The sequence below is a fragment of the Pieris brassicae genome, chromosome 7 (genome assembly GCF_905147105.1).
Source record: "Pieris brassicae chromosome 7, ilPieBrab1.1, whole genome shotgun sequence".
NCBI lineage: Eukaryota > Metazoa > Arthropoda > Insecta > Lepidoptera > Pieridae > Pieris > Pieris brassicae.
Window position 1 is genome coordinate 7,550,340 of NC_059671.1, and position 144,179 is coordinate 7,694,518.

A 144,179-nucleotide genomic window follows, 5' to 3' on the forward strand; every position below is an offset into this window, starting at 1 on the left:
AATAATACTAGTTGTGCAGCTCTTATGAATGAGACTTTTTAACTTCATTTATACCCTATATGTGATGACGTCTAAACAATTTTTACTGTCTATCCAACCCTTGCTCTTCTATACTGTTATGCAAAAAACAGACGAGGCCCTTTTAGTTGTAAAGTGGCTGGGTGAAAGTGCCTCTGTCAAACTCTATAGAATTAGTACATAATGTATGATTCCGTTTTGGGTATACATATTATTTATTTAAAATTAAATATGATATATGTTTAATTTTAAATTCCTAAAGCTCAACCAATAAATTGTTAAATAATATATGAACTCATCTAAATTGATTTTGCGGTTTTTTACCAATAAGCATATTATTTAGTGTGTTTGCGTATTTGAGTGTGGCTGAGAGTTTTTAAAGCGTGCGCTGGGTAACCCACTTTTTGCAACCTCAAAGCCATGAGCAAACATGTAAGGCTCCCGTAGAATTGAAATCTAAATCGGCTAGATTTTATGCAATTTGTAAGTTTATATCTCGTTAGTTTAACTATCTGAGAATCTATAGATCGGGAGGTTTTATTATTCATTTATTTATTTGTAATCTTACACCTAACAAATATCCATATTATAAAACGAAAAACTTAGACAATACAGAAAGCCAAAACAGATTACATTGATAAACAAAATATATGAAATAGAAAGCATACAGACATTAATAGACAAAAAAGAAGAAAACTGAAATTAAACCTTAAACAAACGACAATTAATAATTTAATATTTATAATAATTACTTTAAAGAAAAAACTAAATTGTTACCGCGAAACAAAGTCAAAATCTTCTCGTTTCGTCAAATATTTCCTCACATCCTCTTTGGTAAGGTGGAAAATATCAAAATCTTTATACAAAGTGTCATACTGCAAACGGAAGCTATTTATTAATATTGCTACTTTCTAACGTATTTGAACAAACTTTACACGTGGTATATTTACTGATTTTACCGCATCCTGAACGTTTTTTTTACGCAGGTGATAAATTACATGTCATATCATACACGCGAGTCGTAAACGGGGCAAATTGATTACTAACATGAAAGTATATTGTTTCAAATTAACTGCTGACTAGACATTTATGACTAAGTATTGAGTGATAATTTAATTAGCTTTTCGCAACGTTTTTATTATAAATTTACTTAAATAGACATACTATCCTTACAAGTAGCCAATACAATAATGTTGAAAAAATATAAATAATAATAAATGATAAAGCCACGAAGAAAATTACAGTTGATATTCAATACGTTGTACATGATGAAAATGTACGAATACAAATTGAATTATTGTTAAATGCGCTGTAATATTAATGTTTCGTAATAGGCAAATAGGCCTTAGACATTTGGTTTGGGGGGGTAAACAGTTATTAGTAGTTATAGTTAGAGGTGGTTATTATATTTTTAATACAGGATTATTTATTTATTCTCAAAAACATACATAAACTATCCTTACAAGTTATTGGTTATTCGTTTGTGGACTCAGTTTACGCACTTACTATCAATAGGTCCGTTGTGCGTAAAGTCCTGACTAACTCCTTCCAAAAGAACAGAAACCTGGGCACTTCGCAGGCTTCACGGAGCGACCTCACTGTTCCGAGGATTTCTGCACTTTGTATAGCCACAGCCTCGCATTCCAGGACTATGTCTGTGATTCCTCTGCACATGAGGTTGTCGCGCCTATGAGAAAAAGATGTTTATTAAGGAGACAATGGCCCGTAATTTTACTTACAAAACTTAAAATAGTACTAAGTCAATTCGATAATGTCGAAATATAATAAAATACATGTATAATATTAAATACATAAGATACACAATAGCGATATTGTGAACTAACTCTGAGAACATGCAAAGATGTCTATAGTGTCGGAGACTGCGTTCGCTAACAACCTTGATCTTCGCTGTCGCACATCAAAGTTAAGTCAAAAATCATTTAGTCATATAGGTAACACAATGTTCACTTATGAACGTCAAAGAAATATACATTAAATGCTTCTAATATTACATTTACTGCCAGTTCTCAGATCAAGGGCGTAGAACGGAAGAAAAGAACTGGCAATAAACTCTCCGCCACTCTTTTTATTCGCCAGGTTTTTATTGTAATACACAACGTTTGTTAGGAGCTGCAACCATAACACTATGTTCCACATGTCCCCTAGGTACAAGGAAACCGAATTCTTGGAGAACACTTGGGTTGCTCAACGAGTGGAAATCTATATTTATAGGAAATTATCGGTATCTTAAACAATGACAACAAATCCTCGTTCTTCAATACATTTGCAATATTATGGTATAATTAGAATGCTCAAAGACTCACTTAGACAAGAATATTCAAAAGAAATATCTTACTAATTTTGACGATTTTTATTTGTCCAACATTGTATTGTAGCCTAACCAGAAAAAATAAATTAACATAATATAAATAAGTGATTGCCTGAAATAGATCGCTTAGGCCGCTTGTTGTTTTTTTAAATCTTATATTTTGTGTTGTGCAACGTGTGAGAAAATAAATATTATTTTATCCATTCGCCTTTTGTTTATTTCGACAGCATCCGCTTATTTTATAACTTTTTTTTGTAATTATTTTCGCAGATACTGCAATGAGATCATTGTTATAAATTAGCAGATGCCGTAAAAGGACTCTCTAATAGCGCTGGCGCACAGTTGAACAAACTGAATTGCCTTTTTGTTTCTAAATATTAGTAATGTGGGTGGGTTTTATGACTATTTTCTGTGGTAATATATTATTTATTTATCTTACTTTGTAACTAACATTAATTTTTTGTCAGGCTTTCGTTTTTTCATACTGCAACAATCACATTTAATTTTACAAAGACTGTTACAATAGTGAATTTGTTTTTGGGTAATAAAAGTTTTGGAGTACAACGAACTGTCCTTTATTATGTCACAGAGCAGAGAGATTTTTTTTTTTTTTTTAATAATTTTATGGCCTGGTAACGAGACCTTTAAGCCAAGACAGAGCAGAGAGAGCGATGTTGCCAACAGTTATAGAAAGGCATGAAATTTACCATAGAGTATACAGGATAAATATAGACAACCTACATTTTAACAAAGACCTATTCTGTATCTGTGATAGGTATTCTATTATTATTACCTTCTTCAGATGCCACTTTATTGTTAGAGGTTGGCCGTTAACAACTTGAATTGTCGGGTATGTTGAGCAAGTCCAAACAGTTCCCGATGTGATGCCGGTCCACTCACGTACGTTCCGCAACCTCGAGTTCTTCCTTCTACCAGCCTCTTGCCTTGAATTTTGCTCATCAATAAGCTGCAATAATCGATAATGACGCAAAACGTGCCCGAGATATGCGACTTTCCATCTGCAGTCTGCATAACCTTTTTATCTGGTTGTGATTTGTTGAAGGACTCATTCATTCGTCGCTCTTTGAATCCAGCTTTTGCGAAGAATGCGACGGTAACACCACATCTCAAAAGCTTCGTGTATTACTGGCCAGATGTAACATAGTACTAACGCGGCGATAACATAGTACTTTGTTTAAGTTTATTAAAAGAAGCACGGACCATCTATTTACCCACATCATATTTGACATCATGACGGGTGATGAAAGCTGGATATTGCTACAAACCCGAAACCAAAAGACTGTCAGCTCAGTGGGTATTTCCTTTCGAGTAAGGTAAAGAAAGGAAGACGTCAAAGAAAATAGATGATTCGCGACGGTTGTGATAGAAGATGGAAGGACAGTTGCTGCAGGCTGGTATGTCAATCGCTGTTTGCCAGCAGCGCTCTAGAAGCAGGATCCTCCTTCACCACGACAATGCTTCAGCGCACTCCGCAAAACGGACTGTTGAATATTTGACTATGGAAGGTGTCGATATAAGTAATCCACCATACAGTCCTGACTTGGCGCCTTGCGACTTTCATTTATTCTCAAGAACTAAAGATAAAATTCGAGGTATTCGCTATAGGATCCCTAAAGATGCGGTGAAAACGTGCGAAAATGCCATAGCCAATGCTTTTCTCAGTGGTTCCATCGAATGCGACGATATGTAAAGAGGACAGGAGATTACTTCGAAAAACAATAAATGGCAATGGCTTTTTACATTCAGGCGTTTTTCATTTTCTAAACATTTTCAGTGTAACCTAGGTATGTATAAACGTTTACACTGAAATCGACTTTGACATTACGTTAGAACTTAGACATCTTCCACATTATTCACGATAGCTCTTTAAATATACATACGTCTTGTCACTATATTAAAATGTGGAAGATTTTTGTACAATATTCCGATACAATACAAAACTCTTATGTGCAAATTCTTTACAAAATATTCGACAAAACTACACAATGACACCCAAGATGTCGCTTACACAAAGGCTCCGTTGACCCCTGACGGGTCTACCTTTTCTTAGAAGGGATCGATTAGGAAACGAGGTAAAGGGGAAATTGAAAAGATCCAATAGTAAAATGGAACTAAATATGATTTAATAATAATACTTCTGTAAATAATTTGTATAATAGAATACGAAAAGTAATTTGTTTTCCTCCGCATAAGCAGACCTAAGCCCGAAGATGTAAAGCATCCTTTAGTGGTCTCTGGTTCATTGCGTATACTTAAATTAAAGTCGACGCAGCACGCACTCTGGTTAACATGAATATAAAAAAAAATACAACATAGCGGATTTAGTATCAGCAAAGCACCTAACAATGTTTTTTTTCAATTGATCAGCCCACCCCCGAATATATATAAGCTGTGGATGAATATTATATTATATTCGCGAAGAATTCCAGTTAACTCCTGATTAATCGTTATGAGTAGGGGTTGTTGTGTTTTTATAAATATAGGAATTTTTTTATGATACTCTTTACATTACTTACGTTTCACAATACGCACAATGGAGAAATGTTTTCTAACATGGTTTTGAAGAAATTAAATTAATTATTATTATTATTATTATTATTATTACTACTTACTACTACTTAACATAATTTACCTATCTTGTTATGGATATGCACCTGTACAATTCTTACGCACATCATTACACCTCTTCATGAGATCTGTAATTGCGAGCGAGACAGGCAGATAAATATGACCCGAAGCCTCAGTTAATAATGCGTCGACTATAGTTTTGAAATCACACACTAATACAACTCGGCTTATTCACATGCCACCACGGATATCTGCAATACATTTGTTTAGATTTATTACTAGCACTACTTTAAGGATTAAATTTTAGTATAATGATCAGTCTTTACTTCAGAACGTTACACTCTCTCACCGAGCACTCTCTATAAAACTAAGCGACATTTTCAGAGTTCTTTCTTTTCACCTAATAATAAGTATGAAAAATAATGTGTTATTGGAAAGTAATCTTAAAACATGGCTTCAAAGGCGTACTGGACTAAATTAACTTGAAAATAATTATATTTTATTTGATTTAAAATATTTTATTTTATATTTGACACACGGGACTCAAAACGGTCCAATAAGTCGAGTCAACGATGACGTACCATGCGTTTTCATGTCTGTCAACTAATTTTGATCCAAAATGTAATACATATATGTATAATTTAAGAATGATAATTTAATTCTTAAAAACTTGACGTTTCTTTACACGCATGGTCTGTCACAGAGGTTAGTGCGACGCCATATTGCATAGAGAAGCGTTTAGGTGTTTTTTTTTCAATCATGAATGTTACATTTTAGTTTTGAAGCCTTATTAGATTTAAAATATCAATTTGTATATGTTACATAGACTTAATCTCTGAAATGTTTTGGTAAAATAGCTTTTTCTATCAAGAAAACAATAACCTTAAAGTTTTAACAACAATCAAGAAAAGAACAAAATAAGCTTGTTAAAGTAAAACTTTATAAGCCATCCAATTTTTCCAAGAGGCTCTATTGGCCCTGTACGTAATGAGATCTATGAACTGCGAGATATTTCCCGGCTGATTGCGTTTCTCCATCTTTTCCGACCTTCAGCCGTAGATTGGTTTAACTTTATGAACTGGATGACTTATTTTGCAACATTTTGAAATATCTTGACATGCTCAGGGAATTCATACAAGTGACAGCGAAATTTGTAGTTATTAGATACAAGTATTAACGAGTATAAGATTATATTAAGAGTAAAGTTCTATTTCATTACTTTTCTTTATGATATCGCAATGGTTGTTTAGGATTTTGTGTAAATAAATTAAATCACTGCGGCAGTGAAACATAAAAAGATAATTTTCCGTGGTTTAAAATGTCAAATTATTACAGTTAGGTAATTTAGAAATGGCTCGTAGAGGTCGCTTGTTCGCGACAGCCTAGGCAACCGCCCAATTACACCTTTTATTCGTCATTAAATTGTATTAATTGCAAGTCATTAAGTAAAATCATGAAAAACTATTGCTATATAACGGGCGGACATGCCACCCTGTTGCTGATAACTGGGTGGGTAACATGGGTAATACTTGAGAGTGACGTGTTGACGTTTGTGTCCCGCGCTGTGTACGATGCGCAAACTTTCCCCCACTCCCTTGTTTAATGCTCAAGAAGTTTGCCGGTATGTGTTTTGTATATGGTTTATTTTACGGAAGATTTATTATAATAATTTATGTATCCATAACGCCATCCAAACGAACTCAAAACGTCGAGATTTGTAAATAATAAATCTATGTTAGTTATATTAAAAAAGGAAGCTCAAATAAAAAATCTATTATTTAAATCTACTGTTACAGTTATAATCTGATAAAAACAAATGTAGTTATCTAAAGCGCATTAAGTCAATATTTTCTTATAAAGAATTGTCGAAATCGGAGGTTAGAATATAAAACAAAAGACGGTTTGTTTCGTTGATTGGTCAAACGAACCAATGCATCGTGTCGGGTGAAGAAGTGGTGTTCACTAATAACAATCAAACGAAACACGTCATCGTGTTCTTTATCGTTTACACATTTAAATCTACGATTTACGCGTAGTTGAAATATAAAACGGTGGTGGTCGTTTTTTGTATAGAGATGTTTAAATAAAACTCTTTGTTTGAGGCTGGGTAACAACTGACTATAATAGTTTAAAATATGACCTTATAACTAAAACAAAATTAGTGGTGGAGGGGTTGCGAGGCTAACAAAAATAGACTTGGCTTATCTAAGGGTCTAAAAATCTAAATGACACTTATATTATATGACATTTAATCGGAAACGAGAATGAAATACAATTTAAAAGTGTGGTAAAAACTAAAGGGTTCATATTGGCTTCAAGTGTGATGATTGTTTACATTTTGTATACGCTTTATTGGTAACTAAATTATTTATATATAACATACCTAAAGTTGGGTTACATTTCTATCGTAAGGCTTTAATTTTCTACGCTAAACTATGACCTCTGATATTAATAAAAGAGAACAAATATCAATCAATGTTTGAGTTAATCTCGCCGGTTCACTTTTCCGTATATATAACAAAACTTAACTCCCTACGGACTTTCGAACGCGAACTTCGGAAGAGCTTCTGAGGAACAGTTTCACAAGTCTCTGTATTTGTACGAAGCTTGCCTCTTAAATATTAATTATGTTAGATACAGACCATCTCCATAGCTCAGTACTATTCGAATTGTGACTAGACGGTACTCGATTTGTTAAACTGTACAAAAATGTAGACAAAATTAAAATATGTTTTTACATACATACGGTAATAAATATTAAGGTCTACAAAAGCAGTACATCTAAATTGCACCTTAAAGGAGGTTATGGATTGGGGCGATGCGAACCTTGTCCAATTTACACAATAATACCCGGGCATGTCCGTTGGAAAAAGTTGTCATTGTACAAAGACATGTGTGTGATGTAAAAAGTGCGTGTTGCAGTGTGAATTTGGATTCAGTTCAACCTTTTCACGACTGATCGTTTTTCAAGGAGTTTTGGCGCGCACCACCGCTATGTGGTACAAGGTGCCTACTGAAGTATTTCCGAACCAATTCGACTTAGGGTCCTTTAAGAAAAGAGCGTACAAATTCTTAAAAGGCCGGCAACGCACTCGCGAGCCCTCTGGCATTGAAAGTGTCCATGGGCGGCGGTATCACTTAATATCAGGTGAGCCTCCTGCCCGTTTGCCCCCTATTTTATAAAAAAAAACCTTCCGGGGACTTACTTTCGAAATAGCTGACCGTCTCGAGGTTCTTGGGAGGACCGTCTGTCGGCCGATCTTATCTGTTAGCGTTTTATTCACGCTAAGCCCCAAACGGCAGGTAAAAACCAGTTCTTCAGACCGGAACAGCTTCTCAATATTTACCAAATTCTTAAGAATTTACGCCGTTTAGCTGCCTGTCTTTCAGTCTTCTATAGATTACACTCCGGAAAATGAAGCATACAACTACACAACCAGATTACATTATCCCCTTTCAAGCAACGCTCGTCTAGAAGCACGCTGAACTTTCACACCTTTGTTGTTGACAACCCCAGATGCAGCACTGCACGAAGCAGCAAAGAAGTGGAACTCCTTGCCCCCTTCAATCTCCCCTAGACAGTTAAGCATTTATTCAAGCGGGGGCTACATAGGCATCTCCTGGACAGGTGCGCCCTTCGATAGGCACTCACTTAACATCAGGTAGGATTGTGACTAAACTTCTGTCCCGTTCTGTATAAAGAAATATCCATAGATACATATCAAATTTTTACTATGAATTGTGCATCAGTTGTTATTATTAAAATAATGCGACAAACTGCGTGCAACAATGTTTATATTATTTCTACTCATAAATAAAATACTTATTTAATAAATAAACCATTTGCGTAGGAAGCAGGTAATATCGTGAGGATTGTCACTGATTGATGTGCTCATTTTCTCGGCCCATAATAAGGTGCCTCGACAAATGCTGGCGGCAATTTCTTTGGCGACAAACTCACACCTACGCTCATGTAATTATATTTCGCTTTCTACCTGTTCTACGTCAATCCTTTTTAGTGAGTTGTCAAATATAACTCTCAAAAATATTTAAATATAAGAGTAACTTTGTTTGTCGATAACATGGATTTCAACCTGTAGTATAATGAAATAAAAAAACGTCGAATATACAGTCTGGCCATAATTACTGTTACAATCGAAAATTAACAAAATATTACATTTGGATTTAGAATCTGTTATTTTTAGATCATTGTTCATTGGGTTTTCTCATTTTGGCGCCAATACATTGTACAATATTTTGCGATATTAAAATGGATTATGGTGATAAAAAGAACCGAATCGCTGTGATTGCATTAAACAAAGTAGGTATGGAGCCAAATGCATTTTTTATGATTTATCTCCGATTCATCAGAGCTGAAGACTGGTCTGCTCTAAACGCCATGATAATTTGGAGGCCCTAACACAATCTATACGATTGACAATAAAGAATTTTCCCATGGAAAGAGTGCGTGCTTCTATTGATATCTGGCCTCAACGTTTAAAGGATTGTATTGCAGCCAATCCAGCAGCTTTTTATATTTTAGATAGTTTTATATTTATATATTAAACTTATACACTTTAAAAGTAATGAATGTTATGCGCAATAGAAATTATTTGTTTTTACTTTGTTTCAGTATTTATGGCTAGACTAGGTATATAATAAATACTGAATATAGAATAACAAACTAGTGGAGGTTCAAACTTTTACCTCAGATCTGTATCTGTTTCGTGATCAATCTAATATGCAAGTAGGCAATCAGCCTTCTGTGCCTGACACACGCCGTCAACTTTATCGATACTCGCCAATTAAATAAACCGTTTGTTTTTTATCAGAGCATGTGTGGTTTGTATTTGTAACATTATACATGTTGAGGATTACGATATAATAATGGAACGTCAAATTAAGAAACGTATAGAATTAAATTATGAAACCTCTTGCATTTGAAAAACTTCCACGCCAAAGTCTCATTAGAAGCAAAGATTCACTTTCATTGTAAGTGGCCAATAACATGTTTTACATTAAAAAGGTTGCTTTACCTGATCATTAAACAGGCAGCGTTGCCTGATCGTGATATCGAACAGTTTGCCGATAGCTAATTTGATTTGTAGATCAACCGTCGCTCCACAGATCAATCGCAGACTGATTGAATAATGTAAAGATACAATTATCCGCAGAAAGCTTATTTATTTGTTTTGGGTTTCCTTATAAACTCCAATTTCTTTTTTTAACGTATCACATCATTGTCTATATCTGTACACGATGTAAAACTCAGTTAAATGGTTTGATGTATAAATTGGCAGTCAGAACCGGCATCGTACGGCTGGATATTTATTTTATTAATATATAATAGTTAGACATATGATATCACGGTTTTTTGTAGATATTGATGTCTTTTATGAAATTGCAGTACATCACTTTACTCTATTGCCTTTAGACATTCTTTCCTCAGCGTAGGCATATGCATCGCTATTATTTTATTTACATAAATACAAATACGAGGCTCAAGACCGATCGCAATAGAGACTGTGGACGGTCTCTGTCCCATCCAGAGGTTATAGGACAATAGGTCAAGTAAGTCATGTTCTGCAGGGCATATATATAGGATTCCAACGGCAAAAGAATTTTTCAAATCAGTGCAGTAGTTAGGGAGCCTCTTCAATGCATAGAAATCTTTCATTTTTTTCTACATTCTAATCTACATTTTTTTTAACTTCCAACATTAGAGTGAGAGTGAGAGAGCCGAGAAAGACTCCCCCCGCCGATATAGTACTTTCGCAAATGCACATGACAACGACTTCCATAATGAAAACCAGACCTTTGCTTTTTTCCCAAAATGTGTTAATACAAGGTCTCAAGGTACCTTGAAGCCATAAATTTCATCTTAGTAGACAAGTAAATAATATAACAATTGCTTTAATGTCAAAATGCCGCAATTTAACATTATTAGTAGATTCAGGGTGAATGCGGTTTGTGTGAAGGAGTTAAAAGCTTTCAAACACACGATCACCGCACGCTGTAACAAAGGCACAATTTACGTAAATCGGGTACGACTACGAGTACAAAACTCAGAAATGAATACAAACTAGATTACGAAATAGTTTTGAACAGTCGCGGCCACAATGCCTTTTGTCTAAAACGAATCGTTGCTATTATGCTATATAATTCATAAGTCATTAAAGGTCTTCAATTAGAAATATTTTTATTTTCGGCGTAAATTAAATTAAATAAAAAAATTAATTAAGTTAAATTACATATTATATTAGTAAAAAAACTCAATTATAAGCCTAGAGTTGTTCCTTTGTTTGTTGGTTTTTGAAATTACAAGTACTATACCAGGGCCGGATTTAGAGGTCTGGAGGCCTCAAAAAGGAAACAAACATTTAAAAATATGACAAAAGAAAAGTTGTTGACTAGTCTTTACTAGTCAGAATTTAAAAAGTTTAGAAGTCTCTATTGTGAAGCACCGAGGCTATAGACGAGGGCCTTGCTTGCCCTCCCCTAAATTCGGTTATGCGTGATACATGTACCATTTACTAACAGGGTTCTTAATACTTTTCTGCACTGTTGTTCCCACAGTAACGTAGTTTTCTTATATATTATTTTATTTCAAAAAATCACATATGACGAGGTGCATGATATAAGGCTTAAAAACATTTTGTAAAAAAAAAACCTTGGCGATTTAATACAAAAACAGAGTTTGCCAGTTCTTCACCATTGATGTGAGAACAGTTAATGTAAATTTCAAAGCATACATTTTTACTGACATTCATAATTTAGCCTATATGCTATTTTAATAAAAAATATTTTGATATGGTTCTTTGTTACTTTAAATTGTGATAGATATACCAATACCAGTTTTGTGATTTCGATTTTATTTATTTAATAAAGAGTTGATCTAACCTGGGTATCGCGCGATACATACATTCAATATTGGAGTCGGAAGCCAAGTCGTTACCGCTATTGGGATTTACTGCTCTTAATTTAGACGAATGTTTTGTATAATTAAAAGTGCATGCGGTATTAACAATAATCCAGTAGTGCTACTTTGGGTGAAGGCCTCATATTGCATCCTTGTCCTTTATATTTTTAAGGACAAGTTTGTCTTGTCGTCACATGACGATTTTTGGGCTTGCGACATGCCGGTTCCGTCACGACATTTGACACTACTCTCCACTCAATCATGTACGTTCATTTACTGACTGTCTATTGTTATGATATGACATCTATTGAAATAAGAATTGACTTTAACCAAATTTTGTATTTGAAAAACGTACATATTTTGAAAATACCTATTTTACATTTAGCATTTAAAATAAAAAACACTAAAACATTTTGTATTTGAAATATTAAATCAAAAAAGCATTTGCATTTCGCATACCACTTTGTATATCCCTATACTTATAGATAGTTCATGAAATTCGAAACAGTAACACAGATACAGTAATAACTAAATAGTTACTACTACAAATCAAAGGCCTGATTGTAATTAATTAAGTAACATAATATTTTCTAGTCTCAATCCGAAAGTTGTATGTAAAAGCACTTTATTCATGTCTGACAAAGCTGTTTAATGTTGATATGTTCAGCGACTTTGCTCATTTCATATTCGGCCGGAGTTTTAACCGTTTTATAGCCCACCTGCGCATTTTAGGTATATTCATTAGCATACTAAATTATTAGTACCCTGTTCACTGAATGGTTATTACTTTATAAGTTTAGGGTAGGGTAGGTAGAGTAGGAAAAATTCGACACCACCAAATGTCAACAGAACAATTCAAAGTATATGGTATTTCGTTTTTGCCACGCGGCGGCTCTGTTTTATTCTGTGTAAAATAGACGATATTTACCGTTGATTTACTTTTTTTGACCAGGGTTACCTGGATAAGATCACTTGTTAACAATGAGGCCGCCCGTTGCATCCCTTAAATAAATTATTTTATTTGTCTTTTTTACTGTAACGAAGTTTAAATATATAAATGTATAGATTGTTCGTTAGTTCATACAAATTGCCAAATAAACTAAAAACTGAATTAAACTAATATTGATTATCTATATACATATATCATCCTTCCTTTTTATTTTTTATATCATTTTATAATATTTTTAGACCTGAGAATTCGAGACAATTCTGTTTGACAGTTAGCTCGTGGTCATTGCACCATCTCTCAATCAATTTAAAAGCCCTTCTCATGAGGTCACATAAAGTGCTTTCAAAGCTCCCCGATATTAAAATAGCCATGTCGTCCGCATATCCCGTGTTCCTAGCGTTGAGTTCAGTAATAAGCTCGTTAACTACAAGGTTATAGGATAATAGGATAATAGTACACCTAGTGGACAACCTCTGCTGACAATGCCTCGTGTTGTGGAGTTAACGTAGCTTGTAGGTGAACTGTAGCTTGCCGTTTTAGCATATTGTTTATCAATTCTTACAGAATTGATAGTACTCCGCATATTCCTAGTGCTCTGGTTACTCGTGAAATTAGTTTTTAAAAGCGCCTTCAATGTCAATAAACGGACAAATGGTTGGACTGCTTTAAAAAGGAATCGCAAAATATGTTGCTTAGCTGAAAACTCGACGACAGCTGGATCAATTCGAGTATTCTTTATTAGATATTCTTTTGGTATTTTGATCCTTTGAAAAATATACAAATCGAGAAAACCAACAAAGGAATCCCCTTCCACACTCGCCGTGGGCTTCAAGGCAGTTATTGCCGCGCACCACCACTATATGGAACCAGCTGTCCACTGAAGCATTTCCGAACCAATTCGACTTAGGGTCCTTCAAGAAAAGAGCGTACCAATTCGTTAAAGGCCGGCAACGCACTTGTGAGCCTTCTGGCAATGTAAGTGTCCACGGGCGGCGGTATCACGTCCTGCCCATTTGCCTCCTATTACATAAAAAAATTCATAAATAAAAGTTATTAAAGTATTATTCAGTATTTGGGATTATATTCCGGAAAATCTCTATAATGTCCCAAAAATTGGTATGTATGTAATAAATATATATTTATTATAGAATTTTGAGGAGCTGGTGGTTGTGAATTTTGACCATATTTTTACTATTGGCGCATCAACACTGGTAATTAATTTAATTCAATATTCAATTTGTGACAGCAGCGCTACGGAAAACCTCAACCGGATAACTCAATAACGTTCAATTAAAAATAAAATAAATTAGTCTTGGCCTCAGATTTTTGTATCGGTTTCATGATCATCTAATAGGCAAGTAGGTGATCACCCTCCTGTGCCTGACACACACCGTCGACTATTGGGTGTAAGGCAAACCGGTTTCCTCACGACGTTTTCCTTCACCGAACGAACGTTAAATGCGCACATAGAAAATACATTGGTACATGGCCGGGGATCGAACCTACGACCTCAGGGATGAGAGTCGCACGCTGAAGGCACTAGGCCAACACTGCTCTAACTCAAAAACGTTCAATAACATTTGTATTTTTTTTTAGAAATGTATATAGTAAATGTGTATTGTATATAGATATATACAAAATAATGATTGTGTAAAATTCTATCTAAGTCGAGTCTTAACTATCAGTATATAAACTTAAGACATGTTAAATTATATTTTGTACTTAAAAACATTATGCTGAAAACCAAGATCTTCGACATCATCATATAACTTATTTTCATAATCTCCTTATTCTGACTTAGGTAAATTGTCAAACTTTTATGTTCAAATATTTACTGAATTAGTGATGATTGTGAAAAGTTGTACTAAGTAAAGAGCTTTTAGATTGGCTAATTAAATTCAAGCATTGATTAGAGGAAAATTCATTAAACTCATCTTTGATTTGTATGATGTATTGTCTACATTTATCGTAATATCCACCTTGATATAAAATTACTTTCATAACCATCTTGTTATATTGAACTTACATATACAACGAAAATATCTGATTTTGTTAGGTAAACTCATCTAATACGTATTTGCCATTAGCACGAATTATACAAAAGATATAGTTTACGTATTATATTAGGGTGGAGAAAAAGTCTTTTCGCATTATAGTATCTATGAACTTGTAATAAAATCTCTTTGTCTATACTATTTGTATCTGCTGGTTTTGGTATCGTTAAAAGTTTAAATTTTAAAGAAGATAAATTCAAATTAGGAAAATGTGTGATAATTTGTACTGTCGAGATAAGTGAATCTAATGAAGAAATTCGATAAATTTTAAAATTATACTACAAAAAAGGTCAAAATGCAACGCAAGCCGCGAAAAAAATTTGCAGTGTCTGTGAGAGGTGCATAAATTTGGTTTAAGCGTTTTCAATCCGGAAATTTTGATGGCAAAGTTGGAAGTCGCTCTGGTCGCCCTATAACGGATAAAATGGATACCACTTTTGAAAAAGTGATCAAGATATGCAGTAGTTACGACGTAGCTGAAGAACTGAGAATTGACCACAAAACAGTTTTGGCGCTTTTAAAATAAATCTGGGTACACAAAAAAGATCTATATTTGGGTACCTCACGAGCTCACTGAAAGAAACCTAATAAACCATGTACTCATTTGTGATTCTTTATTACGACGTAATGAAACCGAACCATTTTAGATCAGGCTTCATAGACTGTGGCGAAACCCGGGTTAACTCGCAACAAGGTGGTGCTGTGTGTGTGGTGGGATATGAAGGGCATTATTAATTATGAGCTGTTACCACCAGGCAGGAACATCGATTCCGAACTCTACTGTTAACAAATGAAATTAAAGCAAGAAGTTGAGAGAAAGCGGCCGGAATTAATCAACAGAGAGGTGGGGTTTTTCATCATGATAACGCTAGACCTTACACATCTTTAGCCACACAGCAAAAATTAAGAGAGCTTGGCTGGGAGGAGTTAATGTATATGCCATATAGTCCTGACCTTGCATTTCCACCTGTTTTGGTCTCTTCAGAACTCCTTAGGCAGTGTCAGGTTAACATTACGAGAGGAATGCCAAAACCAATTGTCGCGGTATAATGGGATCAATTTTTACCCAACCTATTATGATAGAAATAATAACACTATACCTCATTGGAATGAAACCCATTTACTGAAATATGTTACTGTAAATAAGTACATTTATAAATACTAATACGTGATGTGACAAAATGCAATTAATACAAGCTACAAGACGGCAGTCAGCTGTTTTCTTGCAAAAATTAGGCCTCGTCTCCATCAATCCAGGAATAATCTACAACCACATTTATAGAAAATCTCTAGAATTATATAATTCACATAAATTTAACGCTGTGACTGAGCTTAATTAGTTTTGCTTTTGCAAAAATATACTTTATTCAATCAAACGCGTTATGTTTGAATTTTTCACTGTACCGACGCAGTGTAAAGCATAGCACGGGTTGACGTTTGTAACATTGTTTTGTAATTATGTATACCATAGATTATTAAAACGCGATATCAATAATGTTGTTGGTAGAAGTTTTACTAAAAGGGAAGTTGTGTTTACATAACAATAATTGCCTTAATTCATTATCCCCGATTCGAGTAAATAGCATCGAATATAAATCTTAAATAATTAACTATACATTCAATGCCCTGACTGCTGTCGTAGATTTATTAAAAAGTATATTCAGGTTTCAAATTTATATTTACCTACTTGTAATAGAAGCATTTATCTAGCATAAGGTGAGACAACGAATTATGTAATGTTATGTCTTTTGCGCGGTACAACAATCAAGGTTAGATTTTTGAAAGGCACTAGTATGTACAATTTGCAAAAATACCGCGTATCCAAATTTAACAACTGCCATCTATTGATTGGTATTATAACTAACTAATTGGTCGAACACTGCCATATATTGATCGGCATATTAACTAATTGACTGAACCCTGACATCTATTGATCGCCATATTAACTATTTGGCCGAACACTGCCATCTATTGATCGACATGATAACTTACTAATTGGCTGAACACTGCCATCTATTGATCAGTATCATAACCAACTAAATGACTAAACACTGTCCTTCAAAAACCTTGACACTGAGATCAATAATCATCTTGAAAGTAACACCTTTTAACCGGATTGAAGCTATGTATCATTATTAATACACACATACATTTTCCGACGTTTCGCGTGCTTTACAGCGTGCGTTACGTTACAGTCGCCGTGACCACGCACACTGTAACGCGAAACGTCGGCAAATTTAAAATTATGTAAATAATTATAAGTTTATAATAATAATACATAGCTTCAATCCGGTTAAAGGGTGCTTTCTTTCAATGTGTAAAAGCTATGTTAAGAAAAGACAATAATAATCATGTGATCAATATTACATATCTATCATTATCTAAAATATATTAATCTTTTGCGTTAGTGCCCTTGGATCGTAACAAATACAAAAGAAACAGTATTGCAATTTAAATGCATATTTATTAATCAATATAATTAAACTTATAAAACTTATTGTTAAAACTATATAAATGAAATATTACATTATATTTATTTAATATGGTATTTCAAAAATTAAATTTTACATCTGACACTAGATCTCAATTGATCTAACCCAATAGCTACGGCGTCCATTGCAGTACCCGGAGCGCACATAACGCCATAGCCCCCATGACCATAGCAGTGAACTACTTTCAATCTATTAACCATCTCTGATTCCACCCTCACAGGTACTCTATGAGGCCTCAATCCCACCCTTTGCCCTACAATCTCCACATCCTTTAACACTGGCAATAAATCAACACATCTCTCCATTATAGCTGCAGCATCATGCTTACAAACTTGGGTGTTATAGCTATCATATTGTCTCACACCTCCAAGGGTTGCTATACCATCCTGTCCTGGAATTATATACGCATCGTAATCGCCGTAAAAAGCGGTCTTCAACCATGGAGCTTTTACCTTAAAGACTTGCCCACGAATTGGAACTAAATCGTAATCATTGCATAAATATTTCGCTCCCATTCCCGTGCAATTGAATACTAAATCATACTTAGGTAGTGATGAAAAGCTTTCTACCTTCCTTGTAATGATTTTACCGCCTTTAGCCTCAAATGATTTCTGGATCCAAGGTAAGTAGCGATCGCAACCAGTTTTAACAGTTGTGAAATAGGATCCATACCTCCATCCTTCGCTTACGATCTTCAGCTCGTCCTTATCGACTGCCCGGTAAATTGGAACTATGTCCTCAATCAATCTATTTCTTGTAACGTGATAGTTTTCTTTGGAGAATATATAGCTACCCACGGATATTACACCAGCTTCTTCAGCCTCCCGTGTTTTGAGTATGTCCTGCCAGAAGTACCAAGACTTATCGATCCAACGTTTCGTGATCTCTTGCGTGGGGCCCCGAAAGCTAAGGCCTGGTCGGAAGATCCCTGCAGCAATGTCACTGACTGTCTTCTCTCGAAATTCGTCCGAAATAATTGTAATATCGGCATTTCTAAGATCATCTTGTAATATTTTGGAAACGGTCAAACCGACAACTCCAGCGCCGAGGATGGCAATTTTTGGTGCGTTTTTGTCCATTTTCTTTAATCTGAAAAATACAAAATATGTACTAAGGGTATTACTTTTACAAGTGAAATAAATAAACTTCATTAAGAGTTTCGGACGGACGGAGTTAAATTATCTTTTCTCCCCTATTGCAAAGTCCGTGTACAATACAACAACATTTTAATTATAACCTTAGTATGGGAATGCTTTAAATAGATGGTCAAATACATCATGTAATAATTATTCTGTTTCATTTTATATACAATATGAAAATTGTTTTTATTATTTATGCTTATCGTAAGAACACGAGATAACAATTAACTTAAATATCCAGTCAAATTACCCAGTTCTCTTGTAATAAGATTACAACAAGAATTCCTGATATTAAGTTTTCATTGCCAATTTATTATAAGGAATAATATCGGTAGGAATTAATATCAAAAACTACTTAAAGAGTTTCGCTCCAAAACTACTAAAACAGTCTACTATTAGTTACAGATATACTAAGCTTTTCTAAGTGAGATTTTATTCTGGAAAAATTTGACGTCTCGAAAAAGTTATTTCATTGAATTATACTCAAGCAATCGCCAGCAAATGTACAATGACATAACGAAGTTTTCCTAGACAGGGCCGTAACTCTATGCTGAAATTAAAATGTTGGATTAAGTCAGCATTTTTAATAGGTAGAAGTATCACACCTAATACGAAAAAGGTTTTACGTGATTTTACGTGATACAAATCACAGGCACCGGTTGTTTAGTAAACAATATTCCGAAATAGGTATGTAAGCTAACGAAATCAATCTAATAATTATATAATGTAAAGTGGGTGTGTCGTACTAATAACGTAATTAATGATAACAGAACCATCAACGCACAATTTTTAAATAACGGAGATCTTTAAAAATTACGATACCTCATTTTTAAGTATAGGTCCAAATGTCAAGGTTAACTATATCATTATCAAGTGTGGACAAACAAACGACGTAAAACCTTATATTTAATTTAAATTCCTATTAACAGATTCACGACCACCCCGGAAAAACTACAACCAGCTTTCATCTAACGAGAAACTCGATAACAAACAAAGTGAAGATATTCATATCAAGGAAGCTGAGATAGATTCAGATGCAAGTAGTACTGACCTGGATGAGCGAGACACCCGTGGAGTCTGCCCGCCCTGTGCACACGACCGATACAACAATAATATACGACAAACGCACGATGACTTCAGTGACGACACAGACTATGGTATGTGAAAGATTTCGTCAATAACAATAATAGTAAACAAGACAATTTGATTTAACAAAATACTACAGTCTAGACTGACATTGTGAGTAATAATTATTGGCCACTGTCACTTTAACAGAAAAGTCAATTGTCAGTTGATGGCTGATTCATTCGTCAACTCTTCGTATTTCGCGTATTGTTTGATACAAAAATTCATAAATAATCGCAAATATCCGGAATTATTTGTACCAATTATTTAAAAATTAAGAAAAGATGGCCACGTTGAAATCTGATTTAGACGATTATTTACTGCAAAATGAAAGCCGTCGAAGTTATAAATTCAATTTACCCTTTTCGACGTCGAACTTTTTTACCAGAAGTAATGAAGAAACTCCTACTAGCACGAGTACTACAGCCTCTTGGTTTGAAGAAGTACAGAAGGAATATTTTACACTGGTAAGTCCCATAATATATTAATTCCTTAATACTTTGTTTACATATAATAATGAGGTCAGCCACAAGTAATGTTTTGATAAAATATATCATTGTTTCAGAGTCGAACACAGCGGTTTATGGGCTTCGGTATCTGTTTATTCTTTGGCATCCTATGTTTCATTTTGTCATTTTTGTATATACCTATTCTTCTACTACAAGCAAGGAAATTTGCATTGCTGTTTACTTTGGGAAGTCTCTTTTTTATTTTTAGGTAAGTTAAGTGAAATAATAAATTTACTATGCTATGAACAATTAACTTATATATCCCAATTCCTTTAGATGCTGGTTGTGATATTAGTAGTATAATGCAACAAAACCGAATGACTCATAAACCATTTTATTACATCAATGCAATGCTAAAACAAGATTGTTAAAAAATATATTTCATTCTATTCATGAAAAAATTGATATTTTAAACTATTTATGTCCTATAAAAAAACTGTATTAAACTGGAACAGGTTTGAATTTCACTTGAAACTAGAACAAAAGTTTATATATCTCTTCATCCATTCAATTTTAACATGCACTGCATTGTTTATGTAATGTTATTATAAAAGCAAGAAACAAACACTTATAATATTTTAAACAGTTTCAGTTTTCTCTGGGGGCCTTGGTCACACCTCAAATCTCTATTTTCAAAGGAGAAAGCATTAACAACATGTCTGTATGGCTCAACTCTAATTGCCACTTTGTATTGTGCATTGCACCTACAAAGTACACCATTGACAGTCATCTGTGCTGTGGGTCAAGTGCTGGCATTGCTTTGGATGATGATGGGGTCAATTCCGGGTGGCGCATCTGGAGCAAGATTATTTGGAAGCATGTTTAAATCATCTGTGTCCAACACACTCCCCATATAACACAGATTTTTTTTGTTTGGAATAGCTAATATGTTGGAAATCCAATTGCCTATTTCTTAGACATGCCATATGCCTAAATGCTGCGGATTTACATAAAAATTGATGCTAGTAATGTTACCTCTTTCATAGGTACTTAATACCTCGACTGAATTTATAAAACTTTTCATGAATCTTATGATATTGTAAACAAAACTCTTTTTTAACTATTTATCATGTTTTTTACACAATTACACATAATTGAATATATTAGTCTGTGGCTTGTGTGATAATAAAAATTGGTGCTGATGGCATTATAGGATACTTTAATTTAAATTAATGTAAAAAGCGCAATTTTTTACTTAGTTTTTAAATCTTTTGTAATAAGTTAGTACTATTATTGCATATATATCTATTATGCTCAGTTTAAAAAATGTATAAAACATATCATTATAATGGTAATATTTTGTTTATTTCTTTACAAATTAAATGCATACTTGTTTTTTTTCTTATTTTAAGTAATATAATAATTAAAATGTACATAACTATTGGTGATATTCATTAAAATCCCCCAACAAATAAATCTAAGCAGTATGCAACAGCCAATAATGACAAATATGATAAACGGTAAATAATTTTCGATAATTGTAAAATATTTTAATTAAAACCAGAATCATACGAAATATCATGCTTTTAATTTTGATCTTTCCAAGTTACCATAGACTCCTTAGATACCAATCTTTAGGAATGCAACTTCTAAAATATCCTTTTATATAGGATATAATATGAAAAAATACATCAACTGCCTGAATTGCATGTGTCCGTGTTTGATTTTGATGAATTGGTAAGGGCTGTTTAAATTATAGAGTAACCTACATACAATGTATATTGCTCTACTGCCATTAGTCTATTCTTTTTTCAAACTACTACATTAAAGGTAAGTAATTTCACCCTCTTACATTGCTTTTCATTGAGACGTTTGTTTCAGACGAGGGATTGACTTGCAATGTTTGCGACAGATCGTTTCCCTCACGTCGTCTGCTAAGCGACCACCAACAGAAAAAGAGGCACTTTGGGTAATTGAACTTTTGCTGCAGTATATTTAAAAAAAGCAGACCTTCGTGGCATTTTAGCAAGTGTATGACTAGGTTCAGATTTAACAAAATAATAGTATCATTGGAAGGCAGTAATAACTTCGATAAAAAAAACGATAAATGAAACATGCAGAATTGCACATCGAACTTGGAATGCAACTACTAAGGGTTTACCTAGTACATCTAGCTTCTTGATCAAAATCGGTTTTCTGTCGTTTTCAATGTGATAAAAAAAGCATAATTTGAAGTATTATTGATTATTTAACATTTAAATTGCAGATGCAGCTCGTGCGACAGTCTATTTCCATCTCTGATGGCACTCGAGCACCACAAGGAAGAGTTCCAGCACTGGAGTGACGACTCTTGCTGTGACGCGTCGCGACACTCTTCTGACAGCGAGTCGGACGACTGTCGTGATGATGGTAGACTCATATAATGCCGCCATCTCATTATTGCCGGGGACAGGCCGCAGCACTTGGGCACTTTTGTTTAATAATAACTCCTAGTATGGAGTACCAAGATATGAGAAGAAGATAGTGCCAAATTTCAATAAAGTGCTAATTCCAACTGCTACTAAACAAAGTTAAAATTACTGTAAAATTTTAAGTGCAATGAAACATCCAACAGCAGTCTCACAAAATTTATAGATTGTACTCTAGCCTCAAGAATTCCAAATTATGTGTACCAAATTGCACTAAAAATAATTACAGGACAACAGGGCCTATTGTTCAAAGCATTAAAAATATCAATAATAGAAATATGTACTAAATGTTATATTTAACTGAAGATTTTACATATCAATGTTTAGGTGTTGCTTTCTGTGAAGTTATTCCCGGCAATAATGCATATAAACGCGTTTACGACTGATCTGTAAATATTATAATAGGAGCTTGTGAACGTTTTGAATATAAGAAACTTGTTTATACAATTCGTTCACGACCTTAAAGTACTGTATATCTGCACTCGCCTTAGATCACCCATATTGTTTTTAGATATTAGACGCCACATTATTTTACCATATAGTCAGGCCTCACCGTTATAAGATAAGCGTAAAATAAATAATACTCAAATCATTTTAAATGAATTATTTATAAAGTAGGCGCTGTTCACATTTATATTTTTTAAGGTGAGAGCAGTTTACTGTTTGTAGCAGTAGATACGTAATGACTGCATGGTATTAATTTTTTTTTACACCAGTTTAAAATGCTACGAATATTAACTAGAAAGGTATAGATTTTAAACAGGGCATATATACATGTCAGAGAACAAGGTTTCAAATATTTTTGTATAGAAATATTTCTAACTAGATTAAAATTATGAATCATCTTATTAACCTCTTTTAACTAGTAATTAGAATGTCAAAATTTGGTAAATGTTGTAAATGTGTTGCCTTCACTAAATAGGAAATTTATCCATTTTCGTCGTAATAAGTTTTATTTAGAAAATCATAGAGAATAGCATAATGAAGCAATATTGTAAATATCAATAGAACATGATATATCAAGGATGTATCAAACTGTATAATAGTTGTAGTGAATTATGTAACTTTGTACAAATAAACTGACCAGTGACATCTTATTCATTTTTTTTAATTTCCTTGGCAAGCTGTTAGTCACATTAGTATTTTTAGGGCTCCTTTAGTCAACGTGTTTTTTTTTTATGTAATAGGCAAACGGGCAAGAGGCTCACCTGATGTGAAGCGATACCACCGCCCATGGACACTCACATTGCCAGAAGGCTCGCAAGTGCGTTGCCGGCCTTTCAAGAATTGGTACGCTCTTTTCTTGAAGGACCCTAAGTCGAATTGGTTCGGAAATACTTCAGTGGGAATGGTAAAAAAAAAACTAAAGTTGAAAATATGTACAGAAATGTTATATTTATAGGAGTCGAGGCGCGCGTAGCCTGCTTCGGCTCGGCGCGCTCGGCTCAGTATCGTCCGGGGGAGCGACGTACACATTGTTTAATTTTTCATATAATCGAGTAATCACGAATACAAATCACGAATCTCTTACGAAAGCATAATACGAGTGAGTCTAGTGGCGTGGCGACGCGCTGCGCCCAGCCTAGTGAGTCCAGTCAGTAGAGCCGCCTTCGGCTGAGTCCGTCCGCGTACACCGGTAAACATAGTACGTACGTACTGGACAGGGCGTCACAAACAAGAGTGGCATGCGACACTCGCTTCAATAACATATCAACTCAATGATATCATACAAATAAAAATAAAATCGTACCACACGACGTGACAGCGTCTCGGACGCGATACCGGGACGAGATAGAGGCCTATATCTAGTTAGTCAGAGTCGAAGAAACGCTATAACACACGCAAACCTAAACCGTCGATAGCGTCGCCGCTCGGCGAGCGCGGGGTCGACCGAGCGAGGAAACTTATAATGAAATGACCTATGACGAGTGATCCGCTTCGCCGCAGTCGGTGTCAGAATCGAAATGTAAGTTGACGAGTCGGGGTCACGGCCGGCCGAAGCGAGCGGTGGGGCCTCGTCCCGTATAGCGACCGACGGCGACCGAGGGCCCTACGCCGTGCCGTTCACGAGCGGCTCGCCTTTGCCTTTGGCCTCGCGCTTGCCTTTGACCGCGCCCGCTCGCCCACCCTCGCCGCCGCCGCCGCCGCTGCTCACACCGTTCTTCCACCCGCCGCCTGAAAACATTCATACTTACATTATTGCGTGCTTACAACAATTTACAGACATAGATTTATTTCAGTTAAAATCTGAAAATGTTACATAGAACGTAAACAAAAAATTATATTATTTACTAAAGTGCTAAGACACTAAAAACACGCTATTAAAAACCTTATATATTAACTAAAAATATTAAGAAGATCAGAGTTAGAGAGAAATTTAATCTTAGGTAAACCACATTTATAGAATGAAAAACACATGTGTTTACATTAAATACCACTTATAGGTTTGTGATACACAAGTGCATGCATAGTTATCAATGTATGACTGTGTGCGTACATGTTCCATACAATACTACATAACGCAGGTATATATTAATTAATAAATGAAATAGTGCGTGCAGATAACTGTAAATGTATGCGTGCGTATACCTCCTTGCTTGCGTCGCCTTCTCCTGGAAGTAGCGGGTTGCGCTTCGGTGTTCAGCGTCCCCTCCGAAGACACGGATTCTGCACACGTCACCACTACACTACACTACACTACGGCATACTCACTACCACACATGCCCTCTTTAAACTTTTTAACAAATTTCCATACTAATTAATAAAAATAATAAAAGTAAACTATATGCTTATACCCAAATATCCAATCACAACATACACCCTTAAAATAACTTAGTATTAGCAGTTTCAATTAAAAATAATTCATGCAAACCATTCCAAATTAAAATGCCATCTTAAATAGCTGTAAGTCAATTTTATTTTAGTATTTAAAAAAGATTCAAAATACTTAAGTCTACTTTATATCCATTATCTACTTTATATGTCATCAAAATAAACTATACTTATATTTAGCACATGTAATATTTTCAGATTTTTAAATACGCAGAAATTGTAGTTTAGGCATTTAATGCTATAAAAAAGTTAATTTGTAAGAAAAAGCAAAAACACGCAAGCAGCATGCACTAAGGTGGGATTTAGGGTCCAGACCTAGCGCTACCACCTACCTAGAATCTGGGTAGGTCTTTCATAACCCTTTTAATCTAAATTAAATTGACGTCACGTGCGTGTTTAGAGCGTATAAGCAGTGCTTACGTACCTCGATCGGCGCTGGAAACGTCTTGGCTGTCGAGAGGTGAGCTGTCATCATCAGTCTGCCGACGACCGGGTTCCCTCACTTCGCGACCCTCACGGCCCTCACGCCGTCTGCCGCTCTACATAAACAACATACGTTAAAATTCACATTCATTAAATTAAAATAAAACTGAGATTTTTTTTGAAGTTGTGAGAATTATAGAAATAAGGTTTGCAAATTGTTTAATATCATTTAATTATAAATGAGATAGTTTAGATAATACACAAATAATGAATTCTAGACATTGTATCCGTTTAGCAGTATGTTGCTATTTCTTTAGTAGAAGAAATATTGTTCAATACTAACATTTTCCCTCTGGTCTCGTGGAGTGTCCCTTGCATCTCGTGGAGGTCTAGGATGAGCACGCCCGTTCTCTAGTGGGACGCGCCTCTCTTCGCCGCGACGCTCACTCGACCTGATTTTAAAAAAATGGATTTTAATTACTACAAGCACATAATTATGTATCTTCCTTCGTGTGTAAGATGACCACTATGTACATCTTAAAACAAATTCTTAAGCCTCCTAATTAACTACAAAGGAGGAAATTTATTGCTATCTTAGTTCATATATATTTAAGTAGTAACAGGTACTTTTAAACCTAATTAACCTATTAACGTGTTTAATAAATACATTATTTTTAAAATGTAATCAGAATATCACAAATACCTTGAGTTGAATCTGTAGACAACAACTTTACATTTTTTAAATTAAAAATACCTGTTAATTCGCGGCGGCCTCGTCCGCCCGCGGTAAGACCCTTCGCCGCGTTCAGGTCGATCATCTCCTAGTTCCGGTGTCGTGCGTCTGCCGCCTACAAAATATAATGTTACTATTAATACTATGTAAAAATTATGAAAGCTTTGCATTTCTTGAACTACAAGCAATTTTATTCTAGGCTCTCGGTTATAAACCACAAAATCATACACAAACAGAATAAAGACTATGAAGCCAATCACGATCAATCTATTATAATATTCAACATAATTAAATTAATAAGACGAATCCCGACTGTGAGTTAGACGTCATTTAAGTACCAGGTGGATATCTCTGAGTAGTGGGCGGAGGCCTCATGCGTCGTGCTCTTTGGGCGGGCGCTCCACGCGGAGGCGGGTAGGACACCGAGCTGCCACCCATTACCACGCGCAGCTGCTGGTCTATCTCCTGCTTCTCCGCACGGAGCTGCTCTACTTCCTGAAACACACATTTACTAGTCAACACCAATTTCCTTAACTAATGATCTGACTGATCTTGCTTTATTACGGTACTATAGCATCCATGTTACTTAAATGCGAATTTGAGAGCTTTTTTTTATATATTTCCATATCCACAGTTACCTTGAGATGTGCCACGTGGTACTCCACTAGCACTTTTGCGTCGGAGATGTTTTCCCTTGTGCCCACAAACACAAAAGGCACCATGCCTTCCTCACGGGGCCCTACCGGTTGCGGTTCATTGTCGCCTTCGACCTTCACCTGTACATGTCACCTCAATTACTATATTAGCTTTTGGCGACATCACATCACAAAATATTGACATTACAATACAAATGGGTCCTGGCCATACTTGCAAAGCAGATCGTTTCGCTAGCTGAACAAGCATGATTAGTCGACAACTACAGTTTATTAGTTTCAAGTAAAAATACATAAACAGAAAATTTGAATAATTAAAGATCTTTGTATATTTTGTTAAAATCTTAATTAAGAGTATCTAAATTTAGAATAGAGTATTCTAAATTTAAATTGTAAAAATAGCATTTAGCAAAAAATATACCTATTTGTTGTTATATGTAAAAATAACCTTACAGAAGAGAGTTAAAAGTAAAGGATATAAAGAAATTTTTAAAATGCAGACAAAAAAATCTTGTGTTAGACTTCTTTTTTAGTTATACTTAAGTTCTATCATCTTTTATAATTTTTAATATTTATTGAACAGATATGCTTACCCTGACCACACCAGTCTTGTCCACTATCTCTTGTATAACTTTGCCGTTTTTACCAATCACCTTCCCCACTAGCTGCCTAGGCACCTTCACCATCTCCTCGGCGTACTCAAGTAGCGCGCGAGCAGTACGGACAGCTTCGGCAGACTGACAAACAAACACTATATATACATAATCATATTTTGCCGGTCGTTTTTGATTGTAAAGAAATTCGCACTACAACCCTACTTGGTATTGGTCTAAAAATTTGATATCTGTTTCGTGATTAATTTTTCTTAAATAGCAAGTATCTCATAAGCCTTCTGTGCTTGATACTCGCCGATTTTTTAATGTAAGGCATTCCAAACTTCTTGACATATTTGGCTTCACCATACAGGCGATTGACAATTGCGTACTTAGAAAAATCCATTGCGGACCTGCCGTTATTCGAAATCACGACCTCGAGGTTGGGAGTCACACGCTCAAGCCACTAAGACCAAACACTGCTTTTGTTTAATTTCTAGTAATATAGGCTAATTGAGAATTGAGTAGATCTCACCTCCCCACAAAGCTTAAAGGTACATGTGAGCTCTTCCAGCTCGATATTGGTGATCCCCGAAACTTTCCGGGCCTGCTGAATGTTAGCACCATGCGTGCCAATCGCTAGACCCATTAGATCTTCGCGGACGCTAAACTCGTCCGTGTACCTAAAACAACACCCATAATAAATAAGCTCAATCCCATCATATTGACTCACAGAAGACATGAATATCAAGCAACATAATCTTGACACCCAACACTTGTTCAATGCCTTACTGTTTTTATTCCCTAACCGTTTTCTTTACCTATGAATTACCATTATAATATTACTTTCTTATTTTTAAATATTTTATATGCAATAGGAAATAGATTATAGCAGTAGTTATACATTAAAAAAAATATAAGAGTCAAAACAGTTTTAAATATATTACTTTTGACTCAATGGGCAAGGAAATGGTTTAAACAGAGTCCTAGATTAGATTTGTATTTTTCTTGGAAAAATAAAGCAATTTGAATACTAACCCGCCTTGATTGTGTATTTTAGTTGACTCCAGCTGTCTGGCTGCTTCTTCAGTCTTTTTCAACAGTAATAGCTTTTGTGTTAGATTTCTGAAATAATATGTTATAATTATATTTTATTATGGACACATTCCTGTAACTGACTAAATAAAAACTACTTTATATGTAATTTAACTATATAAGACATTTAAAAAAAATTATGATTCTGTAGGAAATACATACTACCTATCTGGGCAATATCTCTGAACCCTCGGCCCTGTATTTTCCACTTACTGTAAGCACTAAGTTTGCATAAGCAGTGAGTCGGCTGCTTTAACAACAAACAAGACGTTAAATGTTAACTGAGCAAATAACGTCTTCTGGAGTGCTATAATTAGAACAAATTATTTTGTTATATATTATTTGGTTTTAAAATCCAAAGTAACCATACCCGTATTTGTAGTGTAAATGAATTTACTTAGAAAACTACTCATCCTGTTTTACTATGAATTTATACATTAACGACAAAAAATATTTTACGTAATTAAAATACAAATATAAAATGTCGATCCAGAAATTCAAACAAGCTATGTAGTGAATGAGCCAGTAGTCTACGAGTTATTTACCTAAAATGCATCTCATGAAGCATCTGCGCGCGCTTTTGCGAGGTGTCACACCGAGAGATGACAGCGAGCACGGCGCGCTCGGGCACATACCAGACAAGTGCCGCGCCTATCGCCTTCTGAAACTCCTTGTGCGCATTCTCCACTTTTGCGCTGTGCATATCGTGTAGGCTAGAAATTAAGACTTTTTTTAAAGAAGTTTCCTAAACTTTCACAATATTAATTTAGGAACGAGTGCAGTGTAAATCGGCTAATACTTCACACTTTCTAAAATTTCTATAAAAGTATCATAGTTTATTATATAATAAATCACATACATTGTCTTATCATTGGTACCTTTACAGAACTAATGTTATTAACTAAATATTGTTTGCTTCAACCAGGGCCACTGCAACTACCTAAATTGATACCCAGAGCGATCGCAAATCGCTACGAATATTGCGAGAACTACATTGAACTCGCATAAAGACGTCAGTGTCGGTATCGATGTCACCATTGGAAGTTGCAGAGTAAGGGCCCAGCTCTTAAAAATCTTAAAATATACATACTAGTCTTTAAGGTCTTCAGGCACGGCTATCTCGAACTTGTGAAAGGTGTTCTTATCAATTGGTGTTTTGGTCTGTTTTACCCGCAGTCTGTCTCTTGGCACAATCTCTGTATAGCAGTTGTCCCACTCCAAGTATTCTATGACCAGGAATTCACCCCTCATCATCTGTAAATAAAATGATTTTATTACTTTTGAATTTTAAAAAAAAAATTATAAACTTTTTTAGAACTGACAAAGACTACTACTTGATGTGACATTTCAGTCATACACCACATGAGGATTTAATAATGTGAGTTGTAGTAAGAGTGTCGGAGATTTTTTTGCCAATTCTTTTCACTCTCTCTACTGAGGAACTAGTAGTAGTAATCTAAATTTGAGCTTACTTTTTTTTAAATATCGACGTATTAAATTAAATTGATTTGAATGCTTTCATGTAATTTGTTCAAAAATCATTTATGTATACAAAATTTAATTTTCAATGTGTTTATTACTAACTGATAATGGTACTAATTCTATTGAACCCAAATTAGAGGAATTCAATGAACTGTATAATCCATTGTGAACTGTCGAACAGTACATGTAGTAACAAGAAAACTTAACGATTATCTATATATATATATATATATATATATTAATTCCTATTTCCCTTGGTCACGGCATAACGCGTGAACAGCTGGATCAATTTTGCTAATTATTTTTTTATTATGTTTGTTATTGTCAGGTTTTTTTTTGTTCTTATGAAAGACAATTGTGCGGAAAATATAAGAATACTTAACCACCTTTATTAAGTAATCCTGACTTTTGTTACGATAAATTTCTTTTTCAGTGCATAGCGCTTTTACAATACAACCATTTTATGTAACCTTATTGCGTTTGACATAACATTGACAAAATGCGTGCTGCAAATAAAGCCAAAGAGAATGAATATTGTTTAAATCAAATGCTTCGATCGGAGTTATTATATTGATAAAATAATTACAGTCGCTAACTGTTGGCATTAATTTTGGAAATCCATGTTTTCACATGGCCAGTATATGTCACCGGTTACCGTGTCGGAATACCAACAATACCATACGCGCCATAAAAACAAACAAAGAATGTTGTATACCATAAAGCATTAGAATATAGTCTTTGTTTCAGAAATCTTTTATTTAATTATACCAATTCTAAATCAATATTCATAGTTAAGACAGGACAACGTCTGTTGGGTCCGATAATATTTCTAAAAATACAACATTGAAAAAAAAACAGATTAAGCTATCAATTATTTTATATAAATATTTATCAATTATTATAGTCATTGTTGCTACCAACCGTTGAAATTGGATGGCTGTCTGCCATTGAACACCAAATATATTTTTTTGAGTTCCCAGCACAAACAGAAAAAAGCATTACTAGGAGAATTATCTACACGTCTACTCTATTACTAATCTAAATCGTAAAATAAAATTGTGTTCTCAGTAAAATACTTTAGAGTAGAATAAAGAAAAGAACAGTTGTACACTTACACATATAAGTGAAAGTATTTGGTCATCGGAAAAATACATGGGTAGAACGCGATGTACATTGCGTGATTAGTCATCACATCGAAGAAAAAAAGGAAGTCGTATCCAGAGCATAGTCATAATTATCCGAACAGCCTAATTACGCTAGGAAGTTTAAAAATGTTAGAGATTTGTACGGTACGTACTAACGAAGAGTTTATAGGTACTTACAACAATAATGTATTGCATAATGCATGCAATTTTCTCCATTACAAGCCTAAAAATACTTGAGAAAAGTGAGAGTTAAGCTAGGAGGACAGAGTTTTATATGAAATAACCAGAAACCTCTCGTGTAAGAACCTAGTGATGAATAACAAGGGAAACCTTTCGCTCTAGCAAGAGTTATGTGCACGATCGTTCTAAAGGGAATTAAGTGCAATATATATGTATGTACTGCCATTTAGAAAATTTTGCGTTCTATCTTATTTATTTAAGGAAAGCCCAGAGTTGCAATAAAAATAATATATAAGATACAACAAAGATAAATTAAAGCATGCCTCAAAATCGACTTCTTCAATCTATGTAGAATAATCTCCATTTATAAACTCGATAAAGAACAGAGGAAACGTAAGAGAAACGTAAATTATACCGAATTATATTGTACGTGTATAAAAGAGAACGTAACGCAAATCGCCGTGTGTGAATTTTGGGCTTTCATTTCAGTTCCATTTTATTAATAAAAAAATTGTGTAACTTAACTATTACTATCAAATTTAACTTACATGACCAACCTAATTTGCCAATTTACCGGAAAAATAATATGAAATATTGGTATATACAAAATAGAAATAAAATAAATCCTTGTCAAAGTTTTACTAAATTTAATTAATATTATTTTTAAGCTGCTTAAAATCAGTTTAAGTCAACGTGCGTAGAGAAGGCGTAAAACATTTTTCATGTATAACACGCGAGAATCTTAATCTAGTGGGCGGTTAAAAATGCGTATTTAAAGATTTCAGCGTGTCCTAGTTCTCACTCAAGGTTGCCGCAGAATGTTGCGGCATGCAGTGATCGAAATTGTAACTTATTGGTCACCTAGTTAGACAAAATAAGATGGCACAACCACTAAACATTCAAATTATGAGGATGTCTCAACATTTTTATAATATATTTTAAATTACTAGAAAACATTAGACGTCGAAATGGACAAAAATTTAATACAATTTATTAAGTTTTTAAACTTATATTATTGGAGGTGTTTCAAATACGTATATATTTTTATTTTACATGGTCTATAAACTCGTAATTAAAATTATTAATCTGTGCATTTTCACATAATATAGAGAAAAGGAACGAATCATTTATGTTTGTAATACTATTTTTAGAATTATGACGAAATTTTGATTTACGTACAAAAATATGTATTTAGGCAATTGTTAATGTAGTAATTTTTACATTGTAATTAAACTACCGCATTAACCGTTTACTTGGTAACGCGCTTGGTCTGCATCGCCCTCAGATTGGTGGTCTCCGGCAAAAAAAATAACGATTTTGACTTGGAAGGCAATAAAGGCTAATCATCTAAACACACAGAAGACATTAAAAAATAATATTATGCTTCATCACCAAATGATAGCAGTAATCCATATATAGATTAAATAACAATCTTAATCAAAGATTAGACAAAAGAAGAGAAGGAAAATTTAAGATTATAGCCAGACAACCAAAATAAATAAAAGCCAAAAGGAAGGCTATAACCTTATTTATTTTGTCGTTACGTCTTTACATGTCGCTATAAAATTTGCAAAACTAATAAAGATGCATTTTACTCTGAACTAGACCCGATTATTGCAATTATAAAAAAATACTTTAAGCTTACAAATGATAATACAATTTAATTTATTTTTTTAGGATTGGATTTCCTAAGTATAAATTATGGTTAGGGGGGTCTAATTTAAAGGGATTATAATTTCTGGCAATAATGATTAAGAAAAGAGAACGCTCAAATATCAACAACCTTCGGTTTATTATAAAATCTTTCATGTGTGTTTTGCTGACAACAAATTATATAAAAAAAGTACAGGAAATATTTAAATTTGCTTGATTAAGCTAAATGTTATTTCTACATTCAATACAATATATATCAGTTATAACATAAGTTACACAGATCTGCTAAGATTTTATGATACTTTTTCTAATAAACATGCATTTAGCTCTTTCACTGAACATGGAATCTTTTTTCTTATATAAAGGTATAGAAAGTTCAAACAAAGGTCACTAGTTACTACTACAAGTTACATTTGTCAATTTATACAATATGGAATTACAAAATCATATTTTTTGTATTCCCTAAATCAAATAGTTGTGCCTATAGCTACATTATTCAGAATCAATAATGCAGAAATTTCAAACATCATCAAATACTCTTAGACAATTGTCTAACAGTAATTAAGATAAATAATATAAGTTAATTGCTTATGTGACTATAGGATTGGATAACAGCCGTTTTAATATAAATAAACAATAATGCTCTGCCAATTAAAAAAGCTATTGAAATAACAAAATTTTACCAAGTTTTTGTTAGTATAGTATTTCCAATGTGAAGACCTTATCAATCAGGAAACTATTAATAACTATGTTACTGATTGTAAAAATAAAAATCTTTTAAAATGGATGGTACAACCATTGTGGTATTTTATTAAATTAGTTTTAAGCAGAATATACAAATTACATTGTTAGGTGTATTTAAGATTTTTCAAAGTTTTAACTATTATATTATGTACCAATAACTCATACTAATTTTGATCAACTGCAGATCATAAATGCATTAAAATAACCCATTCCAAGAGTTTTTATACTTAGTGATGTCACAAAAACTTCTAGTTTAAAATAGAAATGGTGAAACAAAAGAATTCAAATTTTCTTGGTTCAAATTGTGCGTCTAGCATTACTAATTCTACTGAGATATGGTCAGGCTTATTTAACATATAAAAAAAATATTAAGAGGACTAGGACAATCGAATGGAAACCGATACATAATAATTATAAATATCTACCTTGATATTTGCAGTCCACCACCCACATGCTTCCTTCTCATTTGATCTCGCAAAAACTTCCACCTCTTGGTTTTCCACAAATTCTGTCTGTTTGCTTGTATCTTTGGGTGGTAAGAAGACTTGCGAAAATGGGAACTTTGATTCTGGCTGCCAGCTGCAACATTGAAACAATGTAAATAGCGGCGAGCGTATTATAACCAAATATTCGAGAAACGCTATAAAATAACATTGGTAATGATAACTTACTCATTTTCAAAGGCTACGAGAACCTCGTTGTCGAGCACGTCGGTGACAATGGCCTAAAATAAAAGAGAATTATAAAACATTGATGCTTCCACACAGATGGTAATCCACAAGAAACAAAATGTTTCATTGTTCCACCAGGCGAAATATGCCTCTAATATAATTTTGCGTCATGAGCTCGATGACGATTTCACTATTCCTGTTAATAATCTTGTAGGTAGCACGAATAAAACACATAGAAAATTCACGCCCTGTCAGGCGGACATGGCGTCCATTCCAGCCGCGATCATCTTCCCGGACAAAATATTTTTGTAAGTATGTGACTAAAGATGAAAACCATAACCTAAGAAATCTAAATATGATTAACAGAAATTAAATGTACGTCTTTTCACTTAAACTATGGCGTACTTCACGATTTACAAACCTTATAATAAGCACCATTTTCACCGTACACCTCGACCGACAAATCCTCCATTTTGATTTGAAAGCGTATTTGGCGTTTTCAGTACAAGAATGAAGCACCAAATGATTTTATGGACCAATCATATTTTAGAACAACAGCATAGACAAGTTGATTTGTTTTTCTGTTTATTACTGGCAATCTATAAGTAAAACACCGCGAAATTTAAAATAAAGTTTATTTATTAATTGTTTTTATGTTAAAGCAGCTGAAGTTGTATTAAAATCTGGGAGGCATTGCGTGTGGCAAGGGAATTCACTGTTGTGCCCGAGTGCACAAATAGTTTCGTAAAGACGTTGTATTTTTAAATAGGCGTGAAAATTTGAACATTAAAAAAATAAGAAAAAATTAATAACCTAGAAATGAAAATTTCGACAAAAAATATGTTTTGTGAAGTTACGAGCTTCGTTATTTACTTCATATTAAAAAAGCTTTAAAATGTCAGTGTTTTAACAGCTTTATGGTAGTATTTAAAGTGGAGACTTAGCGCTAAGTAGATTAGATTTGTTATAACTCTTTAGCACTAATTCCCGTATCCTTCCGTATAAAATTCAATCATTTTTTGACATACGGAATTCTGACTTAGCGTTAATTCTGTTTTTTGAATCTAACCCTAAGTCTCATTAAAGTATTAAACGTTTATAATAATTATTACCATCTTCTTCTTTCACTTTTAGTGCCTTAATGCAGGATTCACTGATTATTCAATGTTTACATTTTGAGTCCATTCCAAATTTTACCGTTATTGTGTGTAATCGGTTATCTTTTTTAGGTATGGTCAAAACAAACCTTCGCCTATCTCAACCAAAATATACGTCATTAGCTTCAGGTTTGTTATTGTCAATTTGTAAATCTAAAATAGTTGCCATCATTAATTAGTTTGTTTTGAAATATTACTTCTACAAAATCCAGCCTGTGGTATGGTATGGTTTTCTATATAGAGGTTTTACTGACGATAGGGAATTTACCCTTTTTTAAACATTTTTATTCATTCTTATTTAAAATTACATAGTTGATCTGTCGTCTGTGTTCGACGAGGACGTATGTTGTGTTCTCGCTACACGGAAGTACGTACAATATACATACTTAATTATTTTTATTATTTACATAATTTTCATATATTCTTAACTAATATTTTTTTATATGACAACATAACTGTTTGACGAATTGACATATGTCATACATCTAAACAAAAAACAATATTTCTTCGGCGAATGTTATTCCTGTAGTGAGTAGTCGTTATCGCTTTCTTTTCATGAAAATAAAATATCTTAATAATTAGGTTTAATTTCATTTTAAATGGAAATAATCTTGCTTAAACGTTAAAATGGCTAAAAAAATTTTTTATTACAATTACTTATTATATTTTAAATAAAATTAACAGAAAGTAAATTATTGCCAACACGATAACGAATCCTACGTTGTCAGTTACTTCGATTAATATTGATAATAATTGGCACCGTTTTTATGCGTGATGCACCATCACACATTCAATCGTTAGAGGAGTCATACAAAGAATTTGTTTATTTGTAAAACTGTATAATATATAACCATATAAATATTGCTGTACGCAGATTCACCTATATAGATCTACTTATTGTGTGAATAAGAATATGGGGTCAAGAAAAGAAAAGGTAATATTGGTCACGGGAGGGACTGGTTTAGTCGGACAGGCTATAAAAACTATAGTGGAAGAAGAAAGAAAACTGGGGTCTCAGGACGTTCTAAATGAAACATGGATTTTCTGTGGCTCAAGAAATGTTGATCTTAGGTAAATTATTAATGTATTTTACCATATACGTCTACGTCTGGTATTTTTTTCAATTTATTTAACCAGAAAAAAACTTTTATGTCAGTTACACTCTTTTAAATTAAGATTTTTGTACAAAAGGTATTACAAGTTTAATTACAGAGTTTTAAAAACAGTCTTCATAATAACCTTTCTTTTCCACAATATTTTTAATTCATTTTGTTAAAAATTAAAGTAGTAAATCAAATTAATGATAACCTGCTTTATTGAAGTAATAACTGTTTACAGAAAGAAAGATGAAACAGAGGCTTTCTTTGAGAAAGAAAAACCTACACATGTAATCCATTTAGCTGCAATGGTTGGAGGTCTATTTCACAATATGGCTCACAATCTGGATTTTTTTGTAAGTTTGGGATCTATTGTATGTTATGTATTAATATTATGTATCCAAGAGTATATTTTTAGACAAACTTTACAAAATATATAAATAACATTGTGATGTGGTTTCATGAATTTAGTTAGTAGATAACTAACACGGATGGCCAATCATAACATAAAGATAAATATTCTGCTTAAATACAACTTCTTTAAAAAACTAGACTTACATTTTTTCTTAGCACCAGCAGTTGTGGTAGCAGCAGCTTTCCAGCAGTTGTGGTAAGCTAGAGACATAATGTAAAGAAAGTAATATATTTAAAAAAAAATATTTAAATGTGTAATCTATGATAATATTATACTCCTATACTCTATATAAATTTTTACCAAATAATAATATTCTATGTCAGTTATATTGTGTGATGTATATAATTCTATTAAAACTGCTAATTTCAGAGAGATAACATGAGTATAAACGATAATGTTCTTCATGCTAGCTTCAAATATAAAATTAAAAAAGTGGTTTCATGCCTGTCCACATGTATATTCCCGGACAAAATCACATATCCTATTGATGAAACTATGGTGAGTATTAGTGTAACATATATAATGATTGCTTTCTTTATATATAAATATGCAGTTCTTTGGTTGTAACTATTATTGTTCTATGGGGGTTAGAACCCAGGAAATAAAATAACATAAACTTTGAATATTGTTCTTAGGTGCATAATGGCCCACCACATACCTCCAATTATGGCTACAGTTATGCTAAAAGGATGATTGATGTTTTGAACAGGTACTTTATCTTTTGTCACATTAAAATACATTACCATAGATTACACAAAAATGCAGAAATAACAACATTAATCAGTTTATTTTAATTTCCGTATCTTTGTGGTAAATACATCATCATAGATAAATAGGTAATTCTAGAAGTCTTACATTTTTGAGTCTAAGGAGAATTCAGGACCTAGACCTAAGTATATAGGCACTAAAGTATTTCTGAACCAATTCTTCTTAGGGACCTTCAAAGAATTCCAATTAAATGAAATGCTGGCAACATTTAGTAGTGTAAGTTTACATGAGTATCACATAACAAATGGTGAGCCTCCATTTGTCCCCTATTTTATAAAAAATTAATACGTTTTTGAGACACTGGCGACATGTTGACACTCATAATTGGTAATTCCTTATCAGGTTTTATATTTTATGGAAGGGAATTGCATCTATACACATTTTTTTTTAATTTCAGAGGTTACCATGATCAGCATGGCTGTATGTTCACATCAGTGATTCCATGTAATATATTTGGTCCAAATGACAATTTTTCTCTCACATCAAGTCATGTCATACCCGCGCTTATACGAAGAATGGACGATGCTATGATAAATGGTATATAAAAAAATGAAACTGTATTAACACACAAAATATTACACACTTTCAGATTTTGATAGACAAAAGGTATCAGATTGTTGCAAATCATGGGGCTTATTTTCAGCCAGTCTTGGTTCCACTATACTTTATTGTAAATGCCAAACGCTATGCAAAAATGTATTTAAACAGACGCACTACAATCTTTTAGGTCTGGGCATCCCAAAGCTGTTTTACGTTTTTTTTTCTCGACTTTTTGTTAATTGCGCAAATAGTAAAATCTATTAACTCTTAGGAGTTGTAAAGAAACAATTTTTATGGTTTCAGATGACAAAACATTCTCAGTATGGGGAAGCGGGGCTCCATTACGTCAATTTATTTATTCATTGGATATCGCTAAGTTGTTTGTGTGGACTTTGAGATATTACCAAAGTATTGAACCACTCATTTTATCAGGTAAAAAGGAAACAGAGTCCTTGTCCAACGTGACGTCTGTTTTCTATTGTTTTTGGTATTAGGAAAATATTTTTACTAATCTGTGAAGCCCTATAAAATGCTATAATGCATTACAATAACATATTAATAGTATCTAAAACTACACGAAACATTTTAAAAGAGTAAAAGTGTATGGAGAGAATAATTTATACTTTAAAACTATCATATATAAGCGAAATATTAATCATATTCATTTAGGTTGTATTTGTCTTATGCGTTACACATATATTATTCATTATCGGTATTTATTTTCACAATTTTTTATCTATCTTGCCCTTGTCGATTTCCATCACTTGGCAGACTAAGAGTCTATACACGAATAAAATCAGAGGCAATATCTGGGTATTGGTGGGGAGCATCCTAGATCGCGTCATGTGTAGGCAAATCGTAACTTAACAGGTGGTGTAGAGTGCTCTTGCCGATACTAACTACGAGTCGATTTCATTCCCACCACCATTATCCCTATATCGCCACTGATTTTAGCGCTAAAGTCGTTTTTGAGACTTAATCCCGTATTCTAGAACGTTATTCGTTAAATCTAGTTCAATGAGCTGTCAAACCGTTTATTCTGTTTGAAGTTTGACAGCGTTCTAGAATATAGACCTTAAATCTTATACAGTTTAACATTTCAGTGGATGAAGAAGACGAGGTTTCTATTAGCAAAGCAGCCGAAGCTATTAAGAAAGCTCACGGTTTTAACGGTGAAATTATATATGATACTAGCAAAGCGGATGGTCAGTATAAAAAGACTGCATCTAATAGGAAATTGCGTTCATTGTATCAGGATTTCAGCTTTACGCCGTTTGAGCAAGCCATTCAGGAGACAGTCACGTGGTTTAAAAATAATAGGGAAAGTGCTAGGTTATAATAAATTATTTATTGGTGTTTTTGTTTTATTCAATACACAACGAAAGTTCCTTAAAGTATTTTTCCCAACTAGGTTTAAGCTAGCGCTTAAGGGTCGCACAACTCCAAAACGGTTCTTTCCATTTTTTGTCATCGTTTCATGAAGTATGGCAAATGGACAAAATATATGGTGGAGTCGAGTAATTTACGTATCCATTTTGAAAGATCGATACACGATTTAAATAACTTCGCTGTATAGAAAAAAAAACAAACAGCCAATTTTTGACACTTTGAATTCATTTTATGACGAAAATATATAGAACATAATTTTGAAATTTACACGATCTATTTTATCGCAAGCCAAGTAATCCATTTTAGAAAAAAAATGTTAAAGTTACATTAATTTAATGATTTACGTAACTAATTGTTATTACGGGCCGGCGCTCCAGCTCTCCGTACTACCGCACTCCACCTCGAGACACTGACACATCAATGCATGTTGGGATAGGGCCTTAAGGTTAACAGTTTAACCTGTTTGTGATATTGTTGTAGCTAAATAGCAGCTCAGTTTCAGAATCAGACGTTAAGAGAATAGGAAATTTCACCCGCATCACCTCGACGGCCGTCGTTCCATAGCCTGAGCGTTTTTTAAGGCAGTTTTGCTTGCTGCGCACCTCCACTATGTGGAATTAGCTACCCACTAGTATTTCCAAACCAATTCAACTTAGGGTCCTTGAAGATAAGTGTTGCAATACTTAAAAAGCCGGCACCGCACTTGCCGCTTTCTGTCTATATATATCACTTTTATTCAGACGAGCCTCCTAATCTGCCCCTTGTTCTATAAATGAAAAATAATATTAGTATTCTAGAACGTTATTATCTATTTGCTTACAAGCTCGTGGGTAAAATTCGTAGGTGTATGTATGTTTGTCCTGACATTTCTCGGAGACTAAGACATATCTAGATGATTCTGTTTGATTTTAAGTCCGCTTTTGGAGGGGATATCTTAGGTTTCGCTTCTATAATTGTCTGTATTAACAAAGCAATGTCTTCAGATTATGTAGACAATAAAACAAGAACTCAAATTACAATTATGTACTTATATAATATATATTTTAATACATGATCTAATTATTCTCATTATATAAACCGAATTATTAAATTGCAACTCCTTGTTCGTCATAGGTGACAAATATCTTCTCAATCGCGTTTATGTAGGCGGCGGTTCTCACGTCTATACCCAAATTGTGCGCAGACGCAGCTTGTTTTACGTTCTACAAAGGAAGAATCGATAGTAGTAGTAAATAATTCTTGGACATCAAACCTTATTAAGAATAATACAATAAACAATTTACTAGATGAAAGCTGTCAAATCATTTGATATATGAAGTTAGATTATTCGGCGCTCAAGATGGTGAATATTGATAGGTACGTATTGGAATACGGGTACTGAGTTATGATTATCATCTACGCGACATTATTTAGTGCTGCAAGAAATTTAAGTTTTTTTATTTATTTAGGTGGCAAACTAGCCTACGGGACGCCTATAATGGGCAGTCATCGCAGCCCATGAAGATCCAATTCAGTGCCGGTTGCGTTGCCGGAATTAAAGGGCGAAATATGTTCTCCTATAAATATGGACCTTCCTTTCAGGGTATTGATTATATAAACTATATAAAAATTCTTCCCTACTTCTGCTACTACCCTTTAAAAAACGAAACTATCTTCGTTAACAAAGTAAGTTTAGGTTGCAGACTTAGGGTCTGAGGTTTATTTATTGTAATTGATATTCCAACTCACATTGCAAGCGTTGATCATGGAATATTCCAGTCCTGATGTTACAATGTGGTGTTCACTGGCACCGGACATTAGAGATTGGAACAATGGTGTTGGTTGGATCTTTGCGTCTATATTTGAATTCTTAAGGGATTTCTCCACTGAATCTGTAAATTCAATTACAGCTTTAGAATGGCCTACGTCATCACGCAATTTATTATGTTACGAATTGAAAACGTTAATTAATGGCATTAGATGACATGTTTCTTACAGACATGGGATCAGTTTTTGCCGTACATTAGGGCATTAGGATCTACGACATGCCGGTTTCCTAGTACCTGTTTCGTACCAGAACGTCTTCATAGATGCCATAGCTAGGAATCACCCCAAACGACATTAGGGGTATACAGGAAATGCCTTAACCCCTAAGGGGTTAACTGTACACTAATTAAATATACATAGTCTCTCGTAACACAGAATATTTTTATGGAAACTAAAAATTGTGTCAACTTTCTTTGGAAAGATACAACTATTTTTAAGAGACTGACGTATTGAGGCATACTTAGAGAATAACATAAATAAACCTCGTAAATATTATTAGGGTTCATTTTCGGACGAGACCAGGTCCCTGATTTTTCTAAGGTGGTATCGTGAGTAAAACCACAATACAGACAGGTAAAACCTTTTTGATATAACTTGGCACAAGAATGGCTCAAGGTTCGTCACGGACCATTTACATACAAATTCGATAGTGGGTCACGTCTGGAATTTTGCCTAGAGTTAATAACGAAATCGGGGAAACTTAATAGGATTCAATGGCTTGAACAACTTATTTAAGGAAGATTGTCAATTTCCCACCTAAAAGTGCAGTATTGGAATCCCTCCAGAACTTAATACTCAACTTTCCAAAGCTGACATGATTGATGTTCTTGAGATATTCGAAGTATGAGACAGTTACGCCTCCTGCATTCGCCAGCAGATCGGGAAGACATAGGATCTTTTTCTCGCGGAGGATGACGTCAGCCGCTGGAGTTGTTGGGCCATTGGCGCCTTCCACTATCATCTGGCATAGTCCAAGAGTTTGAAAATCAGATATTTCTTAGGGGAAGTTTTGAGAATATAAGCCATCTGACAGAATAAACGTTGAATCTATACTAATATTATTTATATACCTATGTATTATAATAGAACCCGAGAGTATTTTGCCAATCTCGGCAATTTTTGTATTTGGTTTATTATGCTTTTTAAATTACGCTACGATGGTTGTAACGTGTTTGTTACACCTTCATGTTATATGGAGGAAGAATGGTGAGCAGAAAGCCCCAGTGGCTAAGGTCGAGGAGTGGTAGATCTTTGGCGGTGGGAATCATTTTGTAAGCGCACTTCAGGGTATGATGTCATTGCAGTGACAATAAGGTTTTTGCTACACACACTAGCGGGCTTCAATAAAAAGTGACGCAATTATCTTTTATAATATCTTGTTTAATTTTTTGGAACAGTTATCGTCAGGTAACACGACGATCCGAAAAGATTATGTTTTCAACTTTTTAAAACATTTGTTTAAGCTCTAGTAGTGCGGCCCATGCGTGTTGTTAATGGAAGTTCTAACTCGTTTGAACTTAGAAAACAGACGTGCAATTGTATGCGGGAGCATGATTCCTAACGTTACTTTCTCGTTTTGACGTTATTTTACCAGCGCCGTAGTAAAAAAAATCATGCAAAGTTATTTTATTACCGCGAAAACGTCAACTTATCCATTTTTAAGAATAGCTTCCTATGAATATGCTCACAATATTTGGGTATTTAAAAAAAAACAGAATAGATTATTTTATTATCTAATCTCTGGGCTGGCAGTATTTATTTATTGCATAGGAAAATGTATATTTGCATTATCACTATTTAGGAACCACCCCAAATATAAAACGACCTCATAACCCAGAACCTCACTTCGCGTTCAACAACGTAGCTTTGTATTAGATAATATGTTATAATTTAATTTACCTTGCAGTTGAGTTTTCCGGCGTTTTCATGTGTGATGGTTTTTTCAAAGGCAGCCACGACAAGTATATCACACTTTTCAAACATCAGCTCAGGCCCACATTCCTTGGCGCCTTGGAAGCCTTTGGCACTACCACGATGCTTTGCCTTGTACTCTTGTAGTTCCTAAAACATTCAATTATAAAAAAATTAACAAACGTAAACAACTAAGATTGTAATAGGATCTTTATACCAATGTTCTAAGGTGCATTTTACATTGAATATATTTATGTTGTCTTGTCCGTCTTTAACGGTTGTTTGATCCTGACCTTACACTTGATCCCTTCAGGGTTGGACAGGTTGCAGTCAGACTCCAAAACTCCGATGACCTTCACACCACTTTCCTGGAAGTGCACTCCTGCCCAACTGCCCACGTTGCCGAAACCTTGGATTATTGCAGTCTTTCCCTTTAATATTTTAAATAATTAGTTTATTATAAATTAATTTCATATAAAAGTTATTCCTTTTAAATTAAATACAATATAAACTGAATTCAGATAATTAATATAAATAGGAAAATAGACTTTAGCTAATTTAAACGCCTTGATTATCACAATTTTATAATTCTATAGAACAAAAAAAAATAACGATTAACGGAAATATTATGGTACGGTAATTAGTTTCGGTTTTTACGTGATTTAAAGCAAACATAGTCACGGGTTTACTTGATAATTTTACACTTAGAAAGGTTTTTATAAAAAAAAATTTATTTTAATTAAAATTTGTGATAACTCCCCTAATTAAAATTTTAAAAAATACTAGGGATTCATTCGGTATGGGCGATATTTTAATTGCCGATACGATACTTTTCAAATTTCGCGCTTTAAAAAAGTAATGTAAAGGCGCATATTGTTTGATCTAGTAGCAAATGAGGAACAAACTATCCATGCCCGGGGAATCCCCGTGTTTCATTCAGTTGTTGTCTCTCTCACCCGTTTTGTCCCCGCAGATTCCATTTCGCTAAGCACTTTATTTTGCTTTTAACTGCTATTGCGCTTAGTATTTTTTCAATGCCAAATTAAATAAAAATACAGAATTACAACAAGTTATCAATGTTAATTTTGATTATTAATATGTATTTATTTTACTTTAATTTAATTACTACTCTTAATTATCAATAACAAAACTATTTATCTTATTCAAAATTTGTGACTGTTTATATTTATTAATAAAAATTAAAAGCTAACCAAACTTGATATAGTTTAGCTTAATTTAATTTTAAAACAATCAAGGTTGGTATCGGCAAAAATCCCTAAAAATACTGATGAATATGTAAAACTTATTTTTTTTTATTCGGTAATTTTTCTTTAATGTATGTATATATGCGAATAAAATGACTAACTTGATGACGCAAGAAACCATTTGGTAGTTAGTTAATTCCTGTAAAATACCTTGAACCCCGGTTCCAGGTCTATAAGCTTCATCCATTGTTCGTCGTGTATGAACTCACTGGTTGTTATAAATACTCCACGTCCAGTGGCTTCTACTCGTCCGCGAATACCTCCGCCATTTATTGGTTTGCCAGTTACGCATGCTGCTGCGTTGATATCGTTATAACCTGTAAGTAAACATCCAACTGAACTATGGCCTTGATTATTAATAAACCAGCCAGATGACAATAAAAACGATTCAAAACGATTGTGATTATCGTTTCATCAATCACGAAAATATTACCTACGTTTTGCGATTTTCTTTTACATTTTCTCTCCCTGTTTCGGCGAAACTTACTTTTAGTCTATTTTTTCCTAACAAATAAAGAATATAATGGAACAACTTATATTGGCACCAGGATTTTTTTATTTAATTTATCATTCAATATTTAATTTAAAGTCAAGCTCTTGCACCGTGATAGGAATTTGATATTTTTATAATCTCATAATATGAAAAATCTTAATAGTTTGCTTTCAGAATTTTGCTTCTGTGGTCAGTTTTCCGACTTAAGTCTTACCTAACGTTTTAATATAGGTGTCAACTATCCAGGACATTTCTCTTCCAGATGTGTTAACATCAGGAGCTGGGACATCTATTCCTGCACCTGCAAATATTATATAAGAGAAATAAGTCAAGTACCTAATGATTTGTTGTTTGAGGGCTTAACTAGAAAACAGGAGGTATATAACGGATTTATTACATTATTCTAATAGACTAAATTCGTCGAATCGAAAATTCGATAAAACATTATATAAGTGGCCTATGTACATATTATAGTTATTTAGTTCTTATTAGAAACCAAATTATTTAATATTAACAAATACTTATCGTGAAAATAAATAAAATATTTCGAAGGAAGGCCTATGGCCTAGGTTTTTTTACCCCTATACATATTTAAAAAAAAAACCATTAGATAAAGATTTTTATGCGAACGAAATTTGCAGTCAGACAGGTGATACTATATCAATATCACTCAAAGTTGTATAGAACTATTTTACCTATGTAATGCTTTTTCGCTAGTTCTAGGGTGTAGCGTCTTGTTATTCTTTGTAATTCAGCCACCGTATATTTCTTTGGGTTTATCGCAACACCTGTGAATACAGTATAAAAATAAGTTGTTTGTTGATCACGTGTCCCATTGGCGTAAGGAGCAGTGGCAATCAATCTTCCAAGCTCTATTAATACGCAAGTTTATCCAATTGTAATATTGGAAATGTTACTTTTTTATAAGCATCCAGGGGAGGATCTACTAAACAGCCCTGAGCCCCGTGGATGCAAAAAAACTAATCAAAATGTTGAAAAACCTGAGATCAATCAACTCATGTACTCCAAATGTTTTAGTAAAAATCGATTATGTAAAGTACCTCCTTTGGAGCCTCCAAAAGGGATATTGGAACAAGCACATTTGTACGTCATGAGTGCAGCTAGAGCTTTCACCTCTTCAAGATCAACTTGGTCGGAAAATCTTATACCTGTGGCATTTAAAATCTATGAGAACCCCCAAAAATATATATATATTTGTTTTGTTTTGTTATTAATTTTAGCCTCCTGAGGCTTCAATAGGAATAACAAAATATTTTCAGCAATTCTGAGTTAAACGAAAAATCTTTCGTACAGATCTATACTATCTTATTGCATATCCGTATGGAGTTGCCAGTGACCAACGCGTTATTCTTAAGATATCCTACAGGCAACCTTTTCGCTACTCAACTTCAAATTTGTAAAATTAAACAAAACTTTTAACGGTATAGATATATAATATACAGCAATATGCAGCCTTTCTTGGAAAGAAACACCGACTACACCACAACATACATAATGCAAACCCACATAAAAAGTACCCAAAAAGCGGACTTTCTTCGCTTTAACGCTTTTTCTCCTCCAGAGGCCCTTTCATCTTTAACCAATTTCTTAAAAACAAAATTTTCACTAACGATTGAAAACTTTATACCTACTTTTCCTAATAATCTTAAACAACACCTTATCAACTTGTCCTATGCTGAAAAAGAAAATGTTCCTATTGTGTAACAATAGATTAATTATAAAAGAGTCAAAATGAAGAGACTAGTTGCCCACAGCACAGGAAAACAAAATATCCTTTTTATTATGAATAATAAAGTTCGTTCTTTCCATATATTTCTTCTTTATATGTTAAGAGTTCTTTCTCTATCTACTATTTTAAATGTAATGTATTATTGTCATAAATAATACTGCGAAAAGGTGTTGCATCGGTACCACTACACTTCGTTGCTGAGTGCAGAGACCGTGAGAGATCTTTAAGGATTTTTATTACCTCCTTTACAAGGAAGACGATGTACGCTATGTTGCGAGCGATACGCGTGTATGATTTCATAGTCTCCGCTCTTGCGTTGTAAGGGAAACTCTAATTGTAAAGAACTGTTGCAAGAGCCCATAACCTGAAATTTACAAGCTTATAGCGGTTTTTCATTTTAAAAAGTGCTTAGTACTAGAAGTTGGAACACTGAATGATGTCTTATATCTCTAGGAACTGCGTAACTACAAATAACTATCTACTAATAAAAATTGGCACGGCCAACCCAATTCATTATTTTATGGAATAAATTCTTGTAAAAAACAAGTGACTACTCTTGACGGCTTCCAAGCTTTTCACTTTTCTCTCAGCGAGCATTTTTTTATCAGCGTACGAAGTTATTTATATTCAGTAGGTACATAATTTAGCTAAAAGCTGAAAATCTTCTTAATACGTGAAAATAGTGTACAGATAGCTTTCAATTCTTCTATAAAAATACAGCATTTTATCTTCAGGGCTTTATCCAGCTTATTTAACGTAATACAAAAAAATATTTAAGGCGAAACTCACCTTTAAAATGCCAGCAACACGTTGCTTACGTTTCTTGTCTGAGAAATGTGTATATTTTTTCAAATACTCTTCAAGACTTGGTTCACATACCTTCACCGCGTAATGATAGAAGTATTGGACCATTTTATAAAAACTCGGGTTTGGATCTTGTGCTACACCTTTTAATTTTTCAGGAATCTCATAACTTCTAACACTGATCCGCAGAGGACTTCTTTTTAATATTGAATCTAATACGATATTCTTATTTAATGTTATTAATACCATATTTAAAATTATTAATGACATTAGTGTCATAATTAACAATTGACTTTTATTGTGTAAAAGGTTATATTAACTTTAGTTCTTAAAGGGCAGTGCAGCTAGCGTACTCATTATTTTTTTATAACGATACCGTTATTGAGTTTTGTTGCTATTTACCTTATTTTACCAAAAAGCTAGTTTTACGGTCTAGTATAAGGTCGTGACTTGAGAAACATGTAAATAACCTAACGTCCCTATTCCTGAGTCCTGACAGGCTATAAACAGTCGTGTCCCCTTACAAGGTGTCCCCAAGGTGGGGACAGAACTGGTGGTGCCCCGAATTGGAGAGATACTGACGGAAGGTCAGGGAGCTGTTCAATAGAGCAGGGAATACACGGTTACCCATCGTCTGGGACAAGTACACAGTCGCGCGAAGGCGGTTTAAAAAACTTTTACGTACTGGGAAGCAAGAGTGCTGGAGACACTTCTGCACCAGTATTGAAAATAACCAGGCAACCGGGGTGAAATCATGCCTCTCTATAGAGCCCTATCACTCGATCGGATGTCTTAGAAAATCTGACAATTCATTCACAAAAACTGATGTAGCTGGCTTGGACGGCATCTTCCCAGGTCTACTAAGATGGAGTGGGATCCTAATAGTAGACTATCTTGACTCAGTTTTCCAAGCCTGTATAGCCCATAGATACATACCTTTGAAATGGAGGGAAGTAAAAATTATATTCATCCCAAAAGGTGGAGAGGACTATAACCGAGCGAAATCCTTCAGGTCAATCAGCCTTACTTCATTCTTCCTAAAAACGATGGAGAGGCTGGGAGATACGTAGCCGGGTATCGCTATCCAAATCAACGTGTCTACAGCTCAGGCAAATGAACGGATTCACTCCACAACGTCGTATCTCACGTTGGCAACTCTCTGAAGTTAAAGCAGTCAATAAATTTCACGAGTAACCGGAGCACTAGGAACATGTGGAGTACCATCAACTCTTACAGAATTGATAAACAATATGCTAAAACAGCGAGCTATACAGTTCACAGTTAACTCCACAACAGGAGGCATTGTCAGCAGAGGTTGTCCACAAGGCGGTGTCCTATCGCCGCTACTGTGGAACTTAACGAGCTTATTGCTAAACTCAACGCTGGTAATCTCTACACATGGGATATGCGGATGACATACCTATCTTAATATCGGGGAGCTTTGAAAGCATCTTATGTAGTCTCATGAGAAGGGCTTTTAAAATGATTGTGAGATGGTGCAATGAGCACGAGCTAACTGTCAAACAGAATACTCAGAAGAAAACCGAAGAGACTTCTTGGACCGTACAGACTTCTAAAACTCTTCAACACTGAACTCAAACTTAACGATGACATCAAGTACTTAGGTGTGATTTTGGACAGTAAACCGCTCTGGAATAAACACCTAGAACACAAACTAAGCAAAGCAGTTCGCCTTCTATGAGTGCAAAAAGATGCTAGGCGTGAAATGGGGCTTATCGCCTAAGATAACTATATGACTTTACACTGCCATTTTCATGCCACCAATGCTAGCATATGGAACCCTGGTTTGGTGGCCAATATCAGAACGGCAATTACGCAACTTGGACGCTTTCAGAAGCTAGCCTTGTCCGCTGCTAGCGGTTGTAGGAGGATGACACCAACTGTAGCAAAGGAGATAGCCCTGCAAATTGTACCTCCAGACCTACACATACAGCAGAAGGCATTAAGCTTATGATACTGGATCTATGGGGAAAAAATCACTATAGTGCACACACAGCGATTCTCAACAGGGCAGTAGAGTATCAACCTCATATATCTGCGCCATGTGATACATTCACCAACTAACTCATATGTAACAGGAAATACCACATACAATTGAGAGAAGTGGGACATGATCAGTCGACCCTGAATGAGCTACGCATATATACCGATGGATCAAAAACAGGGTGTGGCTCAGGCGCTGGCATATTCTCTCTTGATCTTAAAATCAACATACACCTATCCTTAGGCACACACAGCACAACTTTTCAGTGTGAATGTGTCGCTTTAACTGAAGCAGAATTGATGAATTTTGCATTAAGTTCGTATCCGACAGTGCAGCCGTGCTGATATCGCTCGGAAACAAAAAGACAAACAGCAAACTAATGCTGGACTGCCACGAAGCACTAGAGGCCATAACTCTACCAAACAGGGTTACCTTGCAGTGGATAAAGGGGAGTGGTTCTCTCGGCAATGATGCTGCCGACGAGCTTGCGAGAAGAGGCTCCGGAATGATGCCTGCTGCCTTTGATTTTATTCTTTCGTTTTCAGGAATGTATTTAAATTTTTATATCAAGCTGCCCCCGCGAACTTCGTTTCTTCTTAATGTGATTTTACTTAGCCTACCTTTTACGTACATACCAACATGGAACATTTTGCTATGCTATCCAGAGACTGTACGTTTTTCGGGAATGAATACTTTTTAGGGTTTTCTGTGAATTTTTCTCCATATTCAAGTTATAAGGTTTTAATTAAGAAATAAAAAATTAAGGATTGGATGAATTTTTGTGTACTCATACATACATATAAACAAAAAAGATTGTCTAAAAATAAAAAAATAAAATTTGAGGGTGGACCACCCTTAACACTTAGGGGGATAAAAATAGATGTTGTCCGATTCAGAGACCTAACCGATATATACACAAAATTTCACTAATACCGGTCGAGCCATTTCGGAGGAGTTTGTAATAAACACAGTGACACGAGAATTTTTTACATTAGATTACAACTCCTAGTTCAAATTTGTTGTCCTAATGTTTTCTATATTTTTTAAGCATAAGACCGAATAAATAAATCAAAAGACATAAATAAATAATTTATTTTCACTTATCAAGCCTACAAATCGGGTTGTTTTGGACCATCTGAAGGTCCACTTTGGGTCCAACCAGGTCCCTTATATTATTAAGGCCGTATTTGATCATAGTTGGTCGTTCTAACGAGAGCCCCCACGCAATCACGTTGACATCCTCAGGCAGCCCCATGGGCAGAAGCATTTCTGGACGGAAAACTCCCGAATTTCCAATCTCAATCCATTTTCCAAGACCTGAAAAATTCAAAGTAGATTTTCTTAACTCAAGTGAAATAAACTTTGTAGCATAAGTTGTTGACTTCAATCTTCACTTGTTTGTATAGGGAAAGAAAACATCCTACTTATAAAATAATCAATGAAATAGTTACAGTTGAGGCTAGCACGGGTATAAAAGTAAATAGCGATAACGTCTAGATGACTGCAAATTTCAAGGTTGCGACATCAGCGCTACGGAAGTTGTGAGAACTTTTTCATAAAACGTCGGGATCGGTATCAAAGTCACAGTATCGGTGCAAGACCCATAAAGGATTCTAGCGCCACCAAATTATATTTGTTTGTGAAAATAAATCTTATTAAACGTCTAGCCACATCTAGACGATTGTAAAGTATGATCTTACATATTAAGATAAATTGTAATACATTTTACCTGAGGCCTGAAGTAATTAAAAAATATATATATTGTATAGAAAGTTCAATAACTCTGGCAATTGTATCATGTATCGTTCGAAAGTAGTCAAATTGTATGGAAATTCCTTATTTTAAGGTCTTGAAATGACTGAAATTATTTTATTGCTTGGTTGACTAGTTACGGCTCATGCCCACGAGACTGCGCGATGAACCTTGAGCCCTGAGATTAGCTCCGGCGAAAAACAGTCTCGTGAGAATGAGAGAGCTCTCAGTCTTGTAAGTAGCGCCATCTAGTGCATATAAAAGCTAATTTAACTAAATTAACACTATTTTCTTACCATTATCGTGCATCGTACACTGCACTAAAATGTAAAGTGTGTTTCGAGATATATATATATATATATATATATATATATTATTTTAATAAAACTTTTTAATTTTTTTTAGCAGCATTATTCTTAATAAAAAATGTCTTACCAGTATGATACGCGAAGATCTCCATACTAGGCTCTGTATATGGGTTGTATGCTGGTTTGAACTGTAGCTGGTGGAAGCCGAGACGCGAGAAGAAAGCGTCTAATTCGCTAATGAGATCTGCCAAGCCAAGGCCTCTCGCTGCTACCACACCTTCGACTTGGTGGAATTCTGCTAGATGCGTAGCATCGAGAGTTTCATTACGGAAGACCTAGAAAATATTTTCTATATTTTAATTTTAAAAAATACATAAAGAGATTATAATAATTCAAAAAACAAAATAAATATTTCCAAGTTTTTTTTTTCAATTTCTAATTATAATTGACAGTAATTTGTATAGTTGTAGTTGTTCTACTATTCCTAAAGCATAAGTACTAATCAGATGTCTTTCAGAAATTAAAATATAACTAACTAAAACTTGTTTTTTTTTCATATTTTTATTACTGGTTATTGTCCAATTTATAGATAAGACAAATTCGATAAATTGAATGTCAACTAGTTCATATTAAGAATAAATTCATTGAATTTATGATAAAAATAGTACCTTATCTATACTGAAGTATTTCTGTGGTTTGAAAATATCCTGCTGAGCAAGTTTGTACAGCATACGTGCACTGACTGCTGTGGTGTGAGTGCGGAGCAAATTCTTTTGAGCCTCCTCTATTTTCCAATCATATCTGTAACCCTACAAGTCTCATATAATACATCACTGTGGTAAAATTATTAGAAGTATTTTTGTAATAGTGATATCACTGCTAAAAAAGTTGTTTCATGAACACATTATCTGTACCGTTCCTGGGTCAGGGGAAGGTTTTGAATAATTTAAAATATAATGTTGACTATTTATTACTTGTGTATAACAAAAGATATAATGATTTATACTTTAAATAGTCAATGGTAAATTAATGCTAACAATTATTTGCAATTTAGCTCTCAAATTTTAATACTGATTTAGGAAATCACCACGCATATACTAAGAAAATTATATGAATTAATATATTTTGTTGAAAATGTGAAAACATGAGTTAACAAAATAAAGGACACACTCAACATAATAATGCACATATTAACAGTGTAGGAATGAAAACTTTTTATCATCTACACCTTGAAAATAACATCATCATCAATGTTAATGAGACAGCAATTAAAAAGGTAACTATAATACATAATATTGTGGTAACACATCTTTAAAAAAACATATTTTAGCTGGTTTAAAATACTATGAGAAGTTATGTATTTAAATTTAATTTATTTTAAGTGGGACTTACATACCTGTGATCCATAGCCTCCTTTGCTATGCACTTTTTTAACTTTCTCTAAGTAATCCATAGGAAAATCTGTACTCTTAGCAGGTGATGATATGAAGAATGTATCATGAGCATCCCTAGCAGGATGCTGCTGTGGTTGGAAGAGGGCATCAAAGTTCCAGAAAGAGCTCTCAACATATTGGTTAGTTGGCATCTCCGTAAAACCCATTTCAAGAAAGATTTCACGGAATTCAGACCTCACCTTCAGGAGGGGATGAAGGTGACCACAAGAGGGTGGTTGACCTGGATATAAAGCATAAGTTAGACAAATTTGTTTTAAGTGTTCTTAAATAAAATTAATCATTATTAATTCTTATGTTTTAAGTGGTTGTGTAGACTATCGTTATAATTGGGCAAACAAGGGCTTGTCTAGCATTTATAATTTTAAATATATATAAATAAAAAATGATTCATGAGGGGATTTTTGATATGATTGATGAACAACACAACAACTTAACATGAGGTGAGCCATGTGACTGGACCCTCTGTACTTAATAAAAAACTTACCTAGTGCATCAAAATTGTATGGCTTAAATTGCAACTCTTTCCATGAAACTGTCATCAGCATTTCACTTGTTAAATCAGTTTCTAATTTCTTTATAGATGTGGCAAATTGTGGGCCTTTAGTCAGTTCAAAACTTTTTAATGTTATTTCTTGCAGTAGTTTTCGTTTTTTGTAGTCATTCCTAACATTATCTGTTAAATTATCTATGCCTTTTTTAATTTCAATCAAATTTTCTTGAACAGTATCCGATATAGTTTCAACTTTACGTTTAACTAAAGGTGCACCACCTGATTTATCTATGTAAATCCAACCAGCTGACATAGCTTTGCTGAATCCTACTTTTGCATTAGGCACTTTCTGGAAGAATAAAACATTAAGTTATAACTTTAAAATTATACATAGAAGAATGAAAAAGTGCTACTACTAGTCAAATAAAATAGACTCGTAACCTTCATAACTTCAGCTTGTGGCGAGCCGTCATCAGGAATATTTCTGTATAAAACAGCTTCGTGGCTTCCTTGGTCAGCGACCATTTGTCCTTCTTCCGTTAATCCCCATTTCGTAGACTTTACAGCTTCTGAAACGATCATCTCTAAAGCCTCAATACTTTTTACTGAACCAACAATTTTCTGATGATCTTCGTTAAATTCATCTGCAAGTTTCAAAGTGTTTACTTTATCACATTTTTCTAAATAATGCAAAATTCTTTCATTTAGTTCCATGATTTCAGGGAAATGTAATATTATTTAAATATTTTTGGTTATAAGAAATAAGAATTAAAATATTGTAAACGAAATTTTGAAGACGTGACAATTGAAAGCCGGCCTCTGCTGTCACTGTCAAGTATTAGAGGTCATGACTAGAAAAATCATTTATTTAATTTAACTTTTCTTTTCTAAACCAATAGTTACAATTACCAAGCAACTTATTTGATCGAGATTTTCAAAATCAAATCATGGTCGTCAGATCACACTAGGCACTAGGCATATGATCTGTGATTTCTTATGCGGCCTCAAATACCACGACGGTTCTCTTTTCGTACGTATGACAAATATTAGACTTATTTTATAAATTGGAATCTTCGTATAAACATTAATCTTGATCAAACAATAATTTTATTTAAAGATGTTCCGAGTTAAGAAAGTCAAATGGGAAAAAGGATTATGAAAGATAACTGTAGACGCGGTAAATTGTTACTCTCTAATAGTTCTATACTCTGTGCAACTCATGCGTGTTCATCACTTTATAATTTTGATTTTCGCAGTGCCGGCGCGCTTCGGCAGTTTTTTAGATTATGAAATATTAATTCCTTCTTATTATTGAAATTTATCAAATATTGATAGAATTAATAGGAGTTAATTTCCACAAATAAGTAATCGGAGTTAATTTCCACAAATAAGTAATCGGAGTGTTATAATTTTAGAGGTATGTAGGTATTAACATTTCTAATATTTCTATTGTTATATTTTCTGTACATGTATAAACAATTTAATTGTTACGTCGGCAGTTTGTTGGAATATATTCACAGTCCTTTCCAATGAATTGTTACAATTATTGCAATTATGTATATTTTTAAAAGTCAGAAAATAATATTTTATGGAAGAAGCTTAAATTGTACTTCGATTGTACATATCATGGTGTCGATGCGTCATGAGTTTGTTTGTATACCGTACCAATTGAATTGCGATTGGAGTCAAGTCTTTCATTATTTATGAATTTTAAAAATCCACTTCACCGGATTATAACTATTTAAATTACAACGGGTATTTATATAACCGTGTGGCTTTCATGTTGTAATGTAGTATTAATATAAAATGTATTTATTAATATTAAAAAAAAAACCTTGGGACTGTTTCATAATCAACTAGTTGTGTTGCGCGTTTTGTCTCACATTTATTACGTTGAAGCATTCTTCAATAACTGCCTAACACAAAGGAAAATTTATTTCGAAACAGTTCCTGAGAGAAGTATGTTAAGTTACAGCAGCAGACATCACGTTACCATCAATGTATCAAAATGAAAATGTCGCAAAAACTTAACAAAAAATATTCCTTTTTGTGAGTTTCTGTTCCGTGCGTTGCATAAACGGTGAAAGTTTCACAATAATGTTGTATGACGGAATTTTTCCCTATTAAATTTTATAAAAAAAGTCCATTAACAAATTTCTAGAAATATATATTTTCCAATGTTTTTTTAGACATACGTCACAACTATTTCATTACAAAAAATGCTCTAGTTAACTCGACAATGAGCGTATATAATGCGCATGGGTCCTATTCATAACAAACCAGTACATTTTACCTAGACAGTACTTGATCCTGCGTAGTGCGTAGTTTCGCTAGTCCGTTCCATAAATAGCCCACAGGTGATTCAAAATCGAATCTTCGATCCAGCAGTGATTTATTAGCGGTCAAGCGGTTTTATCTAAATTTGTTCTTTCATAGATGTCTCGCCTGGACCTGGTGATATTCGGTGCGACGGGGTTCACGGGTAAACATGCCGTGATGGAGATGAGTCGACAGTTGAAGCAGTATCCGCTTTCGTTGGGTGTCGCTGGACGCTCCCAGAGCAAGCTGGAAGATGTGCTTAAGGAAGCGTCTCAGAAAACTGGTAAGATACATAGCGTTAATATATATATACAACGAATATACACACATACACACATTGTACATATTGACCTTCACGCGAGTACTTTAAAAAAAATATTAACGTAATTTTATCAATAATTTCTCTCGACGTTTTAAATAGTTGACTGCAGTCCGCTCTCGTTAAATTGATGTAGTGCAAGCAAAAGACAATGTTATTATTATTATTATAAATGGCCGACGAGGTTCACCCGAAAAATTCACAAGAATCCTTCTGTTCGTGTATAAATGTGTTATTAAATTGGCTGGGTAGCGATATACAGTATTTTTATTACGTTGTATTAAACGCTTATATTGTTGTATGCAACGTAAAATACTTAGTCTGTTGCCATGGTTACGATTGAACATATAAAAATTGTAACCATGGCAACAAAGACTGAACTGTCTTTATTTACAAAGATGACTCACCGAGAGTTAGAGTCACCGATACACAAAAACGCGTTTATAATTAGTTCATTATCATACAATAATTTTCAAGGTCAGACAGAATTATTTTGGTACATCTCGTAAAACAGGTTTAAGTACCGATTGTGGAAATGCAGGCTTAGTAGGGTCTCAGAGGCTCGGAATTTATTAAACCCTCTGCAAAATTATGGAGTTAGGGTGGGCCAGAAAATAATGTGTTGAGTGCGTAAAATCTTTCATAATTCTGTCACTATTTATTAGATAGGTAAAAAGACCATGGGATACCATATATACTAGATCAACCTGGTGTTTACATTTTATAAACGTTGTGTATATTTTAATATAAAAAGGTCTTGTTGTCTCAGAACTATACGTAAACCAGTTTCAGCAATATGCAATGCAACATTTATGATACGTCATTGATATCGTTCAAAATGCCAGATGGCTGTTTTTTATATCCGAATTGCGATGCAGTTGCCCATCTCCCCGTTTGCTCAAGGTTGTGGGGCTCATTACAGGATAAGCTAACTTTTAACTACCTAAAACCCTCGAAGAGGCTACCTTCGTCATCAATGCAGAGGTTGGGATCTCATTCACGTTATGAGAAATGGCAAAATGTATAATAGGTAGACAATCTAAGTAATTATTAATATATTATGTATTAATAATTTATATATAAACAAATTATGCATTAAATATCAATTATCTAAAATACGAGCGACATAGATAATTAAGAATAAAACATTCGGAACAACAACTAACTTGGACTCAAAAATCCATAGAACTCGTCAGAAGTCAGTAAAATTTTTACTTATCAACCAATGTTTATTAAATTAGCCCATGCAAGTCTCTAGTCTCTACCAGTCATAGATAAGAAAGTTTTAGTTACTATGCCATAAATTTAATTTAATTTTTTCATATTTTTTTTAATTTAACAAATTGTTACTTGCAATTCTATTTTTGTTTATTTATTTACCCTTCTTCTTCTGTTAGCAATAAGGCCTCCCATTGGCTCCGTAATATTTTATGTTATATCCTTGTATATGCACTATTAATGCAACAAAGTTCTAATAAATAAAATAAAACTATAAATGTATGGTTGATTCCTTTATGAAACTCTTTAATTGATTAATGCCAGTACTTACTAGTAGAGGTTATCGGTCAGATAAGAAATACACTGATAAGGATTTATTAATACTTAAGTTATTTATTAAAAATATATATACAGTGATTACATTGAATAAACTTTAACCGTTTAGGTAAATCATAATGAATGCTGAGTTCGCTGTTTAAAGTATTTTTATTTTAAAAGGTTAATCCACCTCCCATAAGGTCTATTGCAACAAAAGTAGTATGGGATTGAAAGCAAAATAAGAACAACGAAACGGGAACAAAGACTTGTTTGTCCTGTGTAGTTTATAGGACTGGAAACAAATATTTGATAGGAAGTAGTTTGCTCGTTTATGTGTTACTGACCTCTTAAGCGCGTTACATCCTATTTAGGACACGACATATAAATATAAAATGTACTCTTTTGCTGGGAATTCATTTATACGTATACAACGGAATAAATATAGACAACTTACTATAGTACCACAAACGATTATATAGATAACTATTCAAGTGGGGTCATTGAGGTTAGACGCATAACGACGTAAATAAATTATAATACAGTCTGGAAAACTCTTCAGCGAACTCCCATTTATATAGTAAAGTCAAGGTCAGGGCGACGCGGTAACAAAAGCTTATTTTGGAATTAAGTAACCTAATGATGTTTAAAACATTTTTAAAGAAAAAGACTTACGGCCTTAAGTATGCGTGAATGTATGTGGATGGGTGTGTGTGCGTTTTATACACTATTTTTGAGAGTAGTTGCAGTTTGATTAAATTATTTTTCACGAAAATAACGCCTTTTTATAAAATACGTTCGAAAAAACTAACCTTGAAACGCCTCCAGGGATAATTTTGAGTGAAACATATTCATTTTGGAATTTCCCTTATTGTCTTTTGTTTATTTGTCTACAGACAAAAAACAATAATAATCCTAGTATTGTCTTTTGCTTTTACACATTAAGAAAACACTTTTAACACTTTGAACACACAAACACGCACGCTGTAAAGCACGCGAAACGTCTGAAAAATATAAATTTAAAATTATGTAAATAATTATAAGTTTATAATAATAATACATAGCTTCAATCCGTTTAAAAAGTGTTTTCTTAATAATAATCCTTCGTTTCAGGTAATGACCTATCGGGAGTGAAAATAATAGTGGCTGATGTAGGCGATGAGAAGTCACTTAAAGACATGTGCAGTCAGGCCAAGGTGTTGGTGAACTGCTGCGGGCCCTACCGGCATTATGGCGAGCCGGTTGTCAAGGCAGCTGTCGAATGCAAGTCACACTATGTGGATGTGTCAGGGGAACCACAGGTAAATAATAAAAATAACCGGGGGATTAGAAATTCTAAATGTGGCAATATTTTTTTAGCCGCGCACCAACGCTATATGGAAACCAGCTGCCTGACCCTTAAGGTCCTTCAAGATGAAATCTAACCGATTCTTAGGCAGAGTGCGTGTCCATGCACGGTGGTAACTTAAAATCACATGTGCCTTCTGGTTTAATATATAAATTCTATAAATAATAAATGTGATGTTGAACATCACACGTCAACAGCGTTTCTCGACCAATCACAATAAAGATCGTCGTCTATATATTTTTAATGGGATAACATAACATAAATAATAACATAAATAACCTTATTATTATTAGAATAATAAGGTTATTTTAAGCTGCATTCACATTATAATGCTGTTTACAGATTAGGCTCGGACCGATTTCTGTCTGGTGAAATAATATTCGTATATAATTTGAATTCGACATTATATTATTCAGCCTTATTTTTAATCAGTCCAACTCACATAGTTTCTCGAAATATTAGGGTCTGAACATTTTTATAATTTGACAAATAATTATTAATTAAATTATTTACAATTTTAAATACTTTTTATTCTGATAGGAGCATAAGACTGACACAATATGAAAAATAAATAAATCAATAGCGCTACAACCTTTTTAGGTCTGGGGCTCAGATTTCGTCGATTTTTTGGGTCTAAGGCAAGCTCACGATAGTATTGTCTTTGGTTAACATAGCTTTTACACATTGAAAGAAAACAATTTTTTAACCGGACTAAAATTTTATTTATAACTTAATTTTAAATATTTTTCGGTGAATCCTTACGATGTTTTCCTTCACCGTTCGAGCGAATGTTAAATGCGCACCTACGACCTCAGGGATCAGAGTCGCGCGCTGTAGCCACTAGGCCAACACTGCCCTATGATGATAACTATATATTTAAAAAAAAATTGAAAATGTATATATAACTATAATGTATTCTGTAACTTTTAATGACGATGACAACCACGACTTTAATGTACTGCGCGAAGTAGCAGAAGATAAGCGTTACGGATATTGAGGGTATTGCATACAAAAAGTCAGGATTACTTGATACTAAGTGATCTAACTCAAACAAGACAGACGACCAGAGCGCAAGGTCGTATCTGAGAAATATGATGCTTTTATACATTCTCGATGATTATCAGTACTAATTACTTTATATATCTCAGTTATATGTTTTCTGTATATTAGTCACTATATACAAGGTCAGCTGAGATGACATTATGTCATCATCATTAGAGTTTTTTTAATAATACAATGCAAATGGGCATGATTTTAACCGACTTCAAAGACACGGAGAATTATAACTAAATGGTCGTTTATTCATAATTCTTTCGCGCTTATTAAACCTACTATTTGTACCTACGAATCATTACGATGACGATATACCCTGAAACGCGCTACAGAAGTTAATTCAGCAGCTAGGGATATATAACTTCACGACTACAGCCACTGGGGCCTTGAGGCCAGCCAGTCCAGGATCTTCCCTTTAGGTTGGACGTACTGTTCACCAATCTAACCAATAGATGCCACTTGTTTTTATGTGCTCTTTGGAGGGGTTTAAACCGGATTCATGGAAAATCTTTTTGCGTTGTGTGGTTTGAATAAAAACATTATTTTTCAATAAAAAAGTAAAATTAAAAGGAATGTCAAGGCAATACATAATGTATGTAATTAAAAAATTTCCTGTTCGATCTTCCAGCGACCTTAACCTAAGATTTATAAGTTAAGCCCATCTATTCATTTAAAGTCTTTCCTCTTACCAATAATCTCATATATCTTCTAGATTCAGAGAAGCTCATAAAAAAATAAAATTTGAAAATATTAAAAATTGTATTACTGTATTTTTCTTAATAGATATATAATTCATTAAACAAATATCAGCTGTCTATTTACCCACTCAACATTCCACGATCGAGAGGCGTAAATACCTAACAATACAGACGTAACTTCACGATCTATGTACCAACATTAAAAAAAGACAAATATTTGTAAATCGATACTGTTATTCAAATATGTCATAAACTATATTTACGTCCCTCACAGTGCAGGTGACCTTGTGTGTCATCACGGTTAGAGTTCAAGGTTTCTTACTAAACTACATAACGCCTGATATCGAAGCGCGCTTGTTATACAGTTATCATACGATTTGTATCAAAAGATAATGTATATGATTAAGATTTAATATCATTCCGATAATTATAGCACTGTATGAAGTAATAATATTAAGCTATTATTTTAATTGTTTAAATAATTCAAAATTAGTATTCATATAGAAATAAAAATTATATACAATGCTAGCCAGCTCTTGCGTCACTAATATGGAATTAAATATCTACTTGTATTGCGTGAATTGTAGGCGTGCGATTGGTAGTGTGTGTAATGTTATATTATAACAGTCAAATAATCTTACACTTCTATATTAATTACGCTCAGCCATTGGTAAAATTATTGCTTCAATTCCATCCAGTGGCATCTATATCTTTTTATATACTCTGTCCGAGAAGTAAACTTCCTTGTTATGCATGTAGGTGATCTTTACGTTATCGAGTTTTGTTTATAATAATATGTATAATATTAATTCGCGTGCGTGATTATCTATCACAGAATGCACTTTAAAACGAAATACACGCGAGCAGTAATGAGAGCGTGTGGAATTTATTAAATTGTTTTTCTACAGAATGAAGAAAAATCTAGAAACTCAATTTACGAGTATAGGTCTATTCAGTTTACGCTATTGGTATACGCGTCATTTATATATACAAAGTTGGCACTATAATTTATATTACATTGTCCTGTACACAAAAAGGTTTAATTACGCGAACAGAATTTAATAATAATAATAATCAATGGCGCTACAGCCTGTTTAGGTCTGGGTCTCAGATTTCTTGGTATCTGTTTCATGATCATTTGTAAATTGAATTGGCAAGTAGGTGACAAGCCTTTTGTGCCTGACTCACGCCGTCGATGTTTTGGGTCTAAGGCAAATCGGTTTCCTCACGATTTTTTCCTTCACCGTTCGAGCGAATGTTAAATGCGCACATAAAAAGAAAATCTATAGGTCCATCCAGCCGGGGATCGAACCTACGACCTCAGGGATGAGCGTCGCAAGCTGAAGCCACTAGGTTAACACTGCTCTTGAACAGAAGATTTATTTATATATAAAGCTTGTTATGATAATTTATGTAGTCTTTGAGTTCTAAGATAAACATTTAAATAGCTTTAAACGCGATTTTCCCAGACGTTTGTCCAGTAAGGTAAATATTTTAATAATTTTTATCGTTAAGATTGATCTACAGCAGTAGTGTCTCGCTCATCGCATTAGAATTTTAGTTTGGTACCACGGAAACAAAAGAAATGAACAACGTCTTAAAATAAGCCGTATAAAAGTGACTTGCATGAATAACGTGGTGTGGCTTGGAATAAAAATATTTTAACGTAAATTATTTTATTATTATTTATTTACCGTATACGTATTGGTACTAAACAAACAAGTTTCCTTTAAAATATTATGCAAACGTGAAAATCGTATTGAACAATACGCCGCCAACGCAGTGAACTCAATGTCTTCATAATTTTTGTCCTATACATGAGTCATGCTTTAATATGTTGAAGATTATTCAAGGTCGTGTTTGGAGACACGAGAAAGAAAAACTTGGACTTAATACTTTTATCGTTTCTGCTTTATATTCATTTTACAACACCTTGGATGATTAAGTACCTCCACTTGTTAACCCATACCTACTACTCTGGCTCTCGAAATATAGCTGACTTGTAGCTTGGCCATGACTGTTAAAAGTCTGCGAAGTTAAGATCTTAAAATAATTATTTTATACTTTGTCTGACTTACGTTAGTTACTGAAGTCTCTTAGATCTATCAAAGCTAAAAGCACCGAACATGGATTTATTTCTCAAATTATTTTTAAAACGAAGGCACTAAGATTTGAAAATTTACATATTTTCGTAATTGCGGAACGTACACCACGGTCTATGCTTTTTGATTTTAAGAAACACAAATTCCAAAATGGAAGATCTTGAAAAAAAGTTACTCAAACGACTTTTGATTGTTTTTGGGGATTAAATGAGTGATATGTATCAATAACACTATGTAAGTACATATTTATATTAATTTCAGTTTATAGAAACAATGCAGTTAAAATACGGTGAAGCGGCTCGTGAGGCGGGTGTGTACGTGATCAGTGCTTGTGGTTTTGACAGCATTCCCACTGATCTTGGGGTTGTCTTCTTGGAGAAAAAATTTGAAGGTAACGTCTTGCTAACACGTGACTTTCGGGTAGCGTTAAGAATCCAAATAGGGCGTATATTTGTTCATTCTTATTATATTTTTAATAAGTCAAAGTTTCAATTCCCTCCCGTATGACTCTTTAAGTACTCATTGCCATCAAAATTTACCGACACATTTTTTAAATAGTAAGTGTGTGTGAGAAATCCCTTATGCCTCCATAGTTATCTAGCATAGTCACGTTTAAACGTTTTATCTATATTAGGAGTTTAACTTTCGACCTTCGGGTTCCACAACCTATGATCAAATGAGCTAAAATGTTTTTCAGGCACAGTGAATTCCGTGGAGTCGTATCTGAGTTCGGAGGCGAAGGGTTCTGTAACCAGCGGTGTAATTAACTATGGTACCTGGGAGTCGTTAGTTTACGGGTTAGTAATACTTAATATTTGATATGGGATATTTCTCTTCTCGCGTCTTCTACCACATTCACCATGGAGAGTTTTCCGTATCACCTCGACCTCCTTCCACAACTGAACGCTTTTAAGGCAGCTGCACCACCACTATGTGGAACCCCACGGCCCAAGAGTCTCCAAAGGGAACAAAATTAAAATCATAAAAATAGAAAAATGTTTGGAACAGATGTACTGAACCTTTCTGATTCGAGAATGCCTTATAAAGTCCTGAACAAACAATAAAACATATTTATTGAATTTCAGAATAACACATTTAGACGAATTGCCGAATCTGAGAAAGAAGATCTATCCTGAAAAGTTGCCAGAGTTTAAACCGAAGCTCAAGTCTCGGTATGTTGCCATATTTTTAGTTAGTTTATTTATAGACCATGAAGTTTATATAAAATTTGAAACGTCAGATATATATTTTTTTCACTTCAAAACCCAGTTTAACTGATAAAGGCATGTAACGGAGATATATAAGAAGCATATAAGAATTTTTTTTTAAAGATTTGCTACGCAAACCCAAGCACTATTTTTTAATGGCATATTAGAATGTTTTTTTTTATTTAATAACCACATTGATTTTCTAAATACTTTAGTTAATTAAATAAAAACTTCTCGAACAGATCAGTCATCCATCAGCGCCTATCTGGATGGTGCCTTCCCTTCCCGGGATCTGACGCATCCATAGTGTACAGGACGCAGCGTACTTTATTGGAACGTGACGGAAAACGGCCCGTTCAAATTAAGACATACGTGAAATTTACCAGCTTCTTAACTACGCTTGCTGTTGCATTCTCTTCTGTGATGCTGTTTATATTAACCAGGTATTTATAACGGACGTGCGTTCGAACCCCGGCTAATAAAATAGTTTTCTTTTTTTTCGTCGGTACTCAAAGTTTATAACTTTATTTTATGAATTGGTATGCTATTTGGAACACTTATATACAGAATCTGTGAATAAATAACGAATTCAATTTTGTAACAATTTCAATAAATAATTGTGATATAGCATGACTGTGCTGGCCCCTGGGGAGGAGATCGTGTGGGTTTTGGTCCTTCGTATTACAGGTCGCGACATCTCTTAAAATTTTCACAATTATTGCAATATGTGGGCGTATTTACGAACACTTCTTTTTAATTTATTACTAAAAGGCGATGAAGATGTACAATGATTTGTGGCACACGGTTTTGGAGCCACCGAAGTCGCTTCCGTTACTTGTATAGAAATTCTTTAATTTTTTTGTAATTTACCCTCAGCCCTATATTTTGTAAGAATCCATAGATAGATAGAAATTTTATTTCTTGATTTATCATAATCATTTCTTACGACCTTAAAAAGACTTTTAAAGGATTTCCCGAAGTCGTTAAAATTTTTAGATTTATAATTTTTTTTTCCTATTTTGATCATGGTAGTTAATAAATCTTAGGATTAAGAATACCATAGAGTAACAATAGTGTTTTATATTATGCCGTATGTTTGCTGCACTTATTACTTTATAATGGGGGTAGGACTTTCAAAGTTCTAAATTTTATTTTGTATAATATTATAAATACTATCAAAACTTTGCGTTTGTGATCTCTGGATCTACTGAACCGATTTTGAAATCTATTTTTTCAATAGTAAGCTACGTCACACAGTTCATGAGAATAGTTGTAGTTTCATAATGACTACATAAGATGTCTACTAACTATATATAATTTGCAACGACGAGTTCTCCGCCGCGGCCATCTGTATTTTAACTCAAAAACTAAAAAAACTAGCCACGGAATTTATTGTGTTTTCACCTATATATAGAGGTTTGTATATATGATTTTTAAGATTTACGAGTCATGTTTGCCTTAAACAATAATTATTATGATTGAATGGATCGCGTTTGTTGTGTGTGTTTTTATATACGCCTGAAAAAATTGTATTATTTTTAGATTAAGTTTCACCCGGGACCTTCTCCTTAAACACCCTCGTTTGTTTACAATGGGCGCGGTCACCCGAGAGGGCCCCAGTGAGGAGGTGATGAACAGTACTGTCTTCTCGTTTCTACTGCTGGGTGAAGGATGGAGTCAGGGGTCTGATCTCACCTCACCGCCCAATAAGAAACTTGCAGTTAAGGTAGACTTTATAATCATATTTACTCGTTAAATTTTTGAACATTCATTATATTGGAAGAAACCGCTCATCTTTTGTCTTTATTTATTTTATTTTTCTCCTGTTTTGTGTTATTGTGCTGTATTATATTTTTGCAAAGTAGTCGATGTCAATATTTTGTAAATGAAGAAGATTCCTAAAATTATAATTAATTGTATATTTTTGTTGATGAGGCAATTTTTTTATGACATTTAAAACATATTTTATTTGACTATTACTCATATAACCGTTTAATATCAAACTGATAATTCTACTCTAGAATTGTTTTGTCAATTTATGAAAAATCCACTACTACGCTCTCATATTTTGACATAGTCGTATATATAAAAATGCCATAATATACTTTCATGTATTTTGATATCACTAATACTATTGGGACATCCATTGGATGGGTCGATCCAGAAATAGATCATATATCATATATACATCAAATATATATAAATATATAACATCAAATATCAGTAACATTACCGATTCTATACGATTTTTCTGTGTGAAACTCTCTGTTCCCTTCAATCTTTCCTAAAGAGACATTTAATCAAGCGGCGGTTATGTAGGCATCTCCTGGACAGGTCCTTCAAAACGTCTGTCCAGCTATGTATACTTTTTTTTAAATAAAAGCTTGACGCCTATGGATCCGCCCTTGCTGCTTGCGTACTCATATGTGCGCTGAACGTTGCGTTCGATTGTGATTGGTCAAACGCCGGTTATATTATTATTATTTTTTTATGTAATAGCAGGCAAACGGGCAAGAGGCTCACCTGATGTGAAGCGATACCGCCGCCCATGGACACTCACATTGCCAGAAGGCTCGCAAGTGCGTTGCCGGCCTTTCAAGAATTGGTACGCTCTTTTCTTGAAGGACCCTAAGTCGAATTGGTTCGGAAATACTTCACTGGGCAGCTGGTTCCACATAGTGGTGGCGCGCGGCAAAAACTGCCTTAGAAAACCCTCAGTTGTGGAACGACGGACGTCGAGGTGATACGGATGGTATTTTGTATTTTGCCTTGACGTCCGATAATGAAACTCAGCTGCGGGTATTAGACCGAACAACTCTTCTGAACACTCCCCATGGTAAATGCGGTAGAAGATGCAGAGGGACCCAACATCTCTACGCAACGCCAAAGGATCGAGCCGCTCGGAAAGTGATTGGTCGTCGACGATTCGAATCGCTCTTCGTTGAATACGGTCTAGTGGAAGGACCTGGTACTGGGGAGCTCCCGCCCAGAGGTGAGAACAGTATTCCATGTGGGGCCGAATTTGCGCTTTATAGAGTTGCAAGCGGTGGCCCGGAGTGAAGTACCGTCTCGCCTTGCTGAGCACACCAAGCTTTTTGGAGGCTAATTTAGCCTTCCCTTCCAAATGACCGCGAAACTGGACGTTATTCGATATGTCAACGCCCAATATTCCGATGTTAGCTGAGGCTTTAAGGAGAGTGCCTTCAAAGAGGGGAGTAGCGACAAAGGGAGTTATGACGTATCACGTGACTAGACTAGAGATGCTATTGGCGAATCACAATCGAACGAAACGCACAATAGTTTTTACAGCCTTCTGCATGTTTTGCAATACTTTCAGGTGTCCGGTGTGAATCCCGGATATGGTGCGACAGTTGTAGCTCTCTTGTTCTCGGCGCTCACAATACTTAACGAGAAGGATAAAATGCCAAAAGAGTTAGTATTTTTAGATAGATAATATAAGCTGTTTGAACCATGGGTTCGTGTTGCGCGTCTCGCGTTTTATATATGTAATATTATTTACAATATTCATGGGCGAGCCGGGCGAAATTGCTTGCGAGACCTGGTCTTACATTTTTGTTTGCCTCCTACACACATTTTATAATTTTATCGCAGCACCGTTCAAGCTGGGGAGTCGAACCTACGACCTCAGAGGTGAGAGTCGAAGAAACCAAAACTACGACGATATTATTTAGAACTACTTGTTCAACATGCTTTTGTTAAATTTACCAACACTTATGTACACTGAGTGAAAATGTATATTGATATATTTCAGGGGTGGAGTTCTAACCACCGGTGTTGCGTTCAGAGATACGAGCATCATCCAACAGCTACACGAAAATAATCTTAAGTTTGAAATTGTTAATGATGAATTTAAATAAATTAACATTGTTTTTATCATGATTATATCCAGTAAAGTTGTATCGGAAATTAAAAAAAGTTAATAAGCAAAGTGTTGTTTTTAACATTTTTTTTATTCGTGTTAATTGTTTTTTTGTACTTTATTAAATAAGAATGAAGAGTGAGAAAAATATATATATGGGCAGTGGTAATTCTATAATTGAAATGTCTTATTTTTGAAAAAGGAACATGGTCTAATTAAAAACATAGATAATGTAAAACTCTAGGAGATTAAGAAATGTACAGAGCATTTATGAATTAAAATCAGTATGATTCTAGTTCAGGACTAATATATTATTGATATATGGAATTCAAGGAGTGTTAAGTGAATTCTTCCTTTCGACACTTAAATTTTTTATAATTTTTAAGAGAGGGTTGGCGTGGTCTTAGTCGTTTTTTTTCTTTAATTTGTATTGTAAACACGCGCTTCAACTTCGCCAGTTTGAGACAAGTCTCGTAAACATTATTTTATTACTTTACGAGTATAAAGCAATTTTCTTTACTAACTGTTCATGGTGCTAATATCGCATTTATTACCTATTAATATGTTATCGTAATGCTTACTAACTGCGTAAATTGGTGTATATTTGTGTAATTAAATTTATGAATATATGTAAATGGTTTTATTTTTTCTTGAACCACCTTTTTTATCGAGTTTATTGATTTGGGTAAAAGCCGATAACAGGGACTGTTTTTGTAATCACGATTTTTTGTACTCAAATCGAAGAAAGACACCATAACTTCGTTCTGATTTCTGTAAAAAATACCTTTTTCAGAACAGTAAATACCTTTTTTATCAGTAACTATCTAACAGTAAGCAAAGGAAAAAAAATGTCGCAACGAACGAAAACGAAAGTGTTTTTGTACGCTGTGATATCCGACCTTTGTATATTTGTATGTAGTAAATAATTATTCTGATTGTTTATGAAACATATAGGACATGCAGGAAATTTGCAATTTATTGAATTACTAATTTTCGTTTTTCTAACAACATTTTCAAATTGGACGTAAAATATCACGAATGATGAACTTGAAAAGTTGTTCCGTAGTAGTAAAACACTGTTAATGCTATGTAGTTTTATTAATCATACGATCCAATCTACCACTTGATAAATTACTTTCTAATCAGTAGTAGATACATACTTGGTATTCGCTCTATATTATATATTTTGGAAAACTTTATCTTAGAATATATAATATATTAAATAAGTTAAATATTGTATTAAAAATTTTCAATACAGTCTTCTTTATTCCGAAACAATTTGTTTAATTCAGTTGTTTGATTAAATATTGGTTCAGTATTTAAAAAAAAATGTTTTTCGAGAAATTAGACGTATTTTTATTTTATTTTATTATCACTTCGTTACACTACAATATTAAAAAAAATTGAACATAATTAAATCAAACTGGCGGTCTTATCGCTTTCGAGCAATTTCTTCCAGGCCACCACTGTGAGTAAAGAAAAAAAAAATGTATTAAATTATATAAGATAGGCAAGTAGTGCAAAAATACATGTTATACACAGTTATTAAGACAAAACTAAACAGGAACAAAAAAATACTAATTCGTATTAAAATACTAATTTTAATACAAATATAGTAGTTTTCGGCCCAAAATATAATACATAAATTAAACGGCAATCGTTTTCCCAGTTCAGATAATTATGATAAAAAATAGCTGTAATGTTTTGGCGACACACACAATTTAATACACAGTCAAATCTTAATTTAGGGAACACGATAGACAAATTTGATTTGGAAGGCATATAAGTATACACTTGTTTTGTAGGTGAAATTATTATTGCTCCACCATCATACGTCGGCAGCTATTATACAGTAATCAGTCTTATCTTTGCTTTTCGACCTTAGAGGGTCTGAGCGAAAGGTCACTGGTGCGCGCGTCGTCCTCGGCCCTTCGTCCCGGGGTCAAGAAAGGCGGAGAAAGTATTGTCGTCTGGTGTTCTAGCCGTATTACTACCGAAAAGTTTACTACATACACTATCGGTTTTGCGTAATTGTGTTTTTAAATACGCTTCTTTCGCACCCAAGGGTCATGTTACCGCAAAGTCGGCAGCGTAGCTCCGAGCTGTTGTTCGTAGCACCTTATTGCGTCATATTGTCTCTGGATTAAATGTATCCCTAAAGTCACTGTTATAGCCTAATAAAAGTTAAAAATTCAAAATATTACTTTTAATTTGCAATAGCAAGCTGCAAAATACACAAGAATGCCAGCAAGGCCGGAACAATTTTCGGTTTAAGTGGAATTTTTGGAAAGGTGCAAAGTGGCATAATTTATGAATTTAAGTTTCATCTTAAAATTAACTATGGTTTGTTTCATGATCTCAGAACTGTAAGGTTATAAATAAATAAAATATTTGGAACCTTCATAATCGCTATATATACGTACAATTATTAGTAGTAGATACTTAAACATTAATATTTATATTTCATCTCACACCAACTAATCTGCAAAATGACGAAGCAACATATTGATAAATACAGAGTTAAGTGAAGATAAAGTAGTTGATAAAGTAAAAATAATAATAACAAAGGAATTAAAATACAATGTGAAAAAAAGACTATTGTGAACATTGAAATTAGCGTAGGCATCGACTGTCAACATGAACTACCATTTTCATACAAATTTAGTTTTCGACTTTCTACATACGATATCGTTAAGGCGTCTTGACTAAGCCCCCTGGACGTTGACTACAAAAAGCGTGAGTGTTAATGTGTGTATTTTCGTAGCACTGTCATGGCGTAGCTTATTGGATCCCGACTCACGTCTTTAGAGCCAAGGTTGCCGACTCTCGACAAGAGCTGTAATTTTCATACAAATGTAGTGTTCGACTTTCTGCATACACTGTCCTTAGAGCGTAGTGACTCAGCCCTCTGATGTTCGCGCGCATTTGTGTTATTAATACAGGGGAAGTTGTGTGTGTCTTGGATACTAAATCCGGAAAAAGTGAGTACATAACATTTATAATACACGAAAGTGATTGATTTAACCAAGTGTAAAGTATATTTAATTATATTACAATTCACACTATTAATTTTTAATATTATATTTTTGTGTGCAAGTTCTATGTTGTATTATTTTCTACTCCAGTTATTGTGTCGTGATCGTAACATTACGTTCCTATAAATAACAATCGATACACGAATAAAATATAAAAATCATTTAACTGTTGGATTTTATTTGACCGCTTAACAACAGTTTCACCCTGCAACATTTCAATTATGAAGGTACTCGCCAAGCGATCTCGGTCATTGTTTGGCAGAATTCTTAGCTGTTTGTAACATTTTTATTTGCGTTGTAGATGTCTCGCCTGGACCTGGTGATATTCGGGGCGACGGGGTTCACAGGTAAACATGTCGTTATGGAGATGAATAGACAGTTGAAGCACTACCCGCTTTCTTGGGGTATCGCTGGACGCTCTCAAGCCAAACTAGAAGAGGTAATCAAGGAAGCCGCACAGAAAACCGGTAAATAAATGCAATATTTCATGACCGAATTTGAGTACGACGACCTACTCAAACCACTTTCACAAGGTCACAAGGACTACATAACCATGGTTTATATATATTCGCGCATATATTGCACGCACTGTTATGGCGTAGCTTATTGTATCCCGACGCAAGTCTTTACGGCCAGGGCTTAACAAGAACTGTAATTTTCATACAAATGTAGACTTTCTACATAGACTAACGTTAAGGCTTCTAGACTGGGCCGTCTGTTACGGCGCGTGCGCTTTTGTGTCATTAACTCGGGGGAAGTTACGTGTGTCTTAGATACTAAATTTGGAAAAAGTGGTTACATAAAACTTATAACACATTGACAAGGTCACAAGCACTACATAACCATGAATTATATTTTCGCACAATCACAAATTTTAATCGCCAAGCTTTCTGAAAAATATTTTATCAGCTTCCGTTGCCTAATGGTTAACTCCCGTAGTTACTAGTTGATACTATAAACCGTTACGGGATTTTAAATAAATATTATTGAACAAAAAAAAATGTGAGGTTTCGTAGTCGTAATTAACATGACCGTGTTTCATAAACCGGTTACTTGACTTTAACAAGCATGAGTTTTCGATCTTATTAACTCAAATTAAGCAGTGTTGGCCTTGTGGCTTCAATGCGACGTCTTATACCCGTGGTTGTAGGTGCGATTCCCTGCTGAGTGCCAAATGACTTTCCGTCTTTTTGCGCATTTTAACTCTCGCTCGCGAAGCAAAACATCTTAGACCCAAAAAGTCGACGGCGTGAGTCGGGGACATAAACTTTATCACCTACCATGCCTTAGTCTTAGACAAATAATTAAATAAATCTGAGATCCTGATCTAAAAGATTGTAGCGCCACTGGTTAGTTATTAACTCAAAGGCAATACATACGAGTATATTAGGGAAAGGCAACGCAAGGAAGGTAATTAAACCATATATGAAATATGCCAATAGAAAACTAGCAACACTACCGGCACAGATTAAATATCTATAACACTCTATTGTGTTTGGTTTCTGCAAGTATCTCGTATACATTAATCAACTTCTTTAATGGATTTACAGCATTCGAAACGTTGTGATTTTTATAAATCACCGTTCAAATCAATAGGTATATATTATCCTATTTGTATTTGCAGGTAGCGATGTGTCAGCCTCGATAATAATAGCTGATGTGAATGATGAGAAGTTACTTAAGAAAATGTGCAGCCAGGCCAAGGTGTTAGTGAACTGTTGCGGGCCATACCGGCATTATGGGGAGGCGGTGGTCAAAGCTGCCATCGAATCCAAGACACATTACGTGGATATTGCTGCTGAACCTATAGTAAGTAATTTGAATAGAATATTTAACGGACTCCAATACGTTAGCTTCACCCGTCGATCTGGATAATCAAGGTGTGGCCTATACACGATTTTGTAATAATATTGAAAGTTTTCCGTATACTAACTGAATGAAATTTATGTAGAAATATAAAGCTTTCCTTCTGCCTCATACATTAATCTTTAAAAACATTTAATTTTATTAATAGAATACGAATAAATGCTATGTTTATTCCTTATTAATAATCGTTTTAATGCATTTCCGAGTGAGTCGTTTTTTTATAGAATGAAATGAGGAAAATCCGTATTTATATTTATGTTTAAGGTTGTACACAACAAATATCAACATTCAGATATATTTTATAGTTATTTTTTATACACATATTTTAAACGAATATTAGTTTTTGTAAATTTACATGTATTGAGGTTGTACAGCTTTTTTCTAGTAGGTTTAAATATCATCTCATTTCTATAAATAAGAATAAATTGTAGAGGGGATGCTGAATCTGTAATATGTCCAACCAACCTCTATAATGTATGTTTGTTTATAATTATTATTTATGCCACGTATACGTATGTATTTTTCTTAATGTATACTTAGACAAAATATATCTAATCTCTGTATGTTATGCAAGATTATTGATGCTACATTTTTTTTTAAATTTATTTATTTACTCTTACAGCTAACTTAAATTAAATATAATAAAAACAATTTTATATTAAAGATATAGCCAAAGATGGAATAAAAAAATATACAAAAAGGTTAAAACATTTAATTTATAATGGGAAAAAATTATATAAAATAATCAAAACATTCCTCGATACAAAAAAAAATACAAAGTCACTTCTTAGTTTTGTCCAATTTCATTTTTATTTAATCATGGCGAGTATTATCGTGTCAAAAATTAATTGAATTACAGCACATTAGTTTGGCCAAGAGCTGTTTTTAGCGATTTTATTAAATATTGTATATTTTACGAGTTATTTAACTAAAATGCATTTGGCGTTTACTTCATTTTGTTCGAAGCAGCGTATCGTCTCTCATTCGAACATTACCATACGTTTGTTTCACTAGTCAGTCTCGCTCCACTATGTTTCTTACTGCCAGCGATTGATATATTATAATAATTACCACTAGTAAAATATTAACCATTTCCATAAACTAAACTTAAAACATATTTATATTATTAGTAATACGTAAATTTCTCAAAATTAAAATTAAAAATTCAATTTAAAAGAAAAGAATCCATAAAATTTCAAATCAACCGCGTTGTATGTGTAAACTAAACAGATACTACTTTATGATTTTATTGAAAATGATACCTATATAATTTTATTTGCCGCTGTTAAGTGTCAATAATAAATAAAGTTAGGTATCAATAAAATATAAAACGAATCAACCTATACTAACAATACTTGAAAATAATAGACAAAAACTCGTTCTTATAATTTTTGCTAGCATATATAAAATTACATACATACATTGTCATCACTATCAAAATAATATACAGAATCGGTAAAGTAGTTTTATAGTAGTTGGGTTGCATACGCGATGGTATCTTGGGTATGGGGCTACTCTTTCCACGTGGTTAATATCTAACTCGACAAGTAAACCACATATTAATATTGTATCCAATTGTATTGCATATACTAATTCCTTAGTTCCTTTCTTAATGCCCTCGAGTTTGTACTATAGATGCGCCGCGGTTATTGCGTTTGTCCCTAAAGTGGGCAAAAGGATACGCACGGTAGATATCGTAAATTCCGCTACTACGCGCTCTTAAGCATATTCCGCGATAGGTTAAACAAGTCAAGGCTTAAATAGTGGTTGTTGTAGGTATGTCCGGGCTGAGTGATTCATGTTTACGAGTCTGGTAGGCAGGAAAATGAAGTGCAATGAAATTTATTTGAGATGATGTCATGCATTTGCATTAAAACGCATGGACTTCGTCCATTGTATTCATAAAACTTGTTTTATAACTCTTGATATGATTACGGTTCATGGTCTATCATTATCTATCATCACAATAATGTTTGGTCAACAATCTGTTTTGTTTGTTGTTTCATTTAAACAAGTTTCTTTTCAAGTTCGTAAACAAAATGCATTTTCGTATATCCTGAGATCCGTTAAAAACATACACTGATTTATAGAATTTTTGTAATAGAATCACAACATACGGAAACCCTTTTTTGACTAGCTGTCCCATACAAATGAGCGGAAAGTAATATTAAATTAAGTGTCTAAGTATGTATTGTTACATACGGCCAAAATTGTTTACATTACAATCGAAAATATATTGGCGAATAGTTCAAAAAACGTAGAATTCTAATTGAATCTACAATCTAATTGAATTAAAAACAAAAATCAGCGCTGCAATTCTTGGTCTTTCAATCTGTATGTGTTTCATGGCAATGTCTTTCGTAATATGTACAATAAACGCGTCATTTTAGAATTTTTTGGTCGAAGGCGTTTCCTCATGACGATTCCTATAAAATAAAAATGAAAATAAATTAATACACTTTAACTAACTAAATTTAAAGTTAATCTAAAGTTATAAATTTAAAAATATAAAGTTAAAATATAATATTTTTTACATTTTTTTACTGAACACAACTAAACACGCGTTTTCTTCTATAGAATATACATTTAGTATTGTCTTTTATTAACATAACTTTTACACATTTAACGAAAACACTTTTTTAATGGATTGAAGCTATGTATTATTATAAACTTATAATTATTTTACATAATTTTATTTTCAACTCCGGGGAAATACATACAGATAATATAATTTTCTCTACAGTGTGATACTTTTTGACATTCAACATATTTTGTCTTCAGTCACCGTGACCACGCACACTGTAAAGCACACGAAACGTAGTTTTTTTTTTAAATTATGTAATTAATAATTATAAGTTTATAATAATACATAGCTTCAATCCGTTAAAAAGTGTTTTCTTTATATCTATACATTTGTCTTAATAGTAAAATCTTTAAACTTTCAGTTTATAGAATCTATGTACCTTAAATACAACCAAGCTGCGCGTGAAGCTGGAGTATACGTGATCAGCGCGTGTGGCTTTGACAGCATTCCTACTGACCTGGGAGTTGTCTTTCTAGAAAATAACTTTGGAGGTAAGTACTTATTTGGAAGGCGAGGATTGAAAACGATGTTGGAGTTAGTTCGAACGATTGTGATTGGTTGGTTGTGTTCGTGTGTCTGAGATTGGACTGGAGTTACTATTGTTCATTGACTATCGAACAAAAGTTATATAGTTTAAGATTTTAAATACAAAAACATCTCAGTTTATTTACTGACCTTCACATATCGTAACATTATTTATATTGTAAAAAGTAATACCAGGAAAATAAATATAAGTAGAGAATCTAGTAGTCACAATTTATGTTTTTAACTTTAAGAACGTAAGAAATTCTATGTGCAGCAGCAGAAACATTCTGGAATTTCCAAGTTATTATATATTACTACCTGCGGACAATCGTGACACGTATCTAAACCGTTATAGATTGTATACCTAAAATTTTCTAATGAATGTTAAGTATTGCTGAACACCGTCATAAATTTCGGCTGGAGTTTTTGAGTTTATCGCAACAGACACACAGGCGGACCTGTGGTTTTTAAATAATATAAAAATTAAAAGACGTAGTGACAAGGATACGAAAGCGAATGCTTAGGAAGTTTGGCCATGTAGAACAAATGAATGAGAAGCGGCTTACAAGTATAGATATACAGGGTGACCATAGATGGCGAAGTCGGGTTGGATAGGCTTTGTCGGACCTGGACCAAATCTAGGAGGTACTGATAGGGGATATTTTTCTTTCTTTCTTTACTTTACAAATCCGACTCACAATGTAGCCTTTTGCAGCATTTAAGTATTATAAAACTGCTTTGGGACGCACTATCAAAGAAAACATGCAGTGTGTGGTTTACCATTTAAATTATATATATATATATATATATATATATATATATATATATATGTACTAGCTGCCCCCGCGAACTTCGTTTCTCCTTAATGTGTTTTTTTTTTATAAAATAGGGGGCAAACGGGCAGGAGGCTCACCTGATGTTAAGTGATACCGCCGCCCATGGACACTCTCAATGCCAGAGGGCTCGCGAGTGCGTTGCCGGCCTTAGTTAGGTTTAGTTAGCCTTAATACCGTGACACGAAAGAATAATTTCACTGTGTTATCGTCACTATAATTTGAATTTGATTTACACTTCGGTCTAAGTAACACGTGGTTGGCTATGCTAACACCAACAATTCAAAAAGTAGAAATAATTGAATTTCACGGTATTTCGTTTACTACAAAATAAATTTAATTTATACTTTAGCCTCAATTACACGTGGTAATCATGATATTGAATTGTAGCTTATATGACACGTTTGTCGGTTTACCATAGTAGTGCCATCTATTGATTAGTTAATCAATCCAGTCGAAAAGAGTCGACATCTGTTAGAATCTTTTGGAGTTAACAGATAATTGTGACTGTCAATAATTAATTATAGACAAATAATTTGCAATAAAATAAAATTGCGACTATAATTTAACATCTAAGCTATCCTATCTCTTAAGTTGAACCAGACTGCTCACGGTGTGCAAATTTAATTTAAAATCGGTTAAGTAGTTTAGGAGTCCATCGCGGTCAAACATCGTGACAGGAGATTTATATATATTAAGATACTTGTGTCGTACCTAATAAACTTGTATTATTGCTTTCTGAAATAGCGGGCTGACTATTACACCGCAAAATATTTGAGTTAATAAGTTAGCGAGAGACACAGCAAGCTGCGCAGTTGCATGCGATGCATATAAGTTTGCATGTTTTCTTGAGCAACTGGCGCATTACGATTTACGACACAGCGTCGAATTATTATGTCTCATGCGGCAAAGACGACAATTCGTGTTTACAAAATGAACAAGAAGACCGCTTCTCTGTAAACGAAATGAACGCACGCGACGAAACAGGCAGGCTGTGCGAATATAATCAAAATGTTGAGCTATCCTATTAATTTCGCGTACGAATGCAATGAAATCTTTATAATTAGGTGTTGTTGGGTTATGAATATTATGTAATTCAAAGGAACAAATTGTACTGGAATCAAGTTTCTTAAATGATAAATATAGTAAATCAGTTAAATTTTCTAATTGTAATGATGCTAAATTTGATATTGCGGTGCAGTAACTATCAAGAAACAATTGTAAATTTTGAAGAGATAGAATCTTTGGCAAACAAGCCGAACCCAAACTTTATCGTAGTATTTATTTATTAGTTTTTGCTGAATTAAAGGATACTTTTCAGCATTTGGAATGATATCTACAAAAACTGAGAATCAGACAATTTGCCATAATCCAACTTTGGTAAGCGAAACGATTTGCGTTGTGTATTTGAATCGGACAAGCAATTTTATTAAATTTTTCAAAAATATATTTACAATGAAACATATCTTCGAATAATTTAAGACATTTACTGTGCATAATGTCGTTAATTAATTATATTTATTTTTTGATTAAAGTTATCACGAATGTTGTGTATAGAAATCATCCACGATAAAAAGAATTTATATCAGTTTCGTCCGAAGTTTTCTTTGACCTACCATATAAATCTTGTAATCGTGAGAATAGATTGTCACGATTTCCTATTAACGGGGTTCGTTCAATTTAAACTGAACTGTTGGCGCCTTTTTTAACTAATGTTGCTTTATGAGTCTGCATATTAACAATACAACACACATATATTTGTTTTATATATAAATCGTGAATTGAAATAAACTAAAATATTATATCCGACTCGAAAGACGAAAATAATGTAACGGCGGAGACAAAGAAAAGTAGACCACGGAGTATGTGGAATGCGGCGTAAAAATATATGGAAACATCCCTCACTGATAGTTTTTTCACTTCTCCGTCACCTATCCGTGGGAGAAGACCAAAAATGGACGGGACTATAGGTACTTGGATGGCGTGAACAGTATATATAAATTAAAATGTTTTTATATTTTCAGGAATAGTGAATTCAGTGGAATCATACATTACTGCTGATGTGTCAAAAAACTTAATAGGAGGGGCAATGATCAACTATGGCACCTGGGAGTCTCTCATATATGGGTTCGTTTATTTATACTACATAATTTTAATTACTAATACATAATATGATCCTCATTTATTATGTATGAATCTCGTATGCACCGTGTGCCACGAATAGTGATCAGTTCTTCGTGTAAACGCAACTTACTGACACATTGGTTCATTCCTTTTGGATTTATAATGAGTTAATGAAAAAGAATTAAATTTCTACGAAATCGTTTGATACCTACTTATATGAATCTTACACTTCACTTCCCGTCCCTATTCGCGAAGCTCCTTCTCTCTCTTCCTTTAAATTTATTATGTACAAACATTACATGTCCACGTGGTATTCCTAACTTTCTTTCTAACTACTAACTGACGTGAGACTGAACTTTCTGTTTTTCATGTATCCTTTTTTTAGTTCAGTTCGTTTTTTTCCTGTTCAGTTGTGTCTTAATAACTATGTGTAATATGTATTTTTGCTCTTCTTGCCTACCTTATCTAATTTAATACATTTTTTGATCTCTTCTCGGAGTAGTTGCCTGGTAGAGATCGCTCGAAAGCGATAAGGCCGCTAGTTGTCCTTTTAATTTAATTATGTTCACTTTTTATGTTCTGTTCAAAGAAGTGTTAATAAATAAACATCCGTGGTGGTTACGTGGATGTGGTGGAAGAATGTAGGTACTCCCTGCAACGGACGGAGAGAATCCAACGTTCGAATCTTGACCGGCTCGCTATGGTTAAACACGAAATTAAATACTTCGATAGCACAAGCTAAGACGCCAATGTGTTGATTCTAGTTGCATAGTATACGAGTATGTCGCGATATAATATTATTATTATCAACGCACTGGCAAGATCTCTGGCATTAAGTGTCCATGGGCATCACTTAGCATCAGATGAGCCCGTTTGCCCCCTGTTGTATACTAACAATTTAAACGTCAATCGAAAGGTGTTTTAAAGTTCGTTCGTAATAGATTTTTACATCTTGAAATATTTAAAAGCTGATGAAAACCAAAGCTGTAAATATATAAAAACATCACAAATTTTCTTGCTATTATACTTATGCTCTTTGACTAACTCAAAGCAAGGAACTTTTCTAAGTTTTACTTCTGTTTTAGCCATATTGGATATAGCTTTTTTTTAATTTGATTGATACGTTTAAAATTTTATTAAAGGTAGAAAACGTTTTACAAATTGGTTCTTTTAGTATTAAAAAATATATTATAAACAATGGCTTAATTGTAAAATATTATGTTGTCTCTGTATAAATGAACGTAACAGAAATTTATTATATTCCTACATGATATGTTTTCAGCATAGACTATGCGGGCTACAACTCACTTTTTAATTTTTATTGTGTTTCAGAGTACTAGACTTGAATAAATTACCCGCTTTGATGAAGAAGATATATCCCAAACAGATGCCAGAATTTAATCCAGAACTTAAAGCCAGGTATTTTACTTCATATGTACTTACTAACTGTTCAAATGAGCTTGACATGTTGCTGATGTAAATATTGAACTTTTTATATAGCTAACTAACATCAAATATAACAAGTTATGTGTTCTGTGAAATTCACAAACTAAAATCAAGAGTTCTCTTTGTCATTATCTATAATGATTCATTAACCAGTTATAATATGTACGGTGTAAATCCTCTGAATTTCTAAATTTACTGTAAATTAGTAAAGTACTTTAAAAGTATTGGGCAGTGAAATACCTTTTTAGCTTCCGTTTCGGGCCTTATAGCCCAGTCATATTAGGGGTTTCACCTCGGAATAAAATATAATAAGCTGTATATACACCTTTGTTTTGTCGTTTTAAATGTTGTCTATAAGTCACTAGTGCTATCGTGTCCACGTCTTAAGATATGCAAGGTCAAAGGTCATAAAAATCGTTTTTTCGTGAATATTTCGCTCTCTATTGCTTAAATGAGATTTGCACTTATTAAGAGTATAAAATTCTCTTTTGTTTGATCTTTTTTTTCATACGTTCAACCGTTATGCGGCAGACCGCGAAGATTGCGCCGGGTACAGTCATCTATTGCCTAATGCAAGGTCAAGCGTGAGTTGCGGTTATCAGGACGTTGTATTAAGTTAATTATTTACTAAAAAAATATAATTATTAAACAATGTGCATTATTTATGTACTGGAATTTCATTCCGAGGTTCACCCCTTTTTTAACCTAATATGACTGGGCTATTAGATGAAATTTAGTCTTATTAATTGTGGTGATACAATTTACAGAGATGGGAGCCATTTTTATATCGATATATTATATTCATATTTGCTAGATAATTTTGATATAATTTGATTTAACAATTTATTCAATAGTTTTATTATATTCTTCTGGTCACACACGAACAGGAATTTCACTAGTGTATGAAGTTCAACAATGTAATTGATTGAATTATTTATCAATAATGACACATCCCAAATGCAAGATATGTATAATATATATATACAAGTTATAATTAAAGAAGTGTCCTTAAATTGTTTTACAGATATTTTTATAAAAGTATAAGTAACACAACTAAAAATAAATAGATAACAATATTAATAATTTTAAAAAAATAACTCCAATTTATAGAATACAAACATATCAAATAATTGTAAATAAAATACTAACATGACTTAATCACCACACAATCAGTATTCGTAACATCAAAAGGAACTCTGACACTCTTGCTGCAGCGGAATCATAATGCTTACAGATACCCATTCCATCGTCGGTTGACTGGAAGAAGTTTACCTCTCTTCGGCGCAGACGCCCCTATAGTATACCGCACACAAAGAACTTTGTACGAGAGAGACGGAAAGCGACCAATTCAAAATAAGACTTATATCGAGTTCGCTGGCATTTTGTCCGCGATGGCAGTCGCCGTCTTTGCCCTGATCGGCTACGTACTCGTCAAGTAAAATAAGTTTTACAATATATTTATTAACCAAAGCTTGCCAACGCTCACACACTGATGCATTGGTACTAGATTTTATTTCGAAAAATGATCTACTATATGGAAATTTGTTAAATTAAGTTAAATTAGATAAAGTTTAACAAAATTTTATTATCATAGTCATAGCCATGAAGACGAATAATACAATTATTTAATTTTACCTTATCACTACTAAGATTATTACAGAATTTTATTAATTGTAATATAATTATTACTATCATTGTTATCGTTATTATATATTTTTGTTATTAATATATCGAATCTCTTCGAATTAACCGTGGTAAGGACAAGAAAAAGATGGCGCGTAACCGAAAAATGTGACGGTAATTTTTCCCAATGCCGAAAGAAGTTTCACTACAAAAAAATTCACCTACAAAATTTATAATTACATAAAAACTAAAGCGTAATTTGATTTCAAACTGTGATGGGAGCAACTAAGGATATACTTTTTTTGCATGAGACACTTCTACATCATATCTGTCTTGTACATTTTTAGTCTGTGTTCAAGAGAATGAAGTATTGTTATACTTTTATAGATTAAGGTGCTTTCGAAATCTCTTCCTGAAACATCCACGTGTTTTTACGTTTGGTGCGATCACCCGCGAGGGTCCCAGTGAGGAAGTGATGAACAGTACTCTCTTCTCATTTGTGCTGTTTGGTGAGGGATGGAGCGAAGGGACTGATATCACCTCACCGCCTAATAAGAAACTGGCTGTTAAGGTAAATTGATATTTTTTTACATAATTAGGTTTCCCACGGCTCCCGGAGATAAATCATGCATAAAATATAGTTACTGAATCAGGTCAGATGTTAAGAAAGTAACAATAGGTGGAGGTCGAAAGGTGTTCTACTCCTCAAACCCAAAGTGAGGATCCTTGCCAATCTCCTCGATTAGTTCGACTACTGACTGGCCGATACGAAGACCCCAGTGGCGGGTTGAGGTGGTGCCTGTACTCATCGTTTCACACTGAAAGCTCGATTCAGAGAATGCCAGAATGTATTCGCATTCCATTATTATAATAAGGGATTATAAAAATGTTTAATTATATGCGAATAATACATTCGTGTTTCACTAATTGAATTAGTTTGCTCACAATAAATCATTCTAATTTGCCTGGCATTTATTAGTGGAATGGCTTACTTCACATGTGTTATCGGCCATTTAAAATTCTAAATATTAATATTAATATTTGAAACAAAATTTAATAATTCGCATTCGCATGCGCGATGATGAGCTAATCGGTGACGCCAAAGTTAAGCAAATCATTTTTGTATTGTCATTAAAATTTTTAAAATACGTGTTGTTTGCTATAGTCATTTTGTATGATGATTTTATTTTTTAAAAGAGTACTGAGAGTTTTTTTTACGGCGGCGTTACCGTAAACAAAGTTTACTTTAATTTTTATATATTTTGTATTTGCCTTTCCGATTTTTACTCATTTTATTTTATTTTAATGATTATTTAGAGCTAGTGTGGATTATTTACTCATTCGCTTTTTTCTCATTCGATATAAGAATATATGAAATATATTACAGGTATCTGGTGTGAATCCTGGATATGGTGCGACAGTTGTAGCTCTCTTGTTCTCAGCACTCACAATACTTACCGAGGAAGATAAAATGCCAAAAGAGTCAGTATTTCATTCATAATATCATTTAAAAAAATCATATTTAACGTAAATTAAACCTTTTGGTACGGATCCACAATACTTGATACCGCGGGTAAGAAATGGACTACCTAGTTAGTTATTAGATAGCCTAACGTTAACTAACATACAAATTTGACGCGCTCCTAAACAACACTGTTATGGTTACATTTATACAAACCACAGCGGTTCTAATGTATCATGATTTTATTACATTATTCTGTAAAATAAACAATTAAAAAATTTTCTTAAAATTTATAATTATTCATATTTTTATAAGAAATGTATTATGTACTTCATAAGTCATAATTGTTCTATAACTGAAAGAAATACAAAAAGACATTATTTTTTATGTAACATTAAGCAAACGGGCCAGAGGCTCACCTGATGTAAATGTGCCATGGACACTCACATTGCCAGAAGGCTTGCAAGTGCGTTGCCGGCCTTTCAGGAATTGGTACGCTCTTTTCTTGAAGGACCCTAAGTCGAATTGGTTCGGAAATACCTCAGTGGGCAGCTGGTTCCACATAGTGGTGGTGCGTGGCAAAACTGCCTTAGAAAACGCTCAGTTGTGGAACGACGGACGTCGAGGTGATACGGATGGTATTTTGTATTTTGCCTTGACGTCCGATAATGAAACTCAGCTGAAACTCAACAATAATAAAAGGTTCTTATATTTTTTCAGATGTGGTGTCCTTACAACGGGAGTTGCTTTCAAAGATACCAACATTATCAAACGCCTCCATGAAAATAACCTAAAGTTTGAAGTTATCACTGAGATTTAGATTTAATTCTTTAAGTATTAATACAAAATGTGTCTCTTAAATCTTTCAACAGAACAGTTACAAGTTATAATGGGTTTACTATTGTGGCCATTCACCAACCAGATGGACCGATTATGTGAAAGACATCATCGTCATAACTGTAACTATCATAAGAGAGGTGATGAAACCGGTGGAAACAGATAGTTCGTTCCAGATGCTTCCTGACCACGACGCTGAGACATGAGCTGCCGATTAAAGAGAGAGAAGTGATACAGTTGAAAGATATACTGCCGTATCATTATGATTCATGTCTTACCTTAAACGAATCGCTAACTAATCAGGCATTAATTTAATACTCAAGTTACATCTTTAGGTATATAATTACAATTTTATCATTGAGTTTAAAACTTAAACTACGTGAAGTCTGTTATGTTAACGGTCCATAGAAAATAATATATTGCGAGATGCGTTATTGAAATGGAATATGGACATTACTGTTAGACGAGAGGCTATTAATTTATATAATACTTTCGTCTATATTTTTTTCATATTCCCTTTCTTGTACATATTAGACCCTATTCATAAATACAAAGCAGTTGTGGTCACCCAAAAATCTATAGATTTAACATTACTGTGACTTCCCGAATAACATAATAATCTGCCTCAACTAGGCCTTGAGAAGAAGGAACTTTACAAAAGGCGTGAAAATGGTTAATAATGGACCAAGCGTGATGTATGTCATTTCCATAAAAAAATCGTTTGGAATTAGTGGGTGACGCCCGTTGAAAAGTGATTTTGTCTCAGACATGCTAACCGCGCATAACGTATGTACCTAATTAAATATGATATATGGGAATAATATATAGTGATAAGTCTAGAATATGAATCTCATTACACAATTCGCACTTGATATTGTTTTCATAGCACTCGTCAAAGCATAAACACAATTTGACACAAAGGTGTATTCATAGTACTAGTCTAGTCTAGTAATGTTATAAGATTTATGAAATACAGAGATCTTTTTATTTTATTGGTATCGGTATAATTGCTATTATTTTATTAAGTCGTTATTATTTTTAATAAAATATATTTTTCTTTGATGTTTTTTTATTTAATGTATTCTGACGAATTTTGAAAACTTACATGTAGAATTATATACTTTTTTTTCAAGTTTGTTAGATAATATTTTAACCGAGTCCAATAAAGGAAACAAGGTATAGGTTTAATGGTTATCAGAAATCTTAACTTGCTTGTTTCGATTTCTACCTTGTTCATCTTAATATATATAAATCTCCTGTCACGATGTTTGTCCGCGATGGACTCCTAAAGTACTTAACCCATTTTAAATTAAATTGGCACACCGTGAACAGTCTGGTCCAACTTAAGAGATAGGTTAGCTTAGATCGTGAATTATAGTCGCAATTTATTGCAAATCATTTGTCTATATTTAATTGACAGTCAAAATTATCTGTTAACTCCAAAAGATTCAAACAGATGTCGATACTTTTCGGATTTACTGGATTGAGTAAGTAATCAATAGATGGCACTGCTATGGTAAACCGACAAACGTGTCATATAAGCTACAATTCAATATCATGATTACCACGTGTAATTGAGGCTAAAGTATAAATTAAATTTATTTTGTAGTAAACGAAATACCGTGAAATTCAATTATTTCTACTTTTTTAATTGTTGGTGTTGGCATATCCAACCACGTGTTACTTAGACCGAAGTGTAAATCAAATTCAAGTTATAGTGACGATAATACAGTGAAATTATTCTTTCGTGTCACGGTATTAAGGCTAACTAAAACCATATTAAGGAGAAACGAAGTTCGCGGGGGCAGCTAGTTTATTTATATATTTTTTATGGAACAGGGCAAACGAGTAGGCGGCTCACCTGATGTTAAATGATACCGACGTTGCCCATGGATACTCTCAATGCCAGAGTGCTCACAAGTGCCTTGGCGGTTCTTTTTAGAATTGGAATGCTCTTTTTTAAGGACCCTAAGGCGAATTGGTTTGGAAATTCTTCATTGGGTAGCGAAAACATCCTCATATTATTTATTACTTAATATGCAAAACTCACATTGCTCCTTTTTTTGATTTAACTGCAAGTTATGTAATGGTGGAGAGGCACTTGAAGGCAGCCATTGAATGTAAAATACATTACATAGATGTGTGCAGTAAACTTACGGTAAAGATTCTAATATTCAATATGTAGTAATACGGTGGACTCACATTTGGTCCGTTGTAATTCCTGGGTAACTAGCTGTACTGACAGCTCCCAAAAGCTCAAAATTATCCTGGGCACTTCTATGGATCTTTGGCGAATCCAAGTGAGGGGGGGGGGGGGGGTAACAAAGGTGTTATAAATTCACTATCCATTTAGCGGTTTTTTATTGACTTATCGAATTCACTTGTGAGAAGGAAATCGCTTCGTTGTTCATGTGACGAACTCACATGAACAACGAAGCGATTTCCTTCTTATAGATTCGTTATTTCTTACAATTTTATGGTGTTTTACTAAGTTGTAAATTGTATTTAGTCATACAGATCACAATTGATTCAATTCTTGTAAATTACGTTAAAGCAAACAATAAAACATACATAATTGCTCATTAATAACTAAAGGCGCAAATTTTTAAACTCTTTTTAAAAGAGAATTTAAATATTTATTTCATATATAAGCACTATTATATAGGAATAGGAAGATAAATTCGTAATACATACGTGTATTACATATGAAGATATTTTTTTTGCAATGTCAAACAACAATGGAAATTCATTAAAATGAAATTAGTTGTAGACATTATGTACTAAAGTCAAAGAAATTGTTTTATTTATATGTGCGTTCATTTTATTATTATAGGTGTTTCGTGCATAAGAGATTCAACCGCTGATGCGTACAATTCCCAGAGTAGGAGGAAATTGTTGTTGAGCGAACCCAAAACTATTTTAAACTATTTCTGTTACGTTACTATTCCCTACCATCTCTTTTCCCTTCTCTTGCTTCCTTTATTGGTGGCTTCTTCATCCTTCTCCTATTGAAATTCCTCTGTTTATCTTCGTTCTTTATAAAATACACAAGAATCGCCTCACTGTGGTTGGAAACATATGGAGATCCAGATGAAAAGATAATGATTTGATTATCTGATGGTAGGAGAGGGTGGAAGGGAGATGTAAAGTGAGCTCTGCGGGAAGAGATGCTAGTCGAAGTTTACGTAAATATTGTTGTTTTAAAATTACTAGCTTGACATTAATTTTTTTTGACATTTTTAGTTAAACCCATTTTTAAGGTAAAAGATGGTATATAGCTGAAAACCTTCCTCTGTATATCAACAATGTATTTAAAAATATATAAATCGCACGCTCCATTAAAACTAAACAAACAAACTCTACCTTCATTATTAAAATAGATAATTAATTAAAATCTGTAATACATTATTTGTCTTGAATACTCTATATATTTTATCCTATACATATACCCATTTTTATTGCTTGCTATGGAGATAGTTTCGTGGTGTCTACTGGACATACTACGTTGTAGTCTATTCGACGATAGGGCTTTACATTTGTCATCCTATACCTCCAACGAAATACAATATTAATTTTAATCTTTCGTATCTAAACCAAGGGCGGATCTAGAATTCGTGTCAGTTCACAGTGTGAACGTAAGTAAGTTTATTTTTTATTAATAAGACCGTAAACACAAGATTTTATAACCTTTAAATAATCATGTGCAATAGCTATTACGTTACCATTTAAAAAATGGGAAACATTGATACTCTAGATCACAAATGGGAGTTATGTTCCTGATGGCGCCGTCATGACAATTACTCATATAGTTAATTTTGTATGTAAAACGATTAAAATTTAATTAAAATTAATTTACATAATATAGTTCTCATTGCCTGGCAACAGTACCTGGGTAAATACAACTTTGTGTCTACTATGTGGCCTTCAGTGACTTCTAACACGAAACGATTATTTCTATAGAACTTAGAGTAAAGCCAGACCCGTTAACTATTGCGCTATGGAAGTGGCTACTATTTTATGATACAACTGACCAAATGGACATTCTGAAATGCATAACGTAAAATATTGCATAGTGTCAATATGGTAGCTCTTAGTAGTTAAACTACAAAAATGTAAGTAAACATTATCAATAAATATCGTTAATATATCAAATGAAAGAGACTAGCTGCCCACTACAACCACCGGGAATCTTAGTGTGGGAGCTAGTGTACTTTCTCTTTTAACTACACATACTTTTTTATTGTGTAATAAAGTTTTTTCGTTCTTTCTTAGATTGAATACTATGTGATATTTTTCCTAGCCAATAGGTGAACGAAATGCGCCATACGAGGGAACTATTCTTACGGAGAGAGAGAAAATTCCCAAGTATGTATTTATAAGTAACAATTATACTATGTATACTATATTTTTCGTATTTGTTTGATGTAAGAAAATTAAATTCTTGAACCGTAATGTAATGTAACAGCTTTGCTGTACAAATTCAGATAAATATAAAAGTAAATATAAGACTCTAATTCAATATTAGTTAGTAAATGAATTTATTATAATTTAATACTTATGCGTGTTCTTTAGAAACTATTTCACTGTGCTGTCATCAGCTTTAAAAAAAATAATGTAAACATTACATTGTGAAATGTAGAACTAAAATACGTTACTATATGTAAAAAGAATTGTAGTTAAAAGAATTGTAGCTAGTAAAAAGAAAAACTGAAAGTGTTTTTATATTTAAAATTTATGTTCACCGTAATCGTCATATATTGCAACTTATGCTAAAGAAAATTCATTATATACGTAGTGTACTTATTATATAAACAAAAGACGAATGACTCAAAAGGATCGCGTGGCGTGTCTGTGATTGGGCCATAGATGGGACAGGATCTGTTTTAATTGCAGCCTAAACATAATTTGACAGAAACTGATAAATAATTGATATTAAAATCAAGGTATTACGACTTCGATTGTTTATTCTACATGTGGAGTTTTAACGCCCGGTGCAGCCTTCAAAAATACATCAATTATTGATAAATTGAACAACGATAACTTCAAATTCGAATTAAGGCCGCGAATACAATTTTATGACAAACAACAAATTATAATTTTGATTTTGTTTTTTAATAGAATTTTAATTGTAATTTTAGGCTCTTTTTATTATTTTACCAAAGTCCAAATAGAAATCGTTTTAATTTCTTAAATAAAAAAATTGCAATTAAGCACCTACCCAGACTTATAAAAATATATTAATGGTTTTTTAAATAATGCCGATTTATTTCATCAAATGTTACCTCAGGTTTGTCAATAAAATTTTCAATGTACTACATTCTATAAATTATTTGCTACATAAAAAATAAATTAATCAATGGCGCTGCAACCTTTTTAAGCCTCAGACTTCTGTATCTGTTTCATGATAATTTTTTAATCGAATTGGCAAGTAGGTGGTCAGCCTTCTGTGCCTGACACACGCCGTCGACTTTTTGGGTCAAAGGCAAGCCGGTAACCTCACGATGTTTTCCTTCACCGTTCAATCTAATGTTAAATGCGCACATAGAAAGAAATTCCCTTCGTTCACAGCCGGGGATCGAACCCAAGACCTCAGGGATGAGAGTCGCACGCCGAAGCCACTAGGCCAACACTGCAACATTTGCTACATACAGTATACAATAAAACTTCAATTGAAAATAGAGCAATTAATTTATTGATGAATTTAAAATACTTAACAATACAAAAATGTACACACAGTCAAATCTAAAGACCAATTGTAATTATATACAGTTATTTTATATCCTGTACATTACTTAGAATTATTGTAATGTTGCTTAATAAATATGTTTTAGCAGCTTTGGTAAAAATATTCTATAAACGAAAAGCATTATACAATGTAAAAACGTATAAAATTGAGTTGCCGTTTATTGAAGATACCCAGGCGTTTAAATCAAAACCAAAGTTTTATGTGATGTAAATTTAACTTCAAGACCACACTGAGTTACTATAAAATGAGTAATATTAGTGTATCTAATGAATGGATGTTCACATGACATAAAACAGTTTCCGTAGAACTGTTTCATGTAGAACAGCTTTCTAGTAAGAAATATCCCGTAGAAACCGGCATGTCTTAGGGTACAATTTAGTGATTTGATTCGCGAAGTATGACAAAAAATCCAAGTTAAATTATTGCTAAATCTATAAACTTTATTATCGTTCCAAAAGCACCGGGCAACCCAAGGACTCTATAATATCTGGCATTTTAATAAATGTCACGCAAAACTGTTTTCAAAACGCCACCATTTATTTATTTTAGTCTGCACTAGTATTTTCCATTTTTAAAAATAATGTTGCCATAAAACGTAACGTTACCATTGAACGTAGAAATCAAAATCGGTAAAGTGATATTCTTCTGAACCACACACTAACATTCCTCTACGTTATATTTCTTTTCTGTATCTGAATATATTACATATGGCCTGGGTATGTTCAATTTTAATGTTGCAAACTTAAAGTAAATAATCTCATTCCACATTTAAACAATGAAGCACCTATAAAATTATTAAAAATCTTATAAATTAACAATACGCTAGCATCATTTTACGCAAAAATTACAAAATATTAAATTAATTATCTGCAATCATTACGACTAACGTAATTCTAATCTACAATATGAAGCTTAATCTATTTGAGCTTACATTTTGACAGGGATATTTATCATCGTAGACTAGCCACTGTTCTCAAAAACCTTGGGAATTGTTTTTATTACTATTTGCCAAAATTATACAATAATATAAATAATGAATCTAAAATTACGGTGCTAAGCGCAAAACTTGAAGACGGCTGGACCAATTCCAGAATTTTTTTATCTATTCCTTGAACTCTAAGAGAGGTTTATTTTTAAATTACTGAAATCACCGTGAACGCAACTTTAAGGCAACAAATGTTCCATATGCTGGCATGTAGCTACTAAAAAGGTAAATTAAATTTTAAAGACTCTTTTTTGCTTTGTTGACTGTTAAACAACCGCTTATATTGAATACGTCTGGCGCAAATATCTAGAATATCATAATTTGGAAACGAGACTTAGCGCTATGCGTGACTCCCGTATGTTGGAAATGTAATGGATTTTGACATACATCCTAGTACACGACACAAATATCGTTACCGAATGTTCCCTTACAGTTGCCACTTATTGCAGTGAGTTAGTAGTAAATAAGAAGGACGTATTCAACATTCAGCGGTAACTGCCGAAATATCCTTTAAGTGACGGATGGATCTCACTGTAAAATTTTGGCACATAGTCGAATGATATTTTAGATTTTCCACTTTAATGTCAATTAACACTCTAGCTCGATTCTCGGCTGTTTTCATTAGAGCCAATGCCGTGTGAGGTGGAAGGTGTAACTTCAGGAGCGACTATTAGACCTTCTTTGATCCGTTTCTTTTGTTTCATTCGTCGATTTTGAAACCAGATCTTGACTTGCGTCTCATTCAATTGTAGAGCGGATGCTATTTCTATCCTTCTCGCCCGTGTGAGGTATTTGTTGAAGTGGAATTCCTTTTCCAGTTCTGTAAGCTGTTTGTTGGTGAAGTTAGTTCTGCCAGTGTTGTTCAAGTTGAGGATGGGATTGGTTAGCATTTGACTGCCATTAGGAGTTCGGATTCCATCCTGGGGGCTTCCTAGGACACCTTGATTCACAAAGTCCGCCGGAGGTATCATCAGTTTGGGTACTGTAAAGAAAAAATATATTTAAATTAGGTATTTTTATTTATCAAGGTAAAATACGCATTGTTGTTTGAAGTTTTTAAGGGGCGCGGGGAAAAGTAGTTTCTGCATATGTTGTAAACACTGATGTTTCACAAAAAAATCAGTGGTGCTACATCCGTTTTAAGTCTGGGCCTTAGATTTTTCTATCTGTTTCATGGTCACCAATATAATAGGCAAATGATCAGCTACCTGTGCCTGACACGCGCCGTCGACTGCTTGGGCCTAAGGCTACCGGTTTCCTCACGATGTTTTCCGTCAAAGTTCGAGCGAATGTAAAATGTGCACAGTGAAAGAAATCCATTAGTGCACAGCCGGGGATTGACCCTACGAAATCAGAGATGAGAGTTGCACGCTAAAGCCACTAGGCCAACACTGCTCCAGATATTGCAAGTACAACCCAAGTATTGTTTATCAAGAATGGGACCCAGGTTAACAAATCGAGTCAGTGCGATACATGACAGCATACAAACATTTCTATGTAAAGCTTTTCATTGTTTGAATCCTTTGGTTGGTCATCAATTTTGAGTTAATATTGCGCGTTAATGTTTTGGTACTTTAATAAACAGTATACTTTTATGTATTTAACACCTAATTGCATATATCATTCGATGCTAATTGTACATAATTTAAATATGTGCATAAATATTAGTCCATCCGCAAGTCAATGAACCGTACGACTTTTTGTCTCGCATTCGCAACTATTTATTCAAAAGCGACATGGGATCTCGCTTATGACAGGTGTCAATTTTTTCTAATTCAAACGTTGGGATAAAAGATATTTCAATGCAGGCTCTTAGCGGCCCCCTGTGGCGGGGTAACCTGCAGGCCGAAAAGTGAAGTTTTGACGTTTATTATTGTAGAAGAGTAAACAAGAGCGTGGTGTCGGACATGTCAGGTTAATGTGTCTTTGAATTTGTTTAGGCGTTTGTGATTGACTAAACGTAGATAACCTATGTTAAATACTTTGGTGCTTTTTATTATAAATCTCTTTTGTTGTAAAATACCGGCGTGCGACTCTCATACCTGAGGTCAAAGGTTCGTTCTCCGGTTCTGCCCTAATGGTCTAGAAAGACTAGACTATTAGTGCACAGCCGCACAGCGATGTCTATGTGCATATTTAAGACATGCTCATACAGTGGACATAAACATCTTATGGAATTTTTTGGTTTATGTCTGGCACAGAAGGCTCATCGCCTGCTTGTCTATACGAAAAAATAAATGATCACGAAACAGATACAACAATCTTCAGATCTGCAAAGTAATGCGAACCCAATGAGGCGTGGAGCAGTCACTGAAGCTGAGGTTTTCTCGGTTATTTCATTTAAATTCAGTCATAATACACTATAACCTTTATAACTTTTTAAATATTTTATTTGTTTTAGTATTATAGATGGTATTGAAATCAAAGGAAAATGGCAGGCCTCTATATAAATGTTGAAAACCTTGTTAAATATAGCCATAGAATTTGTTATGTCGATATATCTTTTTAATAGATAAACAACAATGCAAGTACGAGTAAAAAGTAATACCAATTTGAAATTCTATGTTTTTGTTACAAAACATGAATCAAAAGGTTCGAATCCAGGCAGAGTCGCCATATAAGGCTTATCATGTGACTCGTCCTTATATCTTGATTTAATATCACTTTATTTTATTTACAATTATTGATTATACAGCGAAATATAGGAACTAGATAAACATGTAATACAATGCACAGAATACAGCATTCAATATAACAGACAAAATATACCTTTGTCAGTTTGTAATTGATTCTAGAATTATTCTGAACAGGTAATAAAATTGTAGAATTTCTAGAAATATAAAAATCAATAATATTTTTATAAAATATGGTGTTAGATATTTCTTAATACATACACTTAATTAACTGTTATTGTTGGAAACTGAATTTTCAGTCATGTGTTTTATTGGAAGACTACTGTTATAAATTTCTTCTAAAAATTCTACGATAAAAGTGAGCTTTTGTATGTTACGTAAAGTGACCCGGATGTATAGTATTATTATTGTTATAAAATGTGTCTCAACCAACCTAAGTAAGATGCCCAATCTGTCACAAATAACAGAATGAAAATATCGCATGAGTCGCGAATTAACAACCCTATCGGTCCAAGTTAATCCCTTGTTTTCGTAATTGACACGTCTCACTGTCCGCCTGTCCGGCCCATGTGCCCTCCGCTTATTAGTTATTTAATTAACATCTTCATAATAAATGCCTATTTTATTACACTGGGTCTAGCGCGACGTCGCGTGGTAACGGAAATATGTCTAGAATAAGTTGCTTGAGTTCAGGTATTCATACAGTTTTTTATAAATTCTAACTTGAAAATGTATTTCTCTTTCTGTCAAATCATGTTGATAAAAAGAGACAGATTTATGTTTGTGTGTGTGTGTGTGTGTATTTATGTATCTAATTATTGTATATGGAACTGTATTCACAGTATAATAAACGTCTAATACTAATATTCATTGATTCGGTCACGACGACTAATCTGTATTGCCAACGATTCTCCCATACTTACGGGATATTGGCAAATCTAATTGTTGCGATGGGAAGCCATTAAAAATGACGAAGATACTGACAATTTAAGCAGGAAACACGATAATGCACAAGGGTCCGAGCCGATTCGGTTCTCTTCTCTTTTGGTTTTAGCGTCAGATTGCTGGATCTGTTTCGTTACATTTATTTTTGTAATAGGTAGGATCAGCCTGTGCCTGATACACGCCATCGACTTGGTTCTAAGGTTTCCTTAGGTTCCTTAAGAGTTGATTGCGCACATAGAAAGTAAAGTCTATTGACACAGTTCGGGTGCGAACCTACGGGGTGGCATCGCAGCTCAAACCACTAGTCCAAATAACTCTGATCACAATACTATTTTAAAATTCCAATCCCTCCTAAATTTTTTACATTCTATTACGAACTGTTCAAATTAAAAATCTTTTATAAAACTTATCTAGTTAAGGATAAGATTCAGAGTCGAGTCTTGGTGTGACATGAGACTTGTATAATAAAATCTAGTACGCATACAACATGTTATATTCAAATTCAATTTAAAACTCATTGAGCTAACACAATGTATACTTATGAACGTCAATAAAGAAATACGTACTAAATACTTCTAGTTTTCTGACAGTTCTGAAATCAAGATCGTAGAACGAAGAAGAACGAGAAGAACTGGCAATAAAATCTCCGCCATTCTTTTTAATGGCCAAGTTTTTGTTTTACAAAACGTTTGTAAGCTGCAACCATTACAGCATGTTCCACATGAGATCTTTAAGTAATTAATGATAATAATAAAAAATATATAAACGAAAAACAAGCAATGATTTTTCTTCTATCAGTAGTAGGCATGGTGAGCACGCTTACATTCTCGTGGTAACAATACGCAAAGTATAGAAATCATATTAGCGCTGCAACCCTGAAAGTTGCCCTATCACCAAGGTAATATGTTTGGTAACGTGAGACAGTTGTCCACTAAACCGACGCAATCCGTTAACAAAACAAATACTGGCGGTTGTGTGTCTGTTTGTGCAATGCCCGAAGCACTTGACGTTTCGGGTGCAAATGCATTATGAACGGTTAACCGAATGTTTAATTACTAAATGTTTTAAATTGAATGAAAAGAAATACTTATTTAAAAAATATTATTTTTTCCGATTTTAACAACGTTCCAATTGAAATCATAAACAATTTCATTATTATTCTCAAATTATGTTAGTAGGTGACTAAGTTTGTCCATTGTTCTTTTAAAATTAACTTATTAAATTTACTAAGTAAACCCGACAGAGTGCAATATGAGGTTTTATTTATATTATCAAGTGTCACTACAAAATACCATCTTTATAATTTGGTTACTATAATAGGTCCTCCATCTGTAGACTGATATTTATGCTTCAGGTTCAAATTGGTCTTATAGATTACATTTTAGCTTCTCGAACGCTCGACGCCATTGTTATTTGATTCTAATCTATCTAAATAGTCTGGCCATAAATACTGTTACATAAAAATGTTTCTTTTATTCAAATTTTTTAAATAAATATTTTGAATTTGGAACACGTATATTATTTTTAAAAACTTCTTTCGATTTTGCGCCATTACACATAATTTTCGTGTTAATTATCAAATTACAATATGGAAAATAGGATTGTTAAAGAAAATAACTTTGCACAAAGTGGGTATGGAGCCGCCGGTCATATTCCAGACAAAAAGCTCAAAAGTTGAAGCTTGGTATCAGACGTATGTTCGTATATAGTACTATAACATACTATAACAGCAACAACGACACCTCGTCTGTCAGGGTTTGTTCTTCGATCGAAAGATTGGGCGGCCGCATCATGTTAGAACTACAAAGGCTGTTAATTCTGTTAAAGCTAGAATTCCTCTAAACTCCATTAGGAAGCATCTTATCGCGAGAAATAAAGATTCCCGCTAGGACTCTGTCGTGTCTCATAAAACAAGAGTGGAAAAGGTGCGGAATCTTCGACCTAAGTGTAAGATACAGTCTTGGATCATGTTGTGAAACCTCTAAGCAATACACTTTTTAAAAATATACAGTGCACTTTCTAGCAGGATTATGCACCTGGTCACAAGGCACGAACTACCCAAGCCTGGCTTGAAACAAGGTTCCGGACTTTATAAGGGCCGAACACTGACTACACTAGAGCTCACCTAGCCCAGACCTCAACCCTTTAGACTTACAATTATGTTCAGTTTTAGGAGACATGGCCTGCTCTGAACGACACGAAGATAATGAGTCTCTTTGAAGCAAGCAGTGGCGAAATTTCCCTTGGAAACAGTGCGTAAATCCATAGATTCGTGGCTTAACAGATTAAAAGCCAAAGGTGGCCATTTTGAATAGATGTTTTTTCTACTGAGTTTAATAAATATGTAGGTATAAATTTTAATAATTACTTTTAAAAAATGCATTTTCATTTGTAACAGAATTTATGGCTGGACTAGGTATATCAATCTATGATGTTTTTATTTTCAAAATAATGTACGTAGTGGAACAAATTATTTTCTAAGCCAAGTCAAAATATATTTACTCTTAAAAATAATAAAATAAATGTTGTAGCGATATTGCGCTACAACATTTTAGGTCTGGACCTCAGATTTCTGTATCTGTTTCATGATCATTTGTTTATCTAATAGACTTTTTGGGTCTAAGGCAAGCCGGTTTCCTCACGATGTTTTCGTTCACGGTTCGAGCGAATGTTAAATGCGCACATACAAAGAAAATCCAGTGCACAGCCGGGGATCGAACCTACGACGCTGCTTTACTCTTATCTATTGTACACTAAACATGAAATTAAACGACTCTAAATATAAATCAAGCTGAGACAGATGAGAACTAGCAAGTCACTTAATAATCATCAACTATTTCATAAGACGCTAATACCAATTATTTTAGCCATTTATTTATTCATAATTAAAACTAAAGAAAGGTTTAGCCCTCCAATGGGTATAGCCAAATTGAAGCACATATTTTAATTAAATTTCAAACATATATTGTTCATTGTAAATCGCAGATAAATAATTAAAAACCAACGCTACAACCGTTTATGTCTCGGTATACTTATTAAGTAAAATTATTACTAACCCCTATGAACTTGCGCCATTGATGTTTTTTCGAAACTATTGTTTTTAATTATTAAAAATAGGTTGTGTTACGACGTTTAGCTCTGGGTTTTAGATTTCTGTATCTGTTTCGCGTTCATTTGTTTTTCTAATAGGCAAGTAGTTGAGTCGTGTGCCACACGTCGTCGCCTATTGGGTCTAAGGTCGTCCTCACGATGTTTTCGTTCATCGTAAAAGGGAGTGTTTAATGCGGACTTCGATATAAACACCATAGGTGCACAACCGGGGTTCGAACCGCCATAATTTAGAACCTTAGGTATGGCAGTCATGCGATGGAGACAATACTACTCTCAGATTAATACATTTTCCAGCGAAATAAATTTAGTTAACAAAAAGTCTTAATTTTGTATTTCTGGTAATCCATTTACAAAATACAGCGATGCTTGCGTAGCGCTGACGCAGTGGTAATATTTGCTTGTAACAGGAGACGACTGACGGTACACCACTAATCCATTACGCGCCCAAATGTTTGCGCAGGCGAGTTGCGTGTGATTCTGTGCGCAAACACCGCCCGAGTCAATATTGCGTGATTCTGATCAAGGTGAATCAAATATTTTGTAGATAATTCAATGAAAGCTATGAAGGCTAAATTTAAGGCTCAGCCCGCCTCATTTTAATTTGACATATATATTTAAAATTTTGTGTTAATTCTATATTTAGTGTAACATAATCAGAAATAAAAAAAATTATAACAGTGTGGTGGAAACACAAACTGGACATAGTTTTTAGATTACGCTATGAAATATGCTGTAACTGGATTAAAACGCCATTAAATAACATTAGTTTGTAAAGTACAGTTATAATATTTATATAAATTGTATGAAATAAACGCATTTTGATTCCGTATATCTGTATTATTAATGTGTGTGAAAGACTACTTTCCGATATACGTTCAATTGTATTACTGCTAATACAAGAATTTTATGTCTTAGAATAATTAACAGTTTACCGGACTTTTAGTGGTTCATTAAATAATTCATCAACGTTTTATCACCACGATTTCACTGCGTACTCTACTTTAAAATGTATTAAATTTATTTTTAAGGAAGTGTAGTTTGATTTCTGTTTTACGATCATTTGTCTAATAGGCAAGTAGGTGATCAGACTCATGTGTACACACGCCGTCGACTTAGAGGGTTGAAGGCAAGCCGGTTTCCTCGCGATGTGTTCCTTCACCGTTCACGCAAATGTTAGATGCGCTCATAGAAAGAAACTCCAATTGGTCCACAACCGGCAATGGAACCTACAACCTTAGGGATGAGAGTCGCACGTTGAAGCAACTCGGGCAACACTTCCTTACATCAGTATAATTATTCTACAATCAAGGATAAATATAATGCATTCGATTATGTACCTTTTAGTAAGTCGTATCATAGTTAATTCAATTTATACGGACTTAACCACTATCGTAACACATGAAATAAAATGCAAAACACATCGTTACAATCAATAATTCAAGCAATTACGCAAAATCACTTAACATTAACATTCAACAAAGTTGATATCACGATATTTGCTGTAAAAGCTTGCAAATAACCCTATCATGCGGGTGGTAATGGCTACACAGATATAATGGTTTCTAAATTGAGTATAATTCAATCAATTCAATTGTTAGGGCCATGTACTGGCATGTCAACGCCCTGACGAGTAAAAAAAATTGGAATTTGACAGCTAACTGACAGCTAGGGGAGCGGGAATGCGTGCGATTGGTCGGCGATTGGACAATGCGGCAGATGCGCTCGCTTTTTAACCGCCATGTTTGCTTAAATTCTTTTAGGTAAAAAGTTGGAAGGCAGATGTTAATTTGCATTAGATAGTTTAAATAGATATGTAAAAGAATTTATGTTGTTCATTTCATGTGTTTTTGAAAAAAAAACGGAATTCCACTACAAAAATTAAATTTTTAACTTCTAGACTAGAGTCTAACTAGTCTAACTAGAGTCTTCAATATTACCTATTACAAATTTATGCTGTAAATAATTTTACATAAGCAACTGTGAGTTCAATAAAATTTCGTTTTTTAAATCGACATCGCCTATAAAGTTGTGTTATTATTTTAATCTTATCAACAGCGCTTTTAACAATAAATTTATAGTATAGTATAGATACAACCGATCACAGAAATAAGCCACATTGGCCCTATACCTAGCGTTGAGTCCACCAAAAATATTAATAATTTACCTCCATACATTACGGGTTGACGGTTTGACGGATCACCCCGTATTTACTTGGGGTATGGGGAATGGGGCTGATGACAGGATTATCTCGTTTACCGTACGGAAAATATCTCATTTACGCTGTGGCCTAAAAAAACAAAAATATATAATTGACTGTATCATCTACTCAGCTTTGATGTCAGGAAAATACATAATTTTCAATTATTATTTTTATTTTTAGACCATTTAAGACTTAAGTATACACTAATATTACAGAGTTATGGTTATTTTTGTATTTTTCTAAAGAATAACATTTGATATGAATTCAAAATTTCTTTCGCCACTAGAATGTTCCATTATATATATGTATATATTACCAAAATTAAAAAAAGTCCAACCATGCGACTCTGATACAGGCCACTAGTGTACAGTATGTATTAATAAAGCAATAAATAAGCTTTATGTGGATATTCAAGTAATGCCACCCTTAAATCTACGCATTTTTAACTATATTTTTTTGTTTAATTGGTGAATCGTCAGACGTCGAGTTACGGAGAATAAATTCCCATTTAAATCTGTCAATAATAATAATATCCGGTTTTATAATACATTACTTAAGGGTGTCTTCTGTCCACAGATAATTATAATAAGTCCTGTTTGACACTGTCCGTATTTCCCCATTAAATTACGGGAAATATTAGGCTATTTCTCGTAATTTAATGTCGTCAACTCGGTTAAATAGTTTAATGGAAGTTGTTGTTTTTAAAATTTTAAAAGCTGTTCAACCATTATTTCATAATATAAGGTTGGATGTCACTGACAGTAGAAGATTGTGAGCCAACCTATGAATCTTCTTGTACAAAATTTAATTAGAAAAAGCTTTAGTACAATAGTTTCATTTTAATAGCAAATTAGAAATTACATAAACTTTTGTACGACGTTAATACCTCCTTTATTAAAAGTAAATCAATTGTACCGGTTTAATTAAAGTACCTACCGACTCTTTTGTCTCAGCGTAAGCACAACTTGATAGAAAGTGACGAAATAGTAGGTACTTTAGTTATAAGGGTGCAATTAGAATAATTTCGTTTTAAGGGATATGTAAATAGATTCGTTATAGTAAATATGTAGATTTATAATTTGAATTTAACTATTAGTTTAATTACTAAAACCCTTCTCTTATAAACATAAAATAAAGTAAGAAAGATTATTATGATGTTTTGATATATATGTCTGGTATAAAAATATAGATTTATAATAATGGAAACAAGACGGGAACCGTGTGCGATCAATCGTGTGTGACAGAGGACGGTTGGCTCCCCTGGGTTTTGTCCAGGGGCTGGTAGGGCTATGAGCATTCCTTTAATTTTAAATAAAAGGTGTTAGCAACATTTTGTATATGGCCATTTGAATTAATATTTATTTTACCTTTGCTAATAACATTTCTTATTTTATTGTTTTTATTTTTATTTTAGCTGTGTTGTTCTTACTATTATAATAAAATTTCTTATCTGTGTAACAATTCAAGGTCAGTTTTATATTTATAACTTTTATAATTTTTATAATATATAAATCGCTGATGAGAAAATTTACATCATTTTTGCAACTCAAAACTCAATTTTGTTACAGACTATATTATCTACAAAATGTTAGTATTTTAACAATTGCAGATAAAGAAAATACAGCGAGCGTGTAAAATTATGTAAAATAATTATAAGTTTATAATAATACATAACTTCAATCCGTTGAAAAAGTGTTTACTTTAAATGTGTAAAAGTGACTTGCACATACGCACTAATTGCAGATAACTTCGGCTCTGTATATCGAGAGCAAACAACGTATATGGCGAGAGAATTTAGAGGTATTTGCTACCGCGGCTCTTCAATGAACTACCCATTTAGTTATTAGATAGCCTAACGTTAACCAACATAAAAAGTAATTTGAAACTCTGCTTTTATATGCATTTGTCGCGCTCCTAAAAACACTGCTATTGTTACATTTATACAAACATATAGCAGTTTTATAATTTCATATATCATAAAACATAATTCTGGAATATAAATTAATGAAAAAATAAAAACTGGTATTGTACAGTTACAGAACGGTTTTCACATTCCTTGAAAAAGATTTTAAATAGTTGTCAAGATTCTTAACGCCTTTAGCTAATCAAAATTTATAAGGCACTGTCTAAACAAGTGAACTGATATGTTAATATGACAGGTATAGGCGATGTATGTTAGTTTAGGGAAATCAGAAATACAACCTCTCCAAAATGTCTGTAATTTAAATTTATTACAGTTATCTGATACGTGTCAACTCCGATAAATATAATACTTAAGAATTTGAGCAGATTTATCGCAATAAATACACATGATAAAAGGCACTTAAGACAATGCACATGCATCTTAAAAACTATTATAAATTTCTAAGACGAAGATGATTCTACGCGATTAGGTGGAAGAAGGCTCCGTAGTAATAACGATAAAAGGGGCTGAGAATTTTGGTAGCGCAGCCTCAATCTTATTTATTATATAAAGTAATGTATTTCATAGGTAAATTTATTAGTAACCCATATTAACTTAGTCCATAGATTTTTCCCCCGAAAGAATTATGTTTTTGAAGTGAAACTTCTTTATCGGCGCTGGAAAAAAAATACCGTCAATTTTTTCGGTTACGAGTCACATATTTCTGTTACGCGCCATGTTTTTCTTGTTCCTAACTGTTGATTTGAAGAGATTCGAAGCCATTAATAACAAAAATATTTAATAACGATAACAATGATAGTAATCATTCTATTACAATTATTAATGAAATTCTGAAATAATCTTAGTAGTAATAAGGTATAATGAAATAATTGTATTATTTGTATTCATGTCTATAATAATAAAAGCCATTTGTTTAACTTTATTTAACCAATTTCTGTAAAGTTGCATATAGTAGATCATTTTTCGAAAAATAAGGACATAAAGAAGTTTCACTTCTTACGTGTCTACACTAGTGCACGCACACATTTTTTATTAAATATAATGGTGGCGTTACAGCCTTTCTTTAGGTCTGCGCCTCAGATTACTGTATCTGTTTCGTGATCATATATTTGTCTAATAGACAAGTAGGTCACCTTCTGTGGCTGACACACGCCGTCCACTTTTTGGGTCTAAAGCATGCCGGTTTTCTCGCGATGTTTTCTTTCGCCGTACGAGTATTAAATGCGCATATACAGTAAGTAAATTACCACACTCCAACACTCTCCAAATGAATAAATCAAACAAGTTATAAACAAGAAACAAAAGAAGATAAATATATGAATATAAAAAACAGCTAGTAGTTCAATAAGCTTAAACCTAATTAATAGCATACGATATATCGAAAACTATATTTATTTTTTCTTTTCCCTTTACTTATATTATAAATATTGTATTGAACCTATTACTGGATATGAAAGCGCCAAAAAAATATCTTTAGTTTATCTAATCTGTGTGTAAAAGTCACGTATGCCTGTTATATTTTTTATCTTAAATCAGAGTACATATCAACTTAAAAATTCGCCAACATCACCAGATTATTTTCACAAGTACTTAAAGAATAATCATTAAATTTAATATATTTTACGCATTGAGTTCAATGGCTTTCACTCGCAGCTTTGACTGATTTTTAAGTCGTTATAATCGTTACATTACAGTGTGTTCCTATGAAACTGTTACTTATTTTACATATGAACCTTTCTCAGGTTTCTTTTTTACTACATTTTGTAGGTAAAAACTGTATAAGAATCTGTATAGTAGTTTTTGAGTTTATCACGTACATACAGACAATCGTGACCGGGAATTTCATTTTATAAAACGTAAGGATTTACATATCTCGGCTTTAATTTGTTTATCGTTAAAATGTAAATGCATTGTGGCCATGCATAAAACATTCAATTTCATTTAATATAGGTCTTGGCCACAGATTGCCATAATTTTCATGATAATTTATTTTATAAACAAGTCTGTTTATTTAGAGCAGACTTCTGTGCCGGGCATATGTTGTTGGTTTAAGACGAAGGTTTCCTTACAATAGCCTTCACGGTGCAACTATTTATTGACTTAGAACACAAAACTTAAATATAAGGATTTGAACGCATCACCTCCGGATTGAAAGCGCTTCAACTACCACCTATCTCTTGGTTATAGTTGCATATATGTAAGGTTCTTGTGTATGTCCAGAAATATATGTATAAAGCCTAAAGAAGTAAATGGTGGAAAATTGTGGTTTAATTATAAATGTAGTATCAATAAATTGCTTAGACATTACCGCATATTAGGCCGCCAATGTCCATGCTGACTTTGATACGTATTATTTATTGTTTACTTATGTGCAAGTATAAATAAATAATGTTGTTATGTTTCGTTGATAATGTATGATAAAAGGCTATCTATATGTTATTCAAAGCTATATATATTGGATAGGTATATACAGGGTTAATGTAATTCGAGTTTCCGTTAAGATGTTATTAGTCACTTATTTGTGATAATTTTATCCCCATATGCAATTTTGATTTTTTTAAATAAGTTAAAAATGAAATATTAATTTTACAGTTACTATGATATCCAAACAAAAGACGGACATTTTTAGTGACGAAATAGTTCTGTACAAGACGTAAACGGCGAAAGGTGGTCTACCTTTCTAAAAACGGTCAGACGAAATCATAAGCTGTAGTCAGCAAGCAATGAAGTATCATAAAACAACCCTACACTGAAGAACAAACCAAAGACTGAACTTTATAACTATACATTCTTAGAGTTATGATGTAAATATATGTCTTAAAAGGTTGGATATACTATTGAGAGATACAGATATCAGTTTGCCCAGTGGCTGCAAAGTGCGACGCTCATCCCTGAAATCATAGGGCTTCTATCCTTGGCTGTACACCAACAGACTTTCTGTCTATATGCGCATATAACATTCGGCTTACATGTGACCCAAAAAGTCGACGCCGTGGGTCAGGCAGGCTGATCACCTGCTTACCTATTAGATTAACAAATGATCATAACACAGATCCAGAAATCTGAGGCCTAGACCTAAAAAGGTTGTAGCGCCACGGTTTTATTTATTTATTTTATTGAGAGTTATATAGTACCTACCCCTACCTACCTACAGTATCAGGCCCTAGTCATAACAGTGTCAATACAATTTACCATTTAAACAAGTTTATTTTAATTTTTCCTACGTCTTATAAAAATCTAAATGTATCACTTATGCTATATTTTTGTTATAAATCGCTCTTATCGATATTTTATCGAATATCCTGGTGTACCATATCAATAACATTAATTTATATCAATGGTCAGCGATGTCCTTCGGTAACTGATAAAAATGCCACGAGATATTATCTTTTGTTATCAAATTAATAAGTTACAAAATTTCATTGGAAATTATCTGTCAATAGATATTTCAAAATTTTATATTTGTTAACAACTATATAACATCTGCTACAGAGTAGGAGAAAAATAATAAACGCCTAAAATTTAAGTCTTTCCTCCATAATAACGTTCCCGTTATTGGAATAGACTCGTATGAAGACTTTGCTATTATATAAGCAAAAACCTCGTTAAAACTAACATTTGAAGATTGCGTTCGACTTTTTCGTCCAATTATGTTTTGTAATCATGGGTCTCATTAACTTACACATGGTACAGGAATCAAACAAGCAGGCGGGTTACTTTAAATTAAGTGCTTAATCCCGCCCATGGAGCTTGCCAACCTTAAAGGAACGCTCTTCTTTAGTCCGCTTAGTTCCTAAATTGTACAGAAGCGGAAATAACCGTGAATTGCAGCTGGTTCAATAAAATTATGGTGCTCTAACTGTCTTAAAATACCCAAACCGACGACAATGAACTATATGGGAAACGATGGAATAATAGACAAGTAGGTGCCTAAAAAAATGGAATCTGAGGTCCAAAGGGTTGCAGCTCTGTGAATTGTGATAATTTCAGTTTAGTTTTAGACAGACAGCTATATGTATCGTGTGCCGAGTGTTTGTTCATAATAAAAATAAACACTTATAAATATTTTTTTTATATCATCTTTATTTTCGTTTTTTAAAGATAAAACATTTATTGTTTATCTTTATCTGGAACGATACTCGATTTGAAAAATATTTTTCTATTAAACTCAAATTGTGCAATTTATAATGACAGATTCATTGCTCTTTATTGTCTACTGACAAATAAACATGACATTTGACATTTCTCTCAAATACGAATTCGTCTTGTATATTATAAGCAATTAATGGCACCAAGATAAATTAAATATAGTTAGGCGCTTGTTAACGCTTTTTTAAACTAAAATTTAACCATTACGACTTTATTGATTTTTTAGAACTATTTATAGATGTCCATTTTAACTACCGATGTAAAATTAGGGTTTCTTGGGCATTTTCATTACATGTAGACATTTCTTCAGATAAGATAAATATGGCGCTTTGGACTGTCTATAACTAACAGACAGAGGATTACATTATCTCAGGGAGATTTATAGAGTACGCTTCTTGCTTATCATGTGAACCTATGAAAAATTGAATTTAAAATGACTGGCGATTTCATTCGCTATAGTAAACCAGCTGCATACAGTAAGTATATAAAATATAGGCTTTATATATACTAGATGAGCTCAGCGATTTCACCCACAGGCACGATTCGAACGATTCGATTTATTGCAGCGTGATTTTATACATAATGAAAAAAAATGGGTTAACCTAATTACCTACCAATAATAATCTATCAGGCTAAGAGTTATGAAATTGAAAGTGTCGGAAAGGCAATTGATAACAAAGTAGTGGCTTTCTCCTGGTTAAAGATTAGAAAACGAATCCAGCAATTACTTCAACAAACAATGTTTACTCCTGCGTAATATTATAGTTATGTGATATGTGGGAAGTACTAAAATTCCTTGGTGAATACAAACAAATGACGTTACATGTATGAACAGTGGCGCAATCAATCACTACTATCTCCGGTAATTTATTGATAACAGCCTATCAGCTACCGTGATAAGGATGCGTTCAATCCAGTTTGGCAGCGCATGAGCGACGCTAAGGCAGGCTTGGGTCAAAGTATCGTATTTAGCTGTCAAAATACTTAGTCAACTGTCAAAAGACAGTTCAAACACTTGTCTAATTCCAAGAGCGACCTAACTCTATCCGCTGTAAATTCTCATCGGACTTTGGACAGAGTTTGTGTGCCGACAACCTTAATGTGAAATTCCATGTGCCAAATACAGTTGTGATACTCGAATTTCGACTGTAAACTAAAATGTACTATTCTCGAGTATTTTGTCTAGTTTAGTTATATAGAACAGGACACAAGAGTGACAAGGACAAAATATTTTACAGCTTTCTGATGTTATGAGACATCGGAAATATATCATGTACCTATATGAACATGTTTTCTATATGGAAACGTATTTCTATGGATTTATTTTCCAAATTATATGGATATGTTTTCATAAACATATTTGTTTTAATAAAAAGGTAGTTTATTTATTTAAACAAAACATATGACAGGAGAAAATTCTTAAAATATACGAGAAAAAGTAACGAATGAATTATAGAACTAACTAAAATTAATAACATAATTATATATTTAACTCAAAACCTGTACGTATTAACAAAATTTAAGTAGCAAGAACTAGAAAGAAAGAAATGCATATATTTGATTACAACATAAAAAATACAAACAATCATTTTAATCAAAAATGGGCTCAACTCAGCTTTAAGTTGCAGCTACGCTGATGTTTAGTGGACCCATACTATCTTAATGTGGCAGCTATATACAGGGAACAAAACAAAAATGTTAGCAATTACAATATCAAACATAACCAGACACAAAAAATAAAACAAATTCCCAACGCAGCCGGTTGACATTTCAAAAGATAACTTTAAAATTTCATCCTGAAAGACCCAATGCCTTGGTTGTTCCAGCATTTAGTTGCATTCTATCGAAAACCAGGGAGAAAAGAGGCATTTCTATGTTTAAGGAAAAAGTAGAAAGTTGGACTCCAATTGTAATTATATCTTTGTCTAGAATATTCAAAAATACATATTGATTAAGTATTAAAATGTTTTAAATATTAAACGTAACACGATAAAGAGAAATAAATTTTCTAAAAATAGTTTGCTTAATCCCTCAATTATTTTTATCATTAACGCTTATAAAATAGTTTCATAAATATTATAATCTAAATAATTTTTACGAATCAGCTCTGACTCAGTTGGAACTGTTAAAATTAAAGTACTGTAATCTCATTACATTAGTTTATATTTGTCATACGAGAATGGCAAGTTCAAAAAGTGTTAACGAGTCGGCGGATTATTATTTGCATTGCCAGGGATTGATCTACCCGAAGTAGAACACAGTATACGTATTATATTAATTACGGTTGGAAATGAAGATTTCATCGCTTTCCTCTTTTACCGTTTTAAAAAATTCTTTAACAGCACCCCACGTGCCCTATATGAAAATATCAATCAACAGTGCATTATTTTAAGCCAGCTGCAGATTTTATTATACCTTTACCAGCGATGCTACGCTTGCTGACATTCTCATTTTGAAATTTATAGTCTATGTTGTTATCTATGTGAGCATCAGTGAATTTGTTTTGTGGAATATTTTTGTTTCCAAATGGATCAAAACTATTAACATTAAAACAAATATCACAATTTTGTATTATTTTTGTTGTTTTATTACATTTCTATGAATTGTTTTTTGTTTTTCTTATGGATTATTTTTATCAAGATTTAGTTGCAACTGTATTAACGCTTTGATTCACTATTCTTTTGTTAATTTTAGGTATGTTATTAGTGATTTTGATTGTTATATTTATATTTCGCTTCCCTTACGTATGTGTACATATATTATCCATCGATACCATACATATTGTGTTTCTAACTGTGTTACTAATTGATTCGATTTTAGTAGCTTTTAAGTTTTTATTTAATTTAAATGCAAGATATTTGTTTGTTTTGTTATTTTTAAAATCTATTATTGTGATATCTTATTATCAGTTTGTGTTGAATGGGGTTAATTAATAAAATATTATAATTAGAATTACAATATTTTTCTACATATAATGATTCTAGTTATAATAATCTATATTATTATTACTGCTTAAGGTATTTATAGACTACGTAAATTATTAATAAACATTGCTTTTAAACGAATTCGAATAAGTACATCGTTATCCTATTTAGTAATTTTTCTGTATATGGCGTGTTTGTGTATTCAAAATATATGATTAATCCTTTCATTGTGTATGATATTGCGTTTATTATGTTCACATCCTCATTCTTTAGTTTTACAGATATTTTAATTAGAAACGGCATCATTTTTAATTATCAGATAAAATGCTTCATGAAAGCTAATTCATTACTTGTGATTAAATCTGTATAATAAAACTGATGAATTAAAAGAATTTAAATAAATAATTGCAATCTATTTTTACGTAATTGGTATTGTATGTACAAAGTTGTTAAAGTTATTGTGAAATAAACAAAATAATTGAAGCTTTAATAGTTTTATAATATAATTATAGAGGAATTAATTTGAGATTTTCAAATACTAAGAGTAGTAGTGTGGACTGAGTTTCCGCACCTAGACGCACGTTTGGTCCGTTTTGCCTGAAACAATTAGGATATCTAGACGTTTTATCTAAGTCTTAATAACTGTCAGAGCAAGAATGGAGCTTTAGACTGTTATAATGGTGAGAAATTCCGAGTTCAGATAACTGTGGTCTGAAATTTAAATTGCAAACCATGTGCTAAAGATAATATATTAATTTTTAAACGTTATAATTTACCCAGACTATATCGGTAAAATTACATCAATCTGAGCGTGCGTTCAATAAGGAATGGGACAGGCCTATACCATAACTTTAACAATTTAGTAGATAAAAGTATTCGATTTTAGTTTTGCGAGTTATCACCAGGAGCGCTGTTAATTTTATTATACAACATATTATATGCCTGGGCGACTGCATATGCAGTACTGGCAAGATTATTTAGAATTATGCAGTCCAATAAAAGGAAGGGTATATTTGTTCCTTAAAGTAAGCGATCGGCGTTATCGTTACGTGTTTGAGTGCATCGTTATCATGGAGACTGAGATGTAATGTTTAATTGATTTATTGAGTGTTGACAGGTTACCTGGCCTGCATCCGGACTTACTCAAAATATAATAAATTACTGAATACCAACACGCGATAGCGGATGATCGATCGCGGGTCTCTAATCGATGTGACAGTTGACAGCGCAAGATGGCCGACCAAATGTCAAACGTGATGACTTCATTGTGTTGGTAGCATTGTTAGGGAAATTTTTACCGTTATATTAATCTTGATACTATTGTATCTATTGTAAATGGAAATTGTACAGGTTATTGTTTATATGAATAATAAATTTATTTAACTAAACGATAAATAATTATTATGAAATTAACAAGACAGTAGTTTAGCTAATTCATGAAAATAATTGCAGATTTCAAGTGTAATTAATTTTCATCTATTAATATTTATACTCGTGTGTAAATAAATAAGATTTGGATTGAAGGTATAACAAGAGCTCTTTTTAGCTTCTGTCAGCATCATGTAAAATTTACAGATAACTCTAAATGCGATATTTTTTTTCGAATTCATATACCTACCCATAGACATTTTGTGTAGTATCCGAGAACATTGTTTTGGCCTTTAGTTAGATGTCATATTTCTTATAGTGACTTTAATCTAGAAGGTTATTACCACGCTAATCTGAACGCGGTTTAGTGCACGCAGTAAAATAAATGATGCACAGCTTTAAATACCACACGGTTACGAGTTTACGAAGTTACGTTATGCGATGAAGGTATACTCTATTTATCTACTAAAATATTGTTTTAAAAAGTAGGAAAGCTAGTACAAATATAAAATGTCGGTTGTTTTACTACAACTAAGTGTCATAGTCGAGACTGGGCACTATGTTTTGAATTTTTTGTATTGACATATCACTGACATACACTGAATATTACCCTAAAAACCATTAGAGCTCCAACCCTTGGTCTTTCAGAGAGGTTTTACTCTACGTACCCTGGGACGAGGGTCATGTGCTCAATCCACGAGGCCAACGCTGCTCTTACCCTCACTGTTACTGTCACAAAAATCTCAAGGTTATTGACATTTATCTCCACAATATCAAACAATTTTGCATAGCTACAAATCAAAAATGTCTTTATCATATCTGTATCACATACTTTGCACTCGATCCACGTTTATATTGACAAAGTCCATGGTTGATTTAAAGTATCATAAGGTAAACAAGAAGTCGCCAATAAATCGTGATTTCAGGTTTACGACCGATAGGATTTAACTGATAGTAAAGTACAATTTTCTCAGTAGAATTTAGTTACATTACTTTTATTGGTAATTTTTTATATAAGCTGTTACTGCGTAAAGACATCATTTAACATTACGATCTACTAACTTAAATATATAATAACAAAAATTACTAAATATATAAGCAAAGTTGGATTACATAATACACTATAAACTCTTTATTTATAACGGATTTCAAGGGACCAAGCATTTTTTGTTTTTAGAGTGATTTCGTTATACGGGAGGAGAAAACAACACCTATCGATAGGATATAATCGCAAGTATTAAACTTTTTCGTTAAGACATAACACTTTTCTTTTAATGGTCATCTTGACAGTTTCAAAGTTTGTTTACGACTGACAATACACGATAGGTGACGATAGTGCGTTTAGTGAGACCAAAATTTCCTACATGTAATATAGCTATGTAATTTCAGAATAATGGCACACGAGTTAATACAATTAACAATAACAAAGGCGAGACGGCTGTTTATGTCCTCAGGTGTCTTTCTAAGAAATTTCGGCACCTCTAAAGGTTAGTTTTGTAAGCTGATTATAAAAACATTTACACTTAAGTATGTTGTTGATGTCTAAATATGAAAATATTTCTTCGCAATAGAGAATGGCTGTCGCGTTATAAAGAGGGAATAATTGTATGGGTTTTGTGTTAAACCAAACAAATGTTCTCATTTTTAAGTTATAGAGAATTTTTCGTGATAACGAATGATATTATCAAGAGCTTATACTGTATAAGGTTAAAACATTTACGAAAAGAAGGAATACAGATAAATACAAATAAATACGTTATGCGATGAAGGTATCTGTGTAGTAGTCTATGTAGACGAGACGGTCTACGGGAGGATTTTTCATATTCACGCACACACGTACATACATACACACTCAATTTATCTAAATTTTTATTCGGTTTTTACGGATTTCTTTTCCTGTATATTTTAAATAAGTTTTTGTTCTTTTGTACCTATTTAAGTAAAATTAAATAAATATAGAATAGATACATAACATAGATACTCTTTCAGAATTAATGAAATGAAGGTAATTTTTTCGCTCAATTAACGTTATCTGGCAACAATTTAGTAAAATCTAGATCAATAAAAATCCTATACGATGTTAACAGATTAGATATACAGTGCCACTCACAACGATAACGTCCTAATCATTGATGTTATCTAGCTAATCCGTGTGACGCAAATTGATAATTTTATACTTATTTGAAATAGGTAAACAAATATATTATTAATACACGAAATAGGGTGTTTATCAGTGAATTACTATGATAATCAATACAGTAAGTTCTAAAACTTAAAGCTTACAACAACTTAATGTTAGTGACACGTAGCTATTTTTATCAAGGGCGGATGCAGGCGTCTAGTAGTAGGTAATGTCTCCCTTTATGCCTATTTTTAATACACACACACATTCTAAGTCTGAAGAAATATCTTATTGTTATTGTACGGTTGCTGGCTTTTCGGAGTGCTTTAAATAATAGAGCATTTTAGTTTTACTCTATTTTAATCACGTACAACAATAGATTATAAGCGAAATAATTAAATGTTATATAATAATGCAATGTGTCAGTTAAAGAGAGTGCCTTCGTCTGGCAATACTTTGCGCAACTCGACGGTTTAGGAAATCGCCACGCTTATAAAACTAAGAAAGGTAAGCGAAATGTACAGCCTTGGCTTGTCCAGTTATAGTTTAAGGTAAAATGACTACTAGATAATAGAAACTTTGATATTTATAAAGACTTCAAAATACATATAGTTAATAATATTTGTTGTAATTCATAGCCAAAGTGCACTGTCAAGAAAACCCTCACAGATATATGGGCTTGCTGCCTCCTCACTGCTCTATCCTACCCTTGTCTCAGGGCATTAGGGATGTTGAGACCCACAATTGTCTTTAATGGTCAGACCAACGAGTAGACGATTGACCCTGACTTCTTGCGCCATCACCCCTACCATTACCAGTTTGTCGAGACTACCCGGCTTTTTCCTGGCATTATAGCCATAGTAGCTAATTTCCCCTTTTGTAAATGATAGTTGACAATCTTGTGGGGATCTCTAGTTGGTTTAGAATGGACTTTTTGCAGTCCATGGTATTCGCAACATTCTCCTCCAACACCACATCTCGAATGCATCTATCTTTTTCGGTCCGCTGCACGAATTGACCAGGAATCCGTACAAAAATATGCATAATTTAGTTAAATTTATTATTAATATTGCTGGCATTATTAAAATTTAAATATACTATCTAATCTAGCCACTGGTTTTTGTATGATTATGAATATATAGGCCTACCGCCTTTCCTGATTTGAAGATTCCGATATTAAATTTTCGTGTACCAAGTTTGTATCATCATGGATATTTCATAATTATCACAACACCATTTCTTTTGAGCGCCTTCATAAATGTCAATCTTTATATAGAAAAAATGGTTTGACAGCTCTTGAAACTAGGTATTTTTACAATTTCAAAAATTTCTGTATTAATTGGACTTTATTTTCACTAAGTCATAAGGTTATTCTTCCTTTCGATTTTAGGTTAAATTCCCGCGGAACCCTAACATATCGTTATTAATGACTTAAATATCAAGAGAACGTCCCACGCCGTCATTCGACTCATATCACTACAAAACAATGGTATCTACCGGAATGCGAGTATCTCGTTGAAACTTTAAGTATCTAAAACTTGACATTTTTAATATCTTTGAAGTATTTTTAATTAAAACATAGGCTCTTTGAGTTAATCGATTCTTCTTTTGTTTATGTGTATTTAAATTTCAGTAAATACTGTTTCAAAAACCATTCATAAAATATCTAAATTATACGAGAGAACTTTAGAATAAATAATATTAAAAATGGAATTACAGACCACAACTTACTCGAAAGATGACAAGAAGTTTAAACACCAAAAAGTTTTAACTGGAAAGTTTTGACATTGGAACAAAGTTGAAGGCGTCGGGATGTGACGACCCCATCGCCCACTGATGAAATAACCTGTGACAGAGGTTATTTCACCAGTGCAGTCAGTCAACCCCCTTCCTAGTGGGAGTGCCATGCTGTTGCTTTCGGGCTTCAGCCAATCGGGCAGGCACGACCGGGGCAGTACCACTGTCTCACAGAAAACCGGCGTGAAGTGATGCAATAGGTTCATCTTATTGTACTCGCGTTTCGTGCGGTGAGTGAGACTCCCGGAGCCCATCAATTCCCCCCCCCCCCCCAGAATATGAAGATGCAGTTTAAACAGAGATTACCCCACACGTTTCCGCTGTGGAGAATCCCCCTCTGAGCGTCCATCATCGGAACAATCAGTATTCGGTGGTGGATGCACAGGCTGCCCTTCGTATTCTGGGGTGGGCAAAAACTGCGCAAAAAACTATAGGTTTCGATCTCGGGGCAAACGGAAGAATTTACCGAAGGCATCCCCTTCCACGCTCTCAGTGGACTTTACCAATGTTAGGGGGCTCAACTCTAATCTTAACGCTCTTCACTTTCACCTCGAAACTGCGAAGCCGGCCTTATTCTTCCTTACTGAAACTCAGATATCCTCCCCGGCTGATACTTCCTACCTCTCCTACCCGGGGTACAAATTGGAACATTCATTTGTGCCGCGGGCGGGAGTTTGCGTGTACGTCAGAGAGGATATCTGTTCTCGTCGCCTCGGGTCGCTTGAAGGAAGGGACCTATCTAGCCTCTGGCTGCGCGTAGACTGCGATGACCATCCGCGATTCTACGCATGCCTGTATAGGTCCCATAGCGGAAATACCGAAACTGAGCGACTCATTGAGCACATCCAAATGGCTACAGATTCCCTGCTCGAAGGGGTTCCTACCGCTGAAATCGTAATACTTGGCGATTTTAACGCTCACCATGCCGATTGGCTCGGTTCGGAAACCACCGATCACGCGGGAAGATCCTTTCACGACTTTGCTTTAGCTTACGACCTGTCACAAATGGTCCCTCCGATTACGCGAATACCAGATGTGGATGGTCATAAACCCTCTTTGTTGGACTTTCTGCTGACCTCACATCCGGAGACCTATCAAGTCTCTGTTGACCCGCCATTGGGTTCATCGGATCATTGTGTGGTCCGGAGTACTGTGCCTACTACGCGCCCTCCTCGGCCCCGTTTTTCGGGTTGTCGTCGTATTTGGCACTATCGGTCAGCAGATTGGGATGGGATGCGGTCTTTCTTTGCGTCCTACCCTTGGGGGCCTATGTGCTTTTCGTCGGAAGCTCCAGATTCCGTCGCTGCCTCTGTCGCCGAAGTGGTTCTACAGGGCATGGAACTTTTTATTCCATTCTCTGCGGTGCCGAGCGGTGGCAAGTCACAGCCCTGGTTTAAGCGTTCTTGCAAGGCGGCATCGCGTCGAAAGCGAGAATGCTTTAATGCATGGGCGGAAGCGGCGATATGTCGTGATGCCAATACCAGCGAACATAAAAAAGCATATAACTCAGCCTCCAGGTCCTTCAAACGGGAAATCGCTAAGGCAAAGTCAGAGCACATCGCCAGATTTGGCGAGAGATTGGCCCAACTCCCTTCTGGGACAAGGGAATTTTTGTCAGCCATCGATACCACCGCTGCACAGAGAGGATGACTCGCTCGCCCACACTGCGAAGGAGAAGGCCGACCTCTTGGGCTGTCTCTTCGCGTCCAACTCGACTTTGGATGACCGGGGGAGATCACCACCGGCGATTTCGCGGTGTGATAACTCAATGCCGGAAATCACATTCCGGCAACGTGCTGTTCGCAGAGCACTATCTTCCTTGGACATTCATAAGTCGAGCGGGCCGGATGGTATCCCTCCAATTGTGCTGCGTACTTGTGCTCCTGAGTTGGCTCCGGTCCTGACGCGCCTTTTCCGGTACCTGTACTCGCTCGGCACTGTCCCGAATTGCTGGAAGACCGCTTCGATACATCCGATCCCTAAAAAAGGCGATCGCTCTGATCCATCCAACTATCGCCCAATCGCAATAGCCTCCTTGTTCTCCAAAATAATGGAATCCATTATTAATGGCCAGCTCTTGAGTTATCTAGAGGGCCACCAGCTGATTAGCGATTATCAGTACGGCTTTCGTCGTGGTCGTTCGGCTGGTGACCTTCTAGTATACCTTACTCATAGATGGGCAGAGGCAATTGAGTCCAAGGGGGAGGCACTAGCGGTTAGTTTGGACATAGCGAAAGCCTTCGATCGGGTGTGGCACAAAGCACTGCTCTCGAAGCTTCCAGCCTACGGGCTTCCTGAGAAATTATGCGACTGGATCTCCAGCTTTCTAGCCGATCGGAGCATCAAGGTCGTCGTCGACGGAGCATGTTCCGACCTTAAACCCGTGAATGCTGGGGTCCCACAAGGCTGTGTTCTGTCCCCGACCCTGTTTCTTCTGCATATCAATGACATGTTGCAACTTAGCAACATTCATTGCTATGCGGACGACAGCACTGGGGATACTCTTTACACTGGCCGGGCAGGTATTTCTCGGGCAGTTGTCGATGAGTACCGGAACAAACTTGTGTCTGAAGTCGAAACTCTTTTACGTGGAGTCTCGGACTGGGGTAGATTAAATCTAGTCCAATTTAACCCCAAGAAGACACAAGTTTGCGCGTTTTCCGCGAAAAAAAATACCCTTTGTCGCTACTCCTCTTTTCGAAAACACTCTTCTTGAAGCCACAGCCAGCATCGGAATACTTGGCGTTGACATATCGAACGACGTTCAGTTTTGCGGTCATTTGGAGGGAAAGGCTAAATTAGCCTCCAAAAAGCTTGGTGTGCTCAGCAAGGCGAGACGGTACTTCACTCCGGGCCACCGCTTGCAACTCTATAAAGCGCAAATACGGCCCCACATGGAATACTGTTCTCACCTCTGGGCGGGGGCTCCCCAGTACCAGCTCCTTCCACTTGACCGTATCCAACGAAGAGCGGTTCGAATCGTCGATGACCAATCCCTCTCCGAGCGGCTCGATTCTTTGGCGTTGCGTAGAGATGTGGGGTCACTCTGCATCTTCTACCGCATTTACCATGGAGAGTGTTCAGAGGAGTTGTTCGGATTAATGCCTGCAGCTGAGTTTCAGCATCGGACGTCGAGGCAAAATACAAAATTCCACCCGTATCACCTCGACGTCCGACGTTCCACGACTGAGCGTTTTTCAAGGCAATTTTTGCCGCGCACCACCGCTATGTGGAACCAGCTGCCCACTGAAGTATTTCCGAACCAATTCGACTTAGGGTCCTTCAAGAAAAGAGCGTTCAAATTCTTAAAAGGCCGGCAACGCACTCGCGAGCCCTCTGGCATTGAGAGTGTCCATGGGCGGCGGTATCACTTAACATCAGGTGAGCCTCCTGCCCGTTTGCTCCCTATATTATAAAAAAAAAAAGTTTCTTTTATCTATGGTATCATCGCGGTTTTGGCGCTATTATACTTTAGTGAATCTCTTGAACAAAAAACATGATTAGAAGTAAACCCAATTCTATAGAGTTGGACACGACTTGGACATGTGTGATACAATATGAACGCATATATTTAACATTGTTTAGGGCTTGAATTTTTTATAATTCTTTAAATATAATTAATTTAATTTATTAAATTAATACACTTTTATATTATTTACAAAAACTCCAATCTAGTCTTGGCATCAGAAACTGTTTTTGTTGATCATTATTTTTTCTCTAAGTAGACGATTAGCCTTTTATTGCCTGACATATTTGGTCTATGGCATGGTTTGGGTCTATGGCATACCGGTTTCATCAATTCTATTGGTGCACATTGACTTCGACCAATTCAAAACATCGAAGAAGTGGTTTAGGCCTTATGACCGAGAATAATAAGACATGACAACAATAGGACAAGACATGAAGACGTGGCTTCGGCGTTTAAAACTACCAAAACTCTCCAATTATTACCAAGAACAAGACCTTGTGCATGTGTATGGACTAAAGTCCTTTGCCTTTCCCATTAGGGATAAATAATTATCTTCATCATCATCATCACCCATTGGTGCACAGCCGGAAATCAAACGTTCAGAGTCTCACGCTAAAACCACTTGACAAAATGACTACTTTGGGTCTAATTATACTGTTTTATGAGTTTATTAATATAATTAGAGTGAGGCCGACTGACAATACACGAAAAAACAGCAAATCATTTTTCTTTGGAACACGCAGTTTATAACTAAAAAATTTAAGTTAAGGTATCTACTACTATGTATACTAAAGTTTATATTTTGGAAAATTATCTGTACAAAAGTTGTTTGCCTCTTAGCTCAGAGAGGGACTCGATCGAAATACAAATTGTAACAGTAAATTTAAGTTTTCGTACACGGATTGTAGAATAGTTGCCGTCGTAAAACACGAATTGATATAATAGGGGTTGCTAGCCTAGGACATAGTCTAGGAGACGATTTTTATACTTATTACTACGAATTGATTTTTATACTTATCACTTAAATTAATATTACAAGAAATATAATTAAATTATTCGGATTCGGAAATGTATTTTTGGCGCTTTGTAAATATATTTATATATTTAATTCAGTTATGGCGGCCTGGAAGCGATCACCGCCTGGTGCATTAGGTTTTTTTGTAGTTGTTATTTAATAATTGTGAATTAGTGGTAATAAAGTAATATAATGATGGTAATAATTAATATTTAAAAAAATTTTACATAATTAAATCAAAAGGAGGGCAACTGGCGGCCTTATCGCTTTCGAGCGATCTCTTCCAGGCAACCACTGTGAGTAAAGAAAAAAAAAATTACTTCACTTTTCGTATAAATAAAAATTTATTCAGTGCAAAACTGAAGCACACATTACGTTTTTTAACAAATTAAATTTTAACATAACTAAATAAAAAAAGAAAAAATGTGTAAGAAAAAAATAGGTAACAAAAATTTTGTACGAAATCTCTTAGAGCAGAATATTTTCGTGCGTGGTTCGCGTGCGAGCGTTTCAGATCATGATAGCGGCCCTTACCGCCTTCCCGCCACCGGCCAAGGGTCGAATGGACTCCTAATCGCTTTACTAGGTCTATGAGCTGATATTCTCTAATACACACGCGATAGCGAGCGACGCTTTGGAATATGAATCCAAAAAAATAATTAATCTATTTATATATATCTTTAAACAGCCGTAAATTTTAAGTAAACAATTACAGAATCTTTCTAAAATAGTATAGTGTCTGGTATGTATGTTACTACACTACTTACTACTAGTTTACTGTTTTATTGACTACAAAATACTATCGTAAAATAACATGGATGACAGGGGCTGTCAACTTTAAAGCTATATAGTAATGAATAACTTATTGTGCACACTCCTGATTAAAGGAGGTATAACTTTAATAGCAATAGTAATCGTAGCACAAACGGTAAGTAACACTTGGAAACAAGGACTATGTCTCCCGGCACACGGCATACTGGACACATCCAATACATATCTCATACAGGAGTGTCGCTTCGCGTCTTTGTGTCTGTATTTTCCGGCAAACGGCAGGAGGCTCGCAAAATGCTAATTGATAGCGTTGCCGCGTATAAGGTACGTGGTTATACTGCCAATCTCACCATAATGTGAGATCTCTGTTTCAAGTATTTGTATTATGACACTGCCCCCGCGAACTTAAATAATTTTTGCTTGTTACTAATGGGTAACATAATGTATGATTACATAGGCAAGGAGAGTTTTCTCTGTATTTTAAATATGTAATAACAGTCTCGGTGGCTATATTTGTATCTCTGTGTAAGGAAACTTTTAAACATTTATTTTTATTTAAAAACTAGCTGACCCCGCGAACGCAGGAACGAGGCAAAACGACTGTCGCTTTTACGGAATAAAAGCATAAGTATTAAATAAAACAGCAGTGCAGCAGTATTGTTGGCCTAGTGTCTTCAGCGTGCGACTGTCTTCCCTGAGGTCGTAGGTTCGATCCTCGGCTGTGTATCAATGACTTTCTTTCTATGTGAGCATTTAACATTAGAAACATATGATATGATTAATATCTATTTATATAGATTAACAATGTCTAAAGTAGGGAAACTACATATACATCCTCTTGTACGGTATGTACCTACTCCCTTTTACACCATCACACAAAACACCCGAATTATTATATATAAGTATTATTATATATTATATATAGGTATTACTTAGTTAAATGTCTTAAATAATTGTTACTGAATTTTTCATTTGTTATTTTGTATAAGTATATTATGTATACCATCTTTGGATATATCTTTAGTATAATTGTTTTGAGTTATACATATATAGGTTTACTGTAGGATTACGAAATAAATAAAGTAATTTTTTTAGTACTTTTTCAAAATTATATTAGAGCGCGATTCTCTCATGACTCAGCCCATCGGCCTATGCAGGTGACTTGCAAGCGTTATTAGCTGTGACCGCCACTTAATGATTGGCCGAGATTCGAACCGGCAGCCGCGCTTTAAAAGCATTGAGCTATTATGTAAATATCGTCATAAAATTATGATTGTAATAGGACCTTTTTATCGTGTAATGACCAAGGAATCGCTTTACTTTGTTGCTTTCTTACTGCGACATTAAAGGGAAATCTTGAAATTTATGAAGAGAAAATTTGGATAGTAAAAAAAAAATGTTTTTATTAGTACATACTTAAGATTTTATTCCTGAAAAGCGAACAGTCCCAATGTCCCAATGTAGCTTCTAGAAAGGTAGACTAAGTGAAGAAGTTTGCGGGGTAGTATCATCATTATAAATTAATGTTCTATTTCGTCTCTTTCTATCAAATTGTGTTTCCGCTGCGATGAAAAGAGGCAAATAACTTCAAAACTTATCTTGTTTTTATGAATGGGGACGTAATTGTTGTCCCTTGTCCATAATTTTTAACAACAATTTAAGTGATATAATATTCTAAGTTTAAAAATGACTGTAAAACTACTAAAAAGACTAATGAAGGCCTCATCTCCGCAAGTACATTTTCGAATACGCCAAACACCGTTGTCGCAACAGGGCCAGAAATTTTTCGAAAAACACGGCTGCACTGCTGTCGCTAAGTACGACTAAGGACTCTGACGAAGAAACACTGTTCTTAGTGTTTTTATTAAAGCGAAAAATTATTAATTTTGTTTGCCCAGAAGGAGAATTGTCATGGCAAGTAATGAAAATATAAAATAATTGTGTTAAAAATATACTTTTTTTCTTCACTTAATATTCTCAATAAATTTATTGCATATTTCTTCCCATGCCTTTTTCATTTCAATTTTATTGCTGTACTTGTCGGATCTCAAATCCCATATCGCTGGACTACTCTCAACCTCATCAATAAATTCTTCAACCTGATATTAGTTCATGTTCTCTCATGTGACTCTTAGTAGGAAGGACAAGCTTGCTACTCAGAGCGCCTTCAAATTTGCCGCAACGTGCCGCGCTACTTTATAAATCTATGTAAATAAACAACGCGCGGAGCCCAGAGTCGCGAGAATAATAAATTCGTTAAAATATTAATGTGTATTGTATAAATTCCTTAAAAAACGATTCCAGATAACACTAAAATGTATTCAATATTTCGTATCCCTATTTGGTCCTTTATCAAGAAAATTAAATGAAGACTTTAGGCTATTTTGGAAGTGCATGCCAAAAGTCAGTTTTTACATTAAAACGTGACTTTTGGCGTCTACGTCAAATTCGGATTACTGCTTATCATTAACGTCGAGATCGCTCCACGGATGGCGGAGCTAGAGCTTGAACACATCCATACAACGTTTCGAAGTCGGTTAAAAAGTAATAGAAGGAAAAATTATATTCAAATTTCGTTTGCATTAATCAGGTACCAGTTTTTTTATGAACTTTCCATTTCCAGTACTACCCATTCTACCAAAATATTTCCATGCATAGTTCGCAATCTATACTTTCTATATTATATATTATATTCTACATATTATAATGCATAATCATTTTGTGACTTAATTCTTATGAATTATGCTAGCCGAATTGGATTTTGATTCTATTTTGGCCTTACACATTTTGGCATGACTGAGGTTCCATAAGCTAACAAAGACACGCACGCTTATAACAACTCTTAAATACAGAGTGTGTCCTACGCAGACACACCCGTACACATACTCATACATTCACGTTTAAATAAAGTCTTATAACAATTATTTTATTAGAAGTAACTAAATCTCCATGTACCACGGCATAATTGTAATCTAGTTTCCACAACACACGGACTAGCACATGATCGTATAGCAGGCGTTAGACCAATTTTGCCACAACCATATTTATGTCATGAATAAAGTTTTATTATTATTATTAATGAGCGATTCGTATATATACAAACTTTTTCAAATCGGTGGTTATTTTTATAAAATATTATTTGACGTAAGTTCGGTCTGTCTTGGACTAAAGCGTGACTCAACCCCAGCTGTGGATAAACGAATTTTTCTTTCTATGTAAACAATTATTTTGCTCTTACGGCAAACATCGTGAGGAAATCGGCAAGTCAAAAACCGACCCTTTTCAAATAACAATTTATAGAACAGGCTCACCAGATTGTTCAGAAATATCACCGCCCATGGACACTTACACTGCCAGAAGGCTCACAAGTGCGTTGTCAACCTTTTAAAAATTGCTACACTCTTATCTTGAAGGACCCTAAGTCGAATTAGCTCCGAAAGGGGTTCTGGTTCAATACGGGGTTGTAGAATTTTAATTTATTATTATTAACATATTATATATATATATATGTATGTATATATTATTGTATATATCGTATATATTGTATATAGGTCAGTCTTAGTACCATCCTCTCACAAAATTGGTCATGGTTGTTATTATTAAGCCTTTATTTCTGACACCCAGTATAATATATTAACACTTATTTAAGTTACATAAATAAAACTTAATCTAATATAGCACGTGACCCGTTTTGGGTAATTTGTGTCCTGTGACACATAGGCCTCTTCCAGCTGCTTCCATTATTTTCTGATGTTAGCTATTCTTGTCCAAGTTGTGCCTCCTATTCTCTTTATATCTTCTGCTAATCTCTTGCTCTGTCTTCCTCTTTTCCTTTCTCCATCGCGTGGTTGCCATTCTGTAATTATTTTTGTCCATTTCAACCTGCTATCTCTCGTCATGTGCCCGGTCCAGCGCTATTTCAATTGCATTATTTTCTGAGATAATGCCCAAGTCTGGCACCCGTATGTAACACATGGTAGGATACATAGATTGAACACCTTTTTCTTAGCTACCATTACGAAGTCTTTACTTTTAAGTACAAAGTTTTAAGGGACCAAAATCTCAATGGTTATTAGTAGCATGTAAAATTGTGAATGCAATATTGTGAAGATAATATTCATACATAATAAATTACTTAACCCATTTAATGCGAATACTAAGTTGAATTGCATAGAAATCGCTCCGCAAAGTCTTAGGACCTGTCTCAGTTCCGATAACATCGTCCATGTGTGGTCGTTTTTTGCAACGTTTAACGTGACTCGCGTATTACTGACGTTATTTTGACATTTGAATGTACAGAATCTAGATAAAAGGTTAAGCCAATGTTTAGCATGGACGTTGGTTACAAATAACTAGGTATTTTTATTATTTATTGTATTATATGTCGGAGCGATGGCGTTGCTGTCAGCTGCCATTGTCATTATGTCACAGAGCTTATAAATTAACAACGTCAAAGTCAAATCAGTTTTAAACCGTTAAATTATTGTTTTTATAATTAACGACTATTCAACCAAAAAAAACCTTTTTTGCCTTTTTATAAAATTGAGTCTACTACTAACCAAATTTATATAACATAATTTCACTGATATTTTGTTTAAGATGAATATCTATACTTTAGTATTTCGATATTCTTGTATTGTACTCAATACATAGACCACAAAGAAGGTCCTTATAAATTAATCAAATTGTCTGGCTGAAATTAATTGAATAAAGTAAATTCTGTCAATTTGTCGTGTCATGTAAAGCGGTGTGACATAGTTAATATCAGGGCGAGCTCCGGTATAAAGCTGGTCATCGTGCTTTGCAACTAATGCCTAGTATAAGAGTAATTGTAGGGATATATTTGACACTTAAACTGTCAATTACTATATTAGTTTTATTTTTACATTTTAGTAGTAGTAGTTTACATTTTAAAAATTCAGATTCAGACGCTTTAAAAACATACATTTAAAGTATGTTACATTACAGGTAGCAAAAATTATTGGAGATGCAACCTTAAGGTAGCCTTAAACCTAACAAGCGGTCTCTTCCACGCAACCCTACCAAGAAAAAAAATGTACTAGCGCATAACTATATTACCAAATATAAATTTACTGGTAACAATGAAAAATTATACAAGTACTAAACTGAACTAAATGTAACATTCTTAATTTCGGTACAAATTAATAAAATGTATTAAGAAATTATTTATTTCGTTAACCAAATTGAAGACTAAGGACATATTTAAAAAAGGTGGAGCAACGTCAGCTCCTCGCCTATAATGAATTTAGATTCATGCAAACATTTGCCTTTTGTCATTGAACGTAAATATTTGGTTTCTCTCGGATGAAGGTCTAAAGCAAGATCTCGCGCAAATATTTGATTAAAATAATTATGGGTTCCAAAAACAATATATAAAAAAAGCGTCGTGATTTCCTAATGCATAGTGTAAGAGAATTATGTTAGGACATATTTCACAGTTTAACCTTCAATTAATAAATTGCAAAATATACGGTTTTTTGTATATTCGCGAATACTTGCCAGACCCATGCGACACAAAACACAAAACGGGTCTTGTGTGCCGCAATATCGCGGAAAATAATAAAGGCTTAAAATATAAGAGTCTTTTCTTCAACTTTGATGTTGTTCCCTTTGGTGTAGAGACTCTTGGGCCGTGGGGTTCAAGTGTACAAGAGCTAATTAAAGATTTAAGTTGACGCCTGGTAGATGGTATCGGTGACCCCAGAGCTGGTGCTTGCGTCACTCAACAAATAAATGTCGCAATACAGCATTTGTAGCCAACATTTTATATTTATCCATTTTTAATTATTATTATTACTATGCTCTATGAAAAATTATGAATATTAAATATTGATTAAGTCTTATGAAGGCGGTCATGGTCAATGTCAACATTAACAAAACATTCTTTCTTGCATAGAAAAAATATGAAAGTAGTATGTTAAACTTAAATTAAAATCTATTTGTATTTCTTGAAGGAGGTAATAGAAACTACTGGTAGAAAATAATTTGTGTGTTGTAAGACCATTTATCATACATTTAGATGCATAGACAATTACCTTACATAATCTTTGACATAGATGACCTAGGCTATATTTTATTACGTAAATATTTAGAGTATTTACAATAATCTTAACTTACTGAGTAAAAAAGCATAAAATCGAAAAATGAAAATAAACTTAAAAAGTTCCCTGTGGCAGTGTTCATTTAATGCTCCCAGCAAATGCTGTATTACGATACTTAATCGATGAGCAACGAAAGCATCAGCTCTAGGGTCGTCGACAAGGATAGAAAGGCTTCATCATTGTACGACCAAATTAAGCGGGTAATACAGGGCCATAGCTGGTAGACGCCATATGTGTTATAAGATAGAGGTATCACCTACCAGGTTAACTGCTTTAAAAAACAAGTATGTTTTCTGAATTGTGAATTAATGAAACTGAAAATATCAGTAGTCGGCACGCGAACACGGCTAATCCGACATTAGGCCGACTGTTTGTTTACTGTCACGCGATGGCCGGACAAGGGTGACAAAACTTGTATACACGCCATTTTTTTTTATTTTAATAAAAAATATAACTACGTAAAATATATACTAAATAATTAAGTAATCTTACATTATCGAATATACATTTGGTGGTATAGAAATATTAATAAAGCATCCCTTATATAGCAGGCCATACAGTTATCATAGACGTTAACCTATAAAAAATAGTATATAGCACTATTCTCCTTTTCAAAGTCTTGAAAATGCATTATAATTATTTAATATCAAATAGAAATAGTTTGACACCGCATCCAGCAATGCCTCAATTGGTATCTGAAGTCTAAAGTATGTTTTATTTGTGTTGATTTTGTTAGGCACTTCTTAGTTTTTTTCTTCACTAAGGTTCGAGATCGATTGACATATATTATGTTTTTATTTTTTTCGATCTAGGCTCCGAATATGATTTTGTCCCATTCGGTGTCGAAACCCTTGGTTCGTTGGGTCCTAGCGCTATAAGGATTTTTAAGGGAATAGCAAAAAGGTTAGTCCATATCTCAGAAGACCGAAGAGCTGGCAGCTACAGCTAAAAAATAGTTTAGCTATTCAAAGGCGGGACGCTGCCAGTATCTTCGGTACTTTGCCTAAAGGGACTCCCTTTAATAAGATACATAATTTAGTTATTATATTTTAAGGTTAGTTATTGTTTTTTGTTAATTTATGTTAGCTGTATTATGTTATTTTTATTTTATTTAGAATAATAATAATATAAACTTTCATTATAATGTAACGAAGTTTAAATAAATATACCAAAATTTATACGCTAGTTAAGTTAGTTTATATATACCTGTCTCAGATTTATATAACGATATCTTACATGCCATTATACAATACCATTTTTGAGAACTATTACGGAGAAAGACCATTTACAATATGTTAACCGTTTAATGTCAAAAATAACTAACATTTAATGAGTGTTTTATTTTATTCTATTAGTACTAACATTTACATTTCTTTTTTAAACTTAAATTAATTTAAAAGATAAAGTGACAGTCGGCTGTTAGCAGTGAAGCGTGTCTACGGGGTGTCAGACACTTATGTCAGATCGTCAGAGTCGGGTCACAACCTCTGACACACAAAATAATTTGATAGATTTCACATACCGTCACGAATTAATAGTTTTTGTTTAAATTATTTCAAGGAGTTAAATAATTCAACTGTTTTTTATTTCGGCATTTCGTTTTCTATATGAAAGCATTTAAATTTGCGACAGAAATATAATTTGATAAAAGAATGTAACGGACCATGACATTGGTATGGTAGATATGTAGTTCAGATATATACTTCCTCCCTTATCCAGCCGTACTCGGTTATTAAGAGTTTATGAGTACTTAATATGACAAACCTATATTAGGATAAGTATACCTATAATCGAAACTAAATAACGATTAAGTTTGGATAAAATTTTTAGTTGCATTGCTCTTTGTAGTAATTTTAGTTGAATTACAATATATATATATAACTATAGGTATGTAAGTAATATATATATATATATATATATACCTAAAGTCTGTAATAACTAGACTAGATTGTCTATGGCGATATGTCACCTCCTGTCACGGTAAAGACGTCTCTATCGAAATCTCTTTGACACTTACACACGTCTAATTAAAGTCTATCATCTATGCAACTTGACATGTTCTTTAACATCTTAAAATTAAATTTTGAACTAGTAGTCTTAATAATAATAGGAAAAATATTAAATTAATTACAGTTTTACAATAATATTTGGAATTGTAGATTAATAATGAATAATATATATTATATATATATATATATATATATACTACTAGTTATTACAGACTTTAGGTATGTAAGTAATTTTATTTATTTACTAGCTATAATGATCCCATTTCTGAGATAAGGCCTTTGGTCAAATGTACATGATCTTACAAGCGTACTTAGTTTCCCTGTTTCCTGGCAATATATTCTTTGCCTTCAATTTTTAGTACAGATCATTTATTTGCAACATTCTATAGTTCAGGCTATATTGCTAGAGTATAAAAAATAAACGTCTATTTTTACTTGTTTACCTAACCTATTTGTTCATATTTTGACGTTACCTCATTCGTAGCAACAAGAATATAATGAATTAGATGTCATAATATCCGTTTAATTAAAAAACGCTTGTACGCATTTATACGAATTGTTAATAAGTCACGAAATAACAAGTAGTAAATGTTACCTGTCATATATTAATTGGTCTTTAATTAAGCGATTCTTTTAATTACTGGTGCAGCCTTGATTGTCTTGTATTAAATTTTCATAAGGGGTTATTTATTTAACCCTTGAGGGGCCAAAAATTAAAATACGGAATAGTTCTCCAATTTAAATAGAAGCCCTTAGAAAGGTGTTTGAAACCTCCTGTATCCTCAAATAGGCACGACCTTTAATAAAAGTTGTAAGACTCACTCCGTCGCGACTATTGTAATTTTATTTAACAAGAATTAAGTTCGGTTGCGGTTGTTGTATGTTCAAATATATGTTAAATGATATACTTTGTTTAAAGCTGGATAACAACTGGCTTTTATTGTTTAAAACAATTGTTGTGACAAAAAACTAACTTGACTTTTTAAAGAGTTGAAGAGTGACGCTTATATTATTGGACATTATCGGAAACGTGAAATGTTATATTACAATTTATGAATGTGGTTTTTGAAACGGTTGAAATTGACAAGTATGCAATAATTGTTTACGCTTGTAATTAATTAAAAGATATATATGTAACTTAACTAATGTTAGGTGACATAACTGTGGAGTTTTTGTTGTGTTGTTTCTTGCTTAATGTATTATACATTGTATAACCTAGTTTTAGATATTATTTAATATTTTTCTTAAGATACCTTTTTTGTAATGAGAAATAATCTTATACTGTATAAGATTTTCCGATACCGTATTGTTACGGGATTCTATTTCATTTTTAATTTAGTTAAAGTTAAGTTAAACACGGTCGTTATATACAATAAGTGAGTAACGAACGAGAATCTATTAAGGGGTAGAGTGGAGAATTACCGCTAAGTAGGGCTTCCGTATGTTAAAAGCGTTATTAATTTTGACATAGTGGGCTCATAAGTTCGTTATTAAAATCCTACCCTTAGCATTTACAAATGAAATATAAATCTTAAATGGATCGAATCTGAACAGGATATTAAATGTGTCGAAATATTTCACTATTGTGTGATGTTTAGGGAATGCAATCCCGATCTCGCGGGATCTCGATCTGGCGGGATCCCGTTGAATTTTTCGGGATCAATCCCGAAGCATAATATGACGAGATCCAGTTCGAGATTGACGGGATTGGGCTGCAATGGTCAGCGATTCTACACACATCCGCTCGGGACGCTTCACGCGACATTGCACCTTACATAGGGTACATTGCAATGGAAATTAGATGCCGGTTATCTGCTAACCGGCATCTAATCCGGCACCGGCACTCTTGAGACACTTTAGAAGATACTCTTTTTTTAGAAGTTACTTTCAAAATCACCAATTTTAATCTCCTTGAGCTATACCTACTTTGTTTTGATTATGTTCATGTAATTAAAATTGTTAGTTGTCTAGTTCGTAATATTAAAGGATAAAGGCTTTTGTTTTCTTTCAAATAATATTTTATTTTAATTAACCTCACTATCACAAACATGCAGTTTTTATCGTATTCAGTCACGTGAATTATTTTTTTTAAACTATACGAGATCCTGAAAATTTCGGGATCCCGCCGGATTGATATTTCTATTCCCGCGGGATCTCGAATTCACGATCTCGAGTCGGGATTGCATTCCCTAGTGATATTACAGTAATTATTATGTATTTTAATTATATGTCAAATTTGAACTTACTGATATTAAAACGTTAGTTTTATTTATTTAAATATTATTTTATACATAAAATGTGAAAAGGTAAGTCGTTAAAAATATATGCATGCTTTTTGTTATCAGAATTGATATCTGTTTGTCAGAATACAAATAATTTTAGAATAAAATTGATAAAAACTATTACGGGAATGTCCCGTAATATCGTATTGAAGCAAGAGCGAACGAAAACGCTTAATAAATGTCTGTTTTTCAAATATATAAATCCTGGATCCAGATTAAGCTCTGTGCGTTGTGAACTATGTCATGCCTAGCGTTTGATATATTAGTGAAATTATTGCTTTATTTTGCTATATAAAACATGTAGTTGCTTATATTCTAGGCGTACTTAAAACTTAATAATTGACGATGAACAGTTTTAATTAATTAATGTAACATAACTGTAAAGGTGCTTACGAGACTTCAAATAACATGTTATTTTCAGTAATTACTTTCAATTCTTCGGTAAATCTTAAGAAGCTTACCTGCTGGCTTGGGGACGTTCCGTTTGACCTGCATCCACTTATACGTAGGCACAGCATGCTGCGGATGAGTCTGGTGAGCCACGTGGTGTTGAATGTCTCCCTCTCGAGGGAACTCCCTCATACCCCCAAACTCCTCCTTTGGGACGTATGGGACCTCAAACTCCCCACACGGCAGTGGTGACCCATGACTATACTGCATTGTGTCATCCACGAAGTGCATGTTATATTTTGTCTCTAAATAATGATTGTCTAATTTATGTTCGTGAAGCATTTCGTCTTGTCGTTGATCTTCTCTATGTTTAAATGTCTCTGGGTGCGGCGGTAACGGCTGGATTGGATATTGGGGCAATTCTCCATAATCCAAGTTCGTGTAACACAGTCCTGTGTCCGTGCTTATAACTGGGGTTGTTTCAGGCTGTCCGTGGAGAATAGGTTCATAATAGTGCGTGCTTGGCTCGTAGTAGCCCTCGTGATATCCCTCATACGGGGTCTGGTAAGATCCCTGCTGATAGTACTCAGCGTTGTACCCATTCTGGTTATTGTACATCCCGATGTCCATAGTCATCATTTTGTTATCGAGAGTGAATTACATTACACACATAACTTAACCGGGACTAAACCGGCCGTCCGCTTGCCCGTCAGGTGGAACGAACACTGAACGCGAAAGAAACACCACCACACGACAAATTAATCGTCCGTCTTCTTCTTACACGTAGTGAATTGGTAAAAGAAAAGGATGGCATGAACCAGTGATGCAACTTATGATAAGCGGATAAGAAACGTGAATTTTATGAGACTCGTTTCACGGCTGTGGTGTATCTTGTAACATTCTTTGCGTTATACTTGTGACGTTGACAGGCGCGTACTGTGGATAACTAGCATGTTTTTGCATGAAATGGGCGGAGTTTGAAGAAGGGGCGGACTCGAGGGGATTATACGGGCCAATGGCTTCCCGGGTATGGCATCTCCATCTTGGATTGGTTAAAGCAAGATAATAGTTGCGAATCTGGGAGGCTGGGAGCGAGTGCTTTTTATTTACCCAGTAGTGAATGGTCCAGCTGACAGTTAGTGGAAATAGTTCAATTTATTTGTTGGACGTAAATCGATGGAAGGTGTGAAATGCTGCCATGTTCGCGGTTTGTTCAGTGGCAGATGTTATGTATTCTTATTGTCTGTAACTGTGACGAATCATTTATGTAGGTACCTTATTGAATGGTTCTCATTGAATGTTTCCACGTTTGATTCAGATGTGATTGATTTCTTAGTATAACAATGTTCCTTAGAGTAGCTTACTTCTTATTATTATTATTAAGCCTTTATTGCTGACACCCAGTACAATACACTAATACTTGTTTAAGTGACATAAAAAAACTTAATTCTAATACATAAATAAAACTTAATCTAATACAACACGTGACCCGTTTTGGGTAATCTGTGTCCTGTGACACATAGGCCTCTTCCAGCTGTTTCCATTATTTTCTGATGTTAGCTATTCTTGTCCAAGTTGTGCCTCCTATTCTCTTTATATCGTCTGCCCATCTTTTTTTTAATGTAATAGCAGGCAAACGGGCAAGAGGCTCACCTGATGTGAAGCGATACCGCGGCCCATGGACACTCACATTGCCAGAAGGCTTGCAAGTGCGTTGCTGGCCTTTCAAGAATTGGTACGCTCTTTTCTCGAAGGACCCAAAGTCGAATTGGTTCGGAAATACTTTAGTGAGCAGCTGGTTCCACAAAGTGGTGGTGCGCGGCAAAAACTGCCTAAGAAAACGCTCAGTTGTGGCACGACGGACTTCGAGGTGATACGGATGGTATTTTGTATTTTGCCTTGACGTCCGATAATGAAACTCAGCTGCAGGTATTAAACCGAACAACTCTTCTGAACACTCCCCATGGTAAATGCGGTAGAAGATGCAGAGAGAGCCAACATCTCTACGCAACGCCAAGGGGTCAAGCCGCACGGAAAGTGTTTGGTCGTCGACGATTCGAATCGCTCTTCGTTGAATACGTTGCCATTATGTTATTATTTTTGGCCATTTCAACCTGCTATACCTGCTTACTTCTAGGTTATGTCAATTTAGGTAATTTAAATAATACTATCTTTGCGTGCATGACGTGGGATTATGGATAAACGGAGAAATGTAGCGAAGTGTGATAGGTCGTTATAGTCCATTTAACAACTTCTTGTTTGTTTGTTTTCTTGGTACCTTATAGGTCAATAATTTAAGTAAAAACAGATAGATACCTTTCGCCTTTTAAACAAATAAATAAATCATTGACACTACAACCTTTTAAGACCTGGACCAAAGATTTCTGTATCTGTTTCATGATCAGTCTAATAGGTGACCAGCCTCCTGTGCCTGCCACTCGCTGTCGACTTTTTGGGTATAAGGCATGCCGTTTTTCTCATGATGTTCTCCTTAACCGTTCGGGCGAAGAAACACTTAGAAAGGAAGTCCATTGGTGCACAGCTGGAGTCGAACCTACGACCGCAGCTACGACGGATGAGAGTCGCACGCTGAAGCCACTACGCCAACATTGCACCTATCGCCTTTAGGTATAATGTATAACATGCACTGTTACTTTTAATGCATTGCATATTCATTTGTTTATTATTGCGTAAATAAATTCACTCGGTAAAGTATTATTTAATTTATTGTCGTGGGGTTCGAGTCCACAGGCGCTAATTAAAGATTTATTAAATATTAATTAAGCCGGTGACCGGTGATCCCCGAAATGATGTTTTCCTCGCTCAACGAATAAATATCGCAATACAGTGTTTGCTGCCAGCATAAAAGGTAGGTAGGTACTATACCTTTTTTTAAATATCCGAGGTGGAAATGCCCTCAAAGGTTGCAGTCTTATGTGGGACTCGACCTACGCCAAAATCTCTGCTATTCAGACTGGATGAACAATACCCACTAAAACCACCTCGAGTATCTCCCAAAACATTCATATCCTGTCAACCTGCACAAGACGAAAGGTAAGAGTACCACTTTTTCTGTTTGCCCAGTCACTAAGTACTGGAAGAATACTCTCCACCGTTCTATGCCTCGTTATTGGATCAGCTAAATCTTGGTAATGTAGGTACTATACCTACCCAGGGACCAGTTTTTAAATTTGTTTTAATTTTCTCTTTATACATTTTTAATTATTATTATTACAAAGTAGGTTAATATAATTCTGTATATTAGGTATCACAATGACACAGAAAAAAAGCTTAAAACAAATTCATACTTTGATCTTTTATCTCACTTTAACGATGTCTCCCTCTACCGGAAACGTTCGTTATCCAATAATCATCAATTACGGATTCCAGTGGCAGGTATACGGGCAATCATTATGGAAGGTCGAGAATAATTGCTAACTACGAAAATTTTTGAGTTTATATTAGGTATATCTATACTAAAATTATAACGGGGAAAATGTATAAAGTTGTCTATCTGTTCGTCTATTCGCTATGAACTTTATTACTACTACACGGAAGTAGTTGCGGTTTACACCAATATTTATAATGATTCACTAGGAAGGTTTAAGTATATAATTTTAGTCGAGGTTGCCCTTGCGAAGCCAGGACGTCCCTATATGGGTTAAATCTCAAGTATCAAATATGTCTCAGTGTCAATCAAAATAACGTCGCCCCATTTTAAATATTTGGATATAATTATTGTCAAGATGCAATATAATGGGTTCACTTACATTCTGAAAGTTAAAAGATAAAAGTGGCATAGGTACTTGGAAGTCCTTGGATTAAGGAAAATTACGAATTCTTAAACAACATAAGCAGAAATAAAGATGTCTAGGGATATTTTTATTTTTTACGATTAATGTCATCAAAATGAAAATACCGCGAAGGAGTTCTCTCCTTGTCCCCTACAATATTTCCTAAATATGGGTTCATTTAAGAATCAGGTGGGACTCGTTACAAAAAAAATCTAGTATTTTTTCATAAGTATTAAATTTGTTTCTTACTTTAAGTAGATTTAACTAATATTCAATTAGGTGCGGCTTATCAAAATCTTTTACTAAAACTGATAACATATACGAATTTAAAAATACTTTGCGATAATGCCCACAGACTTTACCATTATTAATCAAACACGTCACAACACCATGATACCATTTCAATAATGACTAATAACCCTTTTATAAAAGTGTGCACTGAAAACGCACCCGTAACGCTAACGAATTACAGATCAAAATAATGTCACAAAATTGACGCGACATTTTACAAGACAAAAGTGTGGATTATGAAATATGGATTCTTTATCAAAATTCAAGCTTTATAATTTTCTTTTGAATTGCTATTTTATTCGAGACCTTACTACATTACATTAAGATTGATATTGGGACACTATGAATAATTTTAATGGTGCCGTTTTTATAAAGACATCCACTGTCACGCTGTCCTTAAGACGATAATTTTGACTAGATTATAACGAGAAATGGAAGAAAGATTATCTGTCGAGCTTTAAGTGCGTTTCGGTATCAATTTATATTTGTAGTAGTCTGTGGGAGTCGTTTATAGTTTAGAACAGTTTCAGAACTGGTTTCTTCGACTACACATCAACTAAAATAATATGTATTTGTAATATACTTAAAATCTAGATAGTCAAAGCATAAGGCAGGTTCTTTACGTGTAAGCTGTATTGCCAATAAAGTTCTAAGATATTTATTACTAAGGCATCTTATTAATGGGTTAAATGAATGATGTTTATGATGAATTACAGTTTTCTTATCTAAATATATATAGAACTAGCGAACCCGATAGACGTTGTCCTGGATGATATTTCAAGTAATTAAAATATTAAACAAACTATGAAATGAAAGACAAATAATTTAACTTGAATGGTTTTTTTTTAAATCTAAACCATCCAAATCCAAAGGGCACCATCCAAACGCATACAAAAAAAACATTCAAATCGGTCCAGCCGTTTCAGCCGCCGAGGAGTTCAGTGACATACACATGTACAGTAGAATTATATAGATAAATATAATATATATAAGTTGAATGAAATTTTTATGTGTCCCAAATGTACTCTGTGGTCTGACGCCTGCATAGTATTTATTTATGTACAGTATACATGAAAATTATAATTATAAATTATGATATATATACTACATCAAGCAACTAACATTTTTTTTCTACTTAAAAAATTACAAACTACTTTCATCTCTCAGTCTTCCCAAACCTTTCAGACACACATCCAGTTCTGGTGCAGGGAGAAAATGGAGAATCAGCGAGATCATAAGAATGGAATATCGGTGATGGTACCCCGTAAGTAGGAAACAAACGAGAAGCAAACAGACAAGAAGATAGAGATGGAGATGATGGAGGGAATTCAAGAAGACGAGTCGTCAACACACCCGCTAGCCCCCTATGTTAAAGGTCCATGAGGAGCTAAAAGAGGCCTAGTCATTTGTCTCCTGCCTTATAACTATAAAAAAATAATGTGCGATTTAAAAGATAGAGGGACCATAGCCAACATTGGAAATCTTTAGAGGACTTTGTCGAAGGAGCAGTAAACAACAAATGTTTTCCGATAGTTTTTAAGTGTAATTAGAGACTGAATATTATCGATATTATTAGTAAGTAAGTTAAGCAGCAGTAAAGGAATTTTACTTATATATTTTCCCTAAGTAGCTGTAAATTGCAAATCTAAACCATGATTTGGGTAGTTGGAGATGTAAGAGAATCACGCCAAGTTGAAAATTTGCGTGAGATCCCGCGAGATAGGATCTTGCATGTCGCAAGTTTGTCCCGTGTCAGAGAAAGATGGATAGCCTCCGGGGACGCTCCCTATGGACTATACCTCACTATTTCGAAAATTATACCGTATCGTTCTTTACCTACATAATATAAAAATCGGCAAGTGATTCAATATATTTAATCGTATCGACTTCTCGTACGATTAGACAATTTAAAGATATTACGTGTGTTATAACTTGGATGTGATATTTATAGATGTAAATTATTTATGAAGCATACAACCCAATTAATTTGTTAATTTCTTAAGCATTGAGAAACAAAATGTAGTCCATTTTGACAAGATTTTACAAGCAATTTTAGATGATTTACTAATTAACTGTACAAATTGTTACTTATTAGCTTCAAATTAAAATTAATGAATAAACTTCGAGTCCCTTAACGCTCATAATCAATATAATAAAGACAAATATACCAGAAAAACAAAACCCATTCCCAATTACTAAAATAACCTTTATAAGAAGCTTAGTAGGAAGGTCACGTTATTAGAGAACCATAAATTTCTCAATAATTGAAAGTAATGATCTTACCAGTAACTATTCCTTCCGAAGAATAATGAATTAAAGATTTTATATCAACTTGAGAAAAATAATTTAATTACAATTCACATTTTGAAAAATAAGTATCACATGTAATGAACCATAAATTCATAATTTTAAGAAACCGCCAAAATACTTCTCTAGACAAGATGGCGTCGCGTCAGTACGTATCAAGCATGTAAACAAACTTCAAGTTAAAACATGTTAATTATCAGTCTTGAATGACACATATTTCGATCAAAATCAGTCTGACGAAATTAGTGTATTATAAAAGGATAGGCGAAGCCATATTATTTACAGATTCGACTTATCTGACCGTTGTGTCACGTAAAAAGTCATATTTTTTGTTAAATTAATGATTATAGTTTAAGCTATAACGCTTTTTAAGGTCTTTAAATATCAATTTATATTTTATACTGTCAGAAAGCCTATCCTACTGTTTTATTAATCATCAATGTTGTGACAATTAGACGATCACATTTATCTGCTTGACAGACGTTTTTCTTCATTCCGTATATGCGCTTATAAAAAACATACCAACAATTATAAAAAGGTAAAGTTTCTTCACCACTAGGGTTAACCGCAAGTAAGGAGAAAATAGTGCATCTGCCGCCAACATCTATCCCGGTGGCATTTCATTATCTATGGCTGATTGTTTTGAAGGAATCAATAGACAAATATTTGCGCCGCTTATCTGTACCGGTGACTAATATTAAACGTACTAAAACGTTATTGTACGTGGGAAGCTTTCCCTTAGGTGGTAAATTTATTAGATTATTACGTATTCATTAACATACAGCTATGGTGTTACTAATGGGTTAATTTATTTTTCATGAAAACAAACTCAAACTCAAACTTCTATTAAGTTTAATAGTTTTCGTAATCAACTTGATTCGCAAGCATTTGTTTTTAATTTGGATATTTCATTATAGAATTGCTTTGTTGTTCATTATTAGAATACATGTCTATTTAAATTTTTCACAGAATAGTTTAATAGGTTTATCTGCGAGCAGTTCCTTACAATTTCCGGGTAGTTACACCAAAAAAAGATTGGGGGTAATTTCTTTCCAGTTATTCTCGACCGCTTTGAGGAATTTGGGAACCATTATTTAACCATTATTAACGTATAAAAGTATAAATAGTTACCAATAAGCACAATTAGTTGTTCATTTGATTTGAGATATAGCAGCCGTGTAACATGCACATAACAAGTAACAGAGACAACAATGATATTATTTCAGTTCGCGGTAGGTTCATATGTGGGGATATATATTGCTAAACATAGCTATATATATTTAAGTATATGTTAAGATTTACATGTTACATGTGTTGCGTATGGTGCGGTTACCGGCACACTATATAACATTATTTACAAAAAACAGCGTTTAATATATTCTAAAAAAATATAAAAGTACTTTCCCATAAAATCTTTACAAGCGAGCCTCCATATTACCACAAACACAAGCATAGGCATAGCAAAGGAGTACCAGAGTAGGCATTGACAAATCAATAAATTAATTCTCAATCTGTCGTATTCACAACGTAATTAAGTGCATAGGTATGACAACTACCTATAAATGAGATTAAAGACCGTTAAATCTGTTAATTGGTCTATAATTAATCACCCGCCATTCTGTCAAGTGACAGCAGTGAGCCCGCGCTTTGATTTCTGTCACATCTGACAGTACAAGGTCAATTTAGAAATAGGGAATATAAATATAAACTGTGATTAAATAAACATACAATTCCCGTCCTAAAGTATGTACTCTATTTCCACCTAGTCTAACAAAAACATTATCCATACATAGATAATAAAAGCCTTCTATGACCAACGTTGTATCTAATCTAGTCTATGGAACACAAAATTTATCAATTGATAATATGTGATTTTTAATTTATTGTAAATTATCTTGTTATATTGAAAATAAAACTTTATGCGTGACATAAAATGTACTATACGTCTGTGTATTCTTAAATTTTTCTGATAGGATGACATCTAAGTTGAGTAGTTACATGCACAAGCAAAACTTAGTTTTTTACCCTATTGGCGATAGCAGTCTACAAAAGGAAAGTGGTTGGTTCTGTCGGCTAGATTGGAATGAAGCAAAATTTAATGTTTGTTAAGTTCAAAAAATGTTCGCTGATGATGATCATTTCATATTGAAACTAGTGTTTGTTTGTACTTTAATTAATTAAGGTTGAATTATGCGATTTTTAATATGAATTTTGTAATATAAACATCATTGTTATGTTTGAGTGACTGTTTTTCGTTTCGGTCATGTAACACGACCCATAGACTACAAATAGGCATTCAAAACAACAATGGGAACCACCCGGGAAAAGATCTGGGCAGGCCAAAATGAAGGTGGGCTAGTGACTTAATAGAAATAGCAGGAAAATACTGGCAGACTATTGGCAAAAATAGAGTCACCTGGAAAGGATTGGATTGGTCTTCAATATCCAGGCTAACATATTACTACTAACATTTGAAATGTTGATTAAGGACATGGAAATAAAAAAGAATTTATTTTTATTAATTGTGTATTTATTGTCAGTCAACTGTTTGTGTACAACAAACAAAATAAATCTATGAACATAAATTTGCGTAATATATGACATCTACGATGAGGTATGGTTATAATAACTACTATTAATATGATTTTAGTAATAGGTGCGTATTATATCAGTGATCGACCATAAATATAAGATATGAATGTCGTAAAAATCAAAAATGTGGATATAATTTCAATGTTTCGAGATATATGATTTCTGTTATCACACACTGATAAAATTTTGTCGCTACTTATTGATAACCATTTTTATTTTTGTTTTCATTCGTTCGATATCAAAAATTTTCTCAATAATAATAATTTTTATTAATTTTTAATGTATGCTGATAAGCAGCAAATACAGACGTCATAGTTGGTTTTTTAATTGTGTTTTCTATTTTATTATGTACTGTGGCGGCGCTCTCCAAGCACAGTAGTTTTTTTTGGTGCGACAAGATAGAGTAAATATATTCTTACAGTAAAGAATATTTGTTATATATACTTATAATAATTATGACTCTTATAGATAGTTCAATAGATATTGCAAATCGTTTTTAATTTATTATATATAAATAAGCGTACCAATTCTTATAAGGCCGGCAACGTATCACTTAACATCAGGTGAGCCTTCTTTCTACCCATTTGCCTTCCGATTCCTTCCTTCCTTAAAAAAAAACAAAAGAGATTTACTAAGATAGTCAATTTGTAATAACTCTAGTCTAATAGTGATCTGTTAACAATATTTTTTATTAAATATCCTGTAAACTCTAGCTTGATTTTCTACCATGGACTAAACTGTCTGAAATAACTTTACAAAACAATATATCGTCATTTGGTAGTAGTTCTTGTAAGTACCGGTATCAGGAATTAATTGGAATTATGGCCTTGTAAATGATAACTTGTAAACTTTGTAAATGATAATTATAATTAAATTTATATTTGGAATGTGAACTGAATTTTTTCCGATATATTCTGGTAAAAATAAATTGATAAACTTACGCAAGAAATGATAATAATCATTTTGATGATAACAATTGGAAAATCCAAAACGTTCCAAACTTAATATCTGTCTAAAATTAAATATAAAATTCATATATATATTCAAGCACTCGATTAGTACGAGACTTGTGTAAACTTTGTTGCACTATGAGTTTACACATCACAAACAATCCAAGACTAAGGTTTTAGTGTTATATAAGATTAGACTTCTAGATAGCTAATAAACGTAATACGTAATTCATAAAAGACAACAGACACTAATATAATCCAGGCCAGTTATAATCTATAAAGATATATCGTAGATATAAATCTATAGTTTGCCTCCCAAACTTAAACTTGCGTTAGATTTTACATATTCGACATTTGACGTTGCTCTTTAATCTATTTCAATTACGGCTATTATCTATAGCGATGTGATGGTAATTTTGACAGTTTTATCGTGCGGGCTAACGGTAGCTAATCGCGTAATCCTAGATAGTTCCAATATTAGTTTGCATACGGCTCACTTGTGTTTTGTAATTATTGTAAGGGATCATACTAAACTTATATTTACGGAAAACGGACGCTCGGGTGACACTGCTTCCTGATACGTATACAACGCTAGTTTTCAACATTATGTTTTGGGTTAAGCTATTACTGTCTGGTTTTCAATAGGGAATAAAACAGAGAGAGAGGGAGAGCATTGTTGGTCAGGTGGCTTCAGCGTTTCATCTCTGAGGTACATTGGATCCCCGGCTATGCACCAATGGGCTTTCTATGTGCGAATTGAAACATCGTGAGGAAACCAGCATGCCTTATAGCCAAAAATCGACGGCGTGTGTCAGGCCGGAAGGCTGACCAAGTAGGTTGGAAAAAATTATATTGATATCTAAGGCTCAGATACATTTGTTGTAAAGCCTTTTTTAGAACTAAAAAAATAGTGGGTATTTTTATAAGTATTGGAGCTCGTCGTATCGTATTAGTAATATAGTTTTTGTATAAGTTCTTCGCTTGCCCGGGGGATCAAAGTCGTAAAAGCAAAATCTGTTTTTGGCACAAAATAAAAGAAGATGTAGTGTGTAGAAGTGCTATTTTTACTAGGAGATTAAGTACATTAAATATACAAATGAAAGCTATTTTTCGTATTTAACGATTTGTTGTAAAACGTCAAAAATAACTAAATGTTCATTACAATAGTCTATCTAATTAAACTGAAGAGCAATTAAATTTATTACGGACGACACTGTAACCGCATATTATTTTATAACGACATACGAGTGTCTAGAACGTTATAATTTATAACACTCTTTTCGCGAAAACATTATGACTTTTGTAAAACAGAGATATATTTGTATTTATACTGTCCCATTAACTTTTATGATTGTTTGGTAGATTTACAATATAAACTAAAACTAACTCTGTGATTCTTGTTATCTATTTCATTAAAGTTAAATTACGTAAACGACTATTACTGGCATTGCGCACAAAATAAGTTCCATAGAATAAAGACGGCCTCGTATTTCTTAATTTTTTTTGCAAAATTCTGAAAAAAATATATAGTTATAGTACATCACCCAAGGAAGTCAAAAATGAAAACATTAAAACTGTGCGTTACTTTGTTCATCGGGGCAAGCGATTTATTTAAGTTACGAAAAGTCATCGGTCAGCTGGAATAAGATCCAGAAACGTTCCTAGATCTGTCATACTAAAATGTATAGAATCAGCCTGGTCGTAAAATAATAGTAGGCAATACTGGTTTTCGTTCCAGAATAAGAGATTCTAGTTTCAAGAGCTGGCAAACCATTTTGTCTGTTTGAATCGACATCGCTCTAGACAATATGTATTTAGAGTTACGAACTACAATGTGGACCTAAGAATCAGAGTCGATACTTAGCATTAACTATGAATCCCTTATGTAAAATCTTACTACCACTGAGAAACCAATAAAAACCGAGCTGCAGGGTTTTTGCACATTGAAACACCTTTAAAAACCTATAAAATTAATAGTTAATAACTACGGTGGTATCCAAAAAATCCTAGATACTTGTGTTGCACTTAGCCCACTGTTAAACTTAGCTCGTTCCATACTAAGATATAGACGAAGTCACAGGTAACACCTAGTTTTTTATACTCGTGAATCGAACCCATCAAGGCGAGCATGTCCCATCTCAAGTTACAACAAATGTCAGGCGTTCAAGATAATCAGACATTGCACGCTGTCAACTGTTTTTTCAAGACCGGAAAATGTCATATTCTTATTTGTTTATCTCCAGACCTTGTCAAATGCCTCCATCTCGTAATTAGAAAGACAAGACGATTTTTTTCATATTAATTGACCAATCACAAGACAATGTTGATGTGGTATTTTGAACTTTATGCGTATGGAATAGAATTACAAATGCAAAGTTGTGTTGTGCTATCCAGAACTTTTTTGAAATATTACTTCTCGGTGACGAAGCTATTCTTATGATAGCCGTGTTTTTTGTTTATGCCCTAATGCTTGGAGTGTGTTGGTGATAAGTTTAATTTGTGTTGATACGGATCAATGTTTTGGTTTTAAATCGTTTCAATATAGCAGCGAAATGGCGCAATACGCGCCACATTACCTACATATTCTATCGTTATATGTAAATGATTTATTAAGTAATACATAATATACACTTAAACGTCCATATAAAAAAAATGGTAGGTTTAGTTTGCTACCAGTTCAAGGACGTAGAGCGAGAGTGTATTTACCCCAAGGGCGGATCTAGAGGATCGTCACTCACCATGGTTTCCGTTGACAGTACGAAGAAGTGTCGAATATCGAAAGAAAACCCTTTGTTGCAGTAGAGAATGGCTCAGGACTAGGCCAAAAAAAAATATTAATGCATATTAGAATGTTAAAGGTATTTTAAGTTAATTTGTAACTTAATCTACAAGTTTTTGTATGTATGTCCGTGGTGAACCACATAACGCGCGTGCGCATCGCGTATCGATTACGAGATTGATATTTATCTAATTGGGATTGAGAGGTGTAAGGAACTTATTGATTAGATTTTCTATATCTTGTTTGTATTATAAATACATAGTATACATAATAACGGCAGGAATAATTATGAATTTCTTAGTTTTTTGTTAGAGAAATTCACAGTTTATATTTTCTTATAAAATGATATAGTTAATGTCTGGGTAAGATAACTATTTATATGTAACATGGTATATATACGAGGAGTAAAATTATAAGTAAATTAATGCAGGAGTTAAAAATAATTATTTTATTTTTCTCTCATACTTATGAAAATATGTTTTAGGGATAGGTATGTTGTAGAAATATACACGTGTGAAAATGACATGAGAACTTAAGAAGGTAAGTTTTAAATACATTCTTCTTCGTATT

The 144,179-nt window shown here is 33.9% G+C and overlaps 10 protein-coding genes across 13 annotated transcripts; 5 read left to right on the forward strand and 5 right to left on the reverse strand.

Moving 5' to 3' along the window:
* Nucleotides 1–17,302: 17,302 nt before the first annotated feature.
* Nucleotides 17,303–19,678, reverse strand: LOC123711869 (D-aspartate oxidase). Its single transcript, XM_045664714.1, has 2 exons — nt 19,541–19,678; nt 17,303–18,439 (listed from the first exon to the last, which is right to left on the reverse strand). Exon 2 carries the CDS (start codon nt 18,427–18,429, stop codon nt 17,416–17,418), a length of 1,014 nt encoding a protein of 337 aa, XP_045520670.1. The 5' UTR covers nt 18,430–18,439; nt 19,541–19,678; the 3' UTR covers nt 17,303–17,415.
* Nucleotides 18,685–23,432, forward strand: LOC123712229. The gene is made up of 5 exons (XM_045665233.1): nt 18,685–18,693; nt 19,080–19,176; nt 19,419–19,646; nt 21,945–22,032; nt 22,330–23,432. The coding sequence occupies exons 1-5, from the start codon at nt 18,685–18,687 to the stop codon at nt 22,484–22,486; spliced, it is 579 nt and encodes a 192-aa protein (XP_045521189.1). The 3' UTR covers nt 22,487–23,432.
* LOC123711870 (protein transport protein sft2) lies at nt 19,771–21,244 on the forward strand. The gene is made up of 3 exons (XM_045664715.1): nt 19,771–20,081; nt 20,180–20,331; nt 20,710–21,244. The coding sequence occupies exons 1-3, from the start codon at nt 19,899–19,901 to the stop codon at nt 20,978–20,980; spliced, it is 606 nt and encodes a 201-aa protein (XP_045520671.1). The 5' UTR covers nt 19,771–19,898; the 3' UTR covers nt 20,981–21,244.
* A 468-nt stretch (nt 23,433–23,900) lies between the features above and the next one.
* Nucleotides 23,901–35,316, reverse strand: LOC123711962 (fragile X mental retardation syndrome-related protein 1). Of its 3 annotated transcripts, none has more exons than XM_045664840.1 (15): nt 35,157–35,316; nt 34,736–34,788; nt 34,490–34,643; nt 29,951–30,114; nt 29,406–29,573; nt 28,804–28,890; nt 28,301–28,448; nt 27,766–27,909; nt 27,158–27,295; nt 26,858–27,014; nt 26,541–26,634; nt 26,130–26,238; nt 25,788–25,902; nt 25,121–25,198; nt 23,901–24,706 (listed from the first exon to the last, which is right to left on the reverse strand). In XM_045664840.1, exons 1-15 carry the CDS (start codon nt 35,205–35,207, stop codon nt 24,582–24,584), a joined length of 1,785 nt encoding a protein of 594 aa, XP_045520796.1. In that variant the 5' UTR covers nt 35,208–35,316; the 3' UTR covers nt 23,901–24,581. The 3 variants fall into 3 exon arrangements, with proteins under 3 accessions (XP_045520796.1, XP_045520795.1, XP_045520797.1); XM_045664839.1 differs by having other exon boundaries at nt 25,121–25,213; XM_045664841.1 differs by lacking the exon at nt 25,121–25,198.
* A 1,084-nt stretch (nt 35,317–36,400) lies between these two features.
* LOC123712431 (GDP-L-fucose synthase) lies at nt 36,401–40,069 on the forward strand. Its single transcript, XM_045665510.1, has 8 exons — nt 36,401–36,420; nt 36,767–36,963; nt 37,231–37,345; nt 37,774–37,902; nt 38,040–38,113; nt 38,570–38,709; nt 39,016–39,144; nt 39,816–40,069. The coding sequence occupies exons 2-8, from the start codon at nt 36,806–36,808 to the stop codon at nt 40,049–40,051; spliced, it is 981 nt and encodes a 326-aa protein (XP_045521466.1). The 5' UTR covers nt 36,401–36,420; nt 36,767–36,805; the 3' UTR covers nt 40,052–40,069.
* A 1,040-nt stretch (nt 40,070–41,109) lies between these two features.
* On the reverse strand, nt 41,110–48,369 carry LOC123711853 (glutamate dehydrogenase, mitochondrial-like). 2 transcript variants are annotated; one of them, XM_045664692.1, is made up of 11 exons: nt 48,206–48,369; nt 47,567–47,690; nt 46,638–46,745; nt 46,272–46,364; nt 45,791–45,877; nt 45,234–45,400; nt 44,112–44,249; nt 43,807–43,968; nt 42,664–42,868; nt 41,830–41,972; nt 41,110–41,303 (listed from the first exon to the last, which is right to left on the reverse strand). In XM_045664692.1, exons 1-11 carry the CDS (start codon nt 48,236–48,238, stop codon nt 41,187–41,189), a joined length of 1,377 nt encoding a protein of 458 aa, XP_045520648.1. In that variant the 5' UTR covers nt 48,239–48,369; the 3' UTR covers nt 41,110–41,186. The 2 variants fall into 2 exon arrangements, with proteins under 2 accessions (XP_045520648.1, XP_045520647.1); XM_045664691.1 differs by having other exon boundaries at nt 48,116–48,369.
* Nucleotides 48,370–51,209: 2,840 nt separating this feature from the next.
* Nucleotides 51,210–54,937, reverse strand: LOC123712471 (phenylalanine--tRNA ligase alpha subunit). Its single transcript, XM_045665569.1, has 6 exons — nt 54,581–54,937; nt 54,134–54,488; nt 53,592–53,869; nt 52,864–53,004; nt 52,323–52,530; nt 51,210–51,452 (listed from the first exon to the last, which is right to left on the reverse strand). Exons 1-6 carry the CDS (start codon nt 54,851–54,853, stop codon nt 51,232–51,234), a joined length of 1,476 nt encoding a protein of 491 aa, XP_045521525.1. The 5' UTR covers nt 54,854–54,937; the 3' UTR covers nt 51,210–51,231.
* Nucleotides 54,938–55,369: 432 nt separating this feature from the next.
* LOC123711705 (saccharopine dehydrogenase-like oxidoreductase) lies at nt 55,370–69,228 on the forward strand. The gene is made up of 10 exons (XM_045664416.1): nt 55,370–55,556; nt 56,576–56,741; nt 59,424–59,611; nt 63,773–63,902; nt 64,209–64,308; nt 64,597–64,683; nt 64,962–65,162; nt 66,262–66,445; nt 68,057–68,151; nt 68,492–69,228. Exons 2-10 carry the CDS (start codon nt 56,576–56,578, stop codon nt 68,595–68,597), a joined length of 1,257 nt encoding a protein of 418 aa, XP_045520372.1. The 5' UTR covers nt 55,370–55,556; the 3' UTR covers nt 68,598–69,228.
* Nucleotides 69,229–71,479: 2,251 nt separating this feature from the next.
* On the forward strand, nt 71,480–85,804 carry LOC123711706 (saccharopine dehydrogenase-like oxidoreductase). The gene is made up of 10 exons (XM_045664417.1): nt 71,480–71,580; nt 71,936–72,101; nt 73,259–73,443; nt 76,446–76,575; nt 79,467–79,569; nt 80,899–80,985; nt 82,247–82,447; nt 83,023–83,206; nt 84,023–84,117; nt 84,818–85,804. The coding sequence occupies exons 2-10, from the start codon at nt 71,936–71,938 to the stop codon at nt 84,915–84,917; spliced, it is 1,251 nt and encodes a 416-aa protein (XP_045520373.1). The 5' UTR covers nt 71,480–71,580; the 3' UTR covers nt 84,918–85,804.
* Nucleotides 85,805–90,649: 4,845 nt separating this feature from the next.
* On the reverse strand, nt 90,650–131,815 carry LOC123712418 (homeobox protein Hox-D1-like). The gene is made up of 2 exons (XM_045665499.1): nt 130,968–131,815; nt 90,650–92,647 (listed from the first exon to the last, which is right to left on the reverse strand). Exons 1-2 carry the CDS (start codon nt 131,533–131,535, stop codon nt 92,262–92,264), a joined length of 954 nt encoding a protein of 317 aa, XP_045521455.1. The 5' UTR covers nt 131,536–131,815; the 3' UTR covers nt 90,650–92,261.
* Between the last annotated feature and the right edge of the window lie 12,364 nt (nt 131,816–144,179).

Bases quoted from the DNA above. Each gene is read 5' to 3' on its own strand.
- LOC123711705 (XM_045664416.1), top strand. From the start codon at position 56,576: ATGTCTCGCCTGGACCTGGTGATATTCGGTGCGACGGGGTTCACGGGT. The intron at 63,903-64,208 runs GTAACGTCTTGC...AATGTTTTTCAG, and splicing joins CTTGGAGAAAAAATTTGAAG to GCACAGTGAATTCCGTGGAG. The intron at 65,163-66,261 runs GTATTTATAACG...TATTATTTTTAG, and splicing joins ATGCTGTTTATATTAACCAG to ATTAAGTTTCACCCGGGACC.
- LOC123711853 (XM_045664691.1), bottom strand. From the start codon at position 48,238: ATGGTCCAATACTTCTATCATTACGCGGTGAAGGTATGTGAACCAAGT. The intron at 43,969-44,111 runs GTCAGGATCAAA...TGAATGTTTTAG, and splicing joins CTGAAGGGATCAAGTGTAAG to GAACTACAAGAGTACAAGGC. The intron at 42,869-43,806 runs GTAAATTAAATT...GGACTATGCCAG, and splicing joins CCGGAAAACTCAACTGCAAG to ATGATAGTGGAAGGCGCCAA.
- LOC123711869 (XM_045664714.1), bottom strand. From the start codon at position 18,429: ATGGACAAAAACGCACCAAAAATTGCCATCCTCGGCGCTGGAGTTGTC.
- LOC123711706 (XM_045664417.1), top strand. From the start codon at position 71,936: ATGTCTCGCCTGGACCTGGTGATATTCGGGGCGACGGGGTTCACAGGT. The intron at 72,102-73,258 runs GTAAATAAATGC...TTGTATTTGCAG, and splicing joins GGAAGCCGCACAGAAAACCG to GTAGCGATGTGTCAGCCTCG. The intron at 84,118-84,817 runs GTCAGTATTTCA...ATATTTTTTCAG, and splicing joins GAAGATAAAATGCCAAAAGA to ATGTGGTGTCCTTACAACGG.
- LOC123711962 (XM_045664839.1), bottom strand. From the start codon at position 35,207: ATGGAGGATTTGTCGGTCGAGGTGTACGGTGAAAATGGTGCTTATTAT. The intron at 26,635-26,857 runs GTACTTAAATGA...TATATTTTGTAG, and splicing joins TACTCAGAGATATCCACCTG to GCGGCAGACGCACGACACCG. The intron at 26,239-26,540 runs GTATTTTTAATT...TTTTAAAATCAG, and splicing joins AGGCCGCCGCGAATTAACAG to GTCGAGTGAGCGTCGCGGCG.
- LOC123711870 (XM_045664715.1), top strand. From the start codon at position 19,899: ATGGCCACGTTGAAATCTGATTTAGACGATTATTTACTGCAAAATGAA. The intron at 20,082-20,179 runs GTAAGTCCCATA...TCATTGTTTCAG, and splicing joins AGAAGGAATATTTTACACTG to AGTCGAACACAGCGGTTTAT. The intron at 20,332-20,709 runs GTAAGTTAAGTG...TATTTTAAACAG, and splicing joins AGTCTCTTTTTTATTTTTAG to TTTCAGTTTTCTCTGGGGGC.
- LOC123712431 (XM_045665510.1), top strand. From the start codon at position 36,806: ATGGGGTCAAGAAAAGAAAAGGTAATATTGGTCACGGGAGGGACTGGT. The intron at 37,346-37,773 runs GTAAGTTTGGGA...TGCTAATTTCAG, and splicing joins CTCACAATCTGGATTTTTTT to AGAGATAACATGAGTATAAA. The intron at 39,145-39,815 runs GTAAAAAGGAAA...TTAACATTTCAG, and splicing joins TGAACCACTCATTTTATCAG to TGGATGAAGAAGACGAGGTT.
- LOC123712229 (XM_045665233.1), top strand. The intron at 19,177-19,418 runs GTATGTAAGCTA...TCCTATTAACAG, and splicing joins TAAACAATATTCCGAAATAG to ATTCACGACCACCCCGGAAA. The intron at 19,647-21,944 runs GTATGTGAAAGA...CGTTTGTTTCAG, and splicing joins CAGTGACGACACAGACTATG to ACGAGGGATTGACTTGCAAT.
- LOC123712418 (XM_045665499.1), bottom strand. From the start codon at position 131,535: ATGATGACTATGGACATCGGGATGTACAATAACCAGAATGGGTACAAC. The intron at 92,648-130,967 runs GTAAGCTTCTTA...TTTTCTTTACAG, and splicing joins GAACGTCCCCAAGCCAGCAG to TACCCAAACTGATGATACCT.
- LOC123712471 (XM_045665569.1), bottom strand. From the start codon at position 54,853: ATGGAACTAAATGAAAGAATTTTGCATTATTTAGAAAAATGTGATAAA. The intron at 54,489-54,580 runs GTTACGAGTCTA...TTATTCTTCCAG, and splicing joins CACAAGCTGAAGTTATGAAG to AAAGTGCCTAATGCAAAAGT. The intron at 53,870-54,133 runs GTAAGTTTTTTA...CTTTATATCCAG, and splicing joins ATACAATTTTGATGCACTAG to GTCAACCACCCTCTTGTGGT.